The 144,179-nt window shown below is 37.4% G+C and overlaps 6 protein-coding genes and 3 pseudogenes across 10 annotated transcripts; 6 read left to right on the forward strand and 3 right to left on the reverse strand.

Annotated features, from left to right (window-relative positions):
* The first annotated feature begins 18,733 nt into the window (after window positions 1–18,733).
* Window positions 18,734–20,182, forward strand: LOC143616566 (ubiquitin-conjugating enzyme E2 28-like). Its single transcript, XM_077089364.1, has 4 exons — window positions 18,734–18,804; window positions 19,476–19,603; window positions 19,705–19,809; window positions 19,891–20,182. Exons 1-4 carry the CDS (start codon window positions 18,735–18,737, stop codon window positions 20,032–20,034), a joined length of 447 nt encoding a protein of 148 aa, XP_076945479.1. The 5' UTR covers window position 18,734; the 3' UTR covers window positions 20,035–20,182.
* Window positions 20,183–21,476: 1,294 nt separating this feature from the next.
* LOC143616573 (SUMO-conjugating enzyme UBC9-like) lies at window positions 21,477–30,609 on the forward strand. 4 transcript variants are annotated; one of them, XM_077089380.1, is made up of 5 exons: window positions 21,477–21,554; window positions 21,625–21,709; window positions 22,288–22,415; window positions 22,541–22,645; window positions 30,234–30,609. In XM_077089380.1, exons 2-5 carry the CDS (start codon window positions 21,640–21,642, stop codon window positions 30,375–30,377), a joined length of 447 nt encoding a protein of 148 aa, XP_076945495.1. In that variant the 5' UTR covers window positions 21,477–21,554; window positions 21,625–21,639; the 3' UTR covers window positions 30,378–30,609. The 4 variants fall into 4 exon arrangements, with proteins under 4 accessions (XP_076945495.1, XP_076945498.1, XP_076945502.1 ...); XM_077089383.1 differs by lacking the exon at window positions 22,541–22,645 and adding an exon at window positions 30,047–30,151; XM_077089387.1 differs by lacking the exons at window positions 22,288–22,415; window positions 22,541–22,645 and adding exons at window positions 29,767–29,894; window positions 30,047–30,151.
* Window positions 30,610–30,727: 118 nt separating this feature from the next.
* On the forward strand, window positions 30,728–58,886 carry LOC143615252 (ethylene-responsive transcription factor ERF070-like; annotated as a pseudogene).
* A 32,278-nt stretch (window positions 58,887–91,164) lies between these two features.
* On the reverse strand, window positions 91,165–94,666 carry LOC143616155 (mitochondrial adenine nucleotide transporter ADNT1-like). The gene is made up of 8 exons (XM_077089073.1): window positions 94,512–94,666; window positions 93,267–93,315; window positions 93,018–93,181; window positions 92,876–92,913; window positions 92,177–92,289; window positions 91,973–92,086; window positions 91,543–91,887; window positions 91,165–91,462 (listed from the first exon to the last, which is right to left on the reverse strand). The coding sequence occupies exons 1-8, from the start codon at window positions 94,664–94,666 to the stop codon at window positions 91,379–91,381; spliced, it is 1,062 nt and encodes a 353-aa protein (XP_076945188.1). The 3' UTR covers window positions 91,165–91,378.
* Window positions 94,667–99,310: 4,644 nt separating this feature from the next.
* LOC143616163 (pentatricopeptide repeat-containing protein At4g22760 pseudogene) lies at window positions 99,311–100,796 on the forward strand (annotated as a pseudogene).
* A 1,478-nt stretch (window positions 100,797–102,274) lies between these two features.
* On the forward strand, window positions 102,275–110,906 carry LOC143615262 (protein SEH1-like; annotated as a pseudogene). The gene is made up of 8 exons (XR_013150441.1): window positions 102,275–102,565; window positions 109,311–109,415; window positions 109,527–109,627; window positions 109,720–109,797; window positions 109,908–110,063; window positions 110,176–110,288; window positions 110,456–110,582; window positions 110,673–110,906. The product of XR_013150441.1 is annotated as a protein SEH1-like (transcript).
* A 1,188-nt stretch (window positions 110,907–112,094) lies between these two features.
* LOC143616174 (uncharacterized) lies at window positions 112,095–113,558 on the forward strand. Its single transcript, XM_077089088.1, has 6 exons — window positions 112,095–112,131; window positions 112,389–112,577; window positions 112,737–112,876; window positions 112,997–113,130; window positions 113,238–113,298; window positions 113,363–113,558. The coding sequence occupies exons 2-6, from the start codon at window positions 112,436–112,438 to the stop codon at window positions 113,537–113,539; spliced, it is 654 nt and encodes a 217-aa protein (XP_076945203.1). The 5' UTR covers window positions 112,095–112,131; window positions 112,389–112,435; the 3' UTR covers window positions 113,540–113,558.
* A 1,217-nt stretch (window positions 113,559–114,775) lies between these two features.
* On the reverse strand, window positions 114,776–116,507 carry LOC143616183 (putative WRKY transcription factor 53). Its single transcript, XM_077089090.1, has 3 exons — window positions 115,930–116,507; window positions 115,701–115,829; window positions 114,776–115,365 (listed from the first exon to the last, which is right to left on the reverse strand). Exons 1-3 carry the CDS (start codon window positions 116,250–116,252, stop codon window positions 114,813–114,815), a joined length of 1,005 nt encoding a protein of 334 aa, XP_076945205.1. The 5' UTR covers window positions 116,253–116,507; the 3' UTR covers window positions 114,776–114,812.
* A 17,035-nt stretch (window positions 116,508–133,542) lies between these two features.
* On the reverse strand, window positions 133,543–136,887 carry LOC143616191 (uncharacterized). Its single transcript, XM_077089092.1, has 6 exons — window positions 136,807–136,887; window positions 135,820–135,881; window positions 135,385–135,514; window positions 135,229–135,301; window positions 133,885–133,950; window positions 133,543–133,796 (listed from the first exon to the last, which is right to left on the reverse strand). Exons 1-6 carry the CDS (start codon window positions 136,812–136,814, stop codon window positions 133,581–133,583), a joined length of 555 nt encoding a protein of 184 aa, XP_076945207.1. The 5' UTR covers window positions 136,815–136,887; the 3' UTR covers window positions 133,543–133,580.
* Between the last annotated feature and the right edge of the window lie 7,292 nt (window positions 136,888–144,179).

Genomic DNA, 144,179 nt, shown 5'->3' on the forward strand with positions numbered 1-144,179 from the left:
GCTAAATGTAGTTAACTTGTATAACACAATCTATTTACCAACTTTTGACCTGTAACAATCAAATTTAACTCCCACAAAAACATACCTGAGAGTCAATCTATTGGAAATTTGAATCTCGGTATCATATGTATAATAGTTCCGAGCTACACCATAAAATGACTTTCATAATTTGAGGGGGCTTCTCAACTTTGCCGTAATGACAACACATAAAAATAACACATGCTAGACTGTCGCTATCTAGTAAAAAACAATTAAATCAAGGTCCTAATCACCTAAGCAAGCTAGGGTAAGTAGGGTGTCGAACCACGAGGAGTATGTGGTCAGTGTAAAGTGTAAACGATTCCTAACATTATTAAGTAATTCAATTAAAGTGCTGATCAGACTAGCAAACAATTGGGTTTTAATACTGATTAAACAATTAAACAACTTTCGAACAATTAACAAAGACAAATCACACCAGGGAATCCAAGTATGTAACCTAACAGCAAACTCATGCAACTTAACAGATAAACTATCCTGTGTCAACTACAGACTGATTAATCGGTTAAACCTTAGGCATCCACGCTCGCTAACACACAGCACTGGTTATCATACGGTCCCTGCCAGTGTGACTCAACTAAGGGCAAACGTATGCTTTCTTGCAATTAACAGGTCAAAACAATACTACAAGTAATTATCATAGCAACTGGCACACTAATCGTTCTGATCGAAATAAACCTAAACTGACGTTGTGCACAATCATACTAGACATCAATACTCATAGATTAACATCAAAGATAGTTACGATCAATTCGTTCTTAATACATGAGAAAAACTAAAAGATACAATACTCTACATCTCGGGTATGACTCGAAGGATCTAGCCGCGCATCGGCATCTCTCCGGCTTCGGTTATGATGTTATGTGTAACACCCCGGCTAAAGCGGAAACGCCTGAGTGTGACGTACAGATTGCTCAAACACACGTGACACTATTAGGTGACCATAATAACATTATTTCATTTAAATCTTCATGTAACACAAGTTTATCAAATAATACAAGTTGTAACAAATAAATAAAAAAATGATAAGTTGTTTTTTGAATATCCTATATGCATGTTATGTGTCTTCTAACTTTCATTCCTTGTGTCTTACACCTGTAACATATGTATAAAATACGGTCAGCTATAAATATAGCTGGTGAGTTCCCACAGTTTTATATACATACATAAAAATCATGCAATTCATTGACAAGTGATAAAAGAGCAAATAAAGTCCTTTCTAGTTGGTATCAACCAACGTACTCGGGTAATCCGCAAATAAGGTCCTTTCCAGTTGGTAGCAACCAACGTACTCGGATAATAAGGCCCTTTTCCACTCGATACAAATGGACCTGAGGGCCAAGGGTGGCATATGATCATACTTATTGAGGCAACCACGTGCAAGTAAATTCGAGCAAGTAATCAAGTAACACACAAGTCCATATAGTGAATTGCAGTTTGTAATAATTATCGTAGTACTTAAATTTGTAATAGATACATATGCTACCCTAAAATATGAAAACGTTTAAAACGGGGTTGTGAGAAACTCAACTCGAAAGTGAAGATAAATATTGCAATGAAAACCAAAAGCATGATAATGAAATCGAAGCAACCCAAAAGTGCGTTAAGAAACTCGAAACGTTTTAACTTCTCGAACTATAAATAAAATGAATACAAATATTTAAGGATTAACTAACAGGATTATAAGGGTTAATTATTTAGCTTTAAAGATGCCGCGTTATATATTTTATTATCTTAATGCATGGATTGTTTTAATATTCTAAGTTTAACACTAACGTGAGAGTTGCGATATTACGTTGTACGGATTTTAAATGAGAATTTATATCAAACATTTATAATTAAGTTATTTAATTAAAGTTAATGAATTTAAAAAAGATAACGAATTTTTATGTTAACGAAATAAAGTTTAACGAATTGTAAACTAACAAACCGATTATGGTTAACCAAAAGGAATTATACTATAATATTATTTAAATGCTATTTTAACTATAAATTTATTAATGAGAATTTATAATAACGGTTAAGGTTTATTAATATCTTAATATTATTTAAATTGCAAGGTTAATACTAAATTTTAATATTATAACGCTTACGGGATTTTGGTGTTAACGGATTTTAAAGTTTTATGAACGAGATACATGTTTATCGAATTTAAACGAGACTCGACGGTTTTTGTAAGTTTTGTTTTTAAGTGAAAATGATAAATATAGTTTATAACTATTTTTATTACTTTAAAATAATTTTATTTGGTTTCTTACGACTTTTAGTAAGTTATTTGGTTAATATATAAATAGGAAAAAGGTATTAAAAGAAAATAAACAATACTGCTATGACCCGGGTTCGAACCCGGGTCCCTTATGTCACACCCCGACTAGCACAATGTGGAAGCGTAAAACGGGAATGTAACAGACACCTCTGGTATCAACACATTATTTATAAAGAAACATTACAAACTAATTTACAATATATTACATTTCTTTGTTCTATCATTGTTTTACAGTCTAGGTGATACAAATAAAACTAGTTCGTTAACTATACGTTCTTACTACTAACGCCCTTGCTTCTATTCACATAGCATCAACCACACACCTCAGGCAAGTAACAGATCACCAAATCATTCCGATTTAGGTACACCTGAAAAGCAGGTTTAAAATGGGTCAACTACTAGAGTTGGTGAGTTTCACGAGTTTCGAGAAAACAATAATGAGTATTCATAAGTTAACACTTGTACTCATGAAATAAGTATGTATGTATGTAAATGATGTAATTATGCTAAGCTACAGTGAAACATTGACTGTATGTGCTGCGTGCATCCATTTCCCACGCTCAATCAACCACTATGGCCCCTTTCCGCCCACAACATGCCCCGGTAGCTATGTCTAACACTACATAGCCTGTATATATAAATATGGTCATGTGCAAACGGCGCTATGTGACACGGCAACCAGGCCGATTCCGTTTAGGTTTATCAAACCAATAGTACTATTCACAAGCCACCGGCTCGAAGTTAATCACTGTGATCGTGGGGACTTTCGTGTGTTATCACTTAGAAAATTCACATCAATACATGTTACAGGTATGTATATGTAATCAAACATGCTTTTCACCCCAAAAGTTCGTAAAACTGTTTAAAGAGTGCGGGTCATGAAACTCACGGTTTAGTAGATAATCAGTACTGTATCAGCTCGTGGTTTGTTCGGTCCGCTATCAGTAGTTCCTATAATCAATATTATAATAATATTAATATTTTAATATTAATATAATCTCAATACTAATCTGGGCTGTATAACTAATCTGGGTATAGCTGAAATGCCCAGAAAGTGGCAATAAGCTTAGGTTGTGATGTTGTTCAATGTCTAATACTTAAATCTGAACTTGGCTCAGATTCTCGTTTTCCCAGCTGGGCCAAGTTGTTCGTTTATGCGTTCAGAAAACAGTTATGGGAAAATAAGCTTGGGTAAATGTATTGGTTAATAAAATGATTAAGTTATAAAGAAGGATCACATACTGGGGTCCCGGATTAGCCACGGGACCCGTTTCCGTTTATTCAGTTTGATTTAAGAAGAAACGCGCACAATCCATCCGGATTGTCTAGGTTTCTCATAAAAAAGTTCATTTTTACTTAATTAGTCCAAAAATATGATTTTTTATTACTCTTGGTGTTTTAATATTCTCGCAGGTTCGTTAATCGCGAACTTGCCGGTTTTTATAAAAACTGAATTTGTTTAATATTCAAAATAGCATAATTAATTAACCGTTAATCATTAAATTATGAAAATTTAGCCACTTATCAATTAAAATATTTATATTTTAATAAAATATTTCTGGAATTTTTTACTAATTTATTAATTTATAAAAATTCATTTTATCAGCTATATTTCGCCTGAAAATCGTCCGTTTATCCCGAACAATTTCAAAAAGTTCCAAAAAAATTCCAGAATACTCAAATCATGTCCCAAAATAACCTGTATCAATTTCAGAATATAAAAAGCTCGTGCGATATTCATTTCGGCCCAAATTCGGCTATAAAAATTCACACGAACGCATATACACAAAACACCTTTAGACTTCTCCAAATGATCCAAAAATTCATATGTTATCAAAATACATCAAATCTGAGTTCCCTGAAAAATTTCATAATTTTTGAAGTATTTTAGCTATTTTTCCCAAATAAACGTCCCAATTCGGTAATAAATTCGCCAAATATTCTTGGATGGTCGAAAAATTACCAAATTTGACCAAGGACTCATTGAGATGGTCCCTGATGTCCCTAAAAAATTTCAAAGCCTAATAATATGCACATCACAACCTTAACCTAAACAGCCCGTAAGCGAGTGTTTCGGCATTACCTTAGCGGTTTTGGTTCGTTTCCGCCTTTCTATTCAAATTTTCAAGCTCTTGTGCTCCTATGTAGGCTAGGTACAGATCCTATATAACAAACCAAGCAGGTTTCATCAATAGAACAGCCCTTTAACTTAGGGTTTCGGCTAGTGCACAAAAACGAACTTTTGAACCGTAAAAACGCCATTTCAACCCTTTAATCCGTGTTTATGGCCAAAAAAATTATCAAAACAGGTTCCTTACCATGTGTATGATCAAAACATATTTATGACCATTTTTAAGATTTTTACATGGTTAGGAATGATTTTTAGCAATTAAGACATGTTTTTATGGTATTAATCAAGGTTAAAACAAGTTTAAAAGCTACTTATTTAAGTTGTTACCTTAGGATTTTGGAAGATTTCTGGAAAGATGACATGCAGCTGCTTGGACTCCAGTTTTTTATCAAGTGAAATGAATAAAAAGCTTAGGTAACACGTTTTATAAAAAAATGGGGGGTGGGGTGGCTAGCCGATCGGAATTCCTTATGGGCCCATTTTGGGCTGTTTTGGCCCAATGATCTGGTTATACAAGCCCAAACACGAAAAGCCCAGTCCAAAGTTAGTTCGGGTTCGGTTTTTGGCGTGAAAAACTTATCGGGTGCGTTAAACAGCGCGAAAACGAGTGTTTTTCGGCTAGTTTTGTGTAAAATTATAAAAACATACTATATGTTTGTAAAAATCAAAAATATTTTCACGGATCGCTTAAAACATTTCAAATAAGTGTTTGGTAAGTCTTTTTCGGCTCAACGGATGATACAATGCTTAGTTTGTAGCTATCTTTCGCGTTTAAATCTATAGCGGGTAGTTAAACGAGCATGTTTTCGTTTAACTTGTTTATTATCGAACTAAGGCCATATTACTAATATTTTAGCTTGTATTAAACGTATATCACTTATAGATGGCCCCCCGAGATATCTGGGTCATAACCCGACCCGTTCGGTTAATCGTTCGTTTATTACGAAAAAGGCGTTTATTTGCTTAATCGGTAAATACGTACTGAGGTGTACCTTGTTTTGGCTCAAATGTCACACCTTAGCCTACAGCCAAGTGACTTAACCATTGGATCAACATGTTGTTTTGACAATATTACAGAAACAGTTTTATATGAATCATATACACAGGGTTATCATCTTCCTCATAGCCCTAGGTTCTCAATTCATTCAATCGGTACAATGTTTGAAGAAATTAAGTTAGGGGTTACGATTAATGGCTTGAAACGAATCAATTTCATATATAAATTACCTGGAACAGTATCGGGATGATGGTTAACGACGGTGGCCGGAATCCGATGCTTTGGAGACAAGATGCGATGTCACAGAGTGTATATTAGTGAGATTTAAGGTGATGAGCGAGTTTAGATGAATGCTTAGGGTCTATTTATACTTGTAATTGAAGCGTGTATCGATAATGTTAGTTAATTGATTTGGCCGGAATTCCGGCGAATTCAACGAGATTAAATTAGAGATTATAGCACGTTATAATTTAATTAGTATATTGATTAACGTTTATTGACGAAGACTAAAGTCGTTACCATAATTATCTTGGTCAAAGCGTGAGATTAGGGACTGTTTGCATGTCGCCGCCGCCGCCGGATTTACAGCCGGGAAATTGGGGGTTTGGGTGGGTCTAATACGCGTAAATTAAGCCATGATGGTCGTTTATTGTGTTTGGGCAAAAATTGACAATGGTAATTTCGTAACCAAATTAGTAATCAGGACTTGGTGCTTATATGAAATGAACGTAAATGCTTGAACACAAGGATTTGTTGCGAAGAAAAAACCCGTTATCCTTAGGATAACAAGCAAAAAAACCCGGGTGGTGAAAACTATCACCACCAGTTTATTAATAACAAAGGTGATTACAATTGTGGAGCTCAAGCTTGATCGTGATTATAGAGAATGCGAGTACTATTAAGTTCTCGAGTGCTAGAGTGTGTGTTATGATCCGGTTTTGAGCTCTATTTATACAAAAATAAAAAGCTAACAATATGGCCTATAATTAAGGAAACTACGGAATTATTCCAATTAGCCATTAGCCCTTCAATCAGCACGTTTCCTTTCTTGTCACGCTTTATTAACTGAAAGTGCGAGTCTTTGGGAGATCACAATAACAATCTTCGACCTGGTAAACATAGAAAGAAAAAAAAATCGTGTTATATATATAATGTAATTAGGATACCGGTTACCTCTGAGGATACCGCATCCCAAATCGGCTCTGAATAATGTTTGCTGATGATACTGAAAATCCGTGCCCTAACAATTGTCCCCAAATTTTAACAGCTGTAGATATGCATTACAGCTGTAAAATTTTTAAATTTTGAATTTCAAATTTCTGCATGTGCGGCGGATTACTGTTACACGTGTCACTCATCCGTTCTTTCGGTAAACCCTAGGTCGGCTTTATAATTACCCGGATAAATAATATCTCTATCCATCTTCTTCCATTGTCCATGTAACTTTCCTCTATTCCCTCTTCTCAAATCATGAGTCTGAAGCTTCGCCCTTCCGGTATTAAGGATTTTGTATCACAGAATCTCCTTGCTAGTCCAGCAAGTGAAATATGCATTTTTGGTGATGCAGACATCGCCAACTTGAGGTCTCGAGGATGTTTTCCTCCGCGAACAGTTTTTAGGCCTTTTGACACCGTCCTATCTTCTGACCATGTTTCAAAAACCTGGATCTGTTTTCCTTTTTTTTGCCATTCAAAATTGGTTTTTCCTATCCATTTCCTGCCTTTACCACCGAGTTCTTTTCAAGAACTGGTCTCAGCTATGCCCAAACATGCCCATGGTTTGGAGGACTTTGCTTGTTTTGGAAAGACTAATTGCCAACCACACTCTCGACTTTACTCTCTCGGAGCTTGCTTCTGTATACGACCTTCGTAGCCATGGGTCTTCAAGATATATCCTTAAGATCAAATTTGGTCAATCTCCATTGGTCTTGAAAAACACCCAGAACAATGATCAGTGGAAGAGACAATTTTTTCTTTGTTAGGAGAGATTCCATGAAGCCCATACTCGTATCTCTAAACTAATGAAGGTGGGGGTGACAAAGGCCAGTCTTCTTGATAAGAAGACCAAAGAGCTAGATGACCTGAAACTGGAGTTGTCACTGGTCAAGAAGTAGTTGGCTCATCAAGAGGCGGAATGCTTGATAAAGGTTTATGGTGCTATGGAGGGGGCGAAGAAGTCTGCTGCTGTTTCTGTATTCCAATCCCGGCTTAAGATGGCTAAAGAGGCGAAGGATGCTGGTCTGGACACTCCTTTCTGGGATGTAGCTGGTTGGGAGAAGATACTGGCTGAGCTTGGTGGGGATAAGGTGGCGGAAGCTGGTCCGAGCGGAGTAGAAAAGGTTGTCGAAGAGGCAGTGGATGTGGCGGCCAATGGAGCGGCGAAGGCGGTTGGTGGCGAGGTGCAATTGGGCGATGATGGCGGTAAGAAAAAGCCTGAGCCCAATTTTTATATTTGTGTTTGTGGTTTAATGTTGGGTTGTGATCGTTGATGAACAATTTACTTTTTTCTGTCTTGAACAATTGTATGCTTAGGATACTAGGATACATGGGTGGAGGGATCTTGGCTTTCCAAGACGAAACCCACGTTATCTTAACTTTTGAACATCTGACAGTACTTGGGTGGAGGGATCTTGGCTTTTCAAGACGAAGCCCGGGTATTGCCTTTCTAATTTCCTACACTTATGATTGGTAATAGTATAATCTTTTGGCTTAAGTTTTGTGTTCAGGATGTCTGTTAATTTTACATAATTTATCTGAATAAGTTTTAGTCAAAGTATTACTTATCTTTCATTTTTTGAAACAAGTTATTTTGGCGATAACGTATCCTGAAGACATGGTTCTCAAATACTTTGAGGATCATATCATTTTGAGAATAATACATCATGATTGTAAAATGTTTTAATGATTATAAGTTTTTAGAAAACATAATCAAAAAAGAAAATATTTTTAGGATAATGTATCCATATGCCTTGTGCGAGTTATCACAATCGACCAAAAGATTACACCTTGAAGTATAAACTAAGTGTAAAGAGTACCTTCGTGGAGATTATTTATAAATCTAATGGGCTTAGATGCGATGCCCCCAATCATTGATCTTTTTAAGTATCAATCTTTTGGGATTTTGCCAAGTTAAAAACAACTCAGTAGCCTTCTTAGATTTAGCGATCTGTCAAAACAAAGTTAGATAATTCTGGCGATAAAGCCCATTAGCTGGCGATAAAGCCTTTTCACTGGCGACTAGGCCTTTACTTTAGAGACATGAAAATGTCTAGACTTGAGATAAAACTTGGGAAGGTCCCAAGCGCATGGGCAGGATTATGCCAAGACTTTAGATAACACAAAAGTGTTATAAACCTTAGATAACATGAAAATGTTATAAACCGTTTGTGTGACACGTCTGCCACTTATCTTAAGGATTCGATATATAGCCAACAACAGACGGATTGTCAGCTGGTTTGGTCAACCTGCCTCGAACTATACCCGAATCATCATGCGCTCCAGGCGTCGTTAGAAAGGTGAAGACCTTTAAACCATTTGAGATATCTGGGATATCTTATTCGTGCGCCCCTGGCGTTCGTTGGAAACGTGAAGACCTTTAAACCTTGGGGGATATCAGGGATATCATATTCGTTTGGGAGGTGATCAGCCTCTGACTGTTGTCGAGATAACGTGTCCTTAGGATAACTACAAAACACTAAGCTCTTGATGAGGGGTGAGTGTTAGCCTGGCTAACACCCCTCCGATGCTTAAGTCAGTAAACTTGGTTTAGGGATAATAAAGTTAAAAAATGTAAGAATAGATAAGGGAACATACCTTCATCTTGAGGATACCAACATACCGGTTAAGTATTCTAACAAAAATATGCCTTGAGGTGGATAGCATTCCAGGCTCTTGGTATAGGAACACCTTCCAAAGTGATTAGCCTGTAGGCCCCTTTTCCTGCCTCCAAGTCTATCAGGTAAGGACCTTCCCCATTTTGGAGCTAGTTTTCCATCTGTTGGGTTAGTGGTATTCTGAAATGCTTTTCTTAACACCATGTCTCCTACTTGAAATCTTCGAATTATGATATTCTTGTTGTAGGACTTGGCTATTTTTTGTTGGTATGCAGTCATTCTGATTCCGGCGAGATCTCTGAGTTCATCAATGGTATCCAGATCTTCGGTAAGATTTTTGTTGTTGGACTCAGTATCCTAGATGTTGGTTCTGGCTGTGGGGATCACCATCTCAGTTGGGATAACAGCTTCAGCCCCAAACAGCAAGGAGAAAGGTGTTTGTCCCGTTGCATTTTTTGAAGTGGTTCTATCGGCCCAAAGAACAAATGGTAGTTCTTCAGCCCATCTTCCCTTCTTAGACCCCAATTTCTTCTTCAGGTTGTTGATGATGATCTTGTTACTGGATTCTGCTTGACCATTAGCCTAAGGATGTACTAGGGTTGAGGTCACCATCTTGATTCCCTAACTTTCACAAAAGTTGGTTGTTCTTCTTCCGATGAATTGCGATCCATTGTCGCAAACGATCTCAGCTGGAATACCAAACCTTGTCAGGATGTTACGTTTGATGAATGAGATCACATCCTTTTCTTTAACTTGGACAAATGCCTCTGCTTCGATCCACTTGGAGAAGTAATCAGTCATGGCCAGCATAAAGACCTTTCCACCAGGAGCTTTGGGCAATTTTCCCACAATATCCATTCCCCATTTCATAAATGGCCACGGGGATATGACAGGATATAATGGTTCGGCTGGTTAACGCAATATGTTGCTATGCCTTTGGCAAGCATCACACTTCTTGGAGAAATCCATTGCATCTCTCTTCATTATTGGCCAAAAGTATCATGTCCTTAGTATCTTGGATGCTAAGGCTCTGCCCCCAGTGTGGTTTCCACAATCACCTTCATGTATATCCTTGAGAACTTCTTGTGCTTCTTGACTTTCCAAGCATCTCAAGTATGGACCTGCAAGTGATTTTCTGTATAACACATTATTTAAGATAATGTATTTGGTTACCTTCATGCGAAAAGCTCTGGGATTTACCCCTTCTGGGATCTCGTTATCCTGAAGATACCGTATTATGGGATTGGTCCAAGATGCTGGATTATCCTTAGAATTTGAAGTCTCTAGGACTTAGAGGTCCTCCTTTGTCGCTGGAGTCAAGATATGAACGATGGGTATCTTGATATCATCTGGTATCTTGAGAGCTGATGCCAAATTTGCTAAGGCATCTGCTTCAGTGTTCTCTTCCCTTGGGATCTCGTTATCCTGAAGATACCGTATTATGGGATTGGTCCAAGATGCTGGATTATCCTTAGAATTTGAAGTCTCTAGGACTTAGAGGTTCTCCTTTGTCGCTGGAGTCAAGATATGAACGATGGGTATCTTGATATCATCTGGTATCTTGAGAGCTGATGCCAAATTTGCTAAGGCATCTGCTTCAGTGTTCTCTTCCCTTGGGATCTCGTTATCCTGAAGATACCGTATTATGGGATTGGTCCAAGATGCTGGATTATCCTTAGAATTTGAAGTCTCTAGGACTTAGAGGTTCTCCTTTGTCGCTGGAGTCAAGATATGAACGATGGGTATCTTGATATCATCTGGTATCTTGAGAGCTGATGCCAAATTTGCTAAGGCATCTGCTTCAGTGTTCTCTTCCCTTGGTACCTATATTATATCAAATGTTTCGAAACACATAGCTAATTTCTTAACTATTTCTAAATACTTTGCTAGGTTTTCTGCATTCACTGCATAAGATCCATTAAAATGGTTAGCTAATAATAAAGAATCAACATAAACTTGAAGATACCTGACCTCCATATCCTTAGTTAATTGTAAACCATCTATTAAGGCTTCATATTCAGCCTCATTATTAGTAGCTTGAAATTCACAAGATATTGATAGAGGTATAATGCCCCCCTGTGGCGATTTTAGCAGGATACCTAGACCTGTTCCTCTTATGTTGGAGACACAGTCAGTATGTAGGGTCCAACTTTCCTTGACCTCCAATTGTTGAACTTCTTTTTCAACTTCTTCAATTATATCCTGGCTAAAATCAGCCACAAAGTCGGCAAGTGCTTGAGACTTGATGGCTGTCCTTGGCTCATACAACATATCATATGCGCTAAGTTTTACAGCCCCCTTTGCCATCCTACCTGACATCTCTGGTTTTCTCAAAACAGCCTTGATAGGATAGTTAGTCTTTACGTGTATAGCATGAGTTTCAAAGTAATGTCTAAGTTTAGTAGAAGCCATTATAAGTGCTAAAATTAATTTTTCAAGATAAGAATACCTGGATTCAGCATCTAGTAGAATTTTATTTACATGATATATCGGATGTTGTTGACCTTCATGATCCTTGACCAAGACAGCACTGATTGCACTCCCAGAAACGACTAGGTACAGGGATAATGGCTCACCATCAACCGGCTTCATCAGGAGTGGTGCTGAGGATAAGTATTCCTTCAGGGATACCAATGCCCTTTCTTGCTTCTCTCCCTATTCGAACTTTTGATTCTTCCTCAGGATATCATAGAAGTCTTTACATTTCTCTGAAGATCTTGAGATGAATCTGTTGAGAGCAGCTATTCTTTCGGTCAACCTGTGGACATCTTTGACATTTCTTGGTGATTTGATATCTAGGATAGCTTTGATCTGCTCGGGGCTTGCTTCTATTCCTCTTTTGGTGACCATATATCCCAGAAATTTTCTTGCTTTGACCCCAAAGTGACACTTGGCTGGATTCAACTTCATGTTGTATTCATCCAGGATATCAAATACTGTTGCCAAGTCTCTCAGATGATCCTCGGCCTTCTTTGACTTCACTACCATGTCATCTATGTAGACTTCCATCGTGTCCCCCAATTGGTCTTTGAACATCATGTTGACTAGCCTCTAGTATGTTGCATCTGCATTTTTAAGTCCAAAAGGCGTTGCAGTATAACAGTATATACCTATGGGAGTCATGAAGGCTGTGTCTTCTTGATCTGATGCTTCCATTTGAATTTGCTGAAATCCTGAGGATGCATCAATGAAAGTTAGCAGTTCGTGGCCAGTATTTGCATCCACCATTGAGTCAATGTGTGGGAGTGGAAATGGATCTTTTGGGCAGGCCTTATTTAGGTCCGTGAAGTCCACACACACTCTTCATTTTCCATTTTTCTTCTGGACAACAACTAGATTGGCCAACCATCTAGGATATTGGACTTCTCTTATCATCTTGGTTTTGAGCAGCTTCTGCACCTCTTCTTGTATGATAGCATATCTCTCAGGAGCAAACTTCCATCGCTTTTGATGTACTGGCCTGAAAGATTTTTCTACACCAGGTTTATGAGTGATTATAGATTTAGATATACCTGTCATATCTTCATGTTTCCAGGCGAAGGTAGAAGCTCTTTTCTTTAGAAAGGATATCAATTCCATCTCAATATCCTCAGGAATACTTGTTCCTAACAATACTTTGACTTTAGTATCCTGAGGATCCAAAAATACTTCTTTTACATCCTGCTCTCTTGCTTGCAGGACCTTCCCTGGTTGTTGCTGTAATTGTTATGCTTGAGTAGGCTTTGTAGTCCACTTCATTGATGAAGCATAACATTCCTTAGCATTTTGCTAATCACTTTCAATTTTGATGACTCCCTAGGGACTTGGGAGTTTCACACACTGATGGTAGGTCGAGGGTACTGCCTTCATGCTGTGGATCCAGGGCCTGCCTAAAATCACATTACAACAAAATAAAGAGTCAATAACGCAAACCTTTTGTAAGGAGTTAGTTCCCTCAATATATATTGGAAGTTTGATCTCTCCCAAGGTGTTCTTGGTTTTGCCACTGAATCCGACAAGAACTGAGGATTTCGGGATAATCTCTGTTTCTGGATATCCATTTTCTTCAATGCATCCATCTGGATAATGTTTGCAGAGCTTCCTCCATCAATGAGTATCCTACGCACAAAACAGTTAGCTATACATAAAGTGATTACCAAACCGTCGTGGTTGGGGTCCACAAGGCCACATCTATCCTCCTCATCGAAGGATATGATCTTTGAGTTGTCAATGTGGAAGTGTGGAGAGGTCTTTCTCCGTTGTCCATCTTCATTTCTCTGGAATGTTTCTTGGCTGCTGAATACGAGGTCCTGCAGATGTCAGATCCTCCAGAGATAAAGGATACCGCCTTAGCTCCGGGTGGTGGAGAAGGTGCCCTTTCAGGTATCTTGACAGGATCTTGGCTTTTGTTCTTGTTTTTTTCCAAATAGTTCCTTCAGGTGTCCTTTGCTGAGAAGGTATCCTATCTCCTTCTGGAGTGCTATACAATCATCAGTGTGATGGCTGAAGTCTTCATGGAATGCACAACATTTTGACTTGTCTTTGTTTGATCCGGGCTTCTCATTCTTCTTAGGCCATCTGGCCTTGTCACCTAAATCCTGCATGGGACAAATTACACCACCAATATCAAGGTTAAAGTAATATTCGAATATTTTAGGATATTCTTCGTCTTCTTCCACAACATTGATCTTGGGATTATCCTGCTTGGAGTAAGGCTTTGGCCTAAAGAACTTTTGCGGAGAGTCGGACTTCCTGTTGGTGGACTCATATTTCGGGATAACCAAGCTTCCATGAGCCTTCTTGTCATCCTCTAGTCGAATGTATCTTAAGGCCCTGTTTCTGACTTCCTCAAGATTCCTGCATGGAGTCATGACGAGGTCGTCGTAGAAAGGAGAATCCTTCCTAAGTCCCATCTTGAAGGCTTCAACAGCAGCTGCCATGTCAAGGTTGGGGATTTCCAAAGCTTCCCTGCTAAATCTGATTATGTAATCCCTTAGGGATTCATTGTTATGCTGAACAATTCTATATAAATCACCTGTCATTTTCTCAAAAGATCTACTACAAAAAAATTGATTATTAAACAAGTTAATTAAATGAGCAAAAGAAGTGATAATATTGGAAGGAATACTTAATAACCATTTGAGGGTCGGGCCCGTTAGTGTTGAACCAAACCCTTTGCATAGACAGGCTTCTTTGATTTCTGCGGGGATAGGGTTGACCTCCATCCTTTCTCTGTATTGAGCTACATGCTCCTCAGGATCCGTAGTGCTGTCATAAAGTTTCATGTTGGGCGTTTGGAATTTCTTGGGGATCTCCACGTCGCATATGGGTCAGGTGAACCTGGATAATTTATGATTGCCTACTGGTACCTCAGCTATGGGACGAATTATCCCCGGGATACTGGAAATCATATCCTTCATTTTTTGCAATTCCCTGGCTATATCAGGGGATATCCCCTTATCCTGCACAGATCCACGGTTAGTGTATAAATTAGGATTAAGTAAACCGTTACCGAGATCTTGGTTAGGCCTTTGATATCCTGAGCCTTGACGGCCAGTTCCTCCATTGACGGTATTCTCAAGATAAGGTGATGCCTGCATAGGGATATCATCTCCAATATGTACTTCAGAGGATATCATGGGAGACCCTGACGAGAATATGCCGGCTAGCCTGGTTGAAAGAGGTTGTATATTAATGGATCCTGGCCTCGTTGGTCCGGGTAACTCCGAGGATACCGAAGGAAAAGATCCCCAGTATCCTGATTGCTGCTGCGATGGAATCCTTGTGTCCCCAAGGATCCGGGATTCTGAAGGATAGAAGATCCTGGAGAATCAAAATCAAGGACCTTGGGCATGATTGGAGTGGCCTCCTGCCCTGGTTTCTTTTTGATTCTTTCAATCTCCTTGAATAGCCTTGAGTTTGTCTTCTCTTGCTACTCCACGTGCGTTTTGACCTGTTTCATCAAAGCAAAAATATCATTGTTAGATATAACCGGGTCTACCCGTGTAGAGGATCCCGCGAATGGTGGAAGTTCTCCTCTGGGCTGAGTATTTTTCTTTGGCGGTGGTGGAGGTCCTGGGTTGACACTTGAAGCAGTGGTGACCGGAAAAAGAATGGAGCTAGTTTTTGGTTGTAAGGCCATAATGAAGGGATGAAAGTAATTGAGAGTGGAACAAACGGTTTTGATGAATTAAAGCACCGATTGCCCCACGGTGGGTGCCAAATTGTTTTGGTCAAAAATTGACAATGGTAATTTCGTAACCAAATTAGTAATCAGGACCTGGTGCTTATATGAAATGAACGAAAAAGTGCTTGAACACAAGGATTTGTTGCGAGGAAAAAACCCGTTATCCTTAGGATAACAAGCAAAAAAACCCCGGGTGGTGAAAACTATCACCACCAGTTTATTAATAATAAAGGTGATTACAATTGTGGAGCTCAAGCTTGATCGTGATTACAGAGAATGCGATTACTAGTAAGTTTTCAAGTGCTAGAGTGTGTGTTATGATCCGGTTTTGAGCTCTATTTATACAAAAATAAAAAGCTAACAATATGGCCTATAATTAAGGAAACTGTGGAATTATTCCAATTAGCCGTTAGCCCTTCAATCAGCACGTTTCCTTTCTTGTCACGCTTTATTAACTGAAAGTGCGAGTTTTTGGGAGATCACAATAACAATCTTGGAACTGGTAAACATAGAAAGAAGCAAAAATCGTGTTATATATATAATGTAATTAGGATACCAGTTACTTATGAGGATAACGCATCCCAAATCGGCTCTGAATAATGTTTGCTGAGGATACTGAAAATCCGTACCCTAACATTTATTATTGTTTGAAATTTCAGTGTAGGGTCGTTATACAAGTTAATCGAGATTTGGGGGTGTCTTGGGCATCGCCGAATGTTACGCATCGTCGGAATCGAGTCTCGTCGGAATTACGGGATAAGGGACGGGAGGAAGGCTGGAATTTCTTTTAACAAATCACTATTTTCATTTTAGCCCTCATACTTTCATATTTATTTAAGATAGAAATTAAAATAAAAATACCATTTGAACCCTGAACTTTGAAATATTATTATAAAGGATTTTGATAGTTTGATGCTTTGGTTATTTACATAATAAGCCCGTGAAGTTCGGAAACTGATTAAGCAAGAAATATAAATTGTCGGAGTCTCGTTTATTAGACAAAATAACTAATAAACAAATGAGCAATAACTGTAAATTATCGTGAACATAATAATAATGATGAACGTTAAGCATAACTTAAATGAAACGATGAAACAGGTCGATTTAACGGGGATATATATATATATATATATATATAATGGGTCAAGTTTTCGGGTTTGTAAAGTAACGAATGTTACATTATGGAACATATATGAGGCCTTGAGATGATTGGAAGTGATGGTAGCTCTCCTTGCTGCTCTGAAAATCGCCTGGAAGGTGAATTCTAGCCTCTAGGGTCGTCAAAACGAATATAACATAAAAACCCTAACTTTCCCGTCGGTGCGGACTATCGCATAGCGCGATGGCCATATGACCATTCCATCGCGCTACGCGATGGAAGATAACCTCATATTTGGATTCCTCTTGTTGAGAAACCCGAAATTCATATATTATGGGTCCTGTAACTCATTTTCTAGCCCAGGATATGCTCGTTTTACTTCCTAGTCGCTTTTTGTGAACCCATCTTGTTCAGTTTTAGCATCGGTTTTAGGTTCCTCATCCAAACTCTTCCTGAATCTTTCTAACACTTCCTAAGACTTCAATTTATGCTCCGGTCATCCCGAGATATCATTCCATGCTTGTACAAGTCTCCAATTTAGCATCTTTAACGATCAATTACCTGAAATACAAAAGCACGTATGAAGTACCAAAGTTCTAACAATATACTAAACAAAACTACATAATTAACACATTAATATATATACAAAATACCCGAACATCAGTTAACCTGTTCAATTTTGTGAATGTTTTGCTTTATTTGAGCATAATTTTGTATGGTATGTTTCACATACTACGTTTTAACCACCATTAAAGGAAAGTCAATGCTGACACAAATGTTTCAAATTTAATAAAAATTAGAAGAATTGATAAGCCTGGAGGTAGAATGTCGAAAGTGTTCGCCGTCTTTTATTAAATTTTTATAGTTGTGAAAAAATAGTCAATTAGCCAAATCCCGAATCTTTTCATTATTTCCAAAAATGTAATTGAAAATAAATTCGAAATCTAAATTACGTTTAAAATTCTAACTTTCATTTTTTTGACATTTAAGTCAAAACTTTGAACCCGTAACAAATTTGATGATAAATCTACTTGCATTTCAAACTTTTAAAAATACTCATATTACCCCCTTTTGACCCGTAACAAATTTTGAGCTAAATGTAGTTAACTTGTATAACACAATCTATTTACTAACTTTTGACCCGTAACAATCAAATTTAACTCCCACAAAAAACCTGAAACAATCAATGATAAAAAAAACTGAGAAACTGATCATGATAAACTTTATTATATATGAAGGTGAATGATATATATTATTACATTTTAACATATATATTGTTTAGTAAATTAACTGAAAAAATAAATGGATAGATTTAAAGCATATATTTATAATTTATATGAATACTTATTTTTATAAAAAATGTATAGTATATATAATAAAATAGAGTTTAAAGGAAAGTGAGTAATTTAATCATGTTATAGATATAACATAAATGGAGTGTAAAAGGAAATGAATAATTATTGATCTATGACATGGTTATTAGTTTGAAGGGAAAAAAATTATAAGCTTTAACCATAAACTGACATGTGTCAACATTTATTTTACTTTATTATAATAGGTAGATAGTATTATCTATGCTTGTAATATTTATACAAAATGTTTGAAAAAAATTATGAAAATACACATTTTCTTGAGTTAAAATGCATATGAGATAATTATTAAATCCAAATTTGAAAGTAATCTTATATAAAAAATTATGCACTGCTGCTCGAATCCCAATTTATAAACAATTTGTAGTTTACCATACAAATCAAAATTCTTCAACAATGATGCACCTTTATTTTATTTATTTACATATACCTAAAACTTTAAAATTTTATTCTAACAGACCTGTAATTTCAATTTTTTATATTTTCTTATTTCATTATAAATGAATCAATTAGAATTTATATTTAATAAAAATATTAAATTCATTAGGTAAAAGAAAAGGAGGACATGAAAATAAAATATAAGGACAAGTATGAGATTGATAAAAAAGAAAGAAAGATGACGTGTCATTCATATTTTAGGTTTTTGTTTGTTATTAAAATAATGAGAGAAAATATCTGTTTATAGCTGGATTCTGTAACCCAACAGAATTTTCTTCACAAACCAATTGCTGCTACGGGAGGAGGCTGAGGTTCTTCAAGGTCATCATTCACTCTCTCTAATTCTTGTCTTGTCTTACTATTATTATCAATTTCATTAGGGTTTTTAGTTTTCACATGGCTTCGAAGCGGATCTTGAAAGAACTCAAGGATCTTCAGAAGGATCCTCCTACCTCCTGCAGTGCGGGTATGTTTCTTCTAGTGTTTTGTTTTATTCTTAGCTAATTACCCTGTATATACCCATCATATTATTACTATCTTAGTCTTAGACCTAAAATATCAGAAGGGAAGGAATAAGCCAACAATTATGCAGTTTTTATGGTGTGACTGCCCAGGAGTTCACGGATTTGTTTTCTATTTGTTTTGACAATTGACATGTACCCGCCACACCTATGGCTCTTTCGGTTGTTAACTATGAGGAAATCGACCTGCTATGACAATCCGTTTTAGTTCATAGATGGGTCTATGAAGCGGGCCAGGCTACAATAGATGGGTCTAAGAAACAACTCAGAAAAATTACGGCTTGTTGGCAAGTCAATTCTTTTATTTCCAACTTGAGGACAGGTCGTTTCACCGGGCCAGAAGTATCGAACGCGGTCCTTGTAGTTGCGGTTAATTTTTAGGAGGTAGAATAATGGACCAGTTTTTGTAGCTAGTAAGCGTAGAGGATTAGTATTATTAGTTTCATTTTTCTTTGTAATCGGGGTTGAATGCTTATTTATCAAATTAGGGTTTTAACCTTGTAATCGGAGATTAGCCCATCTCTAATCAGGGTGCTATCTTAATTTTAAGCTTTTGATTTTCCTGTTTCTATCAGGTTCTCTGCATTTACCTTAAATTTCGTAATACGTTTTTCAGGCCCAGTGGCAGAAGACATGTTTCATTGGCAAGCAACCATTATGGGTCCACCAGACAGTCCTTACTCGGGTGGAGTGTTTCTGGTTACTATCCATTTCCCTCCGGACTATCCATTTAAGCCACCTAAGGTGATCATTAACTGCAGTTTGTTTTTGATAATATGTGATTATCTTTGTTTCTATATGCTCAAATTATTTGTTGTTAAATGTACATTTTGGTCTGCCCTTAGGTGGCTTTCAGGACAAAGGTTTTCCACCCGAATATTAACAGCAATGGCAGCATTTGCCTTGATATTTTGAAGGAACAGTGGAGCCCAGCTCTTACCATCTCCAAGGTTAGCATTTTAACTTGACAACAAAAGGTTTTAGAGCCATCTTTTAATCTGCAATGACCATTTTTGGAACATGTTTTGTAGGTTTTGCTGTCGATATGCTCGTTGTTAACGGACCCGAACCCAGATGACCCTCTGGTGCCCGAGATTGCTCACATGTACAAGATTGATAGGAGCAAGTACGAGACAACTGCTAGAAGCTGGACCCAGAAGTATGCCATGGGTTAGTTGTAGTCTGAACTAAGGAAGGAAAAGGCTCCTTTCTTCTCTTATGGTTTCTGGTTCTTGAATTATATAAATGTATGAATTGAAAATTTTCTAATTATGTGAATGCTGTATGGTTGACTTTAAAGGGAAAGGTAACAAGTTTCCCTCCCATGGTTGATTTGTTATGGGGATTAATATTTGCTTGCAAATAACATTTTATGTTCATTTGAATTTTATTATTATTATTTTTGCATCTATTCAGTTGATGATTAGGCAAATATTGTATCATGTGCTGCCTTGTTCTTGTAAGATTTTATTGGGATAATGTTCATTATGTTTATGTTAAACCCTCAAGCGAATGCCACATTTGTAAGCACGTAAGTCTTGACATAAGTGCGCTTATGGAGAAAGCGAAGTTTCGTTTTATGTTATTTTGATATATCGACTGTTGCAATGTTTAAAAATAAAACGTAGTTTTGTCGTTTAATGTTATTTCACTAGTGCATGTTTTCACGGAGACAATGGAAGAGGTTTATGCCTTTATGAGCTGATATAGAAGAGAAGGGGATGAGGAGGACGTGACAGAGTATAGAGTAATGATCCAATATGTGAGATCGGATGTCCTTGAGTGAAGAATATGATGTGCATGCACATATGGTAGTTGTTAAGGACAATGTAAAACGACTAAGATTTCCCAAGCGTTTTTCTCCTATATGAATTTAGGGCCATAAACTAGAGAGAAACTCTAATGAAATGTATAGTTTCTTTTGATTTGATTGAATAATTTGTTCATTATAACAAACTTGACAGTTATCTTACATCTATTTTCCTTACTCTCAAATTTATCATACCGTCTAGGCGTCTATCAAAAGACTCGAATCCTCTACATTGTAAAAACAAATTGCAATTTTTGTATCATTCGGTAATGGTGTATACTTATCCGCCCTTAGTGGTGATGCAAGTTCGATTCCCATTTTGGTCATTTCCATGGACATCCAATGGCGGATCCAGGAAAAAAATTCACAGGGGTCGGAAGAGGGTGGGTGTCAAAATTTTACAGGTGTCGATCAGGATTTTAACATATATATACCTTTAAAGAAATATTTTCACAGTGGTCATCCGACACCTACACTTTATGTGTAGGTCCGGCAACGTGAACATCTGGGTAAAAGAACTAATTAGAGCTTTAATCTCGAGTCCAGACCCGACAAGGGGCGGGGTTTACAGATTCTGTGTGGTTCCCATGTACCATGGGGTAAAAGAATCAACTTTGAACATAGTCTCATAAAAAAATGGTAGGTTTACATTAAAATATTTTTACAAGAAACTTGTTTGAATGGGAGTAAAATAATAGTTTTTAACCAATAATTGTAGCGGACCAATAAAGAAAGAAAGAAAGAAAGAAAGAAAGAAAGAAGACCAATTGAATATAAATAGGTGATTTCTACATAAGGCCATCATCATTTTCTTCGCATAATCCCTAATAATAATAATAATAATAATAATAATAATCAATCATAGAGAGGTCAGGATCTTTTGAGGTAATTCTCTTAATTAATTCAATTCGCATCTGTTAGGCAATTTTGATTTGAGCTTGGGTTTGTGTTGCAGGATTTGTATTGAGCGATGGCTTCGAAGCGGATCTTGAAGGAGCTCAAGGATCTTCAGAAGGATCCTCCTACCTCCTGCAGCGCTGGTATTTTATCGCTTTTTACCGATCGATCTCTCGTGTTTTCAATTATCTTCGTATGGCTTAGATTTGTTGTTTGATCTGGATGGATAAAAGATGATTTTGTTGGTAATTATGTGAGGAATAGGATTAGATCTTTCATATCTTTGCAAAGTTGTTTGATTTTGTGTGTTTTAGGTTATTTTATTTGCGATATAGGTTTGCTCAAACCTAATTTCTTAATAGATCAAACCTAACTTCATAATTGTAACACCAGAACCTACTTTACTTATTATTAGCCTATCCGCTTCGCAAACTTGTATATTAACATGACTGAATTTATCCCGTATCTTGTTCTGCTTGGTGCGTTCTCTGGTATTTTTAAGATCCAGTATCTGATTTATGATTTAGAGATTACGAAAACAATTAAACTGACTTCTTATGAATAAATGAGCTGGAATCGCCATCTCTAAGCTAAACATGTATGATGCCTCTGGATTATTCATGTATCTGATACAGCCAGGTTTCATGCTAGCAGCAGTCATGAAAATCATCAACTAGTATATTTCATTCAGATTACCCAAGTTTTGCTATTTTAATTTTAGGCCCAGTGGCAGAAGACATGTTTCACTGGCAAGCAACAATCATGGGTCCTCCCGACAGTCCTTATTCAGGTGGAGTCTTTCTGGTTACTATCCATTTCCCTCCAGATTATCCATTTAAGCCACCTAAGGTAAACATTAGCTTTTATACATAAATTACTCATCGTATTTAATGCTCGGTTTTAAGTTTGTCAAGTTTCCTCTCACCAAGTATGTATGTTAATAAATTGTATGCATTTATGGTCAACTTATGTAGGTGGCTTTCAGGACGAAAGTTTTCCATCCAAATATCAACAGCAATGGCAGCATTTGTCTTGATATTCTTAAAGAACAATGGAGTCCTGCTCTTACCATCTCAAAGGTTTGTTTACTACTTGAGTTAAAACTAGATCGTTATTGTAATGATACATTTTGTAATAAGACTTGACATAAAGTTATGGCAATTAGGTGTTGTTGTCGATATGCTCCCTGTTGACTGACCCAAACCCAGATGACCCGTTGGTGCCAGAGATCGCGCACATGTACAAAACAGATCGGAACAAGTATGAGACGACTGCACGAAGCTGGACGCAGAAGTATGCCATGGGCTAGTTGTGCTGCATAACCCCAAAGGTGATTGAGATATGAGGAAGGGTTCCTTTTCTTTGTGGTTTCTGGTTCTGTTATTGTTATAAAATGTGTGGAAATGAATTGAATTGTAAGATAGGGTTAGAAAAGGAAGCATGCCATTCTTCAATACTCTTGTGATTTCAATATCTTTGGGAAAATATTATGTCTTCTTTACAATATGCTTGCGGGTCAGGTCGGTTCGGTTTGACCCATTTGTTGGTTTGCATAACAACCTTTTGTACACCATCACATGCAACTTTAATTTCATTACAAGCAACTTGATACTAGGACTTTGTACACCATCACATGTTGTGTGCCGTAGATCCTTTAAGATGTACTTCAACTTCTTAAAAATGTCAATGACGGCAATGACACGATTGGTAAGAGACCAAGTTGTTTGAAACCAACCACAATCAGACATCAAGAAAACAGTAAAAAATAATTACATTTTTAAATGTGTAAGGGATTTTCTCTCATATTAGAAAAGTTGAGCAAAAAAGAGCAAACAATCAGAGTTTCACTTAAGGATTTTGAAGCAATCATTTGTTGTTCTTAAATGAGTTGGCCTAACTTTCATACCAACCTAAAGCCATGTGATAAGGGGCTTTATTCTGTGTCTCTCATGTCATGTATCCCCATTTGTTGTCTCATGGTCACACAAATATGGCAATATAATTTTTTGACGCATGGACCTGTTTTGAGGACAGCAGATAACCTGATTTTTTTTAGAATGCAAAGTTCTATGAACAACAGACCCATCTCCAGCAATAACATTTATGCCGACCCGTCTGTTGTGATTACCTGAGTGTGTTTCTCATAAATTCGAGTTACAAGTCGTCCTTCTTTAGAATGTGTCCGGCCCAAGAGTCTCAAATATCTTGACACATCACCTTATCGTGCTACAACTTACAAGTCTAACCAAAGTGAATGCCCGGGCCAACTTGTAAGTTGTTAAAAAAGCAGTATAGTCTTATGGTTTTAAAAAATGGGTATATTTTGTTTTGCGTAGGCAGAAATTTACGAAACAATTTATCTTATGAAATTACATGCATTAAAGTCGTCATTCAATATTGAATCCGAGTTTTATTTTATTGGTCTTGTTTTTCAGAATTCTTGATGATTTCCTTTTTAATATCAAAGATATTTAATACGTTGGTATTTAAGCGTGTCGAACCGATGTTACATATTAATTGAACTTATATTATTAGTCATTTAGATTTATTTATTGGTTTTGCATTTTAATGTATTGGGACTATATCTTTTTAACATACTAGATATTGATATGTCGGCATTTAGACATGTTGAACCAAGTTTAACTATAAGTACATTATTAGTCATTGAGTTTTTATGAAATAAAGTCCTTTGTTATTTAAAAATTGATTTTACAAAACTTTAGAGTAGTCATATTTAGTTTCTTACCAGTCTTTCATACTTGCCAAAATATTTGTGTTAGTTTATAGTGTTGGGAAATTAGAAATGGTGAATGAAAATTAATTATTGAAATAATAATATAAAACTCTTGGTTTGGTGAAACTCTTGAGTATAGTAGCTTGATTACCATTAATAAGTTTTTATTATAGCATTAAGTTACTAATTAAGTGAGACACTTCATTTTCTTTAAACTCTTGTATACATTAGTGGCTTTGTGCTTTATTTGATGGTACTTGAATTATGTTCACTAAAAAAAAATTCATATGGTTAGAGAGGAGTACTCTCTACTCAATTCTTTCACCATCTTATTCTTTAGGATTCCTTTCCAAGAGCATCAATATACCCGGTGTAACCTCAGGCGCGTAGCATTTCCTGGCAGTATAAACTGCTTCGGCTGTTGTACCCTGGGAGACAGATGCGCTGTCTAATGTAGAGGCATGAAATCTGTTTTAAGGGAAGCTTGTTGAACATGTGCCTCAGACTCAACCGTCAACATTAGTTTGTTCATTTTTGTAGCAAAGGATCATACAAGAAGATACACATCAAGCTCTTGTTAAAGACTACACAAAAGATCGTTCAACAATACGCGATTCAAGGAGCTTAGTCGATGACCAATATGATGAAGACACAAGATGAAGCTATTACATGAAGTACCTGATGAAGACGCATTATCTTATGTGTTTTGAATATAAAAATTGTCTATTATATTCATTTTATTCGATTTTGTTAAACGGTATTACATTTGTATATTTACATTACTAATGAGAGTATCGTTAGCGTTTATTTTATTTTTAATAAAAAGTGACTCATGTCAAATTTCGTTTGAACAAACTCTTTATTTGCATACTTCATTTTCTTTTACCAAAATAGATTATTGTTATGCTAAAAGTCTTAGATTATCAACACAATCACAATTCACAAACATGAAAACAAAACGCACACATGCAAAGCCAAGTCTAACATGATGTTTTATGAGTCAAACAAAACAACCATAAAGTCTATGGAACAAACACCAAAAGCTTTTTTAATACCAACTTTGTGCATGAACTCTCACCAGCTTCAACATCCATTTATTAAAATAATTTAGTATTTTAATAACATAAATTTAGTTGTAAGAATAAGAATATATATAAAATATACGTCACATAAGTACCATATGCATCCAAAAATTTTATGCTCTGGTGAAATACAATTTAGAAAGAGATTTTGATAGATAGAAAAAATGAATCACTTCGACAGTTCAACCAATATGTCTTTTGGCACGATCATATACATCTTGAAACCACACTTGGAAAGTATGGAGAAATTGCTAGAGCAGAAATTGATGTAGCGAAACTGATTGAAAGGTATCATTTAATCTATAACTATTGTAGTTTACTAGTTTGCTAATTTTTTTGAAAATGAATAAACCTCCAAACCTACTTCTAAATCTATATCAATATATATCAATGACTCAATGTTCACCATGTGGCTAGAACCCCCCCCCCCCCCCCCCCCCCAACCAATTAGAGCATTCTCATCATTTCCAAATCTTCAAATCCAAAATTACACTAAAAGACCACTATATTTTCTTTCTATTTTTCAATTAAATAATACATTTTTTACACTTTTATCATTACATTTTCTTCCTCTCTCTTTCGCTCACAACCACTTCAAAAAAGTATTAAAAAGTTACACTAAAACCTCCATAAATTAATAATGTTGGGACCGAGATATTTTATTAATTTAAACTTTAAAGAGGTTTTACGTACGACCTCTAAATTTCCAAGTGCAATGTACATGCACATTAATTTAATTTGTCTAGTTCATTGTTTTTTGATAACGAATTAGTTGAGCCAGTCACTCAGAAAGAAGCATTGCAAGCGACAACAACTCTTCACAACGTTTTGTTGTAATACGAGAAGACAATGGCCTAAACTCTTAATTGCAATAAGAAGATTTAAAGATCAACTCAATATAGATTTACAATTCAACAAAAAAACAAGTGACTATAGATTTATTTTTTCCTAGACAATTTTAGAATTTGAAATCTTTTAGCAGTTATTAATTTATAGCTTAGTTGGGACAAATATATATACATTGAGATTTCAAAAAAGTTATTATCTTATTATTTTATCGATTGAGATACAATTTTGCACTGATACTAAAATTGGAACCGGACAAATTACTAATTTTATTGAGATTATTATTTTATCAAGTATTAATTTATAAAGACTTTATTGTATAGAGGTGAACAACTTTTAAAACATTGAGAAAATCAATGTATTTTCTCTCACTTCTTCTACAACAACATAAAGTCATAAACCATTTCCTACATCATACAAACCTCTTTCACAAAAAAATGAGGGATATGATGTGAATGCTTTCAAAGAAAATATTTGACACGCTCTTTCAGACTACAAGCACTTTTAGGTTGTGTTTGGTTTTTCAAAAAATGTCTTCTTAACCTCTTTTGTCTGCGTACTATGAGCAGACTTTTAGGCCTGCAGAATGTTTATTATTTGGAAGACCTTTCATTAAAAAAGTTTCACGCGCCCATTTTTTTCTACAGACCTAGATCAACTACTTCTAACATCTGCTAGCCTCTTCCCATATCCACCCAACGGCTCTCTTTCCTCAAACCCTAGCAACTCCACACAACCACCCTCCTCCACCCGTCACACCTCCCCCTGGCACTTCCGCCTATCGTCCACTCCGCTACAGATCTTGTACGCATATGCTTTCTTCTTCTTCCTCCTCCTCCTCCATCTTTTTTCATTTATTTATATATATATGGTTTCTATTATGCGACACACTACTTTTAGGGCTGTTGTTGGTGTTATTTGATGTTGAATGAGTTATGACTAAAAAGTTCTTGTGTTTGGGTTAGAACATGAATCATTAGTGCTGCTGTTGATTATCATTTAGAATTGAATTGTTTGATACATATATAAAGTTCTTTTGTTTGGCTGAAAAGTTCTTGTGTTTAAGTTTGCCCCACTGATTCTACTAGTTATTATAATAATGTTGAAGGAAGTTTGTAGAAAGTTTAGGTATAATGAAGATATCGTTCCATTAGGTTTGCATAAAGTCTAGGTACAAAAAAAACTTACTCTTTTAAGTTTAAAAAATCGATTTATTTGAATTTCAGTTTATTTTAGCAGTCTGTAGAAGTTAAAAAATAAATAACATTCTACATAAGTCTGATGATTTGATTCGCAGACTGCAAATATTTTATATTTTAAAAACAAGCTACATCTTAATGTAACATGCTAACGTTCTATTTATATAGAAATAGTAAAATACCAATGACTGAATGTCCAACATGTTAATGTAACGGATTCATATACCGCCAGCCAGCCAGCCAGCCAGCCAGAGTTATAAGATTAAAAATAATAATAAGGATATGATTTGGGCCTGGGCCCGTGGGCTGAGTGTTTAGCCCAGAGTCGGAAGAGTATATATATAAAGAAGCAGGCCATGGCATGATTTTCATCGTCAGAATCCTAATAATCAATCAGGGAGAGAGAGAGAGAGAGGGGATCTTTGTAACAATTTGGTCAAAATCGGAAATTTAATTGCAGTCCGATTAAATGATTAACCGCTACTTCCTACCCCACCGCCCGACTAGCACCTAATGAGTTCTACAAAGGCTCTTTGCAGGGGCGGCCCTATAAGATAAGATAGGTGGGTAAAGCTAGGGCTTTAGGCTCCTGAAATTTTGAGGCCTCGTATAGAATAAATAAGAAAATAAAATTATAAATATAGTCTATATTATTTAAGTTTAGTAATTTGGACAAATAAATGCCTTTGCTGTCGTAGAGTGGTAGAGCAGTGAGTTGTGATTGTGGACAGTCACGGTCGAATCACCGGAGCCCCGCGTTTTTTTTTTTTTTATTTTTGCATGTAAAGCCAAGGTAGGAATGTCTAATCTGATTTTCGGCTCAAACACATCTAATTGCATTCATTTTCAATACAATTCTAGGAATGTCTATCAATTAATTTGTTTCTTGGGGTAGTTATCTTTTATTTTATTTTTTCTCCATTCATGCATTTTTTTCCCTTTGTTGCGTTTCTTCTTCTTTTCTTTTTTCTTCCCCTTTTCCCCTACATAAATGTATGCTAAGTAAGATGCTTTTGTATCCAAGTTATTGAACAAAAAATAAGCTGAAATTTTTGTCGGCAAATTACTTTTATTTTGTGGTTGGGCGTGAAAAAAATCTGTTTGGATTGTGGTGTATAGCTAACGAATCAAATTTTGTTAATAAATAAAGATAATGCAAAAGGCCCTGACTTTTACTTTGCTTTAGGCCACCTAAATGGTTGGGCCGCCACCGGCTCTTTGAATAATATTGAGTTAAAAATCTGATTTTTCTTTTAGCTATGGAGGTTCATAAGTGAGTTTGGTAAGTAATAGTGGGTCCATTTTTTGGTAATTTATACCACAGTGAGTGATAATTGAAATCATGCAAGTGATTTGTTTCAAGGACAATGGTCTGAAACAACAAAGGACAGCACAACTAGAAACTACTGATATGTTCGAAAGCACAATCACCTAATCACAAGTGTATTGCATGCTGAAACAGTTTCATTTGGTTATTAAAAATACATTGCAAAAGAAGAATGTATGCTATAAACAACAGAATTGGAACTTTAAATATGTTTAAAGCAAAATTATCAATTACAAAAGTAGTAGCATGTTAATTGTTAAAATAACATTACCCAACTCTGCATTTGTTAAAAAAAGATCACTTCTTGTTTCCTTTGGCCATTGATCCCTTTGTTTGTCAATGAAGCAAGTATAGCTTTACGGTTAGAGCCTTCTATTTTCATTTAAATTCTCGGGATAGCCAATAGGTAGGTATTGTATCGAAGTTGGTGGGGATCTAATAGCAATTTTAATACCAATGAGTTCCCACTTGTCTTTTTCTGCTGTTATTCTCACCTGTCATTTGATTGCTTGGTTTATACAAGCAATCTGAGTCTCTAGATGTTTGTCCAAGCTTCAAAGGTGTAGCATCTTGTTGTCTTTATGTGTATGTAAGAAAGAATGAAGTTTAGCAATATAACACCACCACCTGCTTTCGTTATTCTATAGATTCTGTTACACTGTTAGTCAATCCACCTCGTTTGATATAATTAGCAAATTTATATTGTTGAAGCATCTACTTGCATTTGCGTATTTATCTCATATCTTGTTTTGCATGTTGTGTTCTCTGGTATATTCAAGATCCAAACATCTATTAGCACCAGGCTCATTATAGTTATTTTTATCAATCTAAGAAATGTACTAGTTCATTTATTCTACTGCATGTGGGACATTCATAGTAAACATTAGGTTATGTTGCTATTCAGCCAATTAAATTTGAGAGGTCATTAGGTCACAAGCCATTTTTTTTAATTTAATTTCATTTCATTTCATTTCATTCATGGTTTACCTAAGTTTTGTTACTTACATTTTAGGCCCAGTGGCAGAAGACATGTTTCATTGGCAAGCAACAATCATGGGTCCTCCTGATAGTCCTTATTCCGGTGGTGTCTTTCTAGTTACCATCCATTTCCCTCCAGATTACCCTTTCAAGCCACCTAAGGTAAACATTGACTTTTCTGCATACTCATCAGTCATCATATCCGATGCTCAATAATTTGAACTTTTAACTCTATGTCTAGTTTTTTCTCCAGTTATAATTCATATTTTGTTTCCATTTGCTGCTTAACATGCATTTGTGGTTAACTTGTTTAGGTAGCTTTCAGGACAAAAGTTTTCCACCCGAATATCAACAGCAACGGCAGCATTTGTCTTGATATTCTGAAGGAACAATGGAGCCCGGCTCTTACCATCTCCAAGGTTCCTCTTTGCTTTAAAATTAGATTGTTATTGTAATAATATATTTCATTATTGAACTTAAATGTAAAATTATGGTTATTAGGTGCTGCTGTCGATATGCTCCCTGTTGACTGACCCGAACCCAGATGACCCGTTGGTGCCAGAGATCGCACACATGTACAAAACGGACCGGAACAAGTACGAGACAACTGCGCGAAGCTGGACTCAGAAGTATGCCATGGGCTAGTTATGCTGTTTGACCCCCAAAGGTATGATAGGGATATGAGGAAGGGCTCCTTTTCTTTGTTGTTTTCTATTGTTTTAAAATGTGTAATTGAATTGAACGAAAAGTGTGTCTAATTGTAAGATAGAGTTAAAGGTAATATGCCCTCTCCTTTAATACTCTTTATTTATGGTTTCATTTTCTTTGGGGATATGTTATGACTTCTATAAAATTTGAATCTGGTCATTTTCTGTTACACTTGTGTATTTCTTGTGTTTTGACATTGTATTGCAGGTCCAAATCGGTTCCAGGGAGGGGGGGTATAGGTGCACAATTCGGGTTCGGGGTTCCAATCGTTTCGGGTTAGGTCAAAGATGGTCAAATCGGTTTTTGTCCAACCCGGTTCGGGTTGCAGCCAGTTTTTGTGGGGGAAAGGATCATGTTTTAACTGGATGTTTGGGTTTGACCGGTTCAAACCGGTTTCAAAGTATATGGTTACAACCTACAAGCCTATTTCATCCCTATGGTTTGGTTCGGGTCTAATTTAGGTTAGACCAAACTGGTTTTCAAATCGGGTGCGGTTGGGGTTCAAAGTGAATTTGGTTCCCAACCTACCTAGATGTTAAGCTTAGTGGGCTATATACTGGGCTATACAGTAAATAGATTAGTAAACTTATAATTATAAGTGATGCATAATTTAACTGTAACTAACATCTAATACTTGCTCAATGCATAGTTGCATAAAGAAATAACCTTTCATTGAAAATTTATGATCTGATTAAATTGAACACTTGAAATAATACGATTACTAAGTTAAATCAAATAATATTAAAGCTTCTCTTTAGGCAATATTGAACGAGTTTAAATAGAGAGGGGGTTAAAAGTTAAAAGTTAAAACTTAATAGAAGGCAAAAAAAGGGTCGGCAGTGCCACGTGACATGATTGGGCAAGGGTGTCAGTCACGTGATGAGGTCTTTTATTTTTCTTAAGTGAGAAATTTTATCAAGATTTTTGTGAAATAAAGTTGACACTCACTTTTGAGTTGTGACTTTGTCTTTAAATTTTAGCCTAACTAATTACCAAAATCTGCCAAACCAATATGAATGCCTAATCCATATTGATAGCACGCCAGACACTCTTCCTCGTGGTTGGATCGGGTTGGTCGGGTGTAAGTAATTGGTTTTGTCGGTAAAAGTAAATTTTATATGGTCGACATTGAAGTGCATATGACCTAGCGTTATGTTGGAAGTAATATTAAAGGGGAGGGGGGGGGGTGTTAGCCGTAAGGGTGGTACATTGATTGATCAAACTGATTCAGGCGGACCGTAAAAGGTCTTTTTTTTTTTGTTATATAGTGATTTGTGGCTCTCTAAAGAAGTTTCATTGGTGCTGTCAAAATGCCCCTATGTACGACGCATATGTTTTGCTTGGTGGGATTTGTTGTTTCATTTTGAATTGTGACTTTTAACGTTAGTAAACGTAGGTAAGAAGCCGAGCTTGACAAAATGCTCCATGGACTCGTCTTAGCTAACTAGTTTAGACTCGTAACATGATTAATATTTTTAGCATTTACAAAACGTTAGAAAAAAACTAATGGCAATTCAAGTGAATAGCATTAGTTGATGTTGGAAATCTTGAAATGCTAGAAATTGGGTTTGATGCAAAACTTTGACTTGTATACTTTCAATTGCAAATTGAAATTGGAAATCACAAGGAAAAGCTACCGAGCATTTATAGAATGTAGTGTCAATACAGCAAACACTCTTGTTTCTATTGCCTTTCTCACTATCGATATAAGAGGTGAGGTGTCTTGATCATATTGCAAAACTTTTGTCCTAATTATCGAACTTATAAAACTAAATAATATTTATAGAATACTTTTAAAAGCCGAAAAATAAAACCATTATGCCAAATAAATACGAACCTAGATTTCGTTAATAAAATATGACCATACCAAAAAATGCATTTCATAAATGAAATTCCATTTTACTTAAAAAAAAAAGATAAAGAAGGGATGAAACTTAATTTAGCTATTCTCAATGCCACCTTATGGACAACCGATGTGCCTTTCACCCAACACTGTTGGTCACTTGCGGTGTTGAAAGGACCGACTTCCCTTGTACCAATTCTCTTTCGACAGCAGAGATTGTTGTAGAGGACATTAAAACTCATCAACTTCTGTCTCAAATCCCTTCACTCGAGTTAATTTGATTGTGGGTGCAATATTCTTTGTGATTCCTTATGGTGTGAACACAATTCGAAACGCGCCTCCCAAAAGCACCGAGGGTTTGCTGTTTGCGTGTTACCTAATAACAGTAATAATAAAACATCACATAATAAAAAATAGAATGATCAAATAAAACTTAGCAAATATTAAAAGAAAAAAACATTATTGATATTGTCATCCTTCAAAATATCTATTCATGCCCACGCTAGACAGACTTTTTCTAACGTAGCCCCTTTTTCTATTTATTTTAGATAGAACTCTGAAGAAACACTAATTCAACCCTTGGTCTAATTACTTAGTCCTTAGATTGAGATCAGGCGTTTCCCACGGGGGTTAGATCTAATCCGGCTAATCTGAGTGTAAGCACCTGCAAAAAAAACACCGTGAGCTCGTTACGAGAAGGAGACGGGGGAGGGGGTCTTCTCGTAGCCACCATCCGACGTGAGAATCAGTATGGGAGACTGAGTAAAATACAACTTATCGCGGAGCACTGGTAAGTGTTCTCGCTTAAAAGTTCTGATCCCCTTACCATTGAGGTTTGAGTGATATTTATAGCCGGATTGGAGGAGCAAAGGTATGGATCGCCTGCCATTTCAGGAATTCCACCAATCAAAGAGTTCCCACGTGCGTCTAAAATGTTGGTAGATAAAGCAATTGACTGATGGCGATGTTTGTACTATGTGGTACTATTGACCATGTGTTGTCATTTTCTTATTGGCTGGATGTCCCTTTCAGTAAGATGTTTCCTTTTCAATACATTGGAAGATTTCTGGCGCTATGCTTCCCGAGGTGTCAGGGAATGTTTGGCGTCTGATAGGATGTAACACAACGCCTAAAGGTACGCTTTGACGCTTGGGTGGGTTTGGTACCCTACATCTTCAAGTCCCCCCCAGTCCATTATTTTTCTCATGTGATAACATTGGGAACGCTATTTTCCCTCGCGGATAGGATCTCCTTTTGTTGGGAACGTATTGTGGATGAGGGTAGCCGAAAAACATTCTTTTAGGCGGGAGCCTTTAAAGAGCAATATGTGTTTTATTACGATGCAGTGGTATTTGTCTTATTATCAAAACTATTTGTGTACTTGCTAATGTTATGAAATAAAATAATTATATTGTCTCTGTTAATAGTGTTACGAGCTTATGAGTTATTTGTACGTTACACCCGGGCGTATTCTACTTAAAGCCGGGGTGTTACAACTACAACGACTGAGTTTTACCTATCGAATTTGTTGCCTAACGCACGGGTAAATCACTAGCTATCATGCTAATAAGAACGTGAAATTCAAATACATTCCTAAACACAAATATGCCAAATAAATTAGTGAGAATGTGTAATGACAATATTATCATATTTAAAATAATATTTATTCGGCCGATAAACCAGACATTGTGTTACAGCAGCGAGTTGACGCGCATTAGGTGGGTATTCATACGTTGGTAAAGGTACCTTAATAAAACCCAAATTATAAATTATTGAATTAACATATAAAAAGATTAACATACAAAAAAATTAAAATATTTAAAACGATGTTTATTTGGTCAGGAAAAATCAGGCGTTGTTAAAATCCAAGCGTTGAAACCTAAGATTGGTAAACCCGAGCGTTGCGTCTGCGAGTTGACTCGAATTCCGTTAACTTTTAACAGAAATTAAAGTTAGTACCTAATATTGTTACAAAATTAAAATCTTAGTACTCAAATTTGCAACTTTTAAACCTTAGTACCCAATCTTGTTTCTTAAGGGAGATGTCAAGCGCTAAGTTTGTAATTGTATCAATTTTTTATATGGCACATGATATATATATATATATATAAAAGATAGGATTATGTGAGAAATTTTTGGGAATTGAGAACTATGTAAACCATTTTGGACCACAAAAAATCCAAAAATAAGGAAAATCATAAAACAAAAAAAAACACAAAATTAAAAGAAGTAAAAAAAAAACCAAAATTCTTATTTATCGTCCCGATTTCTAAAAAAACCAAAAAAACAAAATTTCTCGGTTTAGCTAAATTATACATATATGTATAATATGTACATATATGTACACATGTGTTTTTTTATACACATATGTATAATTTAAGGTAAATGATAATGTACATATGTGTACATTACGTAAACTAGAGATTAAATGAAAGTAACATATGTGTATAGGTATAGTATGAATAAAAAAAACGAAAAAAAAAGAAATTTTCTCGATTCAGCTAAATTATACATATATGTACACATATGTTTTTTTTCATACACATATGTATAATTTAAGGTAAATGATAATGTACATATGTGTGCATTACGTACACTAGAGATTAAATGAAAGTATACATATGTGTATAGGTATAACACGAATAAAAAAAATTCGGTTTTTTTTAATGAAACCAGAATGAAATATAAGAATTTTGGTTTTTTTACTTCTTTAAATAATTTTTGTTTTATAATTTTTTAAATATTTTTTAGTGGTCCAAAATGGTTCTCAAAATTCTCAATTTGTCAAGAGTTCTCTTAGGATCATTACCCTATATATATATATATATATATATATATATATATATATATATATTACACAATAAAATATGTTCAATTTGAATGATCATGGATGATAACTAATATGTGAGATATTATCTATATCTATACTATATATAATATAGGAGATGGGGACAAATTAAGACACTTATGATTAAGTAATTTACAATCTACCAAGCACATGGTAGAACCTTCAATAGGAGAAAAATGGTCATTCAATCATTAAATCTCACATGTGTTTCAATTTATTGAAATACACTTACAACATTGTCCATCCTCTATACTAAAGTTTTGTTAATTTAAATATTAGTTAAAAATTTGCCCTCTCATCTTTAACCTCTACTTGACAACTTTATTACTTTTTTATTTTCTTCTGTATTTTGAAGTATACTATATAAAAAAATAAAGAAATTTATCGTTGTGACGGGCTCATTTTTTTCAACGTTTTGATAAAAAATTCATTCAATACCGAGCTGTCATTTATAATGTACAAGTCAACAAAGCATGAGTGTACAATCTAAATTTGCAATCATAATATAAAATTGGTTAAAAGCATCCAACGCTCACTTATTTTTTCTCATAAAAATACAAACAAGACCTCCAAATATTACAACTAACTTAAGGTATTCAATAAACTTCAATAATCACATTACATTTTCACTTTCATAATTTAAATACAAATTTAACACATTTATCTTTTTAATCGTAACACATAATAATTCAAATTTTAACCTTAAATTAACTAGTTTGATGAATCATTACATACTTGTACATTATTCTCTAAAATAAAATAAATCCTATATTTGTGACATTATTAATTTTAACATTTACTCGACCCATATACTTATTTGTGTTGTGCCAAACCATGAATGCCCATAACTATTACGTGATTATCAAGGTCTATGTTCAAATAGCCGCTGCATCACGTAGACACCCTTCTAATATTTATTAAAATGGATGAGTTTTAAGACAAAGATGACAAGTGAAAAAATTATATTTATATTTATGTATATAGATTTTATTTTATGTATATAGATTTTATTAAAAACATGAAACTAAGATATATTTTTATTATGTTATTTATCATTCAAAGTAAAGGGAATTTGGTTCCGTAGCATGAGGCATGTCTTCTTAGTTGAGATACAAGTTTGATTTTCACTCGAGCTAATTCGACAGACATATGGGTGAAGTGACGAATTAGGGTTTTAATCACAGGTTCGAGCCCAACAAGGGGTTAGTGGCGGAGCCAGAAATTTTTTCTTTTGGGTTTGGGATTTTTCAGTGCTCAATTTTTTTCCGACATCTAGTTTTCGAGCTTAAATGGGTCGGGTCGGTTATTCGATCAAACAAATAAAATGCAATATCACCATCATAGCAAAGTACGTCGTCAGCATTCAATAAAATACAAAGTTGTATTAAATGAAAAAGATATTACTTTTTGTAATTGTTCCCTACGTGTTTTCATGTTTTGAAAACGATTCATAACATCTTCAATCGCAACTTTTAAAAAGAACTATTTATAACAAATACTCGTGAGGCACTGATCGAATGATCGATTGAAACCTTAAACATTTTAAGCAATCAAACAAATAATCGTTTGACCGTTGTTGACCCATTTAAAGAATCTTTTAATTAAATTGAGTAGCTAACGTCTACACAAAGAAATACAAATAGATTATGGGCTATGGCCCTATATAATAATATAATGTGAATATTTTATAATATTATATGAATATTTTTATGGATTAAAAAAAACATTGGAATACTCGATATTTATGTCTCTACATAATATGAATCTTTGCTTCTTTTTAAGTATTCAACAACAAAACTATTCAGGAGTAAGTCGGTAAACATAAAACATTAAATGCCTGTATTAGGCGAAGGACACTGAAGTGAAGGAGGCGAACTGGGTAACTGGGGTGATTGACGAGGAAGGAGCCAGGATGTGATACTCAACGTCTATACTTGATAGATAAGAAACCCAACTGTCTATGTTTTTGGCTTTTTATTTAATTTAATTTGTATTTAGATATTATGTTTATGATTGTCAATTGGGTTATGCTTATATAGATTACATATAAAACCGAAAAATACCGGGTTCGACCGAACCCGATTGTAAATAGTGTTTTAAAAACCGGTTTGAACCGGATTTCGATGAGCAGCCCGGTATTTGTACCTGGTATGTTTGAGCGGTTTTATGGAACATAAATCGGGTTTTGTAACATTCGTTATTTTTCAAACCCGAAACCCGAACCATTTTTGTGACCCGATCTATCACTAGATCAAGAAAGCCTTTGAAAATTTAATGTTCGCTTCAAGGCATCTAAATTGTGTAATCTCTATTTGTAATTTTTGCAAATTTATTTTATAGATATTAGTTTAGTATTTAAAGTTCATTTATAAACATAAAAGAAGTTTTTAAATATAGAGTCAAATTAAAGTGAGAGGGCCAATATTGCATATATGGGAAACTTGATTTAATAATATCAATAAATCTGTCACCTTCTTCGCTCCGATAACTCCGGCGCCGATTCCGGCTAGTTTCTATCACTAACTAATGACCGAAGCCACAAAAAAATCAATTACGCGGTTTGACGCGCAAATCTTTGACTAGTCTCACACGACCGTTTTGGAAGCTTCAATCCACGTCTTTAATACCCAATTTCATCGAACATAAATCACGGAGTTGCCATATTAGGAGCACGCGCCGTTGTCATTATATTAACCAACTCCCACTCCCCTTCGAACACACCAGAGTAACAACCCTTTCCCTTTCACTAAACCGTTCATTTTGTTGTCGTTTTATCCACCGCCGTCGCCGTGTATGAACTCCGGCGAGCTCTGCCATTCATCTAAATCAAGAACTAATTGAGGTAATTTGTTAGCCACTCACCTCGTTTTGATTCTGAACATAAGTGCATACTATTGATTTGAAGTTGTAATCACACAACACATATTTGGATTTGAAATGAAGAATGATTCTAGTTTTTATATTATTTTATTGTTGTTCATTTGGAGAAGACGAGAACCAGATTTTGCTAGAATTTGTATTCAAATATTATTACTTTCATAATTAATGTGAAATTGACTAAATGACTAATGCATCATTTTTTAGTTTATTATTATTATTATTATTATACATATTAATAGATTTAACGAAACTTAACATCTGGATAATCTATATTTATATCTATATTACATTATAAAACAGAGAGGCATTCTTTCGTTTACCACTTTCTCTCTCTATCATACGCCCCTAAATTAATTACCCTTTCACTTGCGGCCATCTTATACACTCTACACTTTGCTGCCGGCGACTTCAATTTCAGTTTCCGGCGACGGTACGTTACCTTTATTGATTGCTCATTCATCCATTGCTCCGTTCCTCTTTAATTGACGTTAAATAAACTCATTCGTTCACTCAGTTTCATCTAAACCCTAACATTGTTAAAACCGCGAGTGCCTCTCCCTCTCCACCATCACCCACCATTCTCCATCTCCCTCACCACTCTCCTGGTACAATTTAAAATCTCAATCGGTTCGTGGCTATTAGTTTGTACCAGAATGGAGATGTTTTATGTATATGGACAGGTGAGTTGTTTTCCTTCTGATTGGGAATTACATTGACTTAGTGTGTGTGTGTGTGTTTACAATTGATGTATGCCTATATTCATTCAACAATTGTTTTGTGTGCTATGATATGTTCTGATTCAGCATTGCATTTTTTTTGTTACAGTATAAGTGTGTAACAGTGAGTGAGCTTTGCTTTTAATGTTGGCGAGGTAATTCTTTGAGCTGATGCTAATTGTAACACCCCGGCTAAAACGGAAACGCCCGAGTGTGACGTACAGATTGCTCAAACACACGTCACACTATTAGGTGACCATAATAACATTATTTCATTTAAATCTTCATGTAACACAAGTTTATCAAATAGTACAAGTTGTAACAAATAAATAAACAAATGATAAGTTGTTCTTTGAATATCCTATAGGCATGCTATGTGTTTTCTAACTTTCATCCTCGTATCTTTACACCTGTAACATATGTTTAAAATAAAGTCAGCTATGAACATAGCTGGTGAGATTTCCACAGTTTGATATAATACGTAAAAATCATACAATTCATGGACAAGTGATAAACGAGCAAGTAAGTCCTTTCTAGTTGGTATCAACCAACGTACTCGGGTAATCGCGCAAGTAAGGTCCTTTCCAGTTGGTAACAACCAACGTACTCGGATAATGAGGCACTTTTCCACTCGATGCAAATGGACCTGAGTGCAAAGGGGAGCGTATGATCATACTTATTGAGGCTACCACATGCAAGTAAATTCAAGCAAGTAATCAAGTAACACACAAGTCCATATAGTGAATTGTAGTTTGTAAGAGAAATCGTAATACATTGAATTTGTAATAAGATACATATGCTACCCCAAAATACGAAAACGTTTAAAAAGGGGTGGTGAGAAACTCACCTTAGAAATTGAAGCGGAGGAACAAAATATACCGAAAGCGTCAAAAGAACCGAAGCGAACGATCCGTACGAACTATAAGAACAAATACGAAATTTAACGACTAATCTAACGGGATTATTAAAATTAGTTATTGTCTAATTTTATTGGAAATATATATATTGTTTTATTTAGCTTGTATTATTTTAAGGCGTGAATTAATTCAATATTAGTTTTAGGCTTAATGATAATTTTACAGTTTAAATTATTTTAATGTTATCACTTTAACGCTAATACGAAAGTTATGATAGTACAATGCACGGTTTCAAATGGAAAGTTTATCTTGAATAATTATAACGATGTTATTGAATTAAAGTTAAAGGAATAAGATTAACGAACTAAGGTTTAATGAAATATAAGCTAACGAATCAAAAGTTTATTGAATTTTAATGATAGTGAATTAAATGCATCGGAATTTATAAACTCATTTTTAACAATTTAACGAATTTTAAAGTTAACGGTTTACGTTTGACGAAATATAAGTTAACGAATTGAAACAAAAGAGTTTACAATAAAGGTTAACGAAACTAATATAAATTAGCGGGTTCACGATTATGAAAATTGGGTTTTTAGATGGGAAAAAGTAAAATATATTTTATTCTTAATTTATAAAAATTTATTTAATTCAAGAAATAAGTTTATTTGATTTATTATGATTATTGGACTGTTAATATATAAGAAAAGATTAAAAAGAAAAAAAAAATCAAAAATTGATATGTTTAACGTACTCTGGTTCGAACCCAGGACTGCTGCTCGTTATAACAAGTGTTTAACCACCAGACTAGTTACTTGATTTGGTTATTATACAGAAAGAAAAAAAATAAATATAGTTATTCAGGTTCATCTTCTTCTTTAGAAAACCCTAGGTTACCAATTCACTAATCCGTTCCAGGTACGTTAAAACTAAGTTAGGGTTTTTATTAACCATGGAAAGATGGTTCATAAACATATATAACTTACTTGCGATTGATCTTGTTTTGGCCGTGAAGGAGACTCGTCGGAAAAAATGGTGAAGGACGGCTATCTATGATTCAGAGTGCGTATTAGTATAATTTATTGTTGTGAATGAGTTTAAACGATCGATTAAGTCCTATTTATACTAAAATTTGGAGCGTATACACGTTAATGAGCGTTAATTGCTTTGGCCGTAATCCGGCGATTATCGCGGGTTAATTGACAGGATTATGGATGTTATAATATAATTAGAATACTGATTATCATTTGTTAAGGTCGTCTAAAGTCATTACCGTAATTAGATGGGTCAAACGAGGGTCCAGGGACTGTTTTATAGTCGTCGGAGGATGTCACGGCCACCGGAGCTCCGGCAGCCGGAAAAACGGGTGAGGGGGGGGGGGGGGGGCTGACGGGTTGTGTTATTACGATATTATAAGTTAAATTGATTTTTCACTTTAGGCCCCTCATGTTTCTAGTTCTTATTAAAAACATATTTAAATATAAATACAATTTAAACCTTTAACTATCAAATACTAAAAACATAGTTTACTTTATATTTCAAGTACTTTGGATTGTGTTATAATTGTAATTGAATCCATGTTTCTTGAATATTTTTGCGTTAAATCCGTATAGCTTGTGAATCGATTAAATAATAACTTTAAATATTGAAGGTTCGAACAATAACCGTGAATTATCGAGAATATTATATTAATGATAGACGATGATCAAGAATACATTGAAAGGATAAATTGGGTCGGTTTAATGAACTCCATAAAAGTCGACAACTATAAAATACTTTAAATGAAACTTGAGATTAATAATTAACAATATAATATATATATATATATATATATATATATATATATATAAATGAAACCGAAAAATTCCAAACGGGTCAAGTTTTCGGGTTTGAAAAATAACGAATGTTACATTAATGTCTTTTTAGGTTGCCATTGCAGGAGCCTATGTCATGGTTAAAATATTGGATGGTGGTAGTCGAGATGCCTTTAAAGAGTTTTAGGTCATAGTTTATTTGTGATTAATACTTTGTAATCATGAATTTGATTATATGAGTATTAATGTTGTCGTTTGCAAACTGAGATAGATCTGTTGAGTACTATTCAATATCCGATTGTAATCACTTTGTTCATGATGAGGCAAGGCTTCTTGTTTATGAATTGATGCATAATTGATCTTTGGAAATTCAATTACATGGCGAGACACTTTTTTCATGTTATTACTCCTTACTTTTTTAGGGTCGGGTCGTTTAACTTAGGGTAGCTGTGAGGTGGAGGCTTTGAAGACTCATCATCTCTCTTTGTCACCAACACAATTTGAAGTCGCAGTTTACAAATCAAAAGGCGTGGGGACGCAGTGGCAACCGGCTTTTCACAACCTTCAATCAAATGGTATTTTCGTTTTCTTGTGCTGTATAGATGGCTACTACAGTTATTAGCGATGTGATGTGATGCCGTCGATGGAATCGCAATCAATTAACTGGCGGAAAGTACAATTAAATTTGGCAATGTTTGGGAATATTAGTATAAATTCTTGTAAAATATAATTAAGGTATTAAAAATTTGGCATAAGTTTTTTAGCTTTTATCAATCTTGAAGCCAAATGCTATTCTTTTTACCCACAAAAGTCAAACAGCTTCATATTGCTGGAAAGATATATTTGGCAAAAATTTTTAGCTTTTATCAATCTTGAAGTCAAATGCTATTCTTTTTTCCCACAAAAGTCAAACAGCTTCATATTACAGAAAAGATAACTGTTACTCAAAAAGATTCAGCAATTGTTTTAAGCCAAATTCTTAAAGTTGCTGCAGAATGCCCATTTGCATGGTTTGGTACACAGTGAATATGAAACCAGGTATGATAACTGAAGAAACACTAACCGGACCCCGGGCAGATTACGGGTAACCTGGGGGTTAGATAGATGTTTCCCACGAGGGGTTAGACCCGGCAAAGATGGTTCTTCTGATAACCTGCAAAACAGACACCGTGAGCTTGTCACTAAGAAGGGGGGGGTTCCTCCTTGTGACCACCCTCCGGCGTGAGAATCAGACTAGATTGCTCTTTAAATATAAATGTATATTAAAAGATTGCTAGAGCAGATATCAGGTATAATATGATAATGTGATGTGATAAGATGATCATACCATTTGGGGTATTTATAGCCGAAGGTAGGTTTCCAAGGAGGTGTGGCCGGCTGCAATAGTATTCCTGTTCTACCAACTGTGGCCTACGCACGTGCCCTGCTGGTAGTTGGTGGGTAGGCAGCGGCTGACAGTGACCAGGCCTGCTGTGTACTATTCCTTTTTCACCAACTGCCGGCTATGCACGTGGTATGACAGGAGTTGGTGAGTATGCAGCGGCTAATAATGACACAGTACAGGAGCATGCTGCTCGCCATACTGTGTCAATAAGCTGTCGTATCTTTAGTCAGATCTTTTGCCCATACCTCGTCAGGTACAGTATAAAAGATCTTCCTGTATCGTACGGACTGGCTTTTGGGCGGGAGTATTCCCCCTCCCGCCTTTGTGCGGGATTGTTCCCGGCTTTGCTCATTCCTTCAGGTGACACTGAGTGATTGAGAGCTAAGTGCCTTGTGCGTGTAGCCATGCTGCGCGGGTGGCCTTCCCTGATGGCTTGTATCCGCAGCTGCGGGAACAGGCAGAGTACTTCACCATTGGGAGGCATTTCCTGCGGGAACAGCTTGCGTACTGCGCGTAAGGACGTCACGTCTCTGAGCATGGTGGGTCATGCGGCTCCAGTTGGTTTCTGCGCAGACGTCCCTCTTCAAGATGAGTCTTGCGGGTCCAACTGGGCTCTGCTGGGACCTACCTCTTCAAGTCCCCCCAGTCCAATGTTCTTCTCATGAATGTTTAATAAAGTGAGGTGAACTTTTGGACTTAAGCAAAGGGTTTTGAAAAGGGTTTAGTTTTAAGGTTTTCCATGGGGATTCTTCCCGCGGAAGTCCTTGTCACTTGCAGAAATTCCCGACTTTCCTGCTTGATCTTTGGGTATGATGCGGGTAGGTCTGTAACCTCCTCGCAAGTCAGGAGCGTTGAGTCCCACTTGTGTGGATTCTCCATGGGGTTTTGGTAGTTTTGAACATAGTGATCAATTATGTTAAAACCACCAATTCCATCCTGGAGCTTCAAACAATGTAGTTCTCGACGTTCCCGCTATGCGGGGATGTTATTTCCGTTTCCGCAAGCATTGCCCAGAAGATCCTTCTTGGTTTCAATTCCCAGCGGAGCGCTAGGTATGTGAAGGGTTTTGCCGTGACACTGTACCCGCGCTCGTCTTACGGTTACTTTACTTCCAAGGTATTCCTGGCGTGAATTCCCTGCGGGTGCTAGGTATGTGAAGGGTTTTGCCTTAACACTGTACCCGCACCCGTCTTATAGTTACTTGGTTGCCGAGGTATTCTTGGCTTCAATTCCCTGAAGGTGCTAAGTATGTGAAGGGTTTTGCCTTAACACTGTACCCGCACCCGTCTTATGGTTACTTGGTTGCCAAGGTAAGGGGTATTTTCCCGCTTACTTTTGAATCTTTTTGAATTTTGAAATTCGAAGAGTTGGTGAGAAGATAAGAACAGTCCAAACCTCTGAAACGTCGTGCGTCGGTTTCTTCTGACTGTGTCAGGACGTGCAGGAAGTTATAGCGACGTGACAGTACATGGTCATTCCAGACGCTTTTTCAGGCGCGTGGGCCCGATTTTTCGGGCGCGTGGCCGCGAAATTAATGGTACGCGTCCTTTCAACAGCTGTTGCCAGCTTGCTTTTTGCCACGTGTCATAGTTTCATTGCACCTTCGATTTCTCTATCCTCCGCATTAAATTCATCGCATTAATTGCGATTAGTATATAAAGGGGGAGAGGGTTCTTTGTAATCCACACTTTTCACTTTTCTCTTCATCTTTAACGATTTCCGGCGAATACTCATCTTTTCAGTCGAGTCATTCCCTTGAAATCGTTTTCTTCTTTCATCTGCAAGATGTCTTCTCGTGATCTTGAATCTACAGCCGATGACAAGAGTACTGCTGGCGAGTGCCAGTGTGCTCTGCCTGTCGATCTGTACCAGTACATCGTCAGGAAGTTCATGCTCGAGTCCCTCGAGCCTGAGTTTCCTGAACTCCATCAGACGGTGTATGATGCCCCCAGAGGCAAGATCGGGGTATATGCTGCATTCTTTGTCTATGGGAATCTTAGGTTCCCATTGACAAAGTTTGTTTACCGTGTCCTTGAGAGGCACGGTGTTCACTTGACCGAGGTGCACCCGATGGCGATCGCCAAGATTCGCCACTTCGAGTGGGTGTGCCGGATTCTGGGCATTGAGCCCTATGTTGATCGCCTGATGACCTTCTACTCTTGGAGGTGCATCCAGGGGTGGTATACCCTGATAACCCGGATCAAGGGTTTGAAGATTTGCGCAACCGAGCGCAGTCTTCGCTCGTGGAAGCGGGAGTTCTTCTACATCTCTGCTCGCGCCATCCCCCTTGCCATGAAGTTCAAGAATGGGCAAGCACTTCCCAGCCTTCACGCCTCCAACTACGAGGAGGCGGAATGGTTTTCGAAGATATCCCGAGTCCAATCTCCGGTTTACCGTTTTGCGGAGTCCGGGATGGTGATGCTCGGGATGAGCCGGGTGTGGAAGGATGCGGATGCGCGAAAGATCCCGATCGTCCTCGAATACGGTTTGAACTCTGTTCCTTACGGTATGCTCTGCTTCTTTTTGTTGATTTAGAATATCTTCTAACTGTTTTTCTTTTATTTCAGAGGGGAACGACTTGCAGTCGCTCCTGTACCCGCGGGAGGCTGACGGTCCCGCTCGGATGGGTACTCGCGCTCTAGACGAGAACGAGTTGCCCATCCTAGAACAAACGGTGGATCGGTTCGTGGAGGTCTACCCGTTAGGCCACGAGATCCTTAGCGCCAGGCGGCCAGGTAAGGCGTTATTCAACCGTCGACCCCTCAATGTTGAAACCTCTGCTGGAATTCCTCTAATCTTATGTTCTGATGAGGAATCCGCAGATGGTCCTCCGTTGGTGCGGAAGAAGAAGGCTGCCGGCGGGAAGGGGAAGGAGAAGGTGGCCTCCACTGCCGATCAGGTGCCTCGGTCTGATTCAGAGACTGAGAGCAAAGAGGTGGCGGGGAATCCCGGTGGTGATAAGACCACCGCTCCGGAGGCTGCGACTGTCACCTCCGGAGAGCCCCGGACGACGACGGTGAGCGGCGCAAAGAGGCCGGCTCCATCGGGTTCGTCCCCGCCTGTCCGTACTTTTAGGCTCAAGAAAACCCGTAAGTACAAACTTCTTTTCTTTAACTTCATAGTTTTCCATCATTAATACTTTATCTTCTTCGTGCAGGCGTGGATGTTGACGCATTCCAGGGTGGAGCGCAGAGGAGTACCCCTCCGCCCATGACGGTAGGCTTGGTCAGCCTACCTGAGGCGACGACCCAGGCGGCTGCGCCTGCGCCTGCTTCCGCTGGTTCAGTTGCTCACTCCGTTGAGCCGACTGTTCCAGCTGTGATGACGTCACCGCCGGCTGTGAGTGCTATTTTTACCGCATCTTTCACCGAGCCGGCGGTTACTTTTGCTGCGGATTCCGCAGCGGCGACCGCGGCGGCCGCTGCGGCCTTTACCATGCCTCCTCCGTCATCGGCAACGACGGCCGATCCTTCAGGTATGCATGGGGCTTATCGCCAACCTCTGCCTCCATCCCATCTTCCTGACCTCTTGGATGGATTTCCCTTGGGTTCAGGTGATGGGTTTGGCGGCTATCGGCCTGTTATTGACCCTACAGGTGCGTAGGGTTCTTTTGGCCTATTTTATATATTTTTTTATCATCTTTTCCTAACTGCTTTTTGTTTTTTGCAGTATCGGATTCCAATGAAGTGTATGTTCCACGATGGAACATTCGCCGAGGAACAACCCTTCGCACACCTGTGGAGTGCGTGGAGTGGGCTCGTCACGCTGCTCCCAGTGGTGCGTTGGGGGAAGCCATGGCTAGCTACCAGGAGGGTAGGCTAAGCAATGAGCTTCGGGTTCTCCTGGCCCGGATGCAGCCGCGCGTCGAGCTGCTTTGTCGTGAAAACGACAAGTTAAAAGCAGCTCGCCTTCAGGAAGTAGCTCAGGCGCGGGCTGTCCGGGAGGAGAATAGGAGGCTCTCAGCCGCAGCTGCGGAGAAGGAGAAGGCGTTCAAGGCCCTTGAAGTTGAGGTTCAGGCCCGTCTCGAGGCCCGTTCCAAGGCTGCCCAAGCTGTTAATGAACTGCTTCGGCTAGCTAAGGAAACTGCTAGGAACGCAACTGAAAGGGCCACCAAGGCTGAAGCTGTTGCTGAGCCTCTACGCGTGGAGAATGAAGAGCTTAAAGCCAAATTAGAGGCTCTCCAGCAGGCTCATGATGCCTTGGCGATGGAAGACGCCAAAAAGCTCCAGGAGATCTTGGACCAAAGGGGGGTGCTTGACCATACTGAGCGGAAGCTAAAGGGCGTCGAAGAGGCTGCGGCGAAAGAAGTGTTGCTTGCCAACCTCAATAAAAGTGAAGCCGAACGCGCCCGTAACGAAGCTTAAGCTGCCCTCCAGGAGGCTCTGGTTGCCAAGGAATGGCTTCTTCGAGAAGCGTTGTCTCAAGTATGCTTTTCATGTCTTTACGCTTTTCTTTGTAAATAGAAAAGGTTCTGATACTTGTATATTTTCTTTTTTGTAGGTTGTGCATCGAGTCTTCACGGAGACGTCTTACGACGATGCTATGAGCGCAGCCCTCAACGCTTCTCACGAGGATGGGGAAAAGGCCGGCTTCCTGCTTGGTCTAGGGTTTGTTGAGAAAGGCATCCTGCCTTCCAACTTCCCTTTGTATAATGTTGATACTGAAGCTGTTTATGACCAAGCAGTGAATCAGTATGCCGCCTTCCCGCATCCGGTGGTGGAGAAGGTGAACCAAGTTGCTGCTGCTGATGATGGACTAGCTATCCTTAAAGCTTTCCTTGAACTGCCACGCTCTACTGATGGTGCTGGTCCAAGTGGAAGTGGCCCTGAAGCTTGATCCTGAAGATCCCTTCCCACTGCTAGGATATATTTAGCTTGTATAGATTTATTTTCTTGTTGGCGGGTAGTTACCCGGCCATTCTTGTAATGAATCATTGTGAAATATAAATCTTTGTGCAGGTAAGACCGCTACTTTCATTGGATTCCTTGCTTTATAAACGTTATACGACTTGCATACTTAGTTTAAATTAGCAATTTTCCAAGTGTTTAGAATAAGTTAACCTTTGAACGTGGTAGATAATAGGTTGAAGTTTTGCTTCCTCTTTCGTGATTGTGCGGGTAGGACCGTCACTTGCACTTAGTAGGATGACTAAACTTTACCATCTGACCTGCGTGGAGGTTTTCCTCATCTTTTTTGAAATTTCTAAGTGTTTAGGATAAGTTAACCTTTGAACGTGGTAGATAATAGGTTGAAGTTTTGCTTCCTCTTTCGTGATTGTGCGGGTAGGACCGTCACTTGCACTTAGTAAGATGGCTAAACTTTACGTACATCTGACCTGCGTGTAGGTTTTCCTCATCCTTTTGTTAGAAATTTTGTTTTGAATAAGTTTTCCGTTCGACGAGCGGTTGTCAATAGGTTCGGTTTCCTCTTATGATTTGTGCGGTTATGACCAGCACTTTCTTTTAGTTGGCCAAAGCTTACCTATGACTGACCTGCGTGAAGGTTTGCTGTTTTTTGGGTTTATGCGGGTTTTGCCGCCTTCCCCATGCAACGACTTTCACACTTATGTATGCGGTGAAGACCGGCATCAGTGTTAGTTCATAAAGTATAAATGTAAAATCATCAGCGTCGATGTTCTAAGGAGAATCATTTCCATTAGAAGTGGCTCTGGGCCTTTTCTTTACAAATTTGGAATTGATCTACATACAAACTGTGTAATTGAGCTCCCTTCCATGTTGTTGGGATGGGAGTGCCATCGAGCCGATATGCACCTGGTTCGGGATCTCGTTGTTTGCGCAGTATGTAGTCTCCAACATTGAAGCTGCAATTTTTTTTTTTGCCCAAGTGGGGTTCTACACGCATCAGCCCGTTCAGCGTTCATTGCGCCACAAGGTGCGCGGGCGTCCCATCTCTGACAAATGCTTCGACCATGTCCTTTACGTCTATGCATTCTTCAGTGTTGTGGCCTTTTGTCCTGTGAAAGTCACAGTATTTGCTCCGATCAGCATTGTGACGATGTCGGATTATTGGAGGCTTTGGCCATGGGAGCTCCTCAGTGGCGAATATCTCGGTGACGCTTTTGGTGAGTGGCGTCCATCTGGAGTTCTTGTTTGACTGTACGTTATCCCTTCCGCCTAACCGATGTTGCAAGCCGGATGAGGTGTCAAAGTTTACCCTTGACTGCCAAATGCCTAGCTTCCGCTTTTTGTTTAGTCGGGCGGTAAGGACGTTGTCTTCTCTTGTCTTCTGGGTGTAGAGGTTTGTGCTCTGTAGGAGATCTCTACCCAGTTGCTTCTCCGTTTCCGTAAAGCGTTTAGCTGCTGTCATGATGGCATCCCATGTGGATGACATGCCATCTTTACCCGTTAAGGTGCGGATGAGTTCTGGGTCGTTTGCGCCCTGAATAAAAGCAGCGCGAACAAGATCTTCGCTAATGTTACCCAGACTTAGCTTCTTTGAGTTGAAGCGAGTGATGAAGTCTGGCAAAGATTCATCTTCCTCTCTAATGCATTTGAGGATTGTCCATTGCTCCTCGGTATACTTTCGTTGTTGGCTGAAGTGTTGGCTAAACTTCTGTTGGAAGTCTGCCCAGTCGTAGATGTGGTTGATCGGTAGACGATCGAACCACGCTCTAGCTGGCCCAACAAGCGTCATTTGGAACATGTAACACCACGTAGGTTCCGTCCAATTGCTGACGGTTGCCCCCGCTATGAATCTGTTCAAATGATCGTCTGGATCAGATATACCATCATAAGTGCCGATGTTGGACATCTGTTTGGCACATTTTGGGGCGATTGCTTCCGCAATGTCCCTTGCAAATTTGGACGTTCCTGCATTTGCCACAGTTGGTCTGAATGTTTTGGAGAAGTCACGTGGATTTCCACCTGTGTTTTTTGGTTTGAAGGCTTCCCCAAAACGCCTTCTCGGTTGGGAGTCTGTTTCCTTACGCTTCCCTTTTGCCCTATGGCGAGGGTTCGCGTCGGTGTCGGATTCCTCCGAGTCATCGTCCAAGTATTCTTCGAATTCGTCAGCCTGTTGGACGGAACGCAAGCGTTCGTCCAACTCAGCTTGGAATTCCTTCTGACGTGCCTCCGCCCATGCCTTAACTTCATCGAGTGTTTGGCGGGGGAGTCTTGTTCGTTTCTCTAACTGGGTATCGGTGAATCCCAGTGAGCGATTATTTACTGCACTTGCCCCAGCTTGGGTAACTGGGGTAGTGTTCGTAAAATTTACTTCACTTGCCCCGGCTTGGGTAACCGGGGTAGTGTTTGTAAAGACTGTGTAGTCGCCGGTATTCCCTCCAGTAGCTGGGGTTGTTACTGGGGTTTCTTTAACCATCTTTCCAGAAGTTTGAAAAAACTGAAAAGAAATGAAGTTCTAGCTTTATGCACGGATGGCGCCAATGAAGAAACACTAACCGGACCCCGGGCAGATTACGGGTAACCTGGGGGTTAGATAGATGTTTCCCACGAGGGGTTAGACCTGGCAAAGATGGTTCTTCTGATAACCTGCAAAACAGACACCGTGAGCTTGTCACTGAGAAGGGGGGGGGGGGGTTCCTCCTTGTGACCACCCTCCGGCGTGAGAATCAGACTAGATTGCTCTTTAAATATAAATGTATATTAAGAGATTGCTAGAGAAGATATCAGGTATAATATGATAATGTGATGTGATAAGATGATCATACCATTTGGGGTATTTATAGCCGAAGGTAGGTTTCCAAGGAGGTGTGGCCGGCTGCAATAGTATTCCTGTTCTACCAACTGTGGCCTACGCACGTGCCCTGCTGGTAGTTGGTGGGTAGGCAGCGGCTGACAGTGACCAGGCCTGCTGTGTACTATTCCTTTTTCACCAACTGCCGGCTATGCACGTGGTATGACAGGAGTTGGTGAGTAGGCAGCGGCTAATAGTGACACAGTACAGGAGCATGCTGCTCGCCATACTGTGTCAATAAGCTGTCGTATCTTTAGTCAGATCTTTTGCCCATACCTCGTCAGGTACAGTATAAAAGATCTTCCTGTATCGTACGGACTGGCTTTTGGGCGGGAGTATTCCCCCTCCGGCCTTTGTGCGGGATTGTTCCCGGCTTTGCTCATTCATTCAGGTGACACTGAGTGATTGAGAGCTAAGTGCCTTGTGCGTGTAGCCATGCTGCGCGGGTGGCCTTCCCTGATGGCTTGTATCCGCAGCTGCGGGAACTGGCAGAGTACTTCACCATTGGGAGGCATTTCCTGCGGGAACAGCTTGCGTACTGCGCGTAAGGACGTCACGTCTCTGAGCATGGTGGGTCCTGCGGCTCCAGTTGGTTTCTGCGCAGACGTCCCTCTTCAAGGTGTGTCTTGCGGGTCCAACTGGGCTCTGCTGGGACCTACCTCTTCAATAACTCATAATAATACAGACCACCTTACATTGACCCGTAGTTCATAGGTGATTCTAACCTTGTCTTGTATTTTTTAGAATTTTCTTTTCAAGTTGCGTGATGACAACTCACAGTTAAAAGGCTACAGATTTTGGTCTATCAGATTTTATAAGACCAGGTTAGTGTAAATGTATAATATATGGTAAATATAACTAAAGATTTGCGAGGTACAAAAATAGCACAAAATCTTAATCACTGTTAACTAAAATTGATGGGAGTTATATTTTCAACATATTTAATTAGTCATATGGATGTACTTAGGCCTGTAAACGAACCAAACATTCAGTGGGAAGCTCGTTTATTTAGTAAACGAACAAACACGAACAAAAACTTTTGTTCATTTAATTAAGCGAACGAACATGAACACATGTTTCGTTCGTGAACATTCGTTCATATATGTTCTTTTATGCTCATTATTTACATTCGTTTATGTTTGTTCATGTACATGTGAACCACTAATTTAGATGTGTTTATAGATTATTGGATACTTAAACATTGATGACAACTTGCAGTTAAAAGGCTACAGATTTTGGTCTATCAGACTTCATAAGACCATGTTAGTGTAAATGTATAATATACGGTAAATACAAATAAAGTTTGCGGAGTACAAAAATAGCACCAAGTCTTAATCATTGTTTAGTAAAACTGACGGGAGTTATATTTTCAACATATTTAATTCGGTTGATGTTGTTTCGATTCGTTCTGGTGCCACATTAGTATGTTCATTTCATCACTCACAATCCTTTGACTTACAATCTACGTCCATTTAGGTATGAAGTACTTTGGCTATTTTTAAATCTATAATATTCTTTTAACTAAAGAATGCTTAAAAATGGCTACTAAATTATTTGACTTAGAAATTGTGAACTAGATTGAAACCAATTCGACTAGCTAAAGTACAATGTTGTAACGAACCTTGAAATGATAACATGCAATTAACAAAGTAATATTAGGGGGTGACTAAACGATGCTCATCGATTTTTTTTTTTCTTTTTCATTTGGCCCGGTGCAAACAAAACATAACCTAATTACCAATATAAACCAAATTGTATACAATGTCCATGTCCAATAGATATTAATCAACAAGTTGGTTTCCTGTAAATAATCATAGTTTATTTTTGTGCTCAATATATTTTTGTATGTTTCTCACATGTTCTTTTATAATATTTACAGTATGGGGTATGCAATTAGTTTTCAAGATATAGCGTAAGAAACATCGAAATTATGTAAAATTTCTTTCTAGAAGCCAGTTCCTGAATTATTTATTACTTTGTTGAATTCAAACATCGAATCAGAAGCTAGCACGATTTTGTTAATCTGTGAGGCTCTACCTTCCTCTTATTAATCTTTGAGTAACTATGTTGTTCATTATACAATTAGCCTAATTGGGTATTTTGTACAGGTAGATAGGAACGAAGAAGATCAGCCCGCCCACAAACGGCGACGTTCTTCCATTGTTGTGAAGGTTAAAGAAACAAAAACCATGTGTTTTATCTGTTTGAAAACCTATTTTGGGTGTTTAATTAATAGTATGTGATATTTGTTTAAAAATGTTTGTGAGTAGGGGAAATTGCTGAAGATGATGTGGCTGCTTTGTAGAGTGATGATGACAAGAAATCTTCGACTGTGAATGTAACTGGATGTCAAATCTTTCAAAGTTGGCTATCCATACTTTGTAGGTACTACTGTGCTATCATCTTAAATCTATTTTATGGTCACACCCACACCCAAAAGATGCCTTTGCGAAAAGATGTTTATTCTCCTCTCACAGGTTTAAATAAATAAGTTTAGAGCTGAATGTTGATTGTATAAATTTACTATATCTTTGAAGCAGCGAAATTTTGATGAGTTACTGTACATGTAAAAAGTAATATTAACCAAAATAATAATGTTTTTTCTGTATATAAAAGGAGGCTATAACTTATGTACTTGCATATAATATCATTAAAGAGAACAACACTTTTTGAAAAAAAATAAAATAAAATAAAATGGCTTGGCAATTAAAAACTCATGAATATTAAAACTCGACAAACCCGAACCTGGAAAACCCGACGGGTTGTGGATGAGTTTATTTTCTTTGTTTAAACCCCCCATTGGGTTGATCGTTTAACAACCCAGGCTAGGGGGATTCCCTTATGCTGCGTGTAAGATTAAAGCCATGAAACATATTCTTTAATTCAATTAACAATAAGATACTTAAGTGGGTTCTTAACAGGGTTTGATGAAGATGAGCTTGCAAAAACCTGTCAAAATATTGTTGAAGGTTTAGATGCTTCAATAACACGAATAGCAAACTTGTTATCAACATTGATGTTATATTTTTTTTTACTTTTTTGTACACTATTTTATTCATCTAATGTTATAAAAGTTTTAAATTTGATATCTTTAAACGGTAGAACTTGGTATTGGAGGTTTCAGTATGGGTGTTGTGCATTTTACTCTGCAGCTTGTTTTGCTCAAGGAACCCATACGGTCATACCCGGTTTATGATTACTTGTATATGGTTTGGTTAATTAAACCTGAATTTGACTTATGACAAAATTAACCTATTTGAGCTATTTGACACTTTCTAAATATTTATTTCTCAGCTCAATACTCATCTGTAAAAATTTTAAAGTTTTTTCTGTGACTTCAATTCAAAAGGTACATATTTGTAAACTATTTTTTGTTAAGTTCTTTTTTGGCTATTTTTGTATACATATAAACTTTTATAATTATTTTAATATTGTATTATAAAGTGTGACACATGCGTTGAAAACATTTTGCTCATATTTTACACCCACCATATAATAAGAGTAGACAAAACTATACATAAAATCGAAACACCACCAACCATATAATAAGCTCGCACTTTCTTATAAAGTGTTTAATGAGGTTTGTGCTATAATGAATAGAAGACATTAATAGTGGAGAAATAAATAGCAGCTAAGGAAGTCTCAAACTGTTCTAATTTCAAAACAGAATGAATCAGAGAGTGAAATATGTTTTGGTTTTTAAGCGTTGCTCACCTTTTAGATAAATTAGTTATAAAGAGATTCATTATGTTACTTGCTATTATTAATTTTTTAATTATCGACTCTTTTCTTCTTTAAGGATGTGAAAACAAAGTTATTTACTTTTCTTTTACCCTATAAACGGATTGGGTAAAACCAAACTTTCCAAACATCAAATTTTGGTTGAAAATTGCCTCACATCTTACTTATGTGGACCAAGTTTTGGCATCATATTGATTCCCTTCCATCAAGATATATATCGGACCATGCAAAGAGTAACCAAAATTAATGCAACATGTGATTGAGCTCTTTTGCACCGTATGTGAGTCCCCTCTGCAACTCGCAACTAACGTTGGCACCAGTATATCACAATGTGATTGACTAAACTGATAACGTCTTGCAAATTGTCTTGTGTTGACCTTAAACACTTCTCACTCTCTTTGTCTCATTTTTCGTGTTTTTACCAAACCTCCACTAAGATCTCTTGCATTGACCTAGAGCGAACTACGTTACAGTCATGAACAGTACCGGTGTCATCGAATTTCTATAACATCTCCACCCCAAACCAGATCATACCGACTGAATACGTATTGTGTCCCCGCCGCAACGCGAGGTCACACCTACTAGTATATATATATATATATTTCTTTTTCCTTCCTTTTCTTATTCTTTTAAACTTTAGAAATGAAAATACGATAAAGGAAATGTGGTTAATAAATTTATTTATAACTTATCATTAGGTTGTATCGCTTACCTCTCGTTCAAGGTTTCCCTCATCTGGACATTGCTAATCGTTGAATCGAACCAACCTGGTTCACTCCTTTAACTCACTTTATTCCTCAACTACACATTTCACCAAGTGAGTTTAGATACCCTCTTTTTTCATCTTTTATATTTTGGGATAGCATGTATACCTTATCAACTTTACTCATGTTTTATTTCTTCATTTATTGAAAACACAATTCAATTTATGTCTATGTGTGATTATTACATGCTTTATGATTATGCTATGTGCTTAAGTGTTTATTTTATATTTGGTGGTTGGTATCTCATCCTCATCTATTCTCATCTAGTATGATCATACACTTACCCAAGTACATTGATTTTATATCAATAGGAACGGGTCCACATCTATTTAGTTGATTACATTTTCATAAGTGTTAGAATGCTCACCATTTACATATGAATTGTGATTTACCTATATATATATACACACACACACACACACAACTAAAACTTATGTATTCTCACCAACATTCGTGTTGACAAACTCTATTTTTATACATGTTACAAGTTCAAGTATTTGATATATTCAAGATCGAAGATAGTTAGTCGACCTTAGGATATTTATTCAAATTACGAGTTATGATGTATTTACTTATTGAATTTGTGTACTTGTTTAATGTTAATGAAGTTAAATAATTATTGTCGCTTTAATTAGTGTCTTTTGAGCTACTGTCCAATCAATACGTTACGCCCCGTCATATTCCGCCTTTGGTCGGGGTGTGACAGGTTTATCGTTAAACCGGTTTAAAAGCCCACCTGACTTTTTATGTTTCAGGCCCTTTCTTTTATATATGTTACTTATTTCATGTAATTTTTATATATTATGATTAAAGGTAACTAAAATTCCTTATTTATTATTGTAGGAAATGAAAGTACTTATACTCTTGTTGATGATGATGGTGATGGAAGTGAATTTCATCTTTTGGGCGATCATGAATTCGATTAATACAACGCTCTGATGGAATAAATCTTTTGCGTGCCTTTATTAAAAAAAACTTTGTTTAAGTCAAGTGCTTTTGTATTATTTTTTAAATATGAATTAACTTTTAAATGATATTTTATTATGGAATTATGTATGTTTTTTTTGAGTTAAAGTTGTATTTATATTATAAGGTAACATATAACCCAGTTGAACCTCCCAGTACAACCCGGTTTACGGTTGTATCATTTTTTAGTTCAATCCGGTATGAATAAAATATCGATTTTTAAAGGCATAGGATCCTCCTACACCACCTAGGATCTTCATACACCAATTTTTTTTCTATACGGCTCGTATTGGACTATACGGTCGTATAGCACCTGAATCGTGTCAGTTTGTGTCGGATCTAGTCGTTCATTTGTTTGTAGTGCCTCGTATAGCCCTATATAGTCGTATAGACAATTTTTTGAAAATTTTAAATATTAATACGTTAATATGGCGGTATAGACCTATAGGGGCCGTATAGACAATTTTTTGGACACAATTTTAAATATTAATACGTTAATATCTTACATTTAATGTATTATAAGTACATAACATACTCGACTAAACTATTTGTAGTTGTACCCCGAGAAAAATTATATTATGTTACATTTTATAATAGTCTACATAATAACCAATTAATGATTAAGCAAACAAGAAAATATTTGGCCAAAACATACTGATAAACATTTTCTGCAAAAGTTTTCTATACGGTCGTATAGCCCTATACAACCATATAGGTTTTATGGTGTGTCAGATGGCAATACGAGCCATTTAATACCTATACGGCTTGTATAGGTCTATACGGTCGTATAGGTTGAAAAAAACTATTTTTTGTCCCCCTGTCAGTAATGTGTAACCTATACAACCGTATAAGCCTATACAAACCATATAAAAATATGGGGGGTGGTGTAGAAGGATCACATCCCTTTTTAAAACATTGGCTTTAACTATGTGGCTCCCTAATTACAAAGAGGGTTTATGGATTCCATTATCACACATGGTCTAAGTGGTTGCTTTGAGCATAACCTTAAACATGGTAGCTTACAGTTGAAATCCTGTGTACAAAAACCTCTCTTCTTTGTCCAAAAACCCTCTACTTTCTTCACTCCTACTAGTTCGAAAAACCACATAAGTTTTATTAGTTAGTTTCCGGTTATAAGCAGTGACACTGTATGCACTACAAATTATGAATCCGGTCAAGCGTAGTGTCCACAAAACTAGCGTTACCATACTTAACTGCTCAAATTCTAATGTTACCCTGAAGAAACACTAAGTGACCCGGGGCAGATTACGGATAATCTGGGGGTTAAGTAATGTTTCCCACGAGGATGAGGTCCAGCAGAGAAGGTTGTTCTTCAGGTGACCTGCAAAACAGACACCGTAAGCTCGTCACTGAGAAGGGGGGGTTCCTCCTTGTGACCACCTTCCGGCGTGAGAATCAGACTAGATTGCTCTGAATATAAGTATATATTAAGAGATTGCTAGATAAGATAACGAGATATCAGATGATCCTTACCATTCCAAGGTGTTGGAGTATTTATAGCCGAAGGTAGGTTTCCTAGAAGGTACAGCCGGCTGAATAGTATTCATGTTCTACCAACAGTGGGCTACGCTCAAGCCATGCTGGTTGGTGGATAGGCTGCGGCCTACAGTGACAAGGTCGGCTGTATACTGTTCCTTTACTGCCGGCTATGCACTGTTCCACCAACTGTAGGCTGCGCACGTCCCACAGTAAGGGTTGGTGAATAGGCAGCGGCTAATAGTGACAAACAGTACTAGAGGGTGCTCCTCCTCGTACTGTTGTCGGTGAGCTGTCACCCTGTGATTGGTTCATGGGCGTCTCTGGTCAGATCGTCTGTTCTGCCCATACCTTGGTAGGTATAGTACAAAAGATCTTCCAGAAGCATACGGACTGGCTCATTTGGGCGGGAGTATTCCCGCCTTGCTCATTCCTTCATGTGACTACTGAAGTAGCTAGTGCCTTGTGCGTGTAGCCTTGCTGTCAGTGCGGGTAGCCTTCCCTGATGGCTTGTATCCGCAACTGCGGGAACAAGCGGGGTACTTCACCATTGGGAGGCTTTCCCTGCGGGTACAGCCGGCGTACTGCGCGTAAGGTTTTCTCTGAGCATGGTGGGTCCTGCGGAAGCAGTTGGTCGTTGCGCAGACGTCCCTGTTCAAGGTGAGTCTTGCGGGTCCAACTGGGCTCTGCTGGGACCTACCTCTTCATACCCCTAGAATCATTAGGATATCAATGACTGACGCCTACGCTACCGATTCCTCCGGCGATAAAGATTCCGACGTCTTTTTCCGGCAAAGAGTTAGAAAATATGTGAACGAAGTTAAAATTGAAAATAATAATAGCAGGAAACGGAATAAAACGGCCGTTACGGTGGAAAGTTAGTTCCGGCAAGAAGTTTCGCGGCGTGCGGCGGCGGCCGTGGGGCAAATGGGCGGCGGAGATTAGAGATCCGGCGCGCCGAGTAAGGTTATGGCTTGGTACTTTTAGTACGGCTGAAGAAGCTGCAAAGGTGTACGACCACGCGGCTGTTCGGCTTCGTGGCCCCCACGCGCGCACTAATTTTACTATTTCCTCCGGTGGCAACGAATTAAACGGTTGTCCAACCGACGAGTTGGCAGCTGAGTCGACTCGGCAAAGGTTTTTAAACAATGAAGGTGTGCCGGACATGTTTACTGATTTACAGCCGGTGGACGTGGATGATTATTTATCCACTTCAGATTTATTTGACTTTTCAAAGTTTGACACGTGTAATTTTAAAGGATCCGTCCCGTCTGACGTGTTTTTTTGAGTCTGGAAATGATTTTGATATCGGGTCTTTAACTTGGCCCGGTGGCGACTGTTTTCATGAATATGGGGGATATATTCGGGTCAGATTCGCTAGTTGTGATATAATCGGGTTTCATGGTGTGATTGTGATTGTGATTGTTATGAATGTAATATTGTTAGGTTAATATTAAGGGTCCGTTTGGTTGATTTTGTTATAATTATTGCCACTGTGTTTGGATTTTTGTTCTTGTAGAAACTTTAATTTGGAAGCATAAAATCGAATTGCACGGTCTTGTCTCTCCTCGTTAGATAACTCGTTAAAAGGGTTATGAAGGTTTGTCTCGAGAATCACATACATAGTTAGCTCATGTACCCTGTTGAAAGGGTTAAGAGGCCCCTTGTCTCGAGGGTCACATTTGATAATCAAGTTACGCATAGTAATTTGAAGTACAGAATAAAGATATGTTTGGGAACGCATATTTTATTATTATTATTATTATTATTATTATTGTGTGTGTGTTAAATGATCATTTTTACACTTTCAAAGCTAGTGTAACACCCACAAAATTTTGATCCAAATTTGACAAAATTTAAAAGTGAAGGACCAAAAATATTCATAAGATAAGTAATGGGAAAAATAAAGTAAAGAAATGAATGCATGTTTATGTTAAGGAAAATAAGTATGGAAACTCCATCCCACATGGAAAGTAGGAAAGAAATGAAAACACTTTATAAGAAAGGAGTTTTCCATGGTAATGTTCTTATGTGGCTAACCACTCTCACTAGTCCTAGCAGAGGGTGCGAAGCACCAGACGCGCACTCGCATGGGCAATGGGCGCTTTGATGGCGCACTTTGCACGCTCGCATCGCCGCATAAGGCCGCTTTAATATTTTTGAACTGTGGAAAATAGACCAAGAAGTGACATGATAGTAAAGTTCAAGGCCTAAAAATAAAAATTTTGATTTCCAGACCCATCGCGCTACGCGATGGGCATACAGATTAGATCATCGCGCTACGCGATGTAGTTTCCCATGAGTTTAGAAAAAGGGGTGTCGCGCTACGCGATGGTCCAAAAGGAATGGGGTATTGCGCTACGTGATGACCCGGTTAAGTAACCGAGTCAACACGTGGCAACCTCTTATGGATTGCGGCATCGCACTACGCGATGGCCGGGGGGAAAACCCCGTCGCGCTATGTGATTGTGGTCAAAACTTTGCCTATAAAAGGGGGCTACGGGTTTGAAGCATTCTCATCCCATTTTCACACTCACTTTCACACACACAACCTTGGGAGACGTGCCCGACTCGTGTGAGGTTCCGTGGTTCTGATTTCTTGTAATTCGTGCAAGAACTGAAGTTTTAACGACCCATAAATGTGTTAAGCGAGTTCGAATCAAGGTTCTGACGGTTTAAGCTTCAGTACGTGATAAGTAAATAGAAGTGCTGTCCACGCAAAGCTTAGGCCAATAAAATACCCGCATAAGGTAGGGGTTCTACTTAAGTTATTATTTTATTATTATTTTATATGGCTTAGACCTTAATCAGGAATATAGTCTATACCTTGATCAGATAAGTAATTGTAATAAGCTTTCATAAGATAAGATAATGGATAAAATATTATTTTTTATTATTGTGTAAATATATTTCTTATGAAAGAAGAAATTAGATATATATATATATACGTTTCTTCACGATGAAGAAACGTAGTATACATATGTGTTTTCTAAAAGAAAAGAACATCAAGGTAAAGGTTATGTAAATAGGCTAAAGGTCTAAAGCTAGATTTGTAGATCTAGTTATTTATGAAATATTATTCTCGTACTATAGGTCCGAGATAAAGCAATTATCAGTGAGACACATTGATTATAAGGTGAATACGTCCAACCTTTTATGAATGATTTATGACGTGAATACGTCTATGTACTGTCTTAAAGATATTTATTTACTATGGAGGGTTATCCATAGATAAAGAGTCAGAAAAGATTTTATATGAGGATTGGTTCAAATCCTCTATGTTTATGAAATGTTTGCTCTTATAAACTATGGACTGTTATCCATATGTAAAGAGTTATAAAAGTATTTGCATGAGGGTTGATTCAAAATCCTCTAAAAACGTTTTGATACAAGGTAGTACTAAACACTCAGGCTAAAATACATATGTCTGGATCCATTCATATATGATTTGTAGTGGGCCACTACAAACATACTGACCATGAGGCAAGTGACTGTCTCTAGGGCGAGTGAAGTCCGATTATGTGGTCTATTGGTATTTTTAGTTCCGATGAGATGGGATGAGGCCCACTGAGTCGTTGAACACTATTGGTGTTGTATCATAATGAAGGTGATTTTGTATATGATTATATTATGATGAATTATGAAAATCTTTTTATTGAGTCAGCATTATTCACCAGCACATAGCTGACGTATTTTTCCTCACATTTCAGGGAAACGGTAAAGATAGAACAGACAAGCAAGCCAGATTAGAAGATTGGGGACATAGTCATTAGAGGTGATCTGATGGCTCATATGTTTTAATTAAAATATTGTGAAGAATCATATTTTAAAATGGCAGGTATTCGAAATATCAAAACGGGTATTAAATTCCCGAGATTTCATTATAATAATATTTTATGACTTCCGCTAAAAGAATGTAACTCTGATATATTTGCAAAACATGTACCAACTATTGGTCATACGCCTAGGTCCTAGGCTGGGGTGTGACAGTTAGTGCGCACATATAACTGTGGAGTTATTCTCTCATTCACTAGTATTAAGCTCAAAACGTGTTGATGATTTAAGAGGCGAGACATTCTTTATGAACCAAGAATCTTTCACGTCCACGGCCGATGTGTTATTTGTATAGGATGTTAGAGTAAATCATCAAAGTGTCTTACAAAATCTTAAGGATATAAAACATTAACGATTTGATGATGATTAAAAGTAGTATTTAATCATCATCCCATTAATTACATTTATTTAACTTTCAAAACATTAGGATCATGGACTTTGTGGGGAGGGTTAGTGTTTTTTCATATCTGTTTGCTCTTGTATTTGTAGACACAGTACTTTACATCATGCATTATCAGTACTTTTGTATGTTTTTCTGGTCTGATTCTCTTAAGCTACTTGTTGCATGTGTTATTTTCCATTTTGTTATCCTTTTCTAGTTTATATACTATATTGCGTAGTAAAACAAAAATGGAGCTTAGGATCTCTACGGAAGCAACCTTTCTATCACCCTGTAATAGATGTAAGGTTTGTCATCATCAAACGTTCATACCCTCCTCATACTTTACTCATAAATCATAACTCTAAGCTTTGCTTGAGTGGGGTTATATGACTATTGTTTGTTTGTTTGTTTAGCTTTCTTTCAAAACATGTGACATACAAAAGGAGAAGGGGAAAATATATCAGGGTTTGAACGTACTACAAGTAGTAGTCAACAGTCAACAACAGCTCTGAGTATGTGAATCAGTGAACACACTTTTAATTATTGTATGGCTACTTTTTTAATGGGCTGATACAGATAAATGGGCCAACAAAATTATTTTGACCCTACTCAAAACAGAGATATGGGGCAAATAGTAGATCTTTGTTTTTGTTCTTTATACAGATATTCTTCTTTTAAGTCAAGAATGGACCATTGAATCATGCAATTTCCAAATTATCTATCAAAACCATCTAGAATGAAATACAACTCAAGTAACCAGTTAAAAATAAAATGCCGCAGCCACTTACAACTTGAAACACATATGTCGATTTCACTTGACAAAATATTTCATCGCGTCTCAAAATATGTGACATGTCGTTTGTAATTCATCATCACTAACAGAACAAAAGTGATTTAAATAATTACCAGACTAGCGTTGTAGCTGTAAATAAAGCGTCACGTCCATCATTGATGATGTTCAAGTGAGGTTAAGAGGAGTGTCGTTGGTGTGGATGATGTATGTGAGCACCAAGGCCAGTAACATCAGCAAATATGCTATACCCTGGTCAATTGATGTCCCTGAATCAACAGTCAAAACATGTGTGAATTCTATATATATTGCCTAGCCACTTTTGCGCACAATTAGACTAACAACCAATAACACATTGTCACGTACTCACACGCCTTAGTGGGTGCAAAATAAGCCCTAGTTATGACATTGATATAGTGACGCATTTTGGTTGGATATGATCCTTTGTAACGACCAAAATGATAAGTTAAAAAGAATTAATGCCTATTTGAGTAATATGTTCCGTCAAAATGATTAGTCGTGTGATTTTAACTAGAGTACAAATTAAACAAAGAAAAACACGATAAAACCATAAGAAATCAACCAAGAAAATTTCTTGATTCCTATATCATATTTTTTGTTACAAGTATACACTTTAGTTACGTTATTTGTATTTTATACCGTAACAAATGTTTTGTGGAGTCGCGAACTCATTAGAGAGCAGCCTCTCCATCAGATCCTACATTATAAGTGAGATATTACTCGACACGTTTGTTTGTTTGCGAAAATAAGACGTGCTTGAGGTGTATTTATCTATAATCTTGCGTTTAGATATAAATTATGAGGAAGAACATGAATTGTAATACATTCGATTATCGCAATACGATCAATATTAATGAGATCAACGAATAATACACGATGAAAATTACGACAAAAACTGACCGTCGCTGGTATGAGCGGGAGCCGGAGCGAAAGGCTGAGCATGAACGGCGGTAGGCAATGTGATGACGAAAACGAGAGCAAATGCCGAAAGTAGAACCTTGGATGACGTCATTATCAGCTTATGTTTATCTCCGATGATGTCAATCGGAGAGCAATCTCCGACTATGTGGGATCAGGTGCACTTTGCCTTTTGTTTCTTATAGTTTCACTATATATTTTTAAAATTTTATAGATAATTCACTAATGTTATTATAAGCGCTATGTAACAAAATAACATTATTTATTTCGGATGTTATAAGCATTAAAATGTATACACGAATTGAGATAAATTAAACACAAATGGAGTTCGATGGTCATTGGAAAAGGCAAACCTTTAAAATATAAGGGTTATGAGTAGGGATGAGCAAATCGGGATCGGAACTACGTCTTTGAAAAATTCAGGATCGGTACTATTCGGTACCGAGCTCATCCCTAGTTGGGAGGTCAATTAAATTTAGGTTTGTTGGATGACAGAAATTCGTGTTAAAAAAGAAAGAGATAAATTACACAAGTGTTTGGTATAAACTATTAATTTACCCGCACATAGCACAGCGGAATTAGTTGGTAAAACCTGGGCGTTATAGTCAGTAAAACCCAAGCGTTGAAACCTAGCATTGGTAAAACTCGGCTGTTGGTAAAGCCCTAGTGTTATGACAGCAAGTCAGCGAATTCAGTTGGTATCGATTGTGTTCATCACGGTATAAACAATGTTGGCTAAACCCGAGCATTAAAACCCAAAATATAAATTCCTCAAATTAACTTATAAAAAAGCTAAAACGACATTTTTTCGGTCGTTAAAGCCCGGGCGTTGGTAAAATCCAAACGTTGTCGTTCCCAGGCATTGAGATAGTGAGTTGACGCAAATTAGGTTGGTTTTGGTCACATTCGTTACGGTTTTGAAACTATAACAAAATAAACACAAAAAAAATATATAAACTGAGGTGGACAAATGGGGTGGCCTCGATCGATGAAACTTAGGCTTGGTAAAATCGAGCGTTGAGGCAGTGAGTTTACGCGACTTCGATCGGTTTACGTTACCAAAAAAATATAAAAATTGAGGTGGACCAATGGAGTGTGTCTCAGTCGGTGAAACTCAGGCGTTTTTATAACCCGAGCGTTGAGGCGGTGACTCTACGTGACTTCGGTCTTTCCGTTACATTCGTTTAAGTAACAGAACTAAATAAAAAATAATAATAAAAATTCAGTGTGGCCCAATAAAAGACCGCCACTTGGCCCAATATCATAATTGCGACACCAAACTTCTCATTTAGGGGGTGGTTGGGTGAGCCTTAACTTTTGTTTAGTTGCTTATTTGATTTTTGAAAAGCAAAAGGTGTTTAGCAAAACCCCCTCTAAAAGTTTCGAAATGAAACTTTTCAAAAGTGTTTTTGCTTTTCCAAAACCAAATTAGCAAGTTTAAAAAGCTCACACAAACACCCCCTTAGTATATATAGCTATTCGTTACAGTCATACAACTAAAAAAAATTAGCGTGGCCCAAAAAAACTATCACTTGGCCCAATAGCATGCTTACGACACCAAGCTTGTCCGTTAGTATGTATAGATAATAAGTTGGGACAATAATGACATGGTTAAACATGTGTGTATGTGTCACAGCCCCCGACCCCGATACCCCGGGAGGGGAGCCGTGAACGTTGAGTGGTGGTATCGGTGTTTATTAAAATAATTTGCAGCGGAATATTTCATCAGAACCGTAGTTAGGAAAAATAATCAGAGTTACAAAAACACCATAATTCTTATTTCATAAACTGGGATTAAACTCATTTTTATACAAACATAGGTTTTATAGGGATAAGCCCTAATTTACAAAACACGTTTCTTTATTTTTGTGACAAGCCACTTATTTAAGCTGGAAGCCCGCAGGCATTATTCCTTTGTCTCTAACAAGTCACTTGAAACATGTTTAAAAATATTTGATCAGCAGGAAATACTGGTGAGCACATTCATTTATAAATGACACATTTTACAGTTACAACATTCAGATGTTTTTACATCTGCCTACTTACAAATTACCAAAAGGTACTTGTCACTCGACCGTATCTGTGACTGTGGTCATATTACTCATTGGCTAACACTTGTCCAATAAGTAACGTGTAATAGCCCAGTAGGCAAGCCTTGTATACAAAACCCCACAATACCAGTAGTAACAATCCCGTAAGTCTACAGAGACTTAATCAGTGTAATATAGTTTAAATCCTTTGAAAATATATTTGAAAATATTTGGACTATCTGTCATGAGTTTAGTGGGTTAGAAAAGCATCATGACAGTATTGAAAATCAATTGTCTCACACAAATGTGAGTTGTGCAAAAACTCGAATGTCTCACCTTGCAAGTTTATATTTAACAAGCCTTCTGATGTTAAGCACCTAGATTAAGCACAATGTAGTATATCTATATTAGTATAAACTCATAATCATAACGATAATCACGAGACGTGAAACTTTACACGATGACACAGTGACTTACCTTGTTAAGGTAGAGCTTTTGGATTCGTGTATAAGTTCCTTTCGATCGGAGAGGCACCGTGACAACTACTCAAGTATAATATCAACCTTATATATAAGAAAACAAGAGAGAATTTATGATTTTGGACTAGTTTGTGAAGTCCATAATTCATCCTTATTTATACTTGAAATTGGGCATCTTCGCGTCGCGCAAAGAAACTTTCGCGTCGCGCGAAGTAGATGTAGGGTTGCCGAGTCAGCCCTAGCTATGCCACGTGGCACGACACGTGTCAGGCAACGTGTCACCGTTGCGTGACTTCCACGTCGCGTCGCGCAAAGGACAAAAGACTTTTTGGATAACTATTACAACTTAACGTAGCGCGAAGAATCTTAAGCTTACTCCTTCGCGTCGCGCAAAGGAACAAAAATACTAGGCAGCCCTTAAGCGGCTCGCGGCGATGCGAGCGTGCGAAGTGTAACATCCGCATTTCTGAAAGTAATAAATAACAGAGAGTTTATTATTAATCGTGAGTCGTTAGTTTATTACTTGTAACAGAGAGTTTATACAAGTAATGCCTCCATATCTTTAGGGCAAACACCACAGCTCCGAGTTCCAAATCATGAGTCGTGTAGTTCTTCTCGTGAATCCGTAGTTGTCGAGAGGCATAGGCTATAACCTTCTCGAGTTGCATCAGCACACAACCGAGACCTTGTATAGATGCGTCACAGTGTACCTCAAAATTTTCCGTTCCCTCGGGGAGGGCTAAAATAGGGGCGCTACAAAGCTTGGTTTTCAACAGTTGAAAAGCGGATTCTTGCGCGTCACCCCAGTTGTACTTAGTGCCTTTTGTGAGTCAAAGCAGTGAGGGGTTGAGCAATCTTTGAAAATCCCTCGATGAAACGCCGGTAGTAGCCGGCCAGTCCTAGGAATTGCCGCACCTCAGTCGGAGTCTTAGGTGCTTCCCAGTTTTTGATGGCCTCTACCTTACCGGGATCGACATGGATACCATTCTCGTTGATCACATGTCCTAAAAAGTGAACCTCGCGAAGCCAAAATTCACATTTCGAGAGTTTAGCATACAGTTGTTCCTTCTTCAATAGTTCCAAAATTACCCTTAAGTGATATCTTCGTGGTCAGTCTCGTTCTTGGAGTAGACGAGAATATCATCGATGAAAACAATCACGAACTTGTCGAGGTACGCCTTGCATACTCGATTCATGAGATCCATAAATACGGCTGGCGCGTTGGTTAGGCCAAAAGGCATAACCGAAAACTCGTAGTGACCATACCGTATTCTGAAAGCCGTCTTTGAGATATCTTCTTCGCGCACTCTCAGCTGGTGGTAACCGGATCGTAGATCAATCTTCGAGTAGTAACTCGATCCTTGAAGCTGGTCAAACAAATCATCAATTCGGGGTAAAGGATAACGGTTCTTGACCGTCACCTTGTTCAACTCCCGGTAGTCGATGCACATTCGGAAAGTCCCGTCTTTCTTTCGGACAAACAAGACAGGGGCTCCCCATGGCGATGAGCTAGGTCGGATAAAACCCTTATCCAACAAATCTTGCAACTGAGTGGACAACTCCTGAAGTTCCGCCGGTGCGAGCCGATACGGGGCTCGTGCTATGGGTGCTGCACCGGGTGTCAACTCGATTTGGAATTCGACTTGACGAATAGGAGGGAGTCCAGGTAAATCCTCCGGGAAAACTTCCGGGAAGTCTCGCACAACCGGTATGTCTTCAATTCGTTTCTCCTCCGCGGGTTTCTCAACAATCTGCGCCAAAATTGCCGGATGACCCTTTCGTAAATACTTCTGTGCCTTCATAAGGGTAATGATGCTGGTGGTCATGCCGCTTCTCTCGCCTCGGACCGAAATGATCTCGCCAGAAGGGGTGGTAATATGGACTATCTTATCATGGCATATAATCTCCGCTCGGTTCTCTGATAACCAGTCCATGCCGACAACGACATCGAAACTACTAAGCGTAAAAGGAATAAGGTCGATGTCAAAGACATGACCTGACAGTTTCAACTTACACCCCGCAAGTATATGAGTTGTTATTACAGTTTTACCGTTAGCTAATTCAACAGGAAACTTAGCGTCTAACGGGGTTGGAGTAAGGTTTAAAAGTTGGCTAAAGGCCTTTGACACAAAACTCCTATCAGCTCCAGTGTCAAACAAAACAGAAGCAAAACAATCGTTTACAGGGAACTTACCAGACACCACATGCGGATCTCTGCGGGCTTGACCTGATCCAATCACAAACGCTCTTCCTTTGCCATTTCCTCCACCATTACTGCCACTTCCATTGCCCCCATTGTTGTCATTATGTTTCAGCTTGGGGCAATCCTTCCGGAAATGACCTTCCTGTCCACATTCAAAACATCCCTTAGTCGTCATCGGTGGCTTAGGAGCACCCTTCGCCGCAAGGTCTCCTCTACATTCCTTCGCTTGATGACCTATCTTTCCGCATCTTTGACACTTGACACGGTCACATTGACCAACATGATGAAAGTTGCACCTGTTGCACTTTGGATATTTCCCAACATATCCGCTCGAAACCTGCCCGCTACCGTTGTTGTTGTTGTTGTGATTCTGAGTGTTGAAACTCCGAGTAAATTCGGGCTTACGGTAGTGGTGTTGCGGTGGGAGGTTTGAGGATGAAGATCTGGTGTTGTCAAATTTTCTCTTCCCGCTGTTCGGGTTGCTGTTGTTGTTACTGTTGCTGACGTGGTCATTACTCGGGTTGTCACGGGCTTTAACAGTCGAACCCCTCGGTGGTAACGCACCCTGGGTCACAGCCTGATCCGTCAGTTTGTGAGCCAAACGGATCGCTTGTTGGATCGTGGCTGGTCTGGAAGACGTCACCATGCCCTGAATCTGTGGTGCTAACCCATCAATGTACATTTCAATCCTCTTACTCGGCGGATCTACCATCCGTGGACACATCACCGCTAACTCGTGAGAACGGGTAGTGTAGGCTTCGATTTCCGAACCCACCATCTTCAATGACCAAAATTCCGACTCCAACTTTGAAATCTCCTCCCTCGGACAATACTTTTCTCGCATCAAGTCTTTGAACTCCTCTCAGTTCATAGCGTTAGCTAGTTCCAATCCAAGAATTTGCACATTTGCACATCGTCTGAGGACACCTCTGAGTGTGCCTCCTCCTCAGCCGGTTCTTCTTCAGGCTCCTCCTCGGGATCTTCCTCGGGGTCCTCCTCAGGTTCCTCTTCAGGATCTTCTTCAGGATCTGCCTCAGGCTCGGCCTCAGGCTCTGCCTCGGGTTCGGCTGCGTTCTGAGCAAGTTGCATTTGTAGGTCATCGCAACGCTCGAGTGCTATCTCGGTTCGGGTCCTTGCTTCTTGGAGTTGCTCTTGCAAGTCTATCATCTCGGCTTGCATCTTCATCATAACCTTCGTTTGTTGCTCACTAGTCTCTTGCATTTCTTTCATTGCCGCTGCCATGCGGGCAATCTCCTCCTGAGTCTCGGTTCCGTCTTTAAACAGTCTGGAAACATTTTCTCTCGTGTAGCGCATGTAGCCCACATCACGCTCCAAACAAGAAACGACAGCTGCGAGAACTCGCTCCACAGGTTCGGTTATGGGTGGTAGGGTGTTGGGATAAGCAGGGTGGTTCGGGTGAGGTAACGGGGGAACTTGTTCGCGATAGACCATACGTCTGATCATGTTAGGGTACCAATCCCAGCTAACGTCGTTTTCGTAAATGCCTCCGGATAGGCGGTACCTCTTTGGTGCGGGTGTTTCGAGTTCCGGGACTACTCGGGGTGGCAATGCGGTAGGTAATTGCGGTTCCTTCCCGTGAGCATGAGTCATCAGATCGGACGATGATGAGGATGGCGTCAACATCTCTACAGGTATGCCGTGTATGCGCGCATATGAGTGAAAGAGGTAAAGAGAGAAGACAACAAAGACTACACAAACCTATGCAGTGCGTATCATTATAACTAATGGGTCGTCGCGGTTATAGTCTAGTATGCATGCAGCTTCTAGTTCGCTATAACCAATGGCTCTGATACCAATCTGTCACACCCTCAAAATCCACTAACGGAGTTTTACCGTCAGAGGGTGTGAACTGGCAGGATCGGAATCATTAGTTATAACCAAACCAAAGAAAAACGTTTAAATGAAAGTAAGTGCGGAAGCGTAAACCATATAAATAAAGATGATTCAAACAATGCATGTTCCTAGACCGCGCGCCCGCCTCGGCTACCTGAGAATAACATACTAAAAGGGTCAACACGAGGTTGGTGAGTTCACAAGTTATATAAAAATAAATCGTTTAGCGTTTGCGTTCAGCGTTTTACGTTAAGTGTCTTGCGTAACCACGTTACGGCGTTTAAGCGTTTTGCGTAACCACGTTACGGCGTTTAAGCGTTTTGCGTAACCTCGTTACGGCGTTTAAGCGTTTTGCGTAACCTCGTTACGGCGTTTCAGTGTTGCGTAACCCCGTTACGACGTTTAAGTGTTGCGTAACCCCGTTACGACGTTTAAGTGTTGTATTACCAGATAGTGTTATGTCAAATTATATATCGATAGGTAGCTAATCTATACAACAAGTATCGCTAAGTGGTTCGCGACCGAAGCTGACTGTTTATCAAGTGCCCGTCACCAGGTCCTCCAGACCATGGTAAGTGTTAGCCAAAATTTACACCCACTCAACCTCCAGTTGAGCTTAGCGTCGGGTGGGGTTTGTCAAACCCAGTAGTACTACCCAAAAGTGACTCGCTATTCCAAATATTAACCGGTCCGATGTGTGGGACTTCAAATGTTACGTATGCCGCTTAGCCTTTACAAGTGATATATAATTTATAACAAAATCTTTCATATGCGTTTATCTCAGAAAATATGTTTATCGGAGTATGTTATCTCCCCCAAGTGAAAAACGTTTGAAAACAGTTTAAGAGTGGGGTAAGTGAACTCACGGTTTGCGAAGAATATCCGATCTAGATCACCGAGTGATGCGCGTCGTAGAAAACTCTCTAGCGTTCTAAAATAACAAAGAGATTTTCTAAGTATCGGAATGTTTAACGAGTCTCTAGACTCGGCACATAATACCTATGCACGTAACATGTTTCGTGTTTCGTTTGTGAATCGTGTGTGACTTAAACAAGTAAAATTGTGATACGATACATGAGTGAGCAATTACTTTCGTGTCACGTACTAATAACATACTTTACTAGCAATTATCCCCGTAAGGGCATTTTGGTCAACAAACGAAATTAACTAACCATTATTCCCCATAAGGGCAATTTGGTCAATTCATGGCAATCAATTAGCAACTATTCCCCGCAAGGGTATTTTGGTCAAAACATAACAAATATACAAAAACTATCATATTTCATGCATTTTTACACAACTCAGCAGTTAGTTTCATTATGACAGAATTTCTACTTGAAAGATTGTACTATTTCACCGATCATAACGTCTCAATTAATTCACCAAAAATCACCACAGAAGCATACATATCTTAGGTTTCCAGAACATATTTTATCTTATTTTTATTCCACATATTTTTCTTATAATGACCAAAACATTACAGCAAACTCATATCAGTCAGATTCATGCGCAACAGAATGTTATTTGCAATTCCCGTTAAAGGAAAAATCCAATAAATGCAAGACCACTTGGGTTAGGTTCCTAACTCAATAAGTCAACTTCCAGAAGTGGAACCAACCCAATTGGCCTCGTAGATCATGAGATATAATATTTACAAAACAACCTAACAGCAGGTCTAACAACTCAGCTTTGCACCACGTTTTTGTAAAATCATAAAAGTTAACTTTCACACGTCCAAAAATTACAAATTTATATTCTTTAGAAACTAGACTCAACCTAGTTTACTGTAGTATCAATTATCTCATTCATTTACCAATTTTACATCCCGTTACAGTCATTCAATCATCAACAACACAATCTGTCCAGAAACTGTTTTCATCCAAACTCAACAATTTAACTATCTATAGATCACAAATCATTCATAGAACATTCTAGACATCATAACTCCTATCAATCATACCATACATACATAGTTAGGGTTTTACTTGATATCAAACTCAAAGACAACAATAATCATGCAACAATATCAAATCTAGTTATCAATCATCATCAATTAAATCAAGAATCACATGAATATCATAATACCAAGAAATCAGCCATAAAGGTTTACAATTAACCCAATAAAACTAACAATTAAACATAGAGGATACATAGAATAGTTGTGTATACCTTCCTAGCACCTTAATCTTCAATCAAACTTGAAAGATCTTGATTGTGTGTGTGTGTATATTAATCGATCTCAAGGAAATAAAGGGAGGGGATGGCTGCCGATTTTTGTAGGGGAATAGGTAGGAGGTTAGGGTTTAGGTTTACCATGTATTTATAAAGGAATATGTTACACTTTGGCCCCTCAACTCCTAAGTATTACTTTTTCTAGAACATTCTATCATAACTTGCACATTAAGTTAACATTAAGTATTACTTTTTCTAGAACATTCTATCATAACTTGCACATTAAATTAACATGACAATAATATTATCACATAACACATAATCCTAACACATAATTATCACATAATTAGTGTTTTAGTGTTTTTCGTTTATTCATCAATCGTTTGCGTTTCGGTGCAAATCCCGAAAGACTACTACACATGTAGTAAGTGTTAAGCGTCATTTAAACCCTAGTTTAAATGTAATGAGGTTTGCGTTTAGATTCAATAATCTAAAGTTTGAATTGACGGAGTTGCGTTAACGGAGTTAACCTGAAATTGACGATTGTCACATTATTCCCATGTTAAAGAATTTTCGTCCCGAAAATTTGAGTCAATTCGTGATGAGTGTCTGAAAAAGTAAGAAAAATTTTCAGTTTGTCATATCATCCCCTAGTAGAAAGAAATTTCGTCCCGAAATTTAATTCATACCTCCGGTGATTTCTGACGGTTTGCCGGGTTTCGCGGTTTTCTATGTTTGGTCAGCCCTTCAAAAAGGTGAGGATACTTTTTCATCATTTGATTCTCGCGTTCCCACGTGAACTCCGGTCCACGTCTCGAGTTCCAATGAACTTTAACAATTGGAATTTTGCTGTGCTTGAGCGTTTTGGTTCCCAATCCAAAACCTCAACTGGTTCTTCAACGAAGCGTAACTGTTCATCAACTTGTAGTTCCTCCAAAGGGACTACTTGAGTTTCATCGGATAGGCATGTGAAAAACATTGTGTACACTACTGAGTTCTGCTGGTAAGTCCTGTCGGTACGCCACTGGACCAACGCGTTCCGTTATCCGATAAGGACCAACATATCGTGGGTTGAGTTTGTTTCGCTTTCCAAAGCGAACCACACCTTTCCAAGGTGAGACTTTGAGTAACACTCGATCGTTTACTTGAAATTCGAGAGGTTTTCGGCGCTTGTCAGCGTAACTCATTTGGCGATCACGTGCTGCTGCCATGCGGTTTCGGATTTGAACAATCTTTTCCGAAGTTTCGAGTACCAGTTCTGGACCAGTGATTTGGCTGTCACCCACCTCTGCCCAGCAGAGCGGTGATCGACACTTCCGTCCGTCTAGTGCTTCAAACGGTGCTGCGTTAATACTTGCGTGGTAGCTGTTATTATACGAAAACTCTACCAAAGGTAAGTGGGGTTCCCAACTTTTTCCGAAATCCAACACGCATGCACGCAACATGTCCTCTAGGGTCTGAATAGTCCGTTCACTTTGCCCATCCGTTTGAGGATGGTATGCTGTACTCATATCGAGACGGGTGCCCAGTGCGCTTTGCAGCGACTTCCAAAAGTGCGAGGTGAAACGAGAATCTCGATCGGAAATGATCGAGACAGGCACTCCGTGTCTAGACACCACTTCTTTCATATATACGCGAGTCAGTCTTTCCATTTTGTCCGTTTCCTTAATTGCTAGGAAGTGTGCCGATTTAGTCAACCGGTCAACGATCACCCAGATGGTATCGCATCCCGTCGGTGTCTTAGGCAAACCCGTAATAAAGTTCATTGAGATGTGCTCCCATTTCCACATTGGGAGTTCCGGTTGTTGCAGTAGACCAGATGGTTTCTGGTATTCTATCTTGACTCTGGCACAAGTCAAGCATTTGCTCACGTAGGTGGCAATGTCGGCTTTCATGTTCGGCCACCAGTAAAGTGCCTTTAAATCATGATACATTTTATCTGAGCCAGGGTGGATAGAATATCGGGACTTATGAGCTTCGTCCATCACTAGAGTTCTCAACTCTCCGTATCGTGGAACCCAAATTTGGTTCTCAAAATATCGGACCCCGTCCGATTTGGTTTCAAGTTGTTTGTCCATGCCCCGCATGAGTTCTGATGGAAGATTATCATCTTTCAAAGCTTCAAGTTGTGCATCGTGAATCTGGTCGGGTAAGCTAGCATGAATTGTGAGTTGCAATGCTCGTACTCGTCTGGGTTTATCGGTTTCTTTTCTACTGAGTGCGTCGGCCACTACATTGGCCTTGCCAGGGTGGTACTTGATGGCACAATCATAATCCTTAAGCAACTCGACCCAACGACGCTGTCGCATGTTCAGCTCCCTTTGATCGAAGATATGCTGGAGACTCTTGTGGTCGGTGTATATGGTAAACTTGGTACCGTACAAGTAATGCCTCCATATCTTTAGGGCAAACACCACAGCTCCGAGTTCCAAATCATGAGTCGTGTAGTTCTTCTCGTGAATCCGTAGTTGTCGAGAGGCATAGGCTATAACCTTCTCGAGTTGCATCAGCACACAACCGAGACCTTGTATAGATGCGTCACAGTGTACCTCAAAATTTTCCGTTCCCTCGGGGAGGGCTAAAATAGGGGCGCTACAAAGCTTGGTTTTCAACAGTTGAAAAGCGGATTCTTGCGCGTCACCCCAGTTGTACTTAGTGCCTTTTGTGAGTCAAAGCAGTGAGGGGTTGAGCAATCTTTGAAAATCCCTCGATGAAACGCCGGTAGTAGCCGGCCAGTCCTAGGAATTGCCGCACCTCAGTCGGAGTCTTAGGTGCTTCCCAGTTTTTGATGGCCTCTACCTTACCGGGATCGACATGGATACCATTCTCGTTGATCACATGTCCTAAAAAGTGAACCTCGCGAAGCCAAAATTCACATTTCGAGAGTTTAGCATACAGTTGTTCCTTCTTCAATAGTTCCAAAATTACCCTTAAGTGATATCTTCGTGGTCAGTCTCGTTCTTGGAGTAGACGAGAATATCATCGATGAAAACAATCACGAACTTGTCGAGGTACGCCTTGCATACTCGATTCATGAGATCCATAAATACGGCTGGCGCGTTGGTTAGGCCAAAAGGCATAACCGAAAACTCGTAGTGACCATACCGTATTCTGAAAGCCGTCTTTGAGATATCTTCTTCGCGCACTCTCAGCTGGTGGTAACCGGATCGTAGATCAATCTTCGAGTAGTAACTCGATCCTTGAAGCTGGTCAAACAAATCATCAATTCGGGGTAAAGGATAACGGTTCTTGACCGTCACCTTGTTCAACTCCCGGTAGTCGATGCACATTCGGAAAGTCCCGTCTTTCTTTCGGACAAACAAGACAGGGGCTCCCCATGGCGATGAGCTAGGTCGGATAAAACCCTTATCCAACAAATCTTGCAACTGAGTGGACAACTCCTGAAGTTCCGCCGGTGCGAGCCGATACGGGGCTCGTGCTATGGGTGCTGCACCGGGTGTCAACTCGATTTGGAATTCGACTTGACGAATAGGAGGGAGTCCAGGTAAATCCTCCGGGAAAACTTCCGGGAAGTCTCGCACAACCGGTATGTCTTCAATTCGTTTCTCCTCCGCGGGTTTCTCAACAATCTGCGCCAAAATTGCCGGATGACCCTTTCGTAAATACTTCTGTGCCTTCATAAGGGTAATGATGCTGGTGGTCATGCCGCTTCTCTCGCCTCGGACCGAAATGATCTCGCCAGAAGGGGTGGTAATATGGACTATCTTATCATGGCATATAATCTCCGCTCGGTTCTCTGATAACCAGTCCATGCCGACAACGACATCGAAACTACTAAGCGTAAAAGGAATAAGGTCGATGTCAAAGACATGACCTGACAGTTTCAACTTACACCCCGCAAGTATATGAGTTGTTATTACAGTTTTACCGTTAGCTAATTCAACAGGAAACTTAGCGTCTAACGGGGTTGGAGTAAGGTTTAAAAGTTGGCTAAAGGCCTTTGACACAAAACTCCTATCAGCTCCAGTGTCAAACAAAACAGAAGCAAAACAATCGTTTACAGGGAACTTACCAGACACCACATGCGGATCTCTGCGGGCTTGACCTGATCCAATCACAAACGCTCTTCCTTTGCCATTTCCTCCACCATTACTGCCACTTCCATTGCCCCCATTGTTGTCATTATGTTTCAGCTTGGGGCAATCCTTCCGGAAATGACCTTCCTGTCCACATTCAAAACATCCCTTAGTCGTCATCGGTGGCTTAGGAGCACCCTTCGCCGCAAGGTCTCCTCTACATTCCTTCGCTTGATGACCTATCTTTCCGCATCTTTGACACTTGACACGGTCACATTGACCAACATGATGAAAGTTGCACCTGTTGCACTTTGGATATTTCCCAACATATCCGCTCGAAACCTGCCCGCTACCGTTGTTGTTGTTGTTGTGATTCTGAGTGTTGAAACTCCGAGTAAATTCGGGCTTACGGTAGTGGTGTTGCGGTGGGAGGTTTGAGGATGAAGATCTGGTGTTGTCAAATTTTCTCTTCCCGCTGTTCGGGTTGCTGTTGTTGTTACTGTTGCTGACGTGGTCATTACTCGGGTTGTCACGGGCTTTAACAGTCGAACCCCTCGGTGGTAACGCACCCTGGGTCACAGCCTGATCCGTCAGTTTGTGAGCCAAACGGATCGCTTGTTGGATCGTGGCTGGTCTGGAAGACGTCACCATGCCCTGAATCTGTGGTGCTAACCCATCAATGTACATTTCAATCCTCTTACTCGGCGGATCTACCATCCGTGGACACATCACCGCTAACTCGTGAGAACGGGTAGTGTAGGCTTCGATTTCCGAACCCACCATCTTCAATGACCAAAATTCCGACTCCAACTTTGAAATCTCCTCCCTCGGACAATACTTTTCTCGCATCAAGTCTTTGAACTCCTCTCAGTTCATAGCGTTAGCTAGTTCCAATCCAAGAATTTGCACATTTGCACATCGTCTGAGGACACCTCTGAGTGTGCCTCCTCCTCAGCCGGTTCTTCTTCAGGCTCCTCCTCGGGATCTTCCTCGGGGTCCTCCTCAGGTTCCTCTTCAGGATCTTCTTCAGGATCTGCCTCAGGCTCGGCCTCAGGCTCTGCCTCGGGTTCGGCTGCGTTCTGAGCAAGTTGCATTTGTAGGTCATCGCAACGCTCGAGTGCTATCTCGGTTCGGGTCCTTGCTTCTTGGAGTTGCTCTTGCAAGTCTATCATCTCGGCTTGCATCTTCATCATAACCTTCGTTTGTTGCTCACTAGTCTCTTGCATTTCTTTCATTGCCGCTGCCATGCGGGCAATCTCCTCCTGAGTCTCGGTTCCGTCTTTAAACAGTCTGGAAACATTTTCTCTCGTGTAGCGCATGTAGCCCACATCACGCTCCAAACAAGAAACGACAGCTGCGAGAACTCGCTCCACAGGTTCGGTTATGGGTGGTAGGGTGTTGGGATAAGCAGGGTGGTTCGGGTGAGGTAACGGGGGAACTTGTTCGCGATAGACCATACGTCTGATCATGTTAGGGTACCAATCCCAGCTAACGTCGTTTTCGTAAATGCCTCCGGATAGGCGGTACCTCTTTGGTGCGGGTGTTTCGAGTTCCGGGACTACTCGGGGTGGCAATGCGGTAGGTAATTGCGGTTCCTTCCCGTGAGCATGAGTCATCAGATCGGACGATGATGAGGATGGCGTCAACATCTCTACAGGTATGCCGTGTATGCGCGCATATGAGTGAAAGAGGTAAAGAGAGAAGACAACAAAGACTACACAAACCTATGCAGTGCGTATCATTATAACTAATGGGTCGTCGCGGTTATAGTCTAGTATGCATGCAGCTTCTAGTTCGCTATAACCAATGGCTCTGATACCAATCTGTCACACCCTCAAAATCCACTAACGGAGTTTTACCGTCAGAGGGTGTGAACTGGCAGGATCGGAATCATTAGTTATAACCAAACCAAAGAAAAACGTTTAAATGAAAGTAAGTGCGGAAGCGTAAACCATATAAATAAAGATGATTCAAACAATGCATGTTCCTAGACCGCGCGCCCGCCTCGGCTACCTGAGAATAACATACTAAAAGGGTCAACACGAGGTTGGTGAGTTCACAAGTTATATAAAAATAAATCGTTTAGCGTTTGCGTTCAGCGTTTTACGTTAAGTGTCTTGCGTAACCACGTTACGGCGTTTAAGCGTTTTGCGTAACCACGTTACGGCGTTTAAGCGTTTTGCGTAACCTCGTTACGGCGTTTAAGCGTTTTGCGTAACCTCGTTACGGCGTTTCAGTGTTGCGTAACCCCGTTACGACGTTTAAGTGTTGCGTAACCCCGTTACGACGTTTAAGTGTTGCATTACCAGATAGTGTTATGTCAAATTATATATCGATAGGTAGCTAATCTATACAACAAGTATCGCTAAGTGGTTCGCGACCGAAGCTGACTGTTTATCAAGTGCCCGTCACCAGGTCCTCCAGACCATGGTAAGTGTTAGCCAAAATTTACACCCACTCAACCTCCAGTTGAGCTTAGCGTCGGGTGGGGTTTGTCAAACCCAGTAGTACTACCCAAAAGTGACTCGCTATTCCAAATATTAACCGGTCCGATGTGTGGGACTTCAAATGTTACGTATGCCGCTTAGCCTTTACAAGTGATATATAATTTATAACAAAATCTTTCATATGCGTTTATCTCAGAAAATATGTTTATCGGAGTATGTTATCTCCCCCAAGTGAAAAACGTTTGAAAACAGTTTAAGAGTGGGGTAAGTGAACTCACGGTTTGCGAAGAATATCCGATCTAGATCACCGAGTGATGCGCGTCGTAGAAAACTCTCTAGCGTTCTAAAATAACAAAGAGATTTTCTAAGTATCGGAATGTTTAACGAGTCTCTAGACTCGGCACATAATACCTATGCACGTAACATGTTTCGTGTTTCGTTTGTGAATCGTGTGTGACTTAAACAAGTAAAATTGTGATACGATACATGAGTGAGCAATTACTTTCGTGTCACGTACTAATAACATACTTTACTAGCAATTATCCCCGTAAGGGCATTTTGGTCAACAAACGAAATTAACTAACCATTATTCCCCATAAGGGCAATTTGGTCAATTCATGGCAATCAATTAGCAACTATTCCCCGCAAGGGTATTTTGGTCAAAACATAACAAATATACAAAAACTATCATATTTCATGCATTTTTACACAACTCAGCAGTTAGTTTCATTATGACAGAATTTCTACTTGAAAGATTGTACTATTTCACCGATCATAACGTCTCAATTAATTCACCAAAAATCACCACAGAAGCATACATATCTTAGGTTTCCAGAACATATTTTATCTTATTTTTATTCCACATATTTTTCTTATAATGACCAAAACATTACAGCAAACTCATATCAGTCAGATTCATGCGCAACAGAATGTTATTTGCAATTCCCGTTAAAGGAAAAATCCAATAAATGCAAGACCACTTGGGTTAGGTTCCTAACTCAATAAGTCAACTTCCAGAAGTGGAACCAACCCAATTGGCCTCGTAGATCATGAGATATAATATTTACAAAACAACCTAACAGCAGGTCTAACAACTCAGCTTTGCACCACGTTTTTGTAAAATCATAAAAGTTAACTTTCACACGTCCAAAAATTACAAATTTATATTCTTTAGAAACTAGACTCAACCTAGTTTACTGTAGTATCAATTATCTCATTCATTTACCAATTTTACATCCCGTTACAGTCATTCAATCATCAACAACACAATCTGTCCAGAAACTGTTTTCATCCAAACTCAACAATTTAACTATCTATAGATCACAAATCATTCATAGAACATTCTAGACATCATAACTCCTATCAATCATACCATACATACATAGTTAGGGTTTTACTTGATATCAAACTCAAAGACAACAATAATCATGCAACAATATCAAATCTAGTTATCAATCATCATCAATTAAATCAAGAATCACATGAATATCATAATACCAAGAAATCAGCCATAAAGGTTTACAATTAACCCAATAAAACTAACAATTAAACATAGAGGATACATAGAATAGTTGTGTATACCTTCCTAGCACCTTAATCTTCAATCAAACTTGAAAGATCTTGATTGTGTGTGTGTGTATATTAATCGATCTCAAGGAAATAAAGGGAGGGGATGGCTGCCGATTTTTGTAGGGGAATAGGTAGGAGGTTAGGGTTTAGGTTTACCATGTATTTATAAAGGAATATGTTACACTTTGGCCCCTCAACTCCTAAGTATTACTTTTTCTAGAACATTCTATCATAACTTGCACATTAAGTTAACATTAAGTATTACTTTTTCTAGAACATTCTATCATAACTTGCACATTAAATTAACATGACAATAATATTATCACATAACACATAATCCTAACACATAATTATCACATAATTAGTGTTTTAGTGTTTTTCGTTTATTCATCAATCGTTTGCGTTTCGGTGCAAATCCCGAAAGACTACTACACATGTAGTAAGTGTTAAGCGTCATTTAAACCCTAGTTTAAATGTAATGAGGTTTGCGTTTAGATTCAATAATCTAAAGTTTGAATTGACGGAGTTGCGTTAACGGAGTTAACCTGAAATTGACGATTGTCACATTATTCCCATGTTAAAGAATTTTCGTCCCGAAAATTTGAGTCAATTCGTGATGAGTGTCTGAAAAAGTAAGAAAAATTTTCAGTTTGTCATATTAAGTGATCGGTATATGATACGTGTATGATCGTGCATTGAATGTTATTACTATATGATGGTTATGTGAATGAATGTGTATGTAAATATTATATACATAAGACAAGTAAAGTATGCGTTTATGATAGGGACCAGACCCTCATAATATATGAGATGATAGGGACCAGACCCTTATAATATCTTAGATGATAGGGACCAGACCCTTATAATATCTGAGATGTTAGGGACCAGACCCTTATAATATCTGAGATGTTTAAGATAGAATAGCTTATGGTATACCATAGGGTTTTATGAAAGAAAGTATGTAAGTACATATGCATGTATATAAAGTATGTGTGAAAGAAGTAATAGCAAAGTAAGGTATGAATACGTATCTTCGGACGCGTATGAGTAAGGATAGGAATGTATTGTATGTTAAATTGATTAACTATAACTCACTCAGCGTAGCTGACTTTTAGTATGTACGCAGGCAGATAGGTTGAGGCAGCTGGCTTAAGGAGGGACGCATGGCACGAGCTAAAGAGACTGGCATCTATGAAGAAGTGTCATGACTATTTAATGTTATATTATGAAAAGACAATTTGTATGATAAGACAAAAATGAATGTTTGTAATGTGATGTTTGAAGTTTTAAATTATTCCGCAAAAGTTTAAATTAACTCTGATTTTAGAACTGTGTTTATGAGTAAATCTAACACCAAAGTAGGGTTACCGGGAACGGGGCCTTACACGAAGTGCGCCATCGAAGCGCCACATTGCGCCCATCGCACTTGCCCAAGCCCGTGTGCATGCGCGTTGGGTGCTTTGCACCCTCCGCTAGGACTATTGGGTGTGATTTGGCACACGATTATATTATCATGTGAGCTCTCTTCCTTATAAAGAGCTTACAAGTTTTGTAATCTAGCGATGTGAGACAAGAATTAGGAATCTTATTTATACCATGGTAGAAGCCTTTCCTCCACCAATGTGGGATGGAATTTTTCTTTCTTTCTTTACATTCTCTATTCTTCCTTTGTTTTATTTCTTCTATTTTTCTTCTAATTTCTTCACCTCTTCTTTTAATTATTTTATTTCTTTTTGAATTGTTTTATGGTTTGTTATAGAATGAGTTCAACTCACTCAACCTTGTGTATGACATGCATTATTTAGGTTTACCGTCTTTAATAGGTTAATTGAATTTATGTAGATCTAAAATGTTCATAATTTCATCCATAAGTTGAGGTCGTTAAAATGCCCCTATTTGAAAAAGATAAGAAGTCGAGGAAGCTACCAAGTGTTACAAGTGTCGGACAAGACAAAGTCCAATTGGGTGTGGATGACTCTCCAACAACGAGAACACATCACTCATGCGCGTTTATGGTTCGTTTAAAACATGGCATGGCTTTATAAATAATTAACCATAAACATGGATTGTAATTTTTGATGACTTTTATTTTAATGTGTTAATTATGTTTTATTATTACTGAACCATGCTTATTTGTTCAACAATCGTGTTAAATTTGTTGTGTACATTCATGTTATTAATTAAAGTGTTTATATTTAATAGTTTCCAATGAGTCGTGTCATACATGTTATTGAATTAATTACATTTAGCTATGTAAAACATGTTGAGCCGTGTAACACACTTATTAAGCATGTCACAGTTTTAAAAATTGACACGTAACACATTTAAAAGTGTTAAAGTTCATGTTCAGTAGCTGTGTTAAACTTGTCGTGCCAAGCATGAGTAGTTTAACACAACATGACATGTTCTGCGAACTTTAGAGGAGGGCCCCCTTAAATTTTATCTTAGGTGTAATATAACTTGAGGATTTTTTTATTACTTTAAAGTCATTAATGTATGTGTTGTGATAGTAATAATTCCTTTTATAAATGATTGAATTATGTATTTTGCTCACTTCATCACTTGAAAATATATGGAGTTAAGGTTCATGTGAATTTGTTACCCAAATAGGTTACTTATAGTTATAATTAATATTAACATTAATATTAGTATTAATATTATTATTAGTATTATTTGATGGTTATTTTTTTAAAACCGTAAACTCATTTTAGTGAGTTTGCAAGAACTCAAACCTAATTGATACTTTTTTTTAAACATCTAGTTAAACATAAACATATTTGACCAGTCACCCTACCCAATTGTTTTTGGGCAACCATCATCGAACACTATGGTAATACTTCAACATTGTGCATAAGTCATGACATCATGAGTTTGATTACATCATTGAAACAAACGTGTTTACAAATAGATCCAAACAAAAGTCCAAGTATTTAGCATCGCAACGTAGAGCATCTAACTTCGTTTGGTGAATGTTCGATGGACAAAGGGACACGAAACAAGGTTAATTTCTACATCAAGCTTCTTTGCAGTTTAGATCATTAGATGCATGACAATGTAAGCATCTTCAGATCATTATGCTACATGCAACCACTCAACTACTTAATGCCAACTCTAGAAAACACCATAACAAAAACAACTTCCAAAAATAGATTCTTGGTCCTAATTGAGGTAGTTGGGATTGTTGTCTATATATTTGTAAAAATATAGTGCAAGATAACGTGAGTTCAATGGCAAGAAATTAGCATTGAAAAGATGGCAGCATACTGTGTCATAAACATTTTTATATATGATAAATTTATTGTTACACCACCCGTTAGTAGTGTCATACCAAGCAAAAATATTTTTGTTTTACCACCCGTATGGAATATCACGCCCGAGCAAAACAATCTAGTTATAATATAAAGTACAAATTATTGTTAGTTCTAGGGGTATTTACATATTTTTCCTTCCTAAACTTTGAAATTACATATTTTTTCCAAACTATGCTTAAAGAGCATTGTACATTTTGCATTAAAAACTTGTATTTTGAGAAAATATGTAATTTAAAAGGTTTAAGAATGGGAAATATGTAAATGCCCCTAGAACTAACAATAATTTGTACTTTATATTATAACTAGATTGTTTTGCTCGGGCGTGATATTCCATACGGGTGGTAAAACAAAAATATTTTTGCTTGTTATGACACTACTAACGGGTGGTGTAACAATAAACTTTTGAAGTACTTTTTTATACCCTTATGATACATTTCTTCACTTAGAATCCATTTTGAATTAGTATTTCATAACTAAATTATTTACTTTATTAAACTATTTAGTTTAATATGTTGTTATAAACAAAGGTAATAAGTTGTATCTAAAAACTACGAAATTCAAATTTTAATAAATTAAAATTATTTTTATAACATCTTAGAAAAACCATTATAATATTTAATAAAATATACAAATAATTAGTTTATTAACATTTTAGAAAAACCATTATAAAATATATGTGTTTTATAAGTTTAACTAACAAAAGTATATACAAATGTATATAAATCTAACAAATATAATTAGTTCTTTCTATTATTGAAGGGGCCTAATGTGGTGTTAATTTGTCATTGTCGGTGTCACATCTCTTATTGTAAATGGTGTCACGTCTCCAATTATAGATGCTCTAATTAGAATTACTTGTTCTTAAAAAACATAACTCCTTTTAATGTTATCTAACAAATATGACTTCTAAATTTCTCGACAAAACTCACAATCCAATTTTATTTTTGTGTTTACTACTTGTATTCGTTACATAATAGTGATAAGTTCAACCATAAAACAAGACAATAATATATAATACGATAATCAAGTGCACTAGCCTCCGCCAACAAACTGCAAACACGACCCTTTACGTACACGAGCCATGTATCACTGTAAGATCTAAAACAGTAAGTAATAACGACAAGAGCGAAAGAAAACCATTTCATAGAACATATAATGTGAGTGAGCTTAATTGATCAAGTCCAAAGAAAGGCTCCCATGGCATACTCTCTCTTTTTGTTAACATCACCAATATTGGTTGGTAGTCCATATTCTTCAAGAAGACAGTCAAGCTTCCATTCAGGCATCTTCACATAATCTTCTTTCTTGTACCTTGGATAATGAAGTGGCATTTGAAAGCCACATGTGTTATTCTTTTCAGATTCTTTCTTCATGATCATTGCTTGATGATGATGCCCATTGACCTTTAAACCTGTTGCAGAGTTGGAGCCCATTTCTGTATGTGTGTTTCTATTAGAATATTATGATCTAAACTTATGCATGAGACCAATTTATAGGGGGGGAGAAGGGAGGGGGGGGGGGGGGTGCTTAAATTGGAGAAATGAATGGCCATTATATTCTCAGTATTTACATTCCTAATATGTTGGTAATCTTTATTGACACATCTATATGTGCATTTACTTGGATGATGGTACACATATGGCAATAGCACTATTATTGTAACCGAATCAGACCAAACCATTAAGGAGCTACATAACATGTCTAGTTGAGTCTATTTGAACCGTCTTCATTTGAATCAATCGTACTAGTTAGTCCTAGTGGCTGGACTGAATTTAAAATCAAACCTTTTTTTCTCTTCCTTTTTCGTTCTTGAATCTCCATTTACTAATTAATTTACTATAACAAATTCCGTATTTTGTTTATTTCGGTCTATATATTTTGGTAACACTCCGCATCAAAAGATAAATTAATTTCATATTAGTTATGCATGCATATTTTTTATTTTAAATTATTTATAATGCCACTTGGGTTCGGAAACAAGTCCGGCCAATATATTGATTTGATGAACAGTCCGGCTGTAAAAGTGTAAGGTGAAACAAGTAACTCTTTTGTCTCCTTCGGTGGGATGGAAATAGCTTTGGGTAAATAAAAAACTACTTTTAAAATAGGAATCGACTTAAAAGTGTGTTATTAAACCACATTTTTCAATAATACCCAAAGACCACAAATTATTTTCTTTTATAATTATAGGGGTTCTATTGTGCCAATTTGTAGGAAATGAATAGCATTCTATAGTAGACGTGCACAAAAAAACCGGTTTCGGAACCTAACTGGTGGAGCCGAACCGGAACCGGTTCCAGTTCCTACCCGGTTGGCCCAAAACCCGGTTTGGGTATTTTTGTACCCGAAAATCGTACCCGGTTCTCATATTTGTATGTCCCCATCGGTTCCAACCCGGTTCCTACCCGGTTCCTAATTGTAATCGGTTCGGTTCCTACCCGAAAAAACCGGTTCCGGCGGATTTTTTTTGAAAAGTCAAACACAGGTCAAACTAGCCGTTGGAACCGGTTCCAACGGTAATATAGCCGGTGGAACCGGTTTTTGAGACACAAAATAGCCGTTGTAACCGGTTCCAACGGTAATAGTGCCGTTGGAACCGGTTTTTGAGACAAATAATAGCCGTTGGAACCGGTTCCAACGGTAATATAGCCGTTGGAACCGGTTCTTGTAGCCCAAAAACTATATATAAGTTGTTTTCCATTACTTGTTTCACCACCAAACTCAAAAACAAACTAAAATATTACTCCTTTAGCAAACCCGTTCCGTTACCCGACCATCCAACTAAATATTATTATGACACCCATCAAAAAAACTAACAAGAAGGCTAAGAAGAGTGTTTTTGTTGCCCCCGTTCCTGCTACGGAGGACCCAAGGGTTGTTACGGTAGTCAACCATAACCGCAACGAAGACATATGGAAGAATTGGGATTTGATTGTGGATGACGAAGGTTATCAAAAGGCTCGTTGAAAACTATGTGGTTCACTATTAAAGCACGATTCCAACTCTACTTTGAGAAAGCACATCGAGAAGCCATATTGCAAGGTGTTGAAAGGGATTGGCGCGACCGATCAAATTGACTTGGGTAAAGATGGTACACTATTTCGTTACAACACGACTCAAGTTCAAGATAGAATGGCAAAGTTCGTTATTCAACGAGGTTTGCCGTTTAACCACTTTGATGACCCGGATTTGACGTCGTTGATTAGAGAAACTCTACAACCGCGATACACACATGTAAGTCGTACTACCTTAAGATGTCATTGTATCAGGTTGTGGGAGTGTGCTAAAAAAGAGTTAATCGAGTCTTTTCATTCTTTAGAAACCATGGTTAGTTTAACTACCGATATTTGGTCAGCACCACACGGGTTGCCCGAATCATACATATGTGTCACCACTCATTGGGTTGATCCGGTGACATGGCAATTGATGAAACGCACCATCGCTTTTGAAAACTTCCCGTTCCCACATACCGCCGAAAAATTGTTTGAATTACTTGATGAAGTTATAAAGACTTACAACTTGAGAAATAAAATATTTTCGATTTCGTTTGACAACGCTTCAAACAATACTAAGGCGGCCGAAAAATTTATCATTAAATATTCACCACCTTGTTTCGGGGATTTTTTTCATGTTCGACGTGTTGCACATATCATCAAGTTGTAATTTGTGTTTTTTATTTGTTTTAGTAAAATTATTTGTAACTTGTTCAACTAATATTTAGTTTTGATTTGTTTAATTATAATTACTTTTGTTACTCATGATTAATTTTTTGTTACTTTTTTAATAACGACGAACATTTTATTTACTTAAACAATAACTATTACAAACATTATTAAAACATAAACGATAAAACATAACAACTAAAACTTAAAAAACAAAGTCCGTCGTTTTAATTCGGGAATACTTATTTTTGGGTTGTAGAGCCGGACGATTCTCCCACTTCCGCTTTTTTAGCATCCAAACTTCTTTTTTCTCGACAATACGTATTCGTATGTTTTCGTAATGTCGAGTTGGACCCTGCTTTAAGAAACTTCGAGCAATATTTGCAACGTGCCATCTCATGTGAGTCGATCATTAGACACAAATCATAATACACCCAAACATCGGGGCATCTTGTTGTTTCGATCACCATAACAACGTCGTCATTAGTTGCCATTTGTTGTCGGTTTAAGCTTAATTGTGTTTTGGAGTGTGTTTTATAGTTTTGGAAGTGGTTTAACAAGTACACACTCATACATTGATATTTATAGAATGAAAATTAGCTAAATATAGTAATAAAACCGGTTCCAACGGTCAAAAACGGCTATATAGCCGTTGGAACCGGTTTCTAACGGCTATAATGTTTGAATTTCAAAAAAAACCGGTGGAACCGGTTTTTACGTAATACCCGGTCCCGGTTCCAACCCTACCCGGTTCCTAAAAGTTTGCATTTCTGGGCATAGGTTCGGTTCGGGAACCGAACCGGTTCCTGACTGGAACCGGTGTCATTTTCTACCCGGTGTAAAAAAAACCGGTTCCGAACCGGTTCTGGTTTTCAAGGTGAACCCGATTTGTGCACGTCTATTCTATAGTCTCCCAATTTACATTTCCATTATGGGGGTAATATTTGTTGACATTTCCACACGCACATTTTTTGAATGATGGTAAACAACTTAACATAAGGCAAAAGAACTAATTATGTCTCGCTTCTTTTTATCTTTTTATTACTCATAACAACTTTTATTGGAAATAGCATGGAGACCACTAACAACCTAACTAATGGAATCAGATAAAACATAGCTTGCGCTAGCTAGACTTGTGAATTTAAGGATATTAAAGACAGAAAACTAGTGGAAGTTGTATTGAAATCCGGGACCACCACTACTATACTACGTTTTCATAAGGATAACGAATAATTACTTTTAAAACAACATTGGATTTAGAAGTTTGTTATTACAAGTATCTACCCTTGCACAAATGCAACGCATTTTAATTTATTATTTTATATTTTAACAAGAATATACAAAGAACATACACATATAACAACGGTAGTGATGGCGTTTTAAGACCATATCACAAGTGGAGTTAGTAGCATTCAGAACAAAAAGGTAAATTTGCACTCCATTTTTTTGACTTGTGCAGTAAGTTGATGGGGACAATCGGGAGCTAGAGGATATGAATGAATGTATGTGTGTACTAGATTTGTTGATCGGGTTTTTTTTCGTGTTAGTAATGCAAAAACATGATAATATGATAAACCTAAAATTATATACGCACCTGTTACAGCATGGAGATTAGTAGCCGAATCAGAGACAGATGTAGACGACATGACAGCTTGGTCGAGTTCCCCTTTAGGGTGATGGTTAAGGATGGGGTTAGGATTCTTGAGAGGAACCCGGTTTTAGGAGAAAGAGAGGAGGCACATGAATTTCTTACGTGTGTGAGATTAGGTTAAGATGTTAATTTATTATTTCTATATATACACCTAAGGAGAAACCCTTTATTAGTTAGTAAGGGTAATATGACCCATCAACAATTACCAAACTAATATATAATATGTATAATGTAATAATAATTTTCATCTATTATAATATAAATGGTAATAATTGCCATATTAATATATATATATAAACGAAAACCCTAAAATCCTACGTGTCGCGATGTGGTCGCTCCCCCCTTTTATGAAAGCCACCAGATTTCTTGATTTTTAAATGGAGGCCTCTCATTGATTTAATCCAAATTCATGGGTATGGGTCTTACCAAAACCAGATAGCTCTTAAACAGGTTACAACATCTCATTAAATTAAAAATTAATCTTACCAGTTATTTGATATGAAAATCCTATAAAATAGGGATATACTAAAATTTAATATCCAATTTAAAAAGAAAAAATATATTATTTATAATTAATAAACAATTGTATAGTAAAAAAACATAAGGGGGTCATGGGTCACCAAATCCAGATAGCTTTTAAACGGGTTATAACATATCATTTATTTATTAAACCTTTTCATCATCAAACCCTAAGTATATTAATAAATTTCTTACAATCAAGAAAATTAAAATCCCAAAAATAAATATTAAAAAACGAAAAATGTAAAACAACCATTCTCTCAAGCCATCAGATTGTTTTATTTGTAAATGAAGACTTCTCACGCATTTGACCCGAATTCACGGGTAAATGTCTCATCAAACCCAGATAGCTCTTAAACAGGTTATAACATCTCATTATATTAAAAAATAATCTCATCAAATATTTGATATGAAAATCCTATAAAATAGGAATATACTAAAAATTAATATCCTATTTTATTTAAAAAAAGATATTATTTATAATTAAAAAAAAAATTATAATAAAGAAAATAAACGGGTAATGAGTATCACCAAACTCAGATAGCTTTTTTAACCGGATTATAACATATCATTTATTTGTGAAACCATTTCATCATCAAACCTCAAGTATATTAATTATTAACTTCTTTACAATAAATAAAATTAAAATCCAAATATACATATATAAATATTAAAAACGAATAATGTAAAATAAAATCTAGTATATATATATATATATATTCTTACAAGATTTTCATCACACAAAGAAGATCATGACGTAAACTACACGAATTTCTAAACTTGTTTATCAAGCCAAATGTTTAGATGTATTTAATTTGAAAAGAAAGACAACAAATGACTAGTCTTTTGAAAGGGGCTAACTAATTGCAAGTAGAAGGACCCAATTGGGAGCTAGAGGATATAAATGGATGTACATGTGTATCGAATTTTCGTCACACACATAAGATCATCTGACCATTAAATAAACTACACGAATTTATATGCCTGTTTATCATTATTGATGCATGAGATAAAATTAAAGAAGTGATTGCAGGTCAACCAACTGAAACCATATAAAAGTTTTTAGTTGTGAATCGTTACCCTATCCTTTAACCTAGGAGATGTGAGTTAAACTCGGTATGCTTGTAAATTCGCATAACATTGATGGGAGAGGAAACAATTTTTGGTAAATTTCTCCAAGCTAATAGACGTGCTAGATTTCATTTAACTATAATTTATGTTGGCATTTAAGAAGGACAATGAGAAACATGTTATCTTTTGTTGAGTCAGCTTAAATGTTTTGGCTTGGCTCTCCACACACAGCATTGTTAGCACCTTAACTCATTCAGGGATTTGTGTCACATGTTTCTACAATAGGTTTCAAGTTCTTAAGCCTTGTAACACAAAAGATCGCTAGACTAGTGTTGCCCAAATCTATCATCAGAATCACTCTTCTGCTAGAAGGGGGCATGTGTACCATATACTATATAGATATACATACAAAAGGGAATCAATGATTTTGTTGTAAAACTAGCCTGATAGCAAAGTAAAACATAAAGAAAGATTGATATAATATCATTGACGCTTGTACCATACCTGAATGGCCGAATACCTATCTTATCACCTATCTGAATGTTTAAGATTTTTCTATATACTGGGATTCTTTTCACCAACAAACCTAGTAGTCAAGTTATGTTCAAAGCGAAATCAAACAAGCCAAAACCAACTTATCACATGACATTTTTTTTTGTTTACCGGGAAGATATTAACCTGAACCAACATAAACAGAAGCTCTGCTCTACGTGATACTTTAATAATACTAATTGATCAAAATAGTATCATTTCTCAACCAGGCCCAGGCCTCAACTCTCAGCATTTCCTTATTAGAGTTCATACATATGAATGAGAAACGCCTAAACACAGGCTAACTCTAAATCTCTTTAGGTAAAAGAGATCAAAGAACAAAACATTTACTTGACGGTTTTACCCTTTTGCACTAGCAAACTAAGGCCAATGTTTAATAAAGATATATAATAAGAATGCCTTGTTAAGTTGCTTTACTCAGATATCCTCATCTCTACCTTGAGTACATCCTTAACCACCTCATATGTCACAAATGCAATGGCTATTGATGGAACAACCTATAAAAGAAAAAAAAAACTTGAATAATAAATGTTCATTCTATCAAAGGGTATTTTCGGAATTTGAGTATTATACACACCTTGACTGAGTTAGGGACCAAACCCTTGTACAAAGCACGAAAACCCTCATCACGGACGGTTTTCCTAAACGCATCAATCATGCCATTGTACTCAAGTGCTGACTTTGACTTTCCTTCACCCGTGACAATCGAAGCAGCATGTTTCCAACCACCCATTTGCATTCTTCTGCGTATGACATCGAGCGGATACGCAACCGTTTGACCAACGGTTCCAGCCACGGCTCCACACGCGAGCTTAGTTGTCACACCCAATTCGGTGTCTTCAACGAGTCCAAACGGTCTTGATTTCACCAAATAGTCTTTTAATGATTCGTATACCGCAAAATTAAGCCCCACATATGGTACCTAGGTGTTAGAATATGTTAACTACCAAAATCCTACAAATAACATGCAAATGTCAATATTAAATAATCTTTGAATTTGAACTTACAACACCGATGACAGAAGGAACCCATCCTTTATATAATGCACGTGGGCCCTCTTCACGGAGTACGGTTCTAAGAGCATGTGCAATTCCTCTATATTGGCTTGGAGATTTATCAGTCTGCAGATATACACAAATTAGAAAAAAAGCTATATATCAAAATAAATAAAATATAAAATTTTAATGAATTAGAAGATTATAAAAAAATACCTGAACAGTAAGACGGCCTCGAATCAAGTCCATTGGATAGGTGGCTGACATTGCAATTATTCCAGCGCACGCGCCAGCTCCGAGGCGTAAGAGAGGGGTGAGTTCAGCATCCTCTGGAACAAAAGATAAAAAAACTGTGTTTACCAATTATTAGGCATGTAAACGAAAAGTTCAGTGAAGTGTTCGGCGTGAAGGTCGTTTATGTTCATTAATTTAATAAGTGAACAAACATGAACAAAAAGGTTTGATCATTTAGTTAAACAAACGAACATTAACACATGTATTATTCATTCATTTAAGTTCGTTAGTTTAAATTTGTTTAAGTTCGTTTGTTTACACTCGTTAATAAATTAATTAAAAACGTTGTAGGTTCACTATAATTACTCTAGTTTTTAGGCCCAACACATTGTTTTCATGACTTGTTTTAATTGGTTTTAGCTTAGTTATATTTGTTCATCTAGGTTCAGTTATGTTCGTTCGTTTTTGTCTGTTGTGTATGATCATGAACGGTTTCTTTATACTGTTAACGACCGAACACAAACATGTTCATTTTCTTGATAAACAAACACGAACAAGAAAACCCCGATCGTGTAACTGTTCGTGTTCAATCGTTTGTCCGGTTAAAGTTAAACAAATGGGTGGAGTTAACTGAGTTATCTGATTTTCATAAAAATGTAAGAACATAAGATATATCTGTACCATTTCCAGATTGCTGTCGATATAGCCACAAGATTCCCCTGTTGATGTAAAAAAGAAACCATTTTTAAAGCATGAATGTTACAAGTAATCAACTTTGAATTAAAAAAGGCGTTTGAACATGAAGAAAAACATGTAAGCTTACTTAGATGCCTCTTCATAGCTAAAGAATTTGACAGCAGAGTTTGGAACAATGCGTGCACAATTAGTGCCATTTCCTTTGAACATTCCTCTCAAACCCTCTGTTCTCCATATATATTTTAGTCCTTGAATAGTTCCATTGTATTTGATTGCATGTGGATTTTGAACCTGTAATTAAACATAATAAGTATTGTTTAGTGTTCTTAACTAAGCATAACAAGTGCAGAAAAGAAAAATATAATACTTAAAACACCTGAAGCAGAATTTTCATTCTTTCCAGAGGTGCAACAGCCGTACGCGATCTGCACATAGAGTAACCAAACAATAATCTATCAGGTAAAACTCGCAAATCATGGATGGTTAACTGCATTCTACACTAATGTCAAAGTTTAAAGTGAAAACAAATGCAAGACTATAAACACCATTTACAAGTGAAAAATGTACATGTCATGTGTCCAAATCATTGTTACTGGTTTTACATGATTTCTACACATATTGCTGTCACATTTACCGTTAGCCCAAATGTTTGTCTTTTACTGATGTAGTTTACTTTCTATATACATATTCATATTAACTTCATCTTCCAAACATCAATTTCTGAATAGCTTTTTCATAGTTTCAAAATATTCTAAAGCATAAAGTTGAGGTAGTTCTAATAGTTGTCCAATAGATTATTACTTTCAAAAACAGCAAAGCAACCACTTATGCCAAAAACATAATGGACACATTCTCAGGTTTGGTGATGCAGATTGTCCACCTATCTGCTGAAATATTGCAAGGACCAGAAAGCATACCTAACTTCTTCATAAAATTATATGAAAAATAAGTTAATCTGCTTATCATTTAGTCCTAATACAGGGAAAACTATAAATCATAAATATATTACAACAAACAATAGTAACATTTAAGTGAAAATTATTGTTTTTCACCCTCTAGAACACTAACCAACTAATCTCTCCATTTAAAAATTGTCTCCTTTGTTAACAACAGCAGGCCACTCATCTTTGGATTTACTTTGCTTTTATAGAGCCTTTAAAAATGATCATCTAGCTATTCAGTTAGTAAATTACAATATTTATATATTCAATCATGCATGTAACCAGGAAATAAGTAAATGCACAAATTATGCGTCTACACAATACATTTAATCTCAATACTCAATTAGCATGTAATCAGATAATAAGCAGATTCATAAATTTAAGCATCTGCACATACATGATTCACATCCACAAATTCTAACATAACACAACACATACAATAAAACCACTAATTGATAACAACAGTTGATTAAATGAAAATCATCATAATTCATAAATTTATTTAGTAAGTTGATTAAAATATTAAATTATGCATGCAAGCAGGAAACAAGTAAATGCATAAATTATGCATCTACACCTACATGATTCAGTTACGAATTTCAATTCACAGATAAAAGCAGCAGCAGTAAATAATAACAATAGTTAATTAAATTAAAAACTAAGAGAAGAAAAGAACTAACACTCCACCGGCAACACCTCCGGCAACGAGCGATTTGCAGATGCTTAATAAAGTCTGACGGCTGGGAGCCTTGACACATACACTAGCAATCTTAGCTTCTTCGGCGATGTTAGCGATGGTGGCGCTTGTCTTCCCAACCACGTCCTCCGATGCCATATCAACAATCAAATCAAATAGACCGGAACCCTAACAAATTCAGACAGAGGCGCCGTCGTGAGGTGAGTTCAGTCTGGGCGATCTCAACAGTGAGGGAATAATGGAAATGAGAGAGTATTAGTATTATAATTAATTAATTAATTAATTAATTAAAAGAAATAGTCAGACTGACTTATAGTGGGACTGCACGTGTAATCTTTGGACCACAAGAATAGATTACTGTAAACTTTCTTTGGGCTCGGGTTTAGACATCTTTTGGAATCATATATGGAAAATATGTTCTTTTTTTTTACAATCAACTATTATTTACATGAGAAATAAGGTTTAAATCCAATTTCACATCTTATCATCCGATCAACATAGTCTTTAACAAAAAAAAAAAAAAAAAAGGTTTTTTAAGATTGTTTGAATTATAATCGTTTAAAATTTATTGTTAATATCTTAACGAGTGTGTGATGGATATTCATGATCTTACGTGTATGGGTGATAGCTATTGTTTTCCCCTCCAGATGGATAGACGGGGTTTGGGTTGGGATCAATCGGGTTTATTCTTAGTCATCTAATTAAAAACCTGATTTCAGATGTGTTTACTCTAGTTGAGTTTTGTTGATAGTATTATTAGAGTGAGTTGGGTTTCTTTTATAGTCATATTTTTTTTACATGAAAACTAATTCAAAAGAGCATCTTTTCTGTTTTCTGAACTTGCTAGGCGTAATATTGAATTTATGGCGTGTCACATAGAATCCTTCAATCATTTGATTCCGGTATGCCCTTATGTAAGAAAAACTTGTATAAGCGGACTTTTTTGTGATGAGATGTCGACTAATCAGATGTGGCTTATATTAATCAACTTGCAACGTGTGACCAATGAAATTCATTGTCCAGTACTAGTAAAAAGTTCCTCTATGCACTTCTTTATTATATCTTTTAGTTCGTATGAAAAGCTTGTAATTCTTTGATTTTCAATTAAGTCAAGACGCCCTATTTCAAAAGGGTGAATGATTCAGAACCTAATTGTTACGGTGGGTGTCTCAAAGGTCCATCTTTCATTACATAGATGGAAAGAAACTATGTAGCTTGTTGTTCGCGTGCTTTTAGCTAATGTATTCGTTAGCCAAATTTGTGTTTTGATGGTACCTGGTTTGAGAGTTTGTAATTGTATATGTGTATTGTGCTTCTTAGTGTTGGATACATTCTTGTTAGGTTGGTGGGTATCAATGGCGGATCTAGATCAAAATTTCATGGGTAACCTAATTTTTTTTTACCCAATTACAAATTTTGTCCTTTAAAAAAAGCCAAATTACGGTTCGTGTCCTTTTTTTAGTTCCTTGCAGGCGGTGTACTTTAAACTTTTTTTTCCTACAAGTTTTGTCCTTTACGCTAACTGGGTTAGAAAAACTCAGTTAAATACCCTCACGTGAGACGCATGTGAGGGTATCTTGGTCTTTTCAACGAGGTGGTTCAGATATATTATTGTAAAAAATAAATAATATATATTAAAGATATACTCTCTCTCTCTCTTCTAGTCTTCTCTCTCTCTCTCTACTCCTCTCCCTGTCTCCACAGTCCACACCAACACCACCATGATTTTCTGGACAAAGGCTGCTGCATCTCGGGCCATGACTCAGATCCACCACCACCATAATTTTCCGGCGATCCCTGAGCAGATCTGAAACCACAGTGATGTTAGGTGTAACCCTAGATCCAACAGGGTATCCGAGCTTGTTCTTGATGGGTTCGGGTTATCCGGTAATTGGGGGTGTGGATTTCGTGGGTTTACGGCGGCGGGTTTACGGTGGATTTACGGTGGCGGATCTGCTCATGGATATCCAACAGGGTATCCGGTGGGTTTACGGCGGCGGCGGAGGTGGTGGTGAGAATTGGGGGTGTGGGTTTCGTGGGTCAGTGTTGGATTGTCGTCGGAGTTAGAGAAATTGGGTGATTTGGTGGGTTTGAGATCTAGGGTTAATGATTTGGTGGTGGTGGAGGTAGAGGCGAAATGGGTTGGAGGTGGCCGGATCCGGTGGTGGTGGATGGGTTGGAGGTGGCCAGATCCGGTGGTGGTGGTGGCCGGGTTTCGACCAGGTTGTTTAGATGGGTGGTTTAGTTGGTTGACCGGGTGGTGGTGGTTGTAGATGGGTGGTTGACGGCGGCGGTGGGAATGGAATGGAATCTGCAACGGGGTGGGTGGGGGTATGGTGGCCGGAGTGGTTGTGATATGGTGATGGTGTGGTGATGGTGGCGTAGAGAGAGAAAAAAGAAAGAAAGGAGGGGGAATGTGTTATAAATTTGCAGGTACAGGCGAAAAGACAAAAATGCCCTCACATGCGTCTCACGTGAGGGTATTTAACTGACTTTTTCTAACCCAGTTAGCGTAAAGGACAAAACTTGTAGGAAAAAAAAGTTTAAAGTACACCGCCTGCAAGGAAACTAAAAAAAGGACACGAACCGTAATTCGTCTTATTTTAAAGGACAAAATTTGTAATTGGGTCATTTTTTTTATAGTAGATTTCTGTAAATAATAAAAGAAAAGGATGATAACAAATAAAGTTAAACAACTACCTAATATATGATTTCTCCTCTTTGGCATTTGAAAGCTGGAAATCGAAGCATTACACTGTCTTCCATTATTTTATTAAGTGCTTCTTTTTCGATTGCACAAATTAGAGCATTGTTCAAATAATCCTCGCCCATTCAATCGCATAATTCCGTTTTAATAAGCTTCAATTTAGAACAACATCTTTCAACGGTTGCAGTTGCAACGGGTAAAATCAACGCTAGCTTCAATATGCGATAAACCAATGGAAAAAGAAAGATTTTTTCCTGTTTCCACCATTAGATGAGCAAGGTCGCGTATTCCGTCAAATTTTGCAAATATTTCATCTTCCTTTACAGAGTGGTAGAAGTCCTTAAGATCACCCAAAAGACGCCCATTTATTTTGTACTAAAATCATTTAGATACATCTAAGAAAATGCCACTATCTTAAATGTGTAAAACTTAGAAAACCGTCACAAGGATTTAAACCCGACATATTTTCTAGCAAAGTAGTTGTTACCTTATTGAATCGATTTCCAAATTCTTGAATTTGCATATCCAAAACCATATTAAAAATCTCAACTTCAAAATGATGTTGATTAGGAATGAACATAAGAGGCAAATGGAGAAGTTGATAATGATAGTGATTGTATGGAGCATTTGGAGAGCTCGGAAAGAACTTATATTCGTGAACGAGCCAATGAAGATCGAAACCATCATGGGTGAGATAAAGGTGTTAAGTTTTTTGTGGATAAAAATAGAGCGAAGTGATTGGAAATAGATTGGTCTAGTTGGAATAGTTTAACTTTGTAATCTTGTGTTTTGGTTGTATCTCGGCCCTTGCTAGCTTCTCGGTAGAAGGGACTCGAGTTTGTTTGTTTTTAATGAAAGTTGATGTTCGAAAAAAAAATAGTAATGGCATTTTTTTGATTTCTAGGCTTTCCATAAGTTTCCATCATACCTAATGTCTTAATATTGTTTTTTACACAAAAAGAAGTCACTTTTTTCTAGCATCGCAGCAAACTCGTTTTGTCTTAAATCATTCAAAATATGTTGTTTTGTTCCGTTTGTCAACTTGGCCGCTTCTAATAGGTCTTGACTTTTTTAAGATGTTTTGTGAGAGCCTTTGTGTGGCCTATCAACTTAGGCGCTAAAGGCTGAAGCGTGATGAACTGATGCTGGATTGCTGGTGTTTTAATTTTATATAATTGTAATTTATGTTTTCGAAGTTTTATTTTATTTTAAATTGTGTGGCTTTTAACTAATGGATGGGCTTTAAAATTTGGGTTTGTAAATGAATTTTGAGATGAGGTGTTGGGCTTCCTAAAATATTTGAGAGGTAACCTAATTTTCGTTTAAGGGTAACCTGATATATAAAACGATGTTTTTAAAAAAATTTTGCACCACGGAATGGAAGTTGAGGGGTAACCCTGGCCCTGCCTCTTATGTATGTCCGCCACTGGTGGGTATGGATCAGTGGGCAACCCCCACTGATCCTATGTGGCAAAAAAGAAAATCTTTTCTAGTTTTTATAATATTAAATAGTGGAATGGTGGAGAATGATGGAAAATGAACGAAGTGATTCATACCCCATGTGGAAAGATGAGGAAGAATGAGAAAGCAAAACTGACGCGAATGTGAGGGCATAATTCAAATGAGCAATACCCTTTAGCCGTATGCTTTTTTTTTCCAACTTGTCGCCGTCTTTCCTTTCCTTATATGCCATTCAATGTTTAAAACAAGAAAAAAAATAGGGTTTTGTTTTTTATCCCGATCAAAGCCCATGATTTTTTGGGCTACTCTTATTGAAATGGATCAAAAGCCCAATGCAACACCTTCCTCTACCTCCACCGTGTCCGACACTACACGCCGTCGGCCCGTTGCACAAACCTTCCCAATTAATTTTGCCTGAAAAACAATCAATTCGCGTTTGTTTTCTAAACATTTGGGACTGTCAACTGCCAAGCATACAACTTCTGGGAATCAGTTAGTTTATTGAATCATTTTTTAAAGCACTATTTAATCCACGAATTTTGAGCTCCGGGTTGCATGCCAACTGTTCGACGTAATGCCTCAGTGACTGGTAGCGTGCATTCTTAAAGAACAACATGAACCCCAAGTTACCAAATCCTTTCAAACCTTCAAAACTCAAGATCTTTTCAATGCTGGTTACAAAACTCACAGCCTTTTTGAACTACCCATTAACCATTAACCAATTGAAACATATCCATGCTTTGATACTAATCAATGGTCTTAATCATCTTGAGTCTGTGTTAATCACCCAAATTATTAACACCGCATCAAATCATTCCGAACCCGCCATTCGTTATCTTCTAACACTCGTCAGTTACTCGAAGCACCCGAATGCCGCTGCACAAACATCTGTTATTCAGTTTCTGTACCAACATGGTGAGTTACAAGAAGCATTGCTTGAGTATTTCAATATGCAGAGATCAGGGTTCTTGCCTTGTAGTGCCACGGTGGCAACTGCAATAAAGGCATGTACGAGGTTAGGGAATCGGGCTGGTGGGGTTCGTTTGCATGGCCAGGTTCATGGGTGTGGGTTTTGTGGGGATGTTCATGTCGGGACCGCTCTCGTGGGATTCTATTCCAAGTTTGGTGATATGGAGAATGCGTCTAAGGTGTTTGATGAAATGTCCAAAAGAAATGCGCCGTCTAGTTTGATACATAGGTACTTAGAATTAGGGAATGTATCCATGGCGGAACGTGTGTTTTCCGAGATGGGGAATAAAGATATTGATTCTTGGAATTCTATGATTTCGTGGTACACAAGGGCACGAGATATGGAGAAGGCGATAGCTACATTTGGACCGATGCCAGTTAAAACATCAGTTTCGTGGACTGCTATGATTAGTGGTTATGTAGATTCGGGGAACTTGGAAATTGCCCGTAACTTTTATGATGTGATGCCTGAACAAAATGGTGTTTCTTGTGTGAAAATGATTAATGGGTACTCAAAGAACGGAGATGTTGAATCTGCACGTGAAGTGTTCGATGAAATGGATGAGAAGGATGACTTATTGTACAATGCCATGATTGATTGTTATGCCAAAAATGGCCGGTCGAAAGAGGCACTCCAACTGTTTAATGAAATGCTTCACCCAAATGTAAAAATTAAACCGAACACCATGACATTAGCCGCTATTATCTCTCTCTGTTCTCAGTTGGGAAACTTAGTTTTTGGGACTTGGATTCATGAGAGACTAATGAAACAAATGAGGATCATGATGGATGATCACGTGGGTGTTGCGTTAATCGAGTTGTATGCAAAATGTGGGTGTGTTGATAAAGCTTTTGGTTTGTTTCATGGCTTGCAAAAGAAGGATGCGGGTGTGTATACCACAATGATATTGGCTTGTAGCAGGAGTGGTTGGGATCATGATGCTGTTAGATTGTTTGAAGAGATGTTGGCGGCTAATATTTGCCCAAATTTGGTCACTTTTTCGGGGCTTTTAACCGCTTTGAACCATGTGGGTATGGCTCAAGAAAGTAGTCATGGGTTCAATCATGCTAACCCATTACCCATTAACTCCTCATAAGCCCATTGAACCATAAGACTTGGGTTGGAGAAAGTTACAAACTTACAACAAGGTCACCTAACTATCGCCCAATGCCACTTCCAAGATCATTAAGCCATTGGGTTGGACTCAACAAAATTACCATGGTGTTAATTGTTAAACTCTAGGAGCCATAAAACCATCCGCAACGCGTCACCCGTGAGCCCCCTGTTAAGAGTTAGGGGACGTGGATGAGAGAGGAGTGTCGTCTGTAGACGTGGCGAAGCTAGAGCAGCCTGCTCGAGGAAGAGGAGTTGTGAGAGGGGGCGGAAAGAGGAGTACTTTGACAACTTATTAATAAAGTTCTGTTTATAATATAATCTTTGATTAAATTGAAAATGTTATAATTAAGAATTGTTCAGTTAAAACATAGAAACATTTTTATTATTGACACGTCGTAGCTTTTACATTAGGTTTAGTATACAAATGATTAAATAAGAAAAGTTATATACCATACTTTCATCTACGTTATCCTAATATAAACGTATCAAAACCCACCACATGCCCTCCATAATCCATGTTACCCACTCATATATTTCCATGGCTTGTATGTCAATACCCGTGACATATTCTCCTTTTTTAAGTGATTACTAATGTGTTCGTTATCTGGTTGATAAAAAAAAAGAGAGAGACGACTTTAAAAAGTTAATTTTTATTTTGTATAATTTTAGGGTCTTATTAAGTAAAAAGAAAAAGGATCAACTTTATAATTTATATACTTCCATTTTCTTAAGTAGATAAAATCAAGAACTTTTTTTTAGTACAAGTAAAATACAGTTTAGTTTTTTTTTTAAATGACATTTTCTAAAAGGTATAATGCATGATTCAATATAATTGTGTACTTGTATCATTTTCACTATTTGGTATTGCAACTGAATCATTTTTATATGGTACGGATATCTACCTATCGATTTTTTTTTTTTGCAGTGTAGATGTGTATCAATGTCTAAAATGAGTTTTAATTACACATTAAAAAACTGCAGTTATATCATTTCATAGTGTTGTTATGAGTGTTATAGGTCACGTACATTAATCAGCAAGCATACTCTCGTCATTAAACCCGGCCACTTTTATATACATGTTACATCATGTTTTCCTACGTTTGTTAGATGAAATTTGTTTTGTATTAGAGCCGACATATATGTATAGGAATACAATGAAGATGATTACAAATGAAACTTAATCAAATAATATCTTCTAAAGATGGTAACAATATAATATAATAATATAATATAATGTTATAACTTATAAACCCTCATAATATGTTTACACACATGTGACACCTTGCTTTATTGATTTGTATCTATTGCATTATATATATACACTACACACGTATGTGTAAAGTTGACAAGAAATGAAAAAGAGAAAAGAAGAGATGAAACGTGAAGGGTTGTTGTCTTTATGACTTACGAGTTATGACTTATGTGACTCATTAACTTGACCTTAAACCTTTACAACACCAACTCAACTTCTTCATTTCCATCACGTACAACCATGTCAATAATGCCTTACCGCACTCAACCACCACACACCACCAAGAAACACTCAAGAATCTCTCGGTCACTCCACAAGATCCTCCGGTCAATATTCCGGCCTAAACACAACCACAACACCACCTCAGCAGAAAGATTTTTCTATGTCTATGATACTTCTAGTGCACTATATACCATCCCGGAAGTGCCCGAGACATTGCCGGAGTTTAACGAGCTTGCACCGGAGATAAAGTCTTTGATTACCCGGACAGGGTCGGATCAGCTTATGACTACTTCTCTTGGTATATCATGTGTGTGACATGTCAGTTTTATATATTTTGCAAACATGTTCTATTACTTTTGTTTTTGTTTCAAGTATTATATGTTGGCATGATATAACGGCATGTATTAACGCCTTTCAAAAGATTAAGATATCTTTGGGATTGTTATTAATGCATATATAGGATCAATGCTATTTGCTTCATTTTTGGTTGCAAAAATTGTGTTGATTATGCATGATTTTCTGTCTGAAAACAGATGATCACACTACAAGTCGTTTATTTGTTAGGATTAAAGATAGAAATCGTTAGTAATTCTTCGTTGAAATTTCATCGGAAAGGATTTATAAATTATCTATGGGTTTATAAGCTTGATTTCATGTCTTCATGGTTTGTAAAATTAATTTACTAAGATGTTGTCTAGCCTAGATATGACTTTAACAAGTTGAAGTTCAATTATTTTCTAACGTTCATGTAAAGTCTACAACAAGACGATTATAAGTGCCCACGTGTTCGGGTGGTATTTGTTGGTTACAACGGGTGATGATTAATCAGTGACATTTATTATATCAAAATATAATTTGTATAAAAATAATGGGTGAAAACTTTGAGATATTATTAATGAAAGTTATTTTAGCAAACGACTCAAAGGTTTGTATCCACGTGAAAACTTTAGGGTACGTACTTTCCACACGTTGATCCATTTATTTTGAAATCGACAACTAAACAATAATCATACCAACCACAACAAAGGCAGAGCAATTTGAAATGATTGAATATGTTATTTTTGCAACCAAGAAATTTCATACGATAGGCATGGTCGGTTGTGCAAGCCATCATTGGCCCAAACTTGCAAATTTTGTTAAAATTAACAACCGGATGCAAAGTATCAAATTGATAATAATTATTCTCAACCTCTTTTTAGTAGCTGGTATAGAGTCTACTCAACATTTACACCTAATTGTTGATCACAACTCTAGTTTGATGATGATAGATAATAATCATTCTCAACTCTTGCTTTAGAGCGGTCACAAAGATCACAATATATTCTTCTTAAACAAATGTGTCCTCGGCATAGTTGTCAATAACGAATAGCGGTAAATAGCGACGGGCCACCTATATGCTATGTAGCAAATAGCGGTAAATAGCGCCCACTATTTCGTGTTTAGCGATAAGGTTAATTTTATAATTTTTATATATATAATATTCATTTTATAACTTTTATGCATAAATTTATAAGTTTAAGGACTAAATGTAAACTAGGATAGAGGGGGTTAAATGTTAAGGTAAACAAACTAATTTTACTTCTTTTATGTAAAAATTTATAAGTTTTAGGGGGTAAACATATGAAAGATATAATGGGTAAATATTAACATCCCTACATATTTAAACCTAAAATGGGTAAACATTAAGCAGCCGCTCCTTCTTTACGCAGCCTTTCTTTCATCTTCCTGGTTTCCGGTAGTTTTCCAGCAACAATCACAGCGCCGGCGCCGGAATTCACCATCGGAGGTCGCTATTCGATCGATATGTGGCTGCTATGTACCTTGTAGCGGCGTATTGCTGCCTCGCGACGCTATTCGCTATAGCGCCCGCTACAAGCGTTATTGACAACTATGGTCCTGGGTGATCATAATAATCCTTGATATGTCAAACTGCGGTTGATTCTGGGGCATAACGTTTTGATATTTTTACATATTTTCCCTTACTAAACAACTTAATTACATATTTCTCCGACCATCAAAATTAATTACATATTTCCCCTTTTTTAATCAAATTATCCATTTACCCCTTATTTAAAATATCCTAACAAATAAATTAAATGAATAAACAAAAAAAAACAAAGTTACTTTTTAATAGATAGAAGAGTTTAAACCCACGTCATCTTCTACAAGTCTACAACCTATTTGTTGCAAACTCGATTATCCGACGAGTTTCCGGCCACTACATCATTGTAACAAACCCCCACCCCAACAGCACTCTCTCTTTCTTCATATCTCAGATCTCTTTCAACCCTAATTCCACCTCCTGCCACAACGCCCTCTCCTCTTCCACTGTCTCCCTCCATCAAACACCTTTGGCGGCGCTGATTCCCCACCCAACCCAAAGCTATCAAATGGGTAAACACAATCAACCACGTTTATATCTAAACATGTCGCTTTAGATCTGAAAAAACATGGTGGTGGCGGTGTCACCGCACACAGGGTAGAGCAAGCCGGTAAGACGAGATGGTGGTGGACTCTGTGGGGTGGTTCGGCTAGAGTAAGGGAGAGAGAGATCAGAACTTGGTCGGAGAAGAGGACCGGTGTGAAGGTGGGGCTGCTACTTAGAGCATTCTCATCCAACCCCTCATTTTATGTGAGGGGTGTTTTTATAATTTAGAGAGTGATTCAGAGTGTTGTGAGTGAAGAGTTTTTATATTTTAGAAAAAGTAGTGATTTTTCTGTATATTTGAAAAGCTACTGTTCATCCCATATAATTTTTTAATATATTTTGAAAATGGTTGTGAGTGAAGAAAAAAGAAAATGTAATGATAAAAGGTACAAAAAGTATTATTTAATTGAAATAAAGTAGTGATTTTTCTGTATATTTGAAAAGCTACTGTTCATCCCATATAATTTTTTAATATATTTTGAAAATGGTTGTGAGTGAAGGAAAGAGAAAATGTAATGATAAAAGATATAAAAAGTATTATTTAATTGGAATGGAGAGAGAAAATGTAGTGAGTTTTAGTATAATTTTTGGTTTGGAGATACTGGGTGAGATGAGAATACTCTTACTATGTTTATATCTAATTTCAATTTGTGGACCGTGGTGGAACACATCTAATTTCAAACTCAATTTGTAGACTGTGGTGTAGAAGAGGACCGGTGTGAACTGTGAAGGACTCTATGGTTGCCACTTTCTATGTTTTTTATTTTAATCTTAAATTAAATTAAGGGTATGTTTTTTATTTTAATCTTAAATTAAGGGTATAATATAGGTAAATATGTAATATATATATATATATATATATATGGGGAGATTTCAAATAAGAACCCCTTTGAGTTTTAAGAACTCGAAAGAACTCAGTGTAATGATTTTTTTTTTGAATTTTTTTACACATGCGTAATATATGTAAGTTACATACATGTAAAAAAATTACAGAATTTTTTACGCACTGAGTTGACTTTTTACACATGTGTAACGGACGTAAAAGTTATTATAACCACTTACATCTTTATTCTCTCTCATACTTTGACTTTTTTACCAGATTTAATCTCAACCACATATTCCAATCCATTTAATTAAATGTGTGGCCAAGAATTGAGTTCTTAAGTTCTTACAACTCAACATGATTCTTAAAATATCCCTCTCCTATATATATGTGTGTGTTTAAGAGAGAGAAAGTATGTAATTATTTTTTAAGTCGGAGAAATATATACTTGTAAGGTAGTGCTAAATAATAGATGGTATCATTTTTAATCTGGCTCCTTGGGAAGTACAAACTGCAAGATGTTGATTTTGTGTTCTATATTTTCTCTCTAATCTGTAAACATATATTTACATCATATAATGGAAACAAATATATGAACACCAAGTGTTTTGTAATAACGAGACATTCAATCTATGCTATAAAATAAATAAATATTTCTTAATGTCATATGGTATCACACAACATAGCTTCTTACAAAATTTTTTCGTGTCTATGTCTTATTAAATACATCGAGTATTAAAGAAAATTAATTGTTTTCATTGCTATTATTTAAATTTGAGACTTTGTTATTTTATTTTATTTTTTTAATTTTGAGAAATTATTTATGAATGCTTGAACCGGATGTACGGATGTTGGATTGAAATGATGGTTTAAGTCTGATTTGGATTATATTGTTGCTTTATTAAACGCGCAGTTTAATAAAAATTATAATTATATCTCATTGTTATATTCATATATTTAGCATTTTTTATATTGTGTACTTAAATATTTTATAACTTCAATAAGAATATAGTTTTTATAACGCACAACTTATGCTACAATGTATACATGTTTACGCTTCATAGTTTACAACATATGATTTCAGTAGATGATGAAGTTTTAATTAATATGTATTTTTTGTTTCATGGTATGAGTGAGAATTTAAAAATATGTGGCATAGAATTATGTTTTAAATTGTTATTTTTCTTTATTTATCTTTGCATATTGGATTCTTTTAATTAAATTAGCAATGTGATACATAATAATAATAATAATAATAATAATAATAATATTATTATTATTATTATCTGATGTTTACAATTCATTAAAATGCATATAATACGCGTGCGCGCGCGCACACACACACACACATATATATAAAGTTTTATATATTTTCCGTCCATATGTAACACGGGAATACGGGATCTAACCTAGTAAATAAGTATTTCTCAATGTCATATGGCATCACACAACATCGTTTCTTACAAAGTTTCCCCACATCTCTATCTTATTAAATACATTTCTATTTCTTATTAATAGTTTTATATTTAACTTTTTTTTCTTTTTAATCTATTATTTTCTCTTTTAAATATTATTTTTTATTTAAAAAAATTTAATAACAACATAAATATATTATTTAGTTTTATATAAATATATTATATTTATTAAGCTTTTATAAGTAACGATTTTTCACGTTGGTTTAGATAAATTAATAAATTTCAAATTTCAAAGAAGGAAATTTTCATTATATGTTTGTTTTTCAATGAAGATTAATAAACGCTAAGGCCAATCACTATAGATGTTTGGTTAGTTTTTTAGACAACCTGTTTTAACGTATGGTACGTTATGTGTTTCATTCTCTAAAGTTGAAAGCAAAAACAGAGTGGAACTGCTAATTTTAATATGGAGGTTAAAATTATAAATATTATATACAAAAAAATATTTAAAGATTTATGAATTTTCAACAACTTTTCATTTTCATATTGTGTAATGTGTAATTTATTCTACCGTATATTATATCTTTATATCTTTTGAAATATTTTTTTGTATTTCAAATTATGTTATTATTTAAATAAATTAATTATTCTAACTCGTGCTCTACATGGATATCTTAATGCCATGAGCGATTCATACAAAATTTTCACACCCCTCTCTCATATTAAATATATATATATTTCTTTTTCTTATTAATAGTTTTATATTTTATTCTTTTTTTTCTTTTTAATCAGTTATTTTTTATTTTAATAGTTATTTCTTGGTTTAAAAAATTTAATACCAACATAAATATATTATTTTTTATATAAATATATTGTATTAGTTATTAATACGAAACTTTTATAAAAAATGAATTTTCACGTCGAGTTAGATAAAATAATTAACTTCAAATTTTTAAAGAAGAAAATTTTCACTATATGTTTATTTTGTAATAAAGATTAATAAAAGCTAAGGCCAATAGCTTTAGATGCCTTGTTTTTTTTTTAAGAAAAGCTGTTTTAACACATGGTCATATATGTGTTTCATTATCTGGAATTGAAAGCAAAAACAAAGTGAAACTGCTAAGTTTAATATGAATGATAAAGTTGCAGATAAAATTACAAATATTATATACAAAGAAATATTTAAAGATTTACGAATTTTCAACTTTTTATTTTCATATTGTGCATTGTGTAATTTATTATACCATATATTATATCTTTATATATATCGAACATATTTTTTATATTTCACATTATGCTATTATTTAAATACATTTATTTAACACGAGTACCTAACCTAGTTATAAATAAATAGAAATTATCACTAGCATGTAACCTTAAGATAGACTATGATATCGATTTACAACTTAGATAGGAGATAAGTAAGCTGAGTGAAGAACAACCCTTTGATGGGGCCGCCAGCAAGCTGACATGTGGTAGTAAAACGTTGAACCGTAAGTCAACTAGACAAAACCATGTCCCAAATAAAAACAAAGATCTATCTTAACAGCGGGAAAGCTTAAATTCGACATTAGTGCTAGACCATGCAACAATGTCGTTAGTAACATATTTTCGCTTTAGGTCTAAAGCGAAACATTGCTTTAGGTCTCGTGGGTAAGCTAAATGAGGCCATGGCTATAGGTCTCAAGTTTTATAGGGTCTCCATCTTAAATAGGAGTTATGTATTATGAAATTTTAAAAATAGAGTTATGTTATAATTAGTAACTTATTGATGGGTCACAAGCTAAGAAAGATTACATGTCAATTATCACTGCATATACGATATACACATACAAAAAAAAAAGACCCAAACATTTTAGTTAGTTTTAAACCTTTAAGGACGTTGCTAGGGTTGTGCAAATGCAAGTAACCGGACTGACCTGGGATTAACTCGACCCCAACCCGGGAACCGAAATTGTATGAAAACTAGAACCGAAGACAGGACTGACAAATTCATTTAAGGTTTTGTTGATCTGGATTTCGGTTAGGTATTCAACGGGCGATGGACGGAGACCGAGAATGATGAAGATGACGGAGCTACAGTATCAAACTACTAGTAGAACAGAGTGTCCAAAATAAAAAATAAGATTCAGTAGAGCCAAAGAAAATGTTGATGACTTCACGGCGGTGCAATGCTTCATTGTGGTGGTGACTTCTCTTTTTTCTTCTTTCCTCAAACAGTTACCCTGGTAGGACCTTGTTTAGCTCAGCACACATGATTTCACGGATGGTCCAATAGGTGTACCTCCACTTTCAATTTCAAGGTTTTTCATTTTCACTCTAATTGCTTTTCTTCATATGCTGCTACAGTGATTTTGGAAAAGAATGCTCATCCTAATTTAATTTTAGGTTAACAATGGAAGCGTTACGAAAGTGGTCTGGGTTCTCCTCCAGAGTATGGTGATAGCATAGGTGCCGATGGAAGTTTGTCAATTTGGGAAGAAATATCACAAGGTATGCTTAAAACTTAAAAAGTATAGAGATTATGCTGAGTTACAATTATGTGTACCCATTCATCTGCCTAATTTTTAATTAATACTCAAGTAGTAATGTTATCTGAATTAGACAGCGAGCCTGTTCAGTGGAAGCAATGCTCAAGCTTTGGGGGACCTCTGGAACAGGTTCGAGATGGTCAATTTGGGAACTCCATCTCGAGTTTGAAACTGGTGATTCAGGATTTGATTTACTTGATTTAGTTTGTTGTTAAATGATCTTCTAAATGGTTTACCTTATTATATGTTTATGTGTTCATTCGCAGACGATTGCTTATTCAAATGGCCTTGTAAAAGTGTATGAAATCTTAGATCCGATGGAACCGAAGAACTGGCAACTTCAGGTGCCCAAAATTTTGTAATGCTACGTTTTTATGTTTGTTTATTTGTTTAGATTTCTCTCATGTTTCTTGCTCTTACAAAAATATTATTATCTTTTTTCTTTGGCTTCTAGGCTGAATTTCAGAATGTTGCGGATCCATTAACTAAATTTGGAAAGGCTTCATGTTCATCGGCATCAATTTCTTGGAATCCACAAAGAAGTGAAAGCCGCCCTGCTAGTTTCGTGTTGGGTTATAACTCAGACGCTTCACAGTTAAATTCTCCCAAGGTATGCCACTTTGCATCATTTTAGTGTGTAATCGGGACTAATGATGTTTATGCTATACTCTATGCTAAAACATGATGATCAATTATGTCTCTAATTGATTATGTTCTATCAGGTATGGGAATTTGATCAAGATCATCAAAGATGGCTTCCAGTTGCAGAACTAGCAGAGTTGACTGACAAAGATGATCATGTAAATGCTTTGGCGTGGGCCCCAAACATTGGAAGGTAAAATAACAAAATGAAGTAGCATAATAATAATTACTATAGCGTTAGCATAATTGCTCTATATATTTGTTTGCTTCTTGTGTTGTTTTTATTTAATCCAAGCACTATACACACACACAGGCTGCTTTTAAAATTAAGTAATTAACTTAATTATGTAACAACTTCAGGCCATATGAGTTGATATCTGTTGCAACGTCGAATGGGATTTCAATATGGCAAATGGCATCGAACCCCGACTCTAATGGAAGACTTTCAGTTGAGAAAGTCGGTGTGTTTCCATGCAATGGCAACGAGGTACATCTTCTTTAGCATTTTTTATGTATAATACTTGACAATGTGCACAATTTGATGGATGGCTACACATTTTTTATATTCGTTGAGTAGGTGTGGCAGATGGAGTGGGATATGAGTGGAATGACACTAGCAACTTCTGGAACTGATGGGAGGGTGAGATTGTGGCAGTCAAATCTTAACGGAAATTGGCATGAACAAGCAATTATTGAATCCGCAACATAGGCAATGCTTCATGTTTAACCTGATATGAATGTACCAATCGCAAACGCATGTATTCATTGCTAAAAATTTTATATTATTTCTAGATGTTTTCTTCTCAAATGTTGCACATTATTATTTGTTAAAGGATTGGTTTTCGATGCTTCTGTTGGTACAGAGTGTATTCATTCAAATGTAAGGAGTAAGGACAAAGCAGTAGCAAATTATCACCAACAAAGCTAACAAAAATCGGTAAATATAAACTATCATAAAACTAATAAAGTTATAAGTTATTTTAAATTTTGATTGAATAGGGGCATGTTCACTAGGGTATGAATCTACCCATGTAGGGTTGTAAACGAATCAAATGAAGCCTTGTTCATGTTTGTTTGTTTAGCATTAAATTTGTTCATGAACGGTTAATAAAAGTTAGCTGAACGTAATATCTTGTTCATGTTCATTGGTTAAGGAATTGAACTTGTTCTCGAACGGTTCATAAACACAACAAACATGTAGTACATAAGGAAAGAAAACAACATTCTTTATCCAAAACATTGGATATAATAAGCATAATTAAATATAAAGTTAAGCACTTGCGATAATAAATTAATAATAATAAACATAAGCATTCCCCAATTGACGGTTTTAAGCACAAGTTAGATTTATTGTTAATTAAAGCAGGACTTTATAAAACAAACCATTAACAAAATGAACTAAACATAAACTATAAAATGATAAAATTTAAATGTTAGGTTGGTTATTACAAATAAAAAAAATTATAAAAATATAAAACAAACCTTTAAATAACCAACATAATCAGACGAACGCAAACGAGCATACATGAACACATTACCGAACGTTTACGAACACAAATGAACAAACACAGCCTCTGTTCATGCTCATGTTCGTTCATTTATTAAACAAGCGAACTTCCCCGCATTCATGCTCATGTTCGTTTGGTTATTAAACAAACGAACGTTTGGTTCATTTGCTGTTAAATAAAAAACAAAGGAAATTATCTCAATATATTATTAACCAAAATTGAAGCGTGAATTGTAATTATTGAATCACAAAATTCATTTATACGAAGATGATAACTTAAGGATTGAAATCTATTAAACCGAAAATCAACTATTGGTTCAATCTACGATTTCACAAAATTGAAGTAAGATTTGGTTTATGTTCACTAAGCTTCTTTTGATAGCAAAATTGATTGGCGCAAGCATATTATTAAGCATTTGAGTTATATGTTACTGTTATTATGGATGAAATGCATTAGGGCTTTGTTAATTTTGTGTAATCTTGGTTGGGTCTTCCATGATCAGCTGTCAAATTGCAAGCTTTATCTAGTGTATGCCTGTAATTGCCATTCTAACATACAACACCACCTTTATATAATTCATTGACTTTTGGAGTTCATTTTGTTGGTTTTGTAAAGATTTCAAGTCACAATTTGAGATGCATGTTAGGTGTTTGATGAAATGCCTCACTGAGGCAAGTTACTGCTTTTTGCTGTGATATGTTTCGGCATTATTTAATATTTAAACTTCTATCTACAGTTTTGTTTATTGTTTTTCATATATGGGTTGATTTACCAATGTGAAGCAGGTTACACACTCTGCATATAAACACCTAATTATAGTAGCTGGTTGGAAATGGTAGAGTTTGTCTCAATCTTTCTGGTTATCACTACCACACTACTCGTGCTCCGGGTTGTATATGTTATATCTCAGAGTAGCAAACCGACCCGTAACACCTCTCGGAAGCATTTGAGGACCCTCGTAGTTTTGGGTTCAGGTGTGCAAACTACTGTTTGACTTGATTTTAAACTCAAAGTTCATATGATTACAGTCTAGGTGATGATGATGTCACGGTTCATAACCTTATTCTGGTCAAATTTTATTTGGGAAGTCAATGGTTTACCCTGAAAGTCAAACTGTGTTCCGTTTTATCCAGGGGGACACACAGCAGAGATGATAAATTTGTTGTCTGTTACGCAAAAAGATTGGTTTGCTCCAAGATATTATATTGCTGCAGCAACCGATAACATGAGTCTTCAAAAGGCACGTGTTTTTGAGGGCATCTTAGATGATAAGGTACATCGATAACAAACAGTATATGATACTTACTGTTAATATTGTCTCTATGATGCATCAATTTGTCTACAATTTAGTGACTTTATGTGCATATAAGTTTAACTTTTACTTGATTTGCAGGGCACAGACAGCACTCAATTTATGCAGATTTATAGAAGTCGTGAAGTGGGTCAATCATATATTACCTCAGTTGGGACAACATTGCTTGCTTTAGGTCATGCTTTATGGCTCATGGTCAAAATCAGACCTCATGTGGTACTTGCAATCTTTGCTAAATGTTAACTTCATTACAACTGATGTTGTTTCTTCCTCCCTTGTATTATCTTTGTAAAGTTTTATGATATTTCATTGTCTTTATTTCGATTCTATGCAACGGTCCCGGTACTTGTATTCCTATATGTGCAATCGCGTTTATTTTCAAGGTTAGTATACTTCAGCTTTTCAAATGCTGTATTTTGTGTTTGTATTAACAGTGTGTAAATTCAGGTTTTGGGAATCAGATGGTCATATATATTCTATGTGGAGAGTATAGCAAGAGTCAAAAGACTGTCATTGAGTGGCTTGCTTCTTTACAAATTACACATGGCTGATCAGTTGTTTGTGCAGTGGCCACAATTACAAAAACAATATCCCCGAGCCAGTTATGTGGGTCGTCTCATGTAATCCATTTTTCATTCCATTGGACCAGCCCTTTAAACTAGCGTTTGAATCTGATTCATAGCCTTCTTAAAGTTAACTTCACAAGTCAAAAGATCTTAATTTGTAATCTAGCAGGTAATTCTTAGCTTGACTAGTGTACAAACTTACATGATTGTAAGGATTTGGTTCATGATTTTGGATAATAGAAATGATATTTGTGTGATTAATATGTTTGATTTCATCTTTCCCTTCACTTCACTATAATTAGGCTTATAATTATGCTCCTAACAAGATATATAATCAAACGAAGTGTGTAGGGCTGCTAAAAACCTCATAACTCGTAGCTCGCTCAAATTTAGCTTGTTAGTAAACAAGCCGACTTGAGCTGACTCGATTTGTAAGCGAGTTAATCTCGAGCCAAGGTAAGCAGTAAGCTTGCTTGTTCAACTCGTTTAGATTAAGCGTATATAGTAGTTGATTTTTATATTCTAAGCCCAAGTTCTAGACAATTCAAGCTTGTTGACTGTATTTATAACCTGATTAACTAGGTGAAATGCTATTAATTTGATAATTAAAGATTAAATTGCTTACTGAGGCAAAAGAAAATGCAGCGTTCACCGATTGTTATGGCCTGTTGTTCTGTATTACAGGGAAATAAAATATTCATAATACAATCCCTATACTATGTTATAATATTACTCTAGGTTTTCTATCTAACAATAATAACTCAAATTTTAGGTTGGCGGTGGAAGCCTTGTTTCTGCAATTTACTAATTAATTTGCAGACAATTGCCTATTCAAATGGCCATGTAAAAGTGTATGAGATCTTAGATTCACTGGAGCTGAACAACTGGCAAGTTCAGGTGACCATAATTTTGTAATTCTGCATTGTTACACTTATTTATGGCTAATCTTGTGCGCCTATTATGTTTATTTATGTTTCTTTTTCTTACCAAAATGTCTAGCTCTTGGTGTAATGCACAGTAGAGATCTTTATTGTATTACCATATGCTAATGTTTTTTCCATGGTTCTGTTCACGATAATATGTGAATCTTTTAAATGTTAACGTCAACTTAATTACATTATTCAAGGTCATTTTTTATTGCCTAAAAGCAATTGAAATAACATCTCAACACAAAAAGAATGACATTCTAAATAATTTCTTGATTACACGTGGCTATTAAATGTTACACTTTTGATTGTACAAACATGATTTGTCGATGCTAGTAAGCGTCCCTATCTGCAACTAGCAAAACTTATTCCTATTTTCTTTAATGACTACATTATTCTCATGGATCAGATGAAAAATCCAGAGTTAAATGGGAAATTTTGGCTAAAATCTTGTGAATCAGTTGGGAAAGCCAGTGGAGAATTTGTGGCGGACGCAGTGGTTATTCCCGACAGATGTGAGTCATCATGATGCTGGAAATCACCACCGCGTTCTGTGAAGTAGTTTGTCCCAGATGTAGCAGGTGAGATAAAAGAAGGCAAAATACTGTAATCGAGTTCGTTTAAATAATCAAATTGTTGGTAATTTTCTGCGGCTGAAGGGAAGGAAAATGAGTGTGGGACCATTGCATCTGAATCTGAGGTACACACTCTGAGATTTTGTCTGAGGTTTGAGAGCATGTCTCCAGATTTTGGTGGTGGCGGTAGTTGGTGGTTGTTATGTCCGGTCTCGTGTTTTTCAGGTGACTGTGGCGGTGCAACTGATGGTGGAGCGGAGGGGTTGCATGTGTGCTGCCCTCGGTATGTGATCTCAAACACCATCGGGTCCTCGTCTGCTCTCTGCACCTGTTTTCTTGCCATGCAGTGATGGATATATCGATACGTGCATCTATAATAGCTTCTGCAAAATTAAGTAAAATTTATTATCAATATATGAGTTCACAAGATAATTGAATCATATATTACACGTATCGACTGTAGGCCCTACACAAAAGTCAGCCCCGCAATCCATCAAAACATCTTACTCTTTCTAATATTAGAAAGAAATACCTAAAGCGATAGTATCTTTATAAATGGGCCCCACGCTCGTTATCTCGAGGTAGATACACCGTATAGAGCGGGCTCCACTAACAAGTGGACTCTGTTCTTATAGAAAGATGAAGTGGGGCCCAAGTGAGTCCGACTTTTGCATGGAGTTTCGAAAAGGAAAAAAAAGGTCACGTCTTTTGTTTTTACCTTGGAAATTTAGCACCCAAAATGTCTTTTTGTCCGTACTTTCTCCAACTATAACCATCATCGGTGTTTCCCTCCAACCCGGTGTCCGTTGAGATTCTAATTTGATTTTTCCATGTCGTTATCGCCTTCCTATGACACCAAATAATAAAAAAGATTAGACGTTTGCATCATTAAAACATGCAACGTGCACGCGCTAACTTAAAAAAGATAGATTGTAATTCAAAGATACCTTTTCTTAGAAACAGGTTTCTGTTCATGCTGATTATCAAATGTTTGATTAAAATCTCCACTTCGCGGGCTCTCGTCAATGGAAACCGATGACTCGGGCTGGCTGAGCAATGCCGGTGCCAGCGGTGGAGTAACTGGCGGTGTTTGACCACCGGTGTGACACCAGTTGACCATCATCAAAGCTTTGTCATATGATGATATGATTTCTTGTATCAAAACCTGTTTAGTTTCAGGAAAAGAATCTGAACTTAATATGGACTTGAGCTGCTTGGCTAATTGTATCCCTTGTGTTATCTCACTGATAATACAAGCACTAGTGTCCATATTTGGGTGTGTGCAATTGAAGATGCGGAGTGTACAAATGAGTTTGAAAAAGTCAACGGTGTGTGTTCATGAGTTGGGAAGGTGGGTGTGTTTGAGAAGTTGAGGAATGAATGAGGTGGTTTTTAAGGATTTAAAGCTGAGAGTGATGTTGAAGGTTGACTGAAGAAACCGTGTGAAGTGTTTATTTTCTTCTCTTTTGCGGCTGACCAATTCAAATCTTATTAATTTACATATCAACCCACTCTAGTTTAACAACTTTGTATCAACACCCACGACTTTTATTCTTCTACTGTCTACACCCTGTGTGCAATGATACTTATAAGTGTACCAAAGTTTAGACCAAGCCTTGACTCTTGGTGGTGGGTTTGGTCTTGGCCTGTGACTCGGGGCTTCGCCGGGGGGGGGGGGGGGGGGGAGGGTTTCTAGATGGTCTCATGGTCATGACTCACGTGAATTCCAAAATTTCATCAACTTTTTTAGGGGATTTTATGTATTTTGAAAGTGGTTATGTTAGTTAGATTCTAGTAGGTATAGTTTGTATAAATAACCCGGTCCCACATGCTTCTTATTTGTTTTAAACGAATCTTTTCAAATCTTACAGAACATCCTTGAATGCTTTAAAAGTTGGCTCGTGATTGAGGAGATTGGAAAACAAGTTTGACACATTTAGACTGGTTTATAGTCTTGAAAAATAGAAGAAAAAACAAGAGTTATAGAAATATCGACAGATCTTGTAAACATATTGTACAGTGTTAAAAAGTTACTCAAAGAGTCATATATTGTATAGGTGATCAAATCGGGTTGGTCAAAGGAACCGGAACCGGTTCATTAGTCAACATCACTGTTTAAACCGGTTCCATGGTCGAACCGGTTAGGGAACCGAACCGGTTCCCCAACCCTCGGACCCGGAACCGGTGGAACCGGTTCTGACCGGTTCCTAAACCGGTTCTTACACTGTAACCGGTTCCAACCGGTTACAGTGTAAAATATTATTTTTTTTTTCGTTTTTCGTTTCCGCTGCTTGTGTAGGTGATGATTTGTGTTCTTCTGATTTCTGAAGAGGCTCATGCTGCTTTTGTTGTTCACCCACAGAGCAATGGTAAACAACATATTGAACTTAATGCTATGAGTGTCAGCGTGTTTGAATTGATTAGTCTGTATCGTGTATCGTGTAATGGTGAACTTAAATCTGTATCGTGTTACATTTGTTGAGTTTGCTATGTATTATAGTCTTTTGGCTTACGCAAGTCAAATGCTGAATTATAATCAAGAGCGGTGTTATACGATTCGTATTTGTATAACATGTTAAATAAAAAAAACAATTAACATAAAATTCATTTTATTTACTTTAAGAAGTTCAAAAAAAAAGGTTACATGTTTTAAAATATTCAAAAACAAACTAACAAAATATTAAACTTATAAATATAAAGTTGTGACATATTATTTCTAGAAAAGCCTTCTTGTTCGTCGTAATTATTGAGTGGCGACTTATTCATCAGAATTACTTGTAGAAACGCCTTCTTGTTCGTCGTGCACTCGAACATCAAGTGGTGTTTCGTCTTCCAGAGTGGTTACGTGTTGAACACGATCGATTGAGTCCAAGTGATCCTTCAAGCAAATGCACATCTCCACCGACTCCGAATTCAGTCTTGTTCTTCTCACCGATATTACCCTGCCACTAAGAGAAAAAGCAGATTCCGAAGCTACCGTAGAAGCTTGGGCGGTTAGTAAATCACGGGCCATGGTGGCAAGAATCGGAAACTCGGTTTCCTTTACCTTCCACCAAGCCAAAACATCAAAAGTGCCATATTCCTCTTCGGATAAACCGGTAGAGAAATCATATGCACTATACCTTCCTAGTTCGCTTGAAGGGGTGTTACCCCTTTGTTTTTTAGCCGTTACGTTGCGAACGGTGTTCAAAAGGCTAATCATGGGGTCTCGTACTCTAGTAGCACTTGAACTTGATGAAGACCCCCCCGGCGTAGGCATGTGTATGTTTGACCCATATTTATTTATATAAAAGTCATACATAAATTTAAAATTCAAGTTAAAATCATTTTGTGCCTCTGTTGAAAAGTTTGGGTCAACTTCATGCATATCTAAGGCTGAAAAAATTTCGTCTATCACACATTCAACCCCCGTAACATTTAACATTGGGTTTAAAGCGGCGGCGCAAGTAAAAATCGGTGGCAATTCAAGAAAGTATTTTTTTAATTTAAACTTCATTGGTAATATGATGTTTGAAAACATTGGACTTTTATTTTCAAATTCTTTAAGATTGTTAACGATTAAAAATAACTCCGAAAGAACCAAGGGACTTGTCGGATAATACGTTCCCGATAGTTTCGTAGTTGATGTTTTAAAAACTTCAAGAAAAGTCGATAAGTCATTGATAATTTCCCATTTCTCATTTGAAAAGGGGATTGCCAAATCATTCTCGGCAAGACTAGAATGAAACATTTGTAAAGTTTCTCTTTGTTTCAAAGCACTTTGAAACATTATGCAAGTGGAATTCCATCGATGAGGTACATCCCAATTAGCTCCCAAAGCTTTTATTCCCGTATCTTTACAAAATTTTCTATAATCCATTTGTCTTTTTTTACTTTTCTTAAAAACTTCATGTAGCATTACTCTAAAATCGTTTATAACCGATGTAACCTCATCCGAAGCAAGTCCGTCTTGCACGATTAAATTAATGATATGTGCAACACACCTTGAGTGAAAAAATACACCATTGCAAATCGGCGTATATTTTAATTTTAATTTATCAACCGCCGATGTATTATTCGACGCGTTATCAAATGCAATTGAAAATATTTTATTTTCTAGTTTATAAGTTTTTATAACATAATCTAAAATTTCAAACAAATTATCTCCCGTATGTGGATACTCAAAGAGTTCGAAAGCAATGGTGCGTTTCATCATTTCCCACGATGACGGGTCTACCCAATGAGCGGTGACACAAAGATAAGATTCGGGTAGACCATGTGGAGCCGACCAAACATCACTAGTTAAGTTTATTCCCGTATTTATATTTTCAAAATATGCAATTAGTACCTCTTTGGCCTTCTTCCACAATTTTAAACAATAACGTTTAAGAGTATGACGACTTACGTGAGTGTATTGTGGTTGAAGCGTATCTCGAATCATGGCGGTTAAGCGAGGGTTGTCGAAGTGGCTAAACGGCAAAGCTTCTTGAATCACAAACTTCGCCATACGATCTTGAACTCGATCAATTTGGTATGTAAATATTCCGCCTTCACTATCCATTTGCGTTTGTTGCGACTCGACGTTCTGTTTCAACGCCCTGCAATACGGTCTTTCGATGTGTTTCTTCAAATTTGAATTCGAAAGTGGGTTTAAATAAATCCCACAAAACTTGCACCGAGCCTTCAATGAATGGTCACTCAATTCAACCAAATCCCAATTGCACCAAATCTCTTGATTACGATTATGAGGTACAATACGAACGAAACTTGGTCCGGCGGTGGAACCTTGACCAACCGATGATTGGGAGGCAGCCATAACAACAAACATGAATATAGAAGAAGAGAAAACAAGATATTAGAGAACTCAGAACGTTGTAATAGCGTTTTTTTTGTATTTTTTTGCGTTCGGGTTTGCGTTTTGAGTGTTGCGATGAACCCATTACACCAAATACCTATTTATACTAGTAGTGGGGTGTTTGGGGAGCCAAAAAAACGGCCATTTTTGACCCCAACGGTCAAAAAACGGCCATAAAACCGTTTCCCAACGGCTAGAACTACTCCAACGGCTAGAACCGGTTCCGGTCGAACCGGTTCCGGTTCGGTTCCGGTTCCTACCCGGTCCACCTCCAAAAATGTCAAACCGGTCCCGGATCGTCGGGTTGAAACGGAACCGAACCGGTTCCTACGAAAAACGGGTAGGAACCGGTTCGGTTCCGGTTCGGTTCCACCGAACCGGTTCCAGGAACCGGTTTTGTTGTCCACCTCTAATATATTGTAAATTTCAAGTTAATCTTGTGATGCGAAATCAACTTCTATCAATCAATCGATATAATGAGTCTTGCAAGCCAACTTCTATAGGATCCGAGGTCATTTAGTAATATTTGAAACGATTTAATGATTTTGGATGTGTTAAAAGAGATGAATGCATAAAATAAGGTACTTATTTGCAACTTTTAACACTATTAGAAGAAGTTTCAACTTACACCCATGAAGTAATGAAAGCGATATATTGAGCAAGTAAATGGAGTGAAAATGCAAGAAAGTGGTTGCTGACCAATTCAAAATTCCTAAAGAAAAGATTCATCCACTTTCTCCTTAATTACAGAATATTTTTGGGGCTGACCATTTCAGCTCTCTTTAGCAAACACATGGACACGTGGCACATTCATAATGGATCAAATTAACAAGAGTTTTAACTCAGGTCTAGAGTCTAAGACTTTTTTTTTTTTAACGCTCAACAAATAGAGAATTGTCTAGCTTTTTCGTATGGGGTGACTAAGGTTGGCAAATAGGTTGGGTTGGGTCGAAATGAGTCATGGGTCGGAATGGGTCGACTAAAGAAAGGGTTGTTTTAGTTTGGGTCGGAACGGGTTAGGGTCAAAAGGTTCGGGCCAGAATGGGTTCGGGTCGGAACGGGTTTTGGATCGGTGTTTTTTTTATTTTTTCAAGAACGAGGGCAAAGGCGAAAACTTTTTGGTTTTTTACATTTTTCATTTTTGATTTATATTTTAAGTTATGAGTTTTTTAATAATTTTTTTGAATTTTTTTGGAGGGGTTTTTATTAACACAATAAAAACCCCTCCAAAAAATATTTAAAAAAATTAATAAAAAAATCATAACTCAATATAAATCAAAAACGAAAAATGTAAAAATACCAAAACGTTTCCTCCGTTGTCCTCGTTCTTAAAAAAAAAACCCCCCGAGAAATGAACTGAAACCGAAAGTCGAAGAAAACGAAACATAAATCGAAACTGAACCGATTTGGTCGAAATCGAAAAAATTGTGACATTTGAACCAAAACAAGGTACATCTCAGTACGTATTTACCGATTAAGCAAATAAACGCCTTTTGCGTAACAAACGAACGATTAACCGAACGGGTCGAGTTATGTCCAGATATCTCGGGGGCCATCTATAAGTGATATACGATCTATACAAGCTAAAATATTAGAAATATGGTCTTAGTTTGATAGCAAACAAGTTAAACGAAAACATGCTCGTTTAACTACCCGCTATAGATTTAAACGTGAAAGATAGTTACAAACCAAGCATTGTATCATCCGTTAAGCCGAAAAAGACTTACCAAACACTTGTTTGAAATGTTTTAAGCGATTCGTGAAAATATTTTTGATTTTTACAAACATATAGTATGTTTTTATAATTTTACACAAAACTAGCCGAAAAACACTTGTTTTCGCGCTGTTTAACGCATCCGATAAGTTTTTCGCGCCAAAAACCGAACCCGAACTAAATTTGGACCGGGCTTTTTGTATTTGGGCTTGAGAAATCAGAAACTTGGGCCAAAATGGGCCCAAGGTGGGGCCCATGTGAATCCCGATCGCAAACAGCAGCCCCCCCTGTTAGTTCCTTCATATATAAACTAGATCCAAGATATTTTCAACATCATTTTCTTGAAAACTCTGGACACCAGTTCTGCTCCAGCCAAAAACCAGCAAGAAACAAGGTAAAGAGGTCTTAAATAATCGATTTTCGGCTTGTTTAAATTCGTTTAATACCATAAAAACATGTCTTGATTACTAAAAATCATTCCTAACCGTGTAAAAATCCTAAAAATTGTCCATAAACATGTTTTGATCATACACATAGTAAGGAACCTGTTTTGATAGTTTTTTTGGCCATAAACACGGATGAAAGGGTTGAAATGGCGTTTTTACGGTTCAAAAGTTCGTTTTTGTGCACTAGCCGAAACCCTAAGTTAAGGGCTGTTATGTTGATAAAAAATTGATTGATTTGTGATATAGGACTTGTACCTAGCTTTCTTAGAAGCACAAGAACCAGAAAACTTGATTAAAAAGTCGGAAACGAGCCAAACCCGCTAAGGTAATGCCGAAACACTCGCTTACGGGCTATTTAGGTTAAGGTTGTGATGTGCATATTTTTAGGCCTTGAAAATTTTCAGGGACATCAGGGATCATGTCAATGAGTCCTTGTTCAAATTTGGTAATTTTTCGACCATCCGAGAATATTTGGCGAATTTATTACCGAATTGGGAAGTTTATTTGGGAAAAATAGCTAAAATACTTCAAAAATTTTGAAATTTTTCTGGGAACTCAGATTTGATGTATTTTGATCACATATGAATTTTGGGATCATTTGGAGAAATTTAAAGGTGTTTTGTTTATATGCATTAGTGTGAATTTTTATAGCCGAATTTGGGCCGAAAAGAATATCGCACGAACTTTTTACATTTTGAAATTGATACAGGTTTATTTGGGACATGATTTGAGCATTCAGAAATTTTTTTGGAATTTTTGGAAATTGTTTGGGGTAAACGGACGATTTTCAGGCAAAATATAGCTGATAAAATGAATTTTTATAAATTAATAAATCAGTAAATAATTCCAGAAATATTTTTATAAAAATCTACATATTTTAATTGATAAGTGGCTAAATTTTCATAATTTAATGATTAACGGTTAATTAATTATGCTAATTTGAATATTAAACAAATTCAGTTTTTATAGAAACCGGCAAGTTTGCGACTAGCGAACCTTCGGGAATATCAAAACACCAAGAGTGATCAAAAATCATATTTTTGGACTAATTAAGTGAAAACGAACTTTTCTATGAGAAACCTAGACAATCCGGGTGGATTGTGAGCGTTTCTTCTTAAATCAAACTGAATAAACGGAAACAGGCCCCGTGGCTAATCCGGGACCCCAGTATGTGATCTTTCTTTATAACTTAATCATGTTATTAACTAATACATTTACCCAAGCTTATTTTCCCATAACTGTTTTCTGAACGTGTAAACGAACAACTTGGCCCAGCTGGGAAAACGGGATCCTGAGCCAAGTTCAGTTTTAAGTATTAGACATTGAACAACATCACAACCTAAGCCTATTGCCACTTTCTAGGCGTTCCAGCTACACCCAGATTAGTTATACAACCCATTTTAGTATTGAGATTATAATAATATTAAAATATTAATATTATTATAATATTGATTATAGGAACTACTGATAGCGGACCGAACAAACCACGAGCTGATACAGTACTGATTATCTACTAAACCGTGAGTTTCATAACCCCACTCTTTAAATAGTTTTACGAACTTTTGGGGTGAAAAGCATGTTTGATTACATATACATACCTGAAACATGTATTGATGTGAATTATCTAAGTGCTAACACACGAAAGTCCCCACGATCACAGTGATTAACTTAGAGCCGGTGGCTTGTGAATAGTACTATTGGTTTGACAAACCCAAACGGAATCGGCCTGGTTGCCGTGTCAGATAGCGCCGTTTGCACATGACCATATTTATACAAACAGGCTATGTAGTGTTAGACATAGCTACCAGGGCATGTTGTGGGCGGAAAGGGGCCACAGTGGTTGATGGAGCGTGGGAAATGGATGCACGCAGCACATACAGTCAAGACTTCACTGTAGCTTAGCATAATTACATCATTTACATAAATACATACTTATTTCATGATTACAAGTGTTGACTTGTGAATACTCATTACTGTTTTCTTGAAACTTGTGAAACCCATCAACTCTAGTAGTTGACCCGTTTTAAACTGCTTTTCAGGTGTACCTAAATCGGAGTAATTTGGTGATTTGTTACTTGCCTGAAGTGTGTGGTTGATGCTATGTGAATAGAAGCAAGGGTGTTAGTAGTAAGAACGTTTAGTTAACGAACTAGTTTTGTTTGTACCACCTAGACTGTAAAACAATGATAGAACAAATAAATGTAATATATTGTAAATTAATTTGTAATGTTTCTTTATAAACAATGTGTTGATACCAAAGGTGTCTGTTACATTCCCGTTTTACGCTTCCGCATTGTGCTAGTCGGGGTGTGACAAAAATCGACCAAAACGAAACTGAAACCGAACAGAAATAAAACTGAAAAACAGACCACAACGAAACAAAAGGCCGAAAACGAATCCGAAACCAACCAAAAGCAAACAAAAAAAACCGAAACCCAAGCCCGTCCAGTGCTCCGTAACCGACCAAAAAGAAACAAAGGAAACTGAAACCCAACCCATCCAGTGCGAAAACTCGTGTCGGCTCGAAACCTAAACCGAACTCGTTCCAATCCAAAACCCGTTTCAACCCGAGCTTGCCACTTTTCCTTAAGACACTAACCCACATCGACCCATTTCTTTAAATTTGTCGACCCATTTTGACCCGAAAATAAGGTGGAATTTCAAGTAACCCATTTTGACCCATCTTATTAAAATCTATGACCCAAACCAACCATATGATTTTTAAAACAACCCAAATTGACTCATTTAAAATGGTTTGGGTTAAGACTGCCTCCCTAGGGGTAACCCAACGGTAAAAGGCCACCACCAGCTGTCACACCCCGACCAAAGGCGGCGGAACATGCCGAGGTGTGACGATTGTCCATAAGCACATGACACTAATTAAAGTGACAGTATTTAATAAACTCATTTCATTTCACAACATCGAAAATGTCACATAACAATTATCCATAAAATAACCATAAACAAGATATCACAAAATATGGCAAATTTGATAATGTTCATTTTTACTAATATCCTAAGGTCTTTGATGTCGTTTTCTTCACAATCATAAATCAACCAAGATGCAAACCTGCAACATTTCATAAAATAAAGTTTGTCAACACAAAGGTTGGTGAGTAATTCATAAGTTTAATCATATTAGTATATAATAAAGATAGCCACAAAACTTGCATACGAAACGATAAATAAAAGTGGTAATTTGGATAAATAGATATCGCTAAACACATTAACGACACCTAGCTATAAGGGGATGCCAAATAGTCTAGGATTTTATAGTTATCGTTAATTGCATTACGTTAACGACACCTTGCTATAAGGGGATGCCAAATAGTCTAGGATTTTATAGTTCCACCAACCAAAAGCGATAAACACATAGGCATATAAGCATAGAACACCAAATCGAGCAATTATTTAGGTAAAGTATACAACTACGTTTGTGGTTTAAGATTCAAATATAAAGCATTTTGTTGAATAAGTATGAAATGTCACCCCCAAAATAAAAGATGGAAAATGAGGTATGAAGTACTCACCTTCAAGTAGTAAATTTGAAAGATGATAATTTGGAGATTTGTCAGAACGATGAGTTTAACGCACAATGCCTAAAAAAAAGAAATCTTGAATTTAGAAAGGTTGTCTTGAAGGTCTTTTAAACAAAATAAATGTTGAGATGTAAATAATTAAAGTTCAAGGTTTGAAATGTAACTATTTAATAATTTTTAATAATAACCCTTTAAAAATGTAAGTTTGCTCGAAACCGGGTTAAAGTATCTAACCTTAATATTTACTCAACCTATGTTAAATAATAAGGTGGGTAAAATGCAAGAATGCAAATCCCTTTGGAATAAAGATACTAAAACGGTTTTTTTTTATCGAGTGTTCGGGTTGTCGGTTCGGGTCTTGATAATTGGTCAAACCCAAAGTCAACTTTCCAAAATATTGAATGTTATGAGATAACTCAATAAAATTTAATAAGACTTTAACCAAGTATGTAGTTCCATTGTTTTATAACTAACAACGCACGTTAAGCGAGTGTTCGGTTTTGTCGGTCCAAACTTTGTTATGAGATCAAGTTGGATCCAACATTTCCAAGTACTTAAGAAAATATTTAAAAATCAATTTGTAACTATTTTTAAAGAAATATACAAGTCTTGATGGCTAAAAAAACACACACTTGTGTGTCTTAAGCAAGCAAGAATCGGTGCCAGGGTAGTGACCACTTTAGTAATATACAAATTTACAAGTTTTTATAGGATTGTTCATGACCCGAGCTAGTGTTAGCTCGAACTTGGCTCTTCTTGAATTTAAAAGTGGCTCAATTTGGCTCGATTATTGTGTTTGGTTTATATTTAGGGGGTGTTTGGGTAAGCTTTTAAAACTTGTTTATTTGTTTGTTTGCTTGTTAAAAAGCAAAATGTGTTTGACAAAGCTTCTCCAAAAGCTTCAAATTGGAGCTTTTCAAAAGTTGCTTTTGCTTTTCAAAAAGCAAATAAGTCAAAAAGCATTTTAAAAAGCTCAGCCAAACACCCCCTTAATGGATTTCCTACTTATATAGACCCGTGAGGTATAAGGGTTCGGGTGAAAAAGAGTTTATATCTAAAAGGTGCAAGAAATATTATGAGCCATTGATAAAGGTTGATCAATGACTCAGATTGGATAGATTGATCCAATTTATGTAAATTTTGATAAGTAGGAATAAAAAGATAAAGGTAAAATACATACCAATTGTTGGCGTTCTAGTATTGTTATATAAAGAAATAAATGATTTTTTAAGTGTATTGAAATGGGTGCGATTTTTCAAATGGAAGCGGTGCTTTAATTTTCAACAAGGTTTTTTATTTTTGTCAAAATGTTTTAAGTTATCTTAGTATGGTATTTTAATCATTACACAACTTGTATTAGTTTGCACCCAAATGTTTTTTACACATTTATGCTTAGCTCTTTATAATACGTGGCGTCTTTTGATGGCTTCCTAGACTTTTTAGATAATTTCACTTTTTAGTCTAACTCCACCTATATATGGGATGACGTTTAGATTTTGTAAACCGCATTGGATTTTCTACTTGTAAAGAAGAGACTTTAATTTGTGTAAACCAAGGGGGTGTTTGGTAGAGGGAATTGAGGGGTGAGAAATGGAATTGGAAAGAATTCTCTTGTTTGTTTATGAAAGAAAGAGGTGAGAAATGGAAATAAACCATTTCCATTTCTCTGATTTTGTTTCTCTACAAAAAGCGGAGAATTGGATTTCTCGACGTTCATTTCTCCCATTAAGGAAAACACACACAGCCTAAAAGCAACGACGGGAAGACTGCAATACACTAATCGCCGGTATGTAATTCTTTCTTTCTTTCGTACTTCTTATCATTATCACTCACTTTTGCCTTTTGTTTGCCCTAATATCTTCGCTATACATAAAAACCCTTTCTTTGTCTTATCAATTAGGGCACCAGCACAAAATTAATAACTTTATGTGATTCCAGTTTCCAAATTCAATGTCACAGCGTTTAATTTGACCGAAATCGATGCTGCAAATCATATTATTATTTTCAATTTTACGAATGCGTCCTCTAATTAGAGAACTAGGGTTTGCTACAATTCTTGAAATAAATAGTAATTGCAGTAGATGTATTGTTTGTAAATTGATTGATTGTATCAATTGGTCGATTTCGAAGGGGGTATAATATAACTATAATCACAGACCCTCAAAGGTTTCTCTTTAATGGAGCAAAAAGTTATAATTTTTGTAGGTCATTGCCTTAAATTGATAACATAATTATCCTTTTCTTAATGGCCGAGGCTCGTTAACTTTTTGTCAGTTGAAAATTAGAAGTACATTTAGTTGCATTATAGCCGATTATAGTTATATCAGGTTTTTAAAGGTTTTTGTAATTATGCTTAATACAAAATAGTGAGTTTTGGATACCACTTGGATTAATCTTAGGGACCGAGTTTCGATGATTCGATCTTATTTTGTTATTAGTTCAATGCATCATCTACAATCTGTATGTGCTGATTATTCTGTTTTAAGTGTAATGAAATATTCTTGATTGTGGATGCTTAAGTGTATTTGTATTTACATGCACCGTTGCCATTCTGTACTTCAATTCCACTGTTACTACACCCTGTGCTTGCTCTAAACCTAGTGCATTGGTTATGCTTTGTTTTCAAACCTGTTTTATTTATGCAATTTTCATGCATTGATGATCTTCAATGTGTGTGTTTTGCATCTCATGTCCGGTCTATTGGAGTCTGTAGGAAGTTACAGTCTTACAGATGTCTGTTTTAGAGCTTGGATGCTATGCAGGCTTAGAATCTATTTTGGTCTGGCTATTAAGTTAATAGATACTGAAACTCTGAAAGATTTTTTACTTCTTGTAACCATTCTGTTTTGCTTTTACTTTTCTCATTCTTGTTAAAACGCTTATGTTAAGCTCGTCTAAACTAGGGAGAATTATGTGTATTTGAGAAATTGTCTGTTGTATTCTTTCTTGCTTACTGAAATATGCTAGTAACTTGGTGTATATACAATGCAGATATCGGATATCAGTTTCACGCGTCCTGTGAACCAGCCAATTAGAGGAGCATTAGGGGAACTGGCCATTTATTTATAGGAAGTAATAGAGAGGGCAGAAGCTAGCAATGAATGCTTTGTTGTCAAGTGACCCAATGCATTTTGGTATGTACGATGGCGGGCCATACAGGCATTCTGATGATAAATTGGAAGAACATGGTGGTCGGTGGTACTTTTCACGAAAAGAAATTGAAGAAAACTCACCATCTAGACCAGATGGCATTGATTTGAAGAAGGAAACGTATCTACGCAAATCATATTGCAGGTTCTTGCAAGACTTGGGTATGAGGCTCAAAGTGTAAGCTTCTTTATTCTTAGTTTTGTTCTCTCAAGTTATTATTCTTATTCATGTGCTTTTCTTTATTTGTTGGTAATCAATGAAAAATGCAATTTAGTGCTATAGGGTATTTCTCTTAAAAGGTTGAGTTGAAGTAAAATGTCAACTTTGAGATTGAATTGGTCAAATGATAGTGTGGTAGCCTAAAAATAGTCAGTGATGTGTTATATAAGTTTTAACATTGACATAAACGTTACACCAAATATAGGGATCTAAATGGGTTTGAGACTTTGAGTTAGCTTTGATTCAAATGAAACCTATCTCACAAAAGACTTTTTTGCACAGGTTGGCATGAAAGTGAAAAAATAATGAGATAGCCAATGACATCCAAGTAGTACAGGAGAGGAAATCCTTTGGTCGATAGGGACTCTTTTAGCATGCAAAAAAAGCATTAGCATGGGTTATAAACTCTTCTGGTGTTTACTTGAAATTCATTGTGTAACAACTGATAAAAGCAGCTCATTTGATTGGTAAAGATGTGGATCTAGGACGTTCTTTTCTTGCGTTGACAATAGAAGAGAAAATTGAGATGGTCGAGTTGTATACCGATGGTTCAATGGGATAGTTGTGTATGGTTGAAGTATGTTTTGTATGTGAATTGGTTTTAACTATGGTTGATGTTTTTTGCTTAAAAACTATGTTTTGTATGTGAATTGGTTTGATCAATGCATATTTTGGTTGGAATTTATGCATCTTTTTATATGTTTTTTATTTTTTAATAAATATTTGTTATGAAAAAAATACTTGTGCTAATGATAAAGTTGATATAATTCTCTGTTTATTTTCTATGTACCAAACAAGAGAAATGATTCTCAGCTATATTTCTCTACTGAAATCTCAGTACTACTAAACAGAACAGTCAATTCTCATTCTCCAGACCAATTCCCTTTCTCTGCAATTCCATTTCTCTACAATTCCATTCTCTGTACCAAACACCCCCCAAGTGTTCATGTGGGCTAACATTTATAGGGAGAAAAGAAAGATTAAGATTTTGCAAAATGATTTTCTCTACTTGTAAAGAAGGTTGGTTGGTGTTGTTATTGATACCAGTGGCAGATCTAGACCATAATCTCAGGGGTAACGTTCAAAAAAAATTTTTTTTACCGTATTTTATACAATGTAAATGAATTTTTTTTATCGTATTTCATACAATAACCGAATTTCTTTTTTACAATATTTCATACAATAGTTTTTTTGTTTTTTTAACTTGTTTTGGACCGATATTATCATTTTCTTGTAATTTTCGTTTAAAACAATTGCTAATAAGACTTTGTTATTTCATCTTCCAAGTTCCCTAATTTTAAAAGGGACAAAATTTAAACCGTAAATCTATAATCAATTTCAAAATACACATAAACCCTAAATCCCTAATCAATTACAATTTCCAATTTATATTATCAAAATATCCAACAAACCATAATCAATCATTCAATTGCTACCAATGGGGTGGTGCTCCATTGGCGAACATAAAGCCTTTAAAACACTTGGGTTTGGAGGGGAGGTCTTATGTTCAAATCCTAAAGACAACAAAAAATTAAAAGAAGTTCACTGTTAAAAAAAATCATTTAATTGCCTATAAACAATTTTTATAAACAAACAAACAGTTACAATTTTAAGTAGAAGTAGAAGAATACATAAATTGAACAAGTATAATTCAAATTGTGGACGAGGGAGTAAGGGACTGAAGGAGCACCGACCGTTGGCTACTCGGCTGCAGCATGCAGGGGGTTGGGCTAGTGTGGGGTGGAAGCCACGACTAAATGAAACTTTGTTTTGTTGAATGTTGATGTCTGACCTAAACCAAACGTTTAAGCATAAAGGAAAAACAAATAAATGGTTTTATTTAGTTTGTGCTTAAATTTGGTTGGGCTTTAATTGGTTTCGGCTGTTAATTTGGTTGGGCTTTAAACAAACAGAGGTAATGTTATATTTTTTCAGGGGTAGCGAAAAACGAAAACTGACCAAAACATATAAAATTTGTACTACCAGCGAAAAGCTCCGCTACCCCTAGTTATATGCTACATCTGCCATTGATTGATACAAGCAAGTACTATAACTGAACAAGTTACGAAAGCAAATGACTTGAGTCGAGCCACGGCTAGCTTGAACTTGGCTTGTTTATAACCAAACTGAGCGGTTTTTGAGTCACTGGCTAACATGTCTACTTCAATATCTCACTATCTTTGACTGAATTTTGGCCCACGATTTGATTAGTTTGGGATTAAAAAAATGACTAGTGGGATAAGATTAATAATAATAATAATAATAATAATAATAATAATAATAATAATAATAATAAATGGATTGGTCTTAATCTTATACCCGCGTTTGGTTGGACTGTAAAAGCGTCATGCCAATCCACCCAAGCAACACGTTTCATTTTTCCACCGTTGACTTATGAATTCGAATATGCAATTCATAATAATTTTTTCAGCTTTAGTTATATATCTGAATATATTTTAGTAGTTAAGTATCTATACGAAGCTTTTCTTAATAAATTAACTATTAAGCATGTCTCTTAATTTAAGGAATGAGTTGATTTCATAAACAGTAGAGAAAAAACTCCATGTTGACTTCGAATTAATGGTTATAAATAGTGGTTTAAAAGATCCGAACCAACCGAGTAGGCGAGTCGTTGCAAGCTCTACTTCAAGCTTGAGTTTGGCTTATTAATAGTTTCAAGCTCAAGTTCAAATAAATAATTGATTATTTTTTTTAACGTTATGTCATGCTGTAAAGTAATAAATTATTTGTTTAAATCTATATTCCTAATGAAAATTGGATGTAAATGCATCAAGCTTGAATGGAATGCAAGCTCGGAACTTCAAATAAGTTTGTTTGACAAATAACCATGACCTAAATATATCAAGCATGGCTAGTTTGTACAAATAAACGAGTCTATACTTATATAAAAAGACATTAATGTTTATTTAATCAAATAATAATGCATTATTTAAAGAAAATACAAATAACTTTTGTAAAAGTAACTAAAATAGTGCGTGTATATATATAAATAAAATTAATAAACCCTTCGAGCCGGAGACGAGCTTCCAAATTCTTCATGAGTCAATCCCGGGCTTTGGGTGTAGAGAGTTGTAAATGAGCCGAACTCAAGCTCGTGGTCAACGTGGTCAAAACTGGTTATTGCAATAACCGATATTTAAAAAATGTAAAACCGAATTGCTATTTTTTAACCTAACGGTAATATCATGTTAACCGAATATTAACCAAACAAAAATAGCCGGTTTCGGCTAACTAGTTCCTCCTCTAAAATGCCAAACCGGTTTCTAATCTATGATTTGTATCACGATTGCAAACGAGTTTTTTATTTTTCGGTTACTAACCGGGTACAATTCAATTAATTAGTTAGGATACGCCCGTCTCTAAATGAAAACTAGATTTGAATATGGGCAACCATAAGTATTAATGATAGGTAATTTTTGGTACTTAAGTGATTTATTTGGTCAAATTATTCAAAATTATACAAGAAATAAATTTAGTTGAAGCACCACCCAACGCAAACTACTACTGTCGCAATCACCACCGTGGATGGCACATGTCAACGCCACCTACACCTACATCGCTACCATTGTCACAACCACAACCACCTACCTCGCCTCTATCAGCAACCTGCCATCGTCATGGCGTCACCATCACCACTAGCCGCCATGAAAAAGTATAATAAATGAGGCCATTTTGAATATATATATATATAGGGTAAGGTTAAAATGAAAACCCACTTGAATTGTGAAAACCCGCGAAAACCCTATGTAACATCATTTTTTTTTGGTTACATGTAATATATGTTGTAACATTTAATACAAAACATCGAAACATAAAAAAAAATGTTTTGCTATTTTTTAACATTTTTTTATTAATTTTTATATATGTTTTCAAGAGAGAGAGAGAAAAAGTTATATTTATATTTACATTTTTTATTCACTTTAATTGTGCACAACAAAATTTAAACATTAATTAAAAACATGTGGTTGATAATGGGTTTCTAGAGTTTTCACAACTCAAATGAGTTTTCATTTTATATTTAGCCTATATATATATATATATTTAAAACCGACACATTTTAAGCTGAGCCCATTTTTATTAGGACTCGTTCTAATCCAAACCAAATTAATAACTTCCTAAAAAAATAACACTTAGACCAGAGCTTAGTTTGATTTGACCCTTCACTTGACCCACCCGTCATTGCAATGTAATAAAGCCTCAAGAGAAATCAAATTCAAAATAAACAAATTTGAATATCGAAGTCCAGATTCTTCTAGAGGTCGAGCTGAGGAAGAATCGTAAACTACAAAAATGGTCACACTTGAATATTGACAAATTTATTTAACACATATCTTATATAGACCCACAAAATAACTAGTCAACAGATTCAAACAAAAATAGCTGGATAGTATGTATATGAAACTGTTTTCCTTGTAGAATTCAAATTTCCATAAGTAGTCAACTTTGTCACCTTTCCACTATCCAAGCTGCAAAACTAATATTTGCTTTCAAGTTTAAACACCATCAACAACTGAAATTCCCAAAGTACCCTTTTTTAAGGTCAACCAGCCCAACCTACAAAAAACCTCTTATTTCATAGAGGAGTAAAAGTGAGATGATAAAATACAAAAGAAGTTGCTGACATTAATCAAAATACACGATTTATCGCACATACAAAGTTACTTAGGATTAATATTCACTTTGCACCAATGATTTGAGAAACAAACATTGCAACTGATTCAACAGCAGATTGTTCTGCCTCTTCTTGAGTGATTCCCGCCAACTCAAGATTCTTCTTCCCGATGTTAATCGAGTGGTCGCCATTTTCAACAACATGCAGTTTACTCGAAGCTTTCATTTTCTTTCTAACCGCTTCTAATGACTCCAGTGAACACAACCCATCTTTAGTGCCCTTCATTAACGAACACAAGAATGGTTAGTTAGCCGAAGTTAGTTGTTGCATATTTTTAATTACATCACGCGTGATTATTAACTTTTACCTGTACAAACATGGTAGGAACTGTAAGTTGTAAAAGGGGCTCATCTCTAATGGTTCCTTTTGGTCCCTGAAAAATGATTTAGTGAATCAAATATTCATGATACGTGACCTACAAACATGACTTAGTTACAAGTTACAACAATATTGCAATTAGGAGAGATTTTCGGTTATAAAGTTCATTTATATGAAAGTAAGAAAATAAAGTGACACTGAGCTGATCCAAGAGTTGGCATATTCGTATTCGGGGTAACTAGGTAAAGACAAGTGGACTACGGAACAGGCCAACTTAAAAGTGAACGTAAGTTTCCTGTCTAGCGTTATGACGCCCATAAGAAATAAGCAAAAATGTCTTGGACAAGCCGGCGTTATGACAAAAGGTTATGGTAAACGAACAAAGCCGCTCGTGAGCTACTCTAGATCAGTACGCTAAAAACTTGAGCCGGGCATAAATGAACTTAAGCCAAAACTAAAGTGATGCAGGAGCATTTATATTTAATTAGAATCTTTTATTTTGTTAGTTTATCTTTTATTATTTTGTGTTTATCTTGTTTCCATGCTTATCTCTTTTATTTGTTTAGTATAAATAGGGTTATGGTTGTTTAGTTCTTTAGTTTTTGATTAAGTTTTTATTTATAAAGAACATTGTTCTTGAAACCTTTGGTTCGGTTTTATGGTCTTTTTAATCATGAGTCTCTCGAGCCATTGATCGCTTCCGAAACTGCATCATAAAGTAAGCTTGTTTAATAAATGAGCCTGAGCTTCACTTTTCAAGCTCGAGTAGGCTCGCAAACATTAACGAGAATGCTATGTATACTAAATTTATTAAACTTTTATATGCATACATAATTATTCTTATAAATATAATATTATAATGAAAATAACCAAATAAAATTAAATATAGAAAATGTTATTTATAACTAATAATAATAAAAATAGAGAAAAAATAATAAAAATAATAAACGAACCGAGACCGTGCTTAAAAAACTATTCGCGAGCGAGCGTGAGCTTAGATGAGCTAGACTCGGCCAAGCTTGTTTACCCCCCCCCCCCCCCCCCCCAGTCCCCTATCTAAAGCCCCCATTTTTTTCGTTGACTTTACCAGATTCAGCAACTTTTTTCCTTGTTAATTTTAAAAAACAAGCATGAATATTTAAATTTATATTTGATCAGTTTACTGATGCAGTTAATTTCAATCATAGGTTGTCAATTTTCAATACCCAAGATTTTGCCAAAACTTCATAAAAGTTATTAACTTTTCGTCTAAAAGTATTCTTGTATTTTCTATGTATCCGCTCTGCATCACAAAGTTCAAACAATAATATGTACAATGTCATGATAAACAAACCTTTAGTGGGTACCCGAAGCAAACTACAGCCGAAGCCCGAATACTGTTCTCAGCAGCTACCATACAACTTACTCTGCATATAACACTAAAAAGCCCATTAGTACCCCTCGTTACAGATTTATGAACCGCTAAAATCACTAGTTCAGTAATCTTAACCTTGAACCCATGGACTTTCCAGCCAAAATTAGAGGATGTTTTGGGTACTTTGCAGCAACTGTTTTGACAAAATCCGAGTGAAACTCAACCAATTTTACAGCTTTGGGAGGTGGTTTTCTTTTAGAAATGTCTGCAAGCAGTCAATATTATTAGTAGCTAAAAACAAGGGATTTTTACATATTTCCCCTTCCTAAACCATTGAAATTACATATTTCCCCAAAATACAAGTTTTTAATGCACAATGTACAATGCTCTTTAAGCATGGTTTGGGGAAATATGTAATTTCAACGTTTAGGAAGGGGAAATATGTAAATGCCCCTAAAAACAATATATGTTCAAATCAGGTATGCACCAACAGGTTAAGTATATAGACAACAGTGTCATACATACAGAACCAGAACAGCCATAAATTCATTTCTTATTTCAGGAACTCACATGGGTAGTCAAAAGTTACAACTTCAACTGCATTTAGTGAATCAGCCAACAAGTTCTTCCATCTACATAACCGAAAAGCTAAAAACTTGAGTAAATAATCGTAGAGGGTTCTCTTGTACCGGGCCTTGCAACTCGGCCCATTAGAGTTGACGCAATCCCTCTATAATAGTAAAATTTTTCTCTCTTTAATATGTAATAATCTAGGTTTGTTCAAATTCGGATATCCAGAGATTCTGGTATCTGAATTTCCTATAGCGAACTTCAATATCCGAAATTTCGCGTTTAAATATCCAAACGGAATCCCGAGTTCCAGAAAAAAATAATTATTATTTAATAAATTTTGAAAAAGTTATTTAGAATATCCAAAAACTTATTTCAAATATCCGAAATATCCAAAAATTATGTGAATTAAATATCCGAAATTTGGGATTTGGACATCCAAACGTAATCCCGAGTTCGAAAAAAAAAATAGTAATTATAATTTAATAGATTTTAAAAAATATATTAAGTTAAAACAAACGTATTTCAAGGGGTGGGATCCGGTAAAAAATAAAAATAACCTACTAAACATACAGATAACTAGTGTAATTACAGTTTTGAACTAGAGTAATTATGTTATAAAACATAAAATAGTATAATAATAATTGCTTTAGTTCAAAAATTATAGAGAGATCAAATTACACTGGTGTTAACATAATTACTCCAGTTATTAGTTATTTGTACATTTCTCACAATAAAAGTCATTTCTATTTGATCCATACACTTATTTGAAATATCCAAAATATCCAAAATTTCCATATTTTGGATAACTTTTGGGTATTTGGGGTTAGGAATTTTGAATAATTCGGGTACGTTTTCGGATTGGGATATGTTGAATGTAATATGTGTTACCTAAAGTTCAATTGAGGCTTACTTATTTTGATAATCTAGTGCTATTCAACAAACACAAAGACAAACATAACAGAAAAGAAAAGAAAAGAATCTGACCTAATCATCCACTCTGAAGATGAAGGAGCGCCGGCGCCGTGAGCGAATACCACCACTGGCAAATTAGACTTATTATTATTACTACTTGAAGAAACACTAAGTGACCCCGGGCAGATTATAGGTAATCTGGGGGCTAAGTAATGTTTCCCACGAAGGTTAGGTCCAGCAGAGTAAGTTGTACTTCAGGGAACCTGCAAAACAGACACCGTAAGCTCGTCACTGAGAAGGGGGGGGTTCCTCCTTGTGACCACCCTCCGGCGTGAGAATCAGTCTATATTGCTCTTTGAATATAAAAGTATATGAATACTATTAGAGCAGTTATCAAGTAAGTTATACGAGATAGTAGATGATGAAATGATAATACCATTTGCTGTCTTTTATAGCCGAAGGTGGGTATCCAAGGGGTTTAGCCGGCCCAACACGCTACCAACTGTAACCTATGCACGTGCCTTGCCTGTGAGTGGTGGACAGGTAGCGTCTGACATAGAGCAGGCGTGCCGTGCACTCTTCGTCTTCTACCAACTGCAGGCTAGGCACGTGCTCTGGCAGGAGTTGGTGAGCAGGCGGCGGCTATTGGTCACAGTGCAGTGGCGTGCTGTCTGCCACGCTGCTGTCAGTGAGCTGTCGCATTCTTGGTCAGATCTTTTGTCTTTACCTCGCCAGGTATCACGCAAAAGATCCTCCATCATACGGACTGGCCCATTTTGGCGGGAGTTTTCCCCCTCCCGCCTTTGCTCATTCTTTCAGGTGACACTGAATATTTGTAAGTGTTAAGCCTTATGCGTGTAGCTATGCTGTGCGGGTAGCCTTCCCTGATGGCTTGTATCCGCAACTGCGGGAACAGGCGGGTTACTTTACCATTGGGAGGCTTTTCCCTGCGTATGCAGCTTGCATACTGCGCGTAGGCTTCTCTGAGCATGGTGGGTCCTGCGGGAGTAGATGGTCTTTGCGCAGACATCCCTGTTCAAGGTGAGTCATGCGGGACCAACTGAGCCCTGCTGGGACCTACCTCTTCAAGTCCCCCCAGTCCAATGTTCTTCTCATGAATGTCTAATAAAGTGAGGTGAACTTTTGGACTTAAGCAAAGGGTTTTGAAAAGGGGTTTTTGTAAGGTTTTCCATGGGGGTTCTTCCCGCGGAAGTCCTTGTCACTTGCAGAAATTCCCGAGTTTCCTGCTTGGTCTTTGGGTATGATGCGGGTAGGTCTGTAACCTCCTCGCAAGTCAGGAGCACTGAGTCTTAGTTGTGCGGATTCTCCCTGTGGTTCTGGTAGGTTTTGAACATAGTGATCAATTATGTTTAAACCACCAATTCCATCTTGGAGCCTCAAACAACGTAGTACTCGATGTTCCCGCTATGCGGGGATGTTATTTCCGCTTCCGCAAGCATTGCCCAGAAGATCCTTCTTGGTTTCAATTCTCAGCGGGTGCTAGGTATGTGAAGGGTTTTGCCTTTACACTGTACCCGCACCCGTCTTACGGTTACTTTACTTCCAAGGTATTCCTGGCGTCCATTCCCTGCGGGTGCTAGGTATGTGAAGGGTTTTGCCTTTACACTGTACCCGCACCCGTCTTATGGTTACTTGGTTGCCAAATATTTTGGCTTCAATTCCCTGCGGGTGTTAGGTATGTGAAGGGTTTTGCCTTTACACTGTACCCACACCCGGCTTATGGTTACTTGTTTGCCAAGGTAAGGGTATTTTCCCGCTTATTTTTTGAACCTTAAGTCTTCAAATTTTTAAATTTTGAAATTTGAAGGGTTGGTGGATGGATAACAACCCAATACCTCAAACGTCGTGCGACGGTTTCTTCTGACTGTGTCAGGACGTGCCAGAAGTTATGGCGACATGACATTATGTGGTCATTCCAGTTGCTTTTTCAGGCGCGTGGGCACGGGATTTCGGGCGCGTGGCCGCGAAATCTCTGGCACACGTCCTTTTGACAGCTGTTGCCAGTTTGTTTTTGCCACGCGTCATAGTGTCATTGCACCTTTGCTTTCTCTTTCTTCCGTATTAAATGCATCGCATTAATTGCGATTACTATATAAAGGGGGAGAAGGTTATTTGCAATTCACACTTTCCACTTTCATCTCTTCTTCTCAAGTAATTTCCGGCGAATTTCTTTTTCAGTAAAGCATTATTCCGAAATCTCTTCTTTCTTCCACCATGTCTTCTCACGATGCTGATGATCAGAAGACTGCTGGTGAATGCCAGTGTTCTCTTCCTGCCGAGCTGTACCAGTATATCGTCAGGAAGTTCATGCTCGAGTCTCTCGAGCCTGAGTTTCCTGAGCCCCACCATACTGTGTACGATGCCCCAAGTGGCAAGATCGGGGTTTATGCTGCATTCTTTGTCTACGGGAACCTTAGGTTTCCGTTGACAAAGTTTGTGTACCGTGTCCTAGAGAGGCACGGTGTGCACTTGACAGAGGTGCACCCCATGGCTATTGCCAAGGTCCGGCACTTTGAGTGGGTGTGCCGGATACTGGGCCTTGAGCCCCTCGTTGACCGCCTGATGACCTTCTATACTTGGAGGTGCATCCAAGGGTGGTACACTCTTACAACCCGTATCAAGGGTTTAAAGATTTGTGCCACCGAGCGGAGTCTTCGCTCATGGAGGAGAGAGTTCTTCTTCATATCCGCTCGAGCCATCCCCATTGCCATGAAGTTCAAGAATGGCCAGCCGCTTCCGAACCTTCCCGCCATCAACTACGAGGAGGCGGAATGGTTCGCGAAGATATCCCGGGTCCAGTCCCCGGTTTTCCGTTTTCCAGAGTCGGCGATGGTGATGCTGGGGATGAGCCGGGTGTGGAAGGCGGCGAATGCGGATAAGGTTCCGATCGTCCTTGAATATGGTTCGAACTCTACCCCTTATGGTATGTCTTGTTTCTTTTTGCTGACTACGATTTTTTCTAACTTTCTTGTTGATTTCAGAGGGTAACGATCTTCAATCGCTCCTGAATCCGCGGGAGGAAGATGGTCCTGCGCGGATGGGTACTCGTGCTCTGGACGAGAACGAGTTGCCCATCTTAGAGCAGACTGCGGGTCGGTTCGTGGAGGTTTACCCGCCAGGCCAAGAGATCCTGAGCCACCGACGGCCAGGTAAGCCTATCTTCTACCCTGATCCTCTCAATGCTGTGCCTGCTGCTGGAGTTCATGACATTTCTTCTTCTGAGGAATCCGCAGAAGGTCCTCCGCTGGTGCGGAAGAAAAAGGCTGCCGTCGGGAAAGGCAAGGAGAAGGTGGCCTCTACGGCCGACCCGGTAGTCCTATCTGACTCGGAGTCAGATAATGCAGAGGTGGCGGGGAAGCCCGGTGGTGAAGAGACCACCGTTCCGGAGGCTGCAGGTGTTACCTCCGGGGAGGCAGCGACGACGACGGTTACCGGTGTTAAGAGGCCGGCTCCATCGGGTTCGCCCCCGCTCGTCCGTGCGTTCAAGCTCAAGAGACCCCGTAAGTACCCCCATAATTCTTGTCTAGATTTGTTTCGAATAAATTTTTCTAACACTTTTGCTCGTGCAGGTGCGGATGTTGACGCATTCCAGGGTGGAGTTGGAGTAAGTATTCCCCCGCCAATGACGGTAGGCTCGGTCAGCCTTCCCGAGGCGTCGACCCAAGCGTCTACGCTTGCTTCCGCTGGTTCCAGCCTTCCTGAGGCTGTTCCAGCTGCGAAGGTGTCTCCGCCGGCCGTGAGTGCAGTTTTTACAGCATCTTTCACGGAGCCGGCGGTTACTGTTGCTGAGCAGTCGGCGCCAACAATGGCTACCACGGCGGCTGCCACTATACCTGCGCCAACGGCACCGACGGCCGGACCATCAGGTACGCGCCGGGCTTCCCGCCGATCTATGCCACCTTCCCGTCTGCCTGACCTGTTGGATGGATTTCCTTTAGGTTCAGGTGATGGGTTTGGCGGCTATCGGCCTGTTATTGACCCTACAGGTACGTAGGGTTCTTTTTTGTTTGTATATTTTTGTCATCTTTTCCTAACTGCCTTTGTTTCTTTTGCAGTGTCGGATTCCAATGAAGTGTATGTTCCAAGATGGAACATACGCCGAGGAACAACCCTTCGCACCCCTGTGGAGTGCGTGGACTGGGCTCGCCACGCTGCTCCTCATGGTGCGTTGGGGGAAGCCATGGCTAGCTACCAAGAGGGTAGGCTAACCAATGAGCTTCGGGTTCTCCAGGCCCGAACGCAGCCCCGCGTCGAGCTGCTTTGTCGTGAAAACGACAAGTTAAAAGCAGCTCGCGCCAAAGATGTATCTGAAGCGCGGGCTCTTCGGGAGGAGAACCGGCAGTTGGCCGCTGCCGCAGCCGAGAAGGAGAAGGCATTCAAGGCCCTCGAGGTTGAAGTCCAGGCGCGACTCGAGGCCCGCTCCAAGGCTGCCCAAGCTGTGAATGAACAGCTTCGGCTGGCTAAGGAGACTGCGCGAAACTCAACTGAGAGGGCTGCCAAGGCTGAAGCTGTTGCTGAGCCGCTTCGCGAAGAGAATGAGCAGCTTAAATGCAAATTAAAAGCTCTTCAACATGCTCATGACGCCTTGGCAATGGAAGATGCCAAGAAGCTGCAAGAGATCCTTGACCAGAGGGGGGTGCTTGACCGCACTGAGAGGAAACTTCAAAGCGTCGAAGAAGCTGCCGCCAAGGAAATTCAACTTGCCAACCTTGATAAAAGCGGAGCCGAACGTGCTTACAAAGAAAGTCAAGCTACCCTCCAATGGCTGCTTCGAGAAGCGTTGCCTCAGGTATCCTCTTTTTCTTTACGCTTTCTGCTCGTAATTAGAAAATGTTCTAACTTTAATTCTTTTGTAGGTTGTGCGTCAGGTCCTTTCAGAGACCTCTTATGACGATGCGATGAGCGCAGCCCTCAACGCTTCTCATGAGGATGGGCAGAAGACTGGCTTCCTGCTTGGTCTAGGGTTTGCTGAGAGAGGCTTTCCGCCCTCCAACTTCCCTTTATTCAATGTTAACACTGAAGCTGCTTATGACCAAGCTGTGAACCAGTACGCTGCCTTCCCGCATCCAGTGGTGGAGAAGGTGAATGAAGCTGCTGCTGCTGATGATGGGCTAAACATCCTTAAGGCTTTCCTTGGGCAGCCGCGCTCTGATGGTGCTGGCCCAAGCGGAGGTGGCCCTGAAGCCTGATCCTGAAGATCCCTTCCCGCTGCTAGGATAGACTTAGCTTTGTATAGATTTCTTTTAGGCGGGTAGTTACCCAGCCATTCTTGTAATTGATTGTGAAATATTAATCTCTTTGCGTATAAGATTGTTATTTCCTTCCTTGGGTTCCTTGCTTTATAAACTTATGACTTGCATACTTAGTTTGATTTAGCAATTTTCCAAGTGTTTAGAATAAGAACCTTTGAACGTGGTTGATGATGGGTTAAAGTTTCGCCTCCTCCTTCGTGATTGTGCGGGTAAAACCGTCACTTGCACTTGGTAGGATGGCTAATCTTTACCCTCTATCTGACCTGCGTGTAGGTTTCCTTTTCGAAATTTCTAAGGCATTAAGTTAAACCTTTGAACGTGGTTGATAATGGACTAAAGTTTTCGCTTCCTCTTTCGTGATTGTGCGGGTGTAACCGTCACTTGCACTTAGTAGGATGGCTTTAACTTTAGACCTATATCTGACCTGCGTGTAGGTTTGTCTTCTCCTTTTTTAAGTGTTCATAAGTTAACCTTTTAACGTGGTAGATGGTAAGTTAAGTTTGGCTTCCTTGTTCGTGATTGTGCGGGTAAGACCGTCACTTGCACTTACAAGGATGGCTAAACTTTACCTTCATCTGACCTGCGTGTAGGTTTTCCTTAGAACTTTTTAACATTTTGGCGTTGTGTTTATGCGGGTATTGCCGCCTTCCACACGCAACTACTTCTTCCCGTAAGGGAAGTTCATAGGTTACAAGCTATCAATACATCATGAAAGGAGAATCATTTCCATTAGAAGTGGCTCTAGGCCTTTTCTTTACAAGTTGGAATTGATCTACATATAACATTTGCGTAATTGAGCTCCATTCCATGTTCTAGGGATGGGAGTGCCATCGAGCCTTTCGAGCCGGTACGCGCCCTTTCCCAGAACTTCTTTGATAATGTATGGCCCTTCCCAAATCGGGGCCAACTTTCCTGGGCGTTGTTGGTTCGAAGCCTCGTTGTTACGCAGTATGTAGTCTCCTTCCTTGAAGTTGCAGAGTTTTACCCGCGTGTTGTAGTACTTTTGCATTTGTCGTTTGTAGTTTTCTTCACGCACGGCGGCTAAGTCTCTGCGCTCTTCGGTTAGCATAAGGTCTAACCGTCTTTCCGCATCATTGTCTTCTGGTTGGATTAAGACCCTTGGTGAGGGTAAACCGATTTCGACTGGGATCATGGCTTCAGTGCCATAAGTGAGACTGAACGGGGTTTCTCCCGTACTGGTCTTCTTCAGCGTTCTGTTTGCCCAAAGGACGTGCGGAAGCTCGTCCACCCAGCCGGATCTGTGTTCCAAGAGTCTTTTCTTGATGCCTTCGACTATGCTCTTGTTTGCTCTTTCTACCTCACCGTTACCTTGCGGGTGTGCCACTGAGGTAAAGGTGTGGGTGATTTGAAGTTCTTTCAGCCACTGCTGTAGCTTCTTGTCAGCAAAGTTGGTGCCATTGTCGCTTACCAAATTCTGTGGAAGTCCAAAACGACAAATAATAAATTCCCAAATAAATTTTTTGATATGCTTTGCAGTTGTTTGGGCTAAAGGTTTCGCTTCTATCCATTTGGTGAAGTAGTCAATGGCTACCACTAGGAACTGAACATTCCCAGCTGCTGTTGGAAATGGGCCTGTCACGTCAATGGCCCACTTCTGAAATGGCCACGAGGAAGTGACAGGAACAAGTTCATTTTTCGGGCGATGCGTGTTGGGTGCGTAAAGCTGACAAGATCTGCATTTTCTGATGTATGCCAACGCGTCCATATGCATACCCGGCCAGAAGTATCCCGCGTTGTTTAGCTTGGCTACCACAGCGCGGGGGCCTGCGTGTACTCCACAGATGCCTTCGTGAACCTCCCTTAGGAGGTAGTCAGCATCTTGGTTGTCTACGCATCTTAACAATGGGCCAAGAAAGTTACGTCTGTAAAGGGTGTCATTGACCAGCTGATAATTCAGTGCTTTACAGCGTAGTTTTCTTGCCTGTGACTTCGACTCTGGTAACGTTCCTGCTTCAAGGTATTTTATTATTGGGGTCATCCATGTTTCTGTACCGGTTTGGATGACACAAATTTCCTTGTGCGGGACTGATGGTGTTTCGAGGAGTTCCACGCGGATGTCCTTTCCCAAGTGGGTGAAGGCCAGTGATGCAAGCTTGCTTAACGCATCCGCAGATTTGTTTTCGCTGCGCTTGACATGTATCACTTTACAAT

The sequence above is a fragment of the Bidens hawaiensis genome, unplaced genomic scaffold (assembly GCF_021521415.1).
Source record: "Bidens hawaiensis isolate Kalapana, Puna unplaced genomic scaffold, B.hawaiensis_p1.1 tig00002306_1, whole genome shotgun sequence".
Classification (NCBI taxonomy): Eukaryota; Viridiplantae; Streptophyta; class Magnoliopsida; order Asterales; family Asteraceae; genus Bidens; species Bidens hawaiensis.

Excerpts from the sequence above, each read along its gene's own strand:
- LOC143616566 (XM_077089364.1), top strand. The coding sequence starts at position 18,735 with ATGGCTTCGAAGCGGATCTTGAAAGAACTCAAGGATCTTCAGAAGGAT. Across the intron at positions 18,805-19,475 it reads TCCTACCTCCTGCAGTGCGG|GCCCAGTGGCAGAAGACATG; the intron begins GTATGTTTCTTC and ends TACGTTTTTCAG. Across the intron at positions 19,810-19,890 it reads CAGCTCTTACCATCTCCAAG|GTTTTGCTGTCGATATGCTC; the intron begins GTTAGCATTTTA and ends CATGTTTTGTAG.
- LOC143616573 (XM_077089380.1), top strand. The coding sequence starts at position 21,640 with ATGGCTTCGAAGCGGATCTTGAAGGAGCTCAAGGATCTTCAGAAGGAT. Across the intron at positions 22,416-22,540 it reads ATCCATTTAAGCCACCTAAG|GTGGCTTTCAGGACGAAAGT; the intron begins GTAAACATTAGC and ends CAACTTATGTAG. Across the intron at positions 22,646-30,233 it reads CTGCTCTTACCATCTCAAAG|GTGCTGCTGTCGATATGCTC; the intron begins GTTTGTTTACTA and ends TATGGTTATTAG.
- LOC143616155 (XM_077089073.1), bottom strand. The coding sequence starts at position 94,666 with ATGGCATCGGAGGACGTGGTTGGGAAGACAAGCGCCACCATCGCTAAC. Across the intron at positions 92,290-92,875 it reads TCGACAGCAATCTGGAAATG|AGGATGCTGAACTCACCCCT; the intron begins GTACAGATATAT and ends CTTTTGTTCCAG. Across the intron at positions 91,888-91,972 it reads TTCCTTCTGTCATCGGTGTT|GTACCATATGTGGGGCTTAA; the intron begins GTAAGTTCAAAT and ends TCTAACACCTAG.
- LOC143616174 (XM_077089088.1), top strand. The coding sequence starts at position 112,436 with ATGGTAGAGTTTGTCTCAATCTTTCTGGTTATCACTACCACACTACTC. Across the intron at positions 112,877-112,996 it reads AGGGCATCTTAGATGATAAG|GGCACAGACAGCACTCAATT; the intron begins GTACATCGATAA and ends CTTGATTTGCAG. Across the intron at positions 113,131-113,237 it reads GTCAAAATCAGACCTCATGT|GATTCTATGCAACGGTCCCG; the intron begins GGTACTTGCAAT and ends TGTCTTTATTTC.
- LOC143616183 (XM_077089090.1), bottom strand. The coding sequence starts at position 116,252 with ATGGACACTAGTGCTTGTATTATCAGTGAGATAACACAAGGGATACAA. Across the intron at positions 115,830-115,929 it reads AAACCTGTTTCTAAGAAAAG|GAAGGCGATAACGACATGGA; the intron begins GTATCTTTGAAT and ends TTGGTGTCATAG. Across the intron at positions 115,366-115,700 it reads TTGGGTGCTAAATTTCCAAG|AAGCTATTATAGATGCACGT; the intron begins GTAAAAACAAAA and ends TTAATTTTGCAG.
- LOC143616191 (XM_077089092.1), bottom strand. Across the intron at positions 135,515-135,819 it reads TGTAACTTTTGACTACCCAT|ACATTTCTAAAAGAAAACCA; the intron begins GTGAGTTCCTGA and ends GACTGCTTGCAG. Across the intron at positions 133,797-133,884 it reads TTCCTACCATGTTTGTACAG|GGCACTAAAGATGGGTTGTG; the intron begins GTAAAAGTTAAT and ends TCGTTAATGAAG.